At 43.0% G+C, this 144179-nt stretch overlaps 1 protein-coding gene across 1 annotated transcript; it reads left to right on the forward strand.

The window, feature by feature from the left end:
- Positions 1-25682: 25682 nt before the first annotated feature.
- CYGB (cytoglobin) lies at positions 25683-88647 on the forward strand. The gene is made up of 3 exons (XM_069752091.1): positions 25683-26265; positions 63131-63362; positions 87480-88647. Exons 1-3 carry the CDS (start codon positions 26123-26125, stop codon positions 87642-87644), a joined length of 540 nt encoding a protein of 179 aa, XP_069608192.1. The 5' UTR covers positions 25683-26122; the 3' UTR covers positions 87645-88647.
- Positions 88648-144179: the final 55532 nt, after the last annotated feature.

The following is a 144179-nucleotide window of genomic DNA, read 5'->3' on the forward strand; positions in this document are numbered from 1 at the left end:
AAATCAGCACCCTTCTTGGTCAAATCGGTCAATGGTTTGGCAATACTAGAAAAATTGCAGATGAAGCGACGATAAAAATTAGCAAAGCCCAGGAACTTTTGCAGACTTTTCAGAGATGTCGGCTGAGTCCAATCATGGATGGCTTTGACCTTAACAGGATCCATCTCGATAGTAGAAGGGGAAAAGATGAACCCCAAAAATGAAACCTTCTGCACACCAAAGAGACACTTTGATCCCTTCACAAACAAAGAATTAGCACGCAGGACCTGAAAAACCGTTCTGACCTGCTTCACATGAGACTCCCAATCATCCGAGAAGATCAAAATGTCATCCAAGTACACAATCAGGAATTTATCCAGGTACTCTCGGAAGATGTCATGCATAAAGGACTGAAACACTGATGGAGCATTGGCAAGTCTGAATGGCATCACTAGATACTCAAAATGACCCTCGGGCGTATTAAATGCAGTTTTCCATTCATCGCCTCGCCTGATTCGCACCAGATTATACGCACCACGAAGATCTATCTTGGTGAACCAACTAGCCCCCTTAATCCGAGCAAACAAATCAGATAACAATGGCAAGGGGTACTGAAATTTAACAGTGATCTTATTAAGAAGGCGGTAATCTATACAAGGTCTCAGCGAACCATCCTTCTTGGCTACAAAAAAGAACCCTGCTCCTAATGGCGACGATGACGGGCGAATATGCCCCTTCTCCAGGGATTCCTTCACATAACTGCGCATAGCGGTGTGCTCAGGCACGGATAAATTAAACAGTCGACCTTTTGGGAATTTACTACCAGGAATCAAATTGATAGCACAATCACAATCCCTATGCGGAGGTAGGGCATCGGACTTGGGCTCATCAAATACATCCCGGTAATCAGACAAGAACTCTGGAACCTCAGAAGGGGTGGATGACGAAATTGACAGAAATGGAACATCACCATGTACCCCCTGACAACCCCAGCTGGACACCGACATGGATTTCCAATCCAATACTGGATTATGGGCTTGTAGCCATGGCAACCCCAACACGACAACATCATGCAGATTATGCAACACCAGAAAGCGAATAACCTCCTGATGTGCAGGAGCCATGCACATGGTCAGCTGGGTCCAGTATTGAGGCTTATTCTTGGCCAAAGGCGTAGCATCAATTCCTCTCAATGGAATAGGACACTGCAAGGGCTCCAAGAAAAACCCACAACGTTTAGCATATTCCAAGTCCATCAAATTCAGGGCAGCGCCTGAATCCACAAACGCCATGACAGAATACGATGACAAAGAGCAGATCAAGGTAACGGACAGAAGAAATTTTGACTGTACTGTACCAATGGTGGCAGACCTAGCGAACTGCTTAGTGCGCTTAGGACAATCAGAGATAGCATGAGTGGAATCACCACAGTAGAAACACAGCCCATTCAGACGTCTGTGTTCTTGCCGTTCAACTCTGGTCATAGTCCTATCGCACTGCATAGGCTCAGGTTTAATCTCAGGTAATACCGCCAAATGGTGCACAGATCTACGCTCACGCAAGCGTCGACCAATCTGAATGGCCAAAGACATAGACTCATTCAAACCAGCAGGCATAGGAAATCCCACCATGACATCCTTAAGGGCTTCAGAGAGACCCTTTCTGAATATAGCTGCCAGCGCAGATTCATTCCATTGAGTGAGCACGGACCACTTTCTAAGTTTCTGGCAATATACCTCTATCTCATCCTGAGCCTGACAAAGAGCCAGCAAATTTTTTTCTGCCTGATCCACTGAATTAGGCTCATCGTACAGCAATCCAAGCGCCAGGAAAAACGCATCGATATTACTTAATGCAGAATCTCCTGACGCAAGAGAAAATGCCCAGTCCTGAGGGTCGCCACGCAAAAAAGAAATGACGATCCTAACCTGTTGAACTGGGTCACCAGAGGAGCAAGGTTTCAAAGCCAGAAATAGTTTACAATTATTTTTGAAACTCAGAAATTTAGTTCTATCTCCAAAAAACAAATCTGGAATAGGAATTCTCGGTTCTAACAAAGAATTCTGAACCACAAAATCTGGAATATTTTGAACTCTTGCCGTGACCTGATCCACACATGAAGACAGACCTTTAATGTCCATTGCTACACCTGTGTCGTGAACCACCCAAATGTCTAGGGGAAAAAAAAGGCATAACACAGTACAAAGAAAAAAAAATGGTCTCAGGACTTCTTTTTTCCCTCTATTGAGAATCATTAGCACTTTTGGCTTCCTGTACTGTTGTGATAGGCAATTCAGTATCACAATGGACATAGCGGTCAGAGCACATACAGTGATCTGACAATAACCCAAAATAATAGAACGAGCTCTGAGACGTGGGAACTCTGCAGACCGCAATCCCTAATCCTCTCCAAACAACACTAGAGGCAGCCGTGGATTGCGCCTAACTCTGCCTATGCAACTCGGCACAGCCTGAGAAACTAACTAGCCTGAAGATAGAAAATAAGCCTACCTTGCCTCAGAGAAATACCCCAAAGGAAAAGGCAGCCCCCCACATATAATGACTGTGAGTTAAGATGAAAAGACAAACGTAGGGATGAAATAGATTCAGCAAAGTGAGGCCCGACTTTCTTAACAGAGCGAGGATAGGAAAGATAACTTTGCGGTCTACACAAAACCCTAAAGAAAACCACGCAAAGGGGGCAAAAAGACCCTCCGTACCGAACTAACGGCACGGAGGTACACCCTTTGCGTCCCAGAGCTTCCAGCAAAACAATTAGACAAGCTGGACAGAAAAAATAGCAAACAAATAGCAAAGAAGAACTTAGCTATGCAGAGCAGCAGGCCACAGGAATGATCCAGGGAAAAACAAGTCCAACACTGGAACATTGACAGGAAGCATGGATCAAAGCATTAGGTGGAGTTAAGTAGAGAAGTACTTAACGACCTCACCAGATCACCTGAGGGAGGAAACTCAGAAGCCGCAGTACCACTTTCCTCCACAAACGGAAGCTCCCAGAGAGAATCAGCCGAAGTACCACTTGTGACCACAGGAGGGAGCTCTGCCACAGAATTCACAACAGTGTACATTAAGTAACCTTATTACACCTAATGCAAGGGTGGACACTGACAGCTTGGGGCCACTGTGCAAGAAATGTGTCTGGGCTAGGGTTGAGCGAAACGGGTCGGCCATTTTCAGAAGTCGCCGACTTTTGGCAAAGTCGGGTTTCATGAAACCCGACCCCTGTGTGGGGTCGGCCATGAGGTCGGCGATCTTCTGAATCTGGTATCGGAATTCCGATACCGAGTTCCGATATGTTTGCAATATCGGAAATCGGTATCGGAATCCATATTTAAGTGTAAAATAAAGAATTAAAATAAAAAATATTGCTATACTTACCCTCTGACGCGCCCTGGTACTAACCAGCAGCCTTCCTTCCTTAGAATCAGCGCGTGAAGGACCTTAGATGACGTCGCGGCTTGTGATTGGTCGCGCGACCGCCCATGTGACCGCTCACGCGACCAATCACAAGCCGCGACGTCACCGAAGGTCTTTCAAGCGCTGATTCTTAGGAAGGAAGGCTGCCGGAAAGAAGCAGGGCGCGTCCGAGGGTGAGTAAATACCTAATAGGAATATACTCACCCTCGGACGCGCCCTGCTTCTTTCCGGCAGCCTTCCTTCCTAAGAATCAGCGCTTGAAAGACCTTCGGTGACGTCGCGGCTTGTGATTGGTCGCGTGGGCGGTCACGTGACCAATCACAAGCTGCGACGTCATCTAAGGTCCTTCACGCGCTGATTCTAAGGAAGGAAGGCTGCCGGTTAGTACCAGGGAGCGTCAGAGGGTGAGTATAGCAATATTTTTTATTTTAATTCATTATTTTACACTTAAATATGGATCCCAGGGCCTGAAGGAGAGTTTCCTCTCCTTCAGACCCTGGGAACCATAGTATCCCATTGCACTGCATTGGGTTTTGTGTTTCGGCCGACCCCGACCCCTACTTTTCTATAGGATCGGCCGATTTCACTCGACCCGACTTTTGAGAAAGTCGGGTTTCGTGAAACCCGACCCGATCCTATAAAAGTAAAAGTCGCTCAACCCTAGTCTGGGCCCCCTCCTTTATGGTGATAAAACTACAGATATGAATGAATTAAATATTGCAGCTGCAAATCTTTATTCATTATATAGTGGAATGCATTGAGAACAATAAAACATAAAAATGATCAATTTAAATCAAAATTAATATCCCGTGGAGGTCTGGATTTGGAATGATACTCAAAATCAAAGTTGAAAATCAAATTAAAGGCTGATAGAGCATCAGTGGAAATGTCTCAAGACAAGGATATGATGCTCAGTTGTGTGTGTGAGCTCCACGTGCCTGTGTGACCTCCCTACAATACCTGGGCATGCTTCTGATGAGCGGTGGATGTTTTCCTGAGGGATCTCTCCTCCCATACTTGGATTAAAGCATCAGTCAACTCCTAGACAGTCTATGGTATAACGTGGCGTTGGTGGATGGAACGTGGAGACATGAGGTCCCAGATGTGCACGATTAGATTCAGGTCTGGGGAACGGGCACGCCAATCTATAGCATCAATGCCTTCATCATGCATAACTGCTGACACATTTCAGCCACATGGTCCCTAACATTGTTGTTATTATTATTATTATTCATTTATATAGCACCATTATGTATCACAAGGAACCCAGGGTCCACTGTGCTTGCATATGGTCTCACCATAGGTCTGCGGATCTCATCCCGGTACCTAATGGCAGTCAGGGTACCTCTGACTAGCACACGGAGGGCTGCTGGAGAATGTTGCAGAGAGCAGAACATTCTTCACGGCATCTCCAGACTCTGTGACAACTGTCACATGTGTGAACCTGCTCTCATCCGTGAAGAACACAGGGCGTCTATGTTGAATCTGCCAATCTTGGTGTTCTCTTGCAAATATCAATCACCCTGCATGGTGTTGGCCCGCAACACCTACTTGTGGTCATCATAACACCCTCAATTAGTCTGTTTCTGACACTTTGAGCAGACACATGGATGTTAGTAGCCTGCTGGAGGTCACTTTGCAGGGGGGTGACACTGCTCCTCCTGCTAACCCTTACACAAAGGAGGAAGTAGCGGTCCTGCTGTTGGTTGTTGCCCTCCTACTGCCCCCTCCACTTCTCCTGGTGTACTGGGCTGTCTCCTAGTATCTGCTCCATGCTCTGGACACTGTGCTGACAAACACAGCTGGGGTCTCTTAGAGATGATTGTTGATAGGAATCTGACTCTCAGTAGAATATGGGAGAATGGGGTGAGATAGCTGCTGGCCCAAGGAAAAGCTGAAGACGGCTGTCTAATGTATATGGGGGCTTTAGACATATATTGTTTATAACTAGATTTATTATGCATATGCTGTAAAAAATGTTTTATACAGCATAGAAATGCATGTTGTAGGAGTATTCAGACCATGGTGACTGTGGGAGTCTAAACAGTACTTTTGCCACACAAGAAGACAGCAGTACTATCAGTGGTATTATTAATTGAGGGCCAGATCCAGGTTTTGTACTGTAACTTGTTCTACACATAGTCTATATAGAGATACAGATGACAAATCGATGTTGGTTATTCCTTACAGGTATTTTAGGAGAGCTTTTACATAAAAAAAAAAGGATTTAGAAAAACAACAAATACTACTTACGGCCATCTGATCCAGGATATGTAGCTAATTCTCATATTAGTCTGTGTGGTATTGTTTCCATTAGTGGTTAATCAGTTATAATTTTGTTATAGTTTGTAAATCAGATACACATTTTTGAATTTAGAAACATTCCATTAAGTCACTGGAATGTGGAATGTTCTTTGTAAGCAAAGATATGTTTATATATTCTGGGTTGTAAAAATTGATTTTTCAGTCTTTGCAGAGGCATAGCAATAAGAGGTGCCAAGATGGCAGTCATGCATGGGCATAGGTGCCTTAGGGGGTACAAAGGTCACATAAAACACACTAGTAATATAAGTTTTGCATTAAAGGAAGGGGTCTTTTTATAGAGTTTGCTTTGTGGTCTAGTTTTGTATGTAATTCATTTAGTGGGCAATAAAACATTTTAAATCTCTACCTGAAGAATAGGAGTCCAGGTCCAAACATCTACTATATAATTGTCTAAGGGTCACTTCCGTCTGTCCTTCTGTCTGTCACGGATATTCATTGGTCGCGGCCTCTGTCATGGAATCCAAGTCGCTGATTGGTCGTGGCAAAACGCCCACGACCATTGCCACGACCAATCAGCGACGGGCGCAGTCCGGCGACAACATGGCCGTTCCTTCCTCCCTGCAGTCAGTGCCCGGCACCCACTCCATACTCTCCGCAGTCACCGCTCACACAGGGTTAATGCCAGCGGTAACGGACCGCATTATGCCGTGGGTAACTCACTCCGTTACTGCCGCTACTAACCCTGTGTGACCAAGTTTTTACTATTGATGCTGCCCATGCAGCATCAATAGTAAAAGGATCTAATGTTAAAAATAATAAAAAAATAATAAATCATTATATCCTTACCTTCCACCACCTCGGAAGGTGAGTATATGTTTGCCCTTGGAAGATGAGTATATGTGTATATGTTTATTTTTATTTTTCAACCTGTGACATACGTGGCTGGGCAATATACTACGTAGCTGGGCAATATACTACGTGACTGGCCAATATACTACTTGACTGGGCAATATACTACGTGACTGGCCAATATACTATGTGGCTCTGTGCTGTATACTACGTCACTGGGCAATATACTACGTATCTGGGCAATATACTACGTGGCTTGGCAATATACTATGTGGCTGGGCAATATATGTGACTGGGCAATATACTACGTGGCTGGGCAATATACTACGTGGTTGGGCAATATACTATGTGGCTGGGCAATATATGTGACTGGGCAATATACTATGTGGCTGGGCAATATACTACGTGACTGGGCAATATACTACATGGCTGGGCAATATACTACGTGGCTGGGCAATATATGTGACTGGGCAATATACTACGTGGCTGGGCAATATACTACGTGGTTGGGCAATATATGTGACTGGGCAATATACTACGTAGCTGGGCAATATACTACGTGGTTGGGCAATATACTATGTGGCTGGGCAATATACTACGTGACTGGGCAATATACTACATGGCTGGACAATATACTACGTGGCTGGGTAATATACTACGTGGTTGGGCAATATACTACGTGGCTGGGCAATATACTACGTGGCTGGGCAATATACTACGTGGTTGGGCAATATACTACGTGGGCTGTGCAATATACTACATGGACATGCATATTCTAGAATACCCGATGCGTTAGAATCGGGCAACCATCTAGTTATAAATATTGTCCTGTTGCTGAGCTGATAAATGGGGATCCCAGAAGTCAGATCCCTATTTTGCGCTAACAATGGTTCATCCCAAGGATAGGCCATCAACGGTTAGAGACAATTTGCATATTTCCCACAGGACCACTGCATCTTAAAAATCTCCTCACCTTGGGATGTCAGGCTTGACATGTCACTTCTAAACAAGGAGAAACATTGCCCCTTGGATTCCAGTCAAACGCCTCATACCCAGCCACACCAGATCTCACACTTTGCACTGACGAAGGGCATTACCCCGAAACACAGTGTCTGCATATTTAGATTTTGGTTTTGGCTTTTATCCAAACTCATGTGACAAGGCTCATTAGAGAGTCGATATTGACATTTAGGATTGCTACTTCCTATAGGTGGCACTAGAGTTCTAGTCCTCTTCCTGTCTGAAGAGACAATTTGATAACATTAGTGTAACACTTGTTTAAGGCCACAGGCCCAAAAAGCTACATCAGGCAAGCTTGGCACGAGCCACTATTCCAGAGAAATATTGATACCCGTTAATCCTTGTACAGGGATCTGGTTTAAAACCAGGACCCAGTGGATGGCTTCATATGGATGGGTTGCCGTCCAGAGGTAGGAATAGTCGCCATGCAGGGTCAGAGTTGAGAGGTAACGTCAATGACAAAAAAAGGTTTTGTAAGAATGGTCATGATGTACAATAACAAATTGTATTGTGGTACCTTGTTAGCCAGAAAAATCGATGTTGGAAACAGGAACACATGGGCTACTTGCACAGTGAACAAGTCTGTAGGAACATGCTCACACACCACCAAGAAACTTGAAGACACAAAATAGCATAGTAGAACCAAACACACTCAATTTAAAAAAATCACAGCAATCTGCAAGTGCTAGTAAAAAGATGTAAAAAAAAACAGGGTATTTGGTTGATACGTTTTTTGCAAAAAATGTATACTAAGCTGCTCCACCAAATGTCAAGGTATACCCATATCAGAGCAGTCCTGATATATGCAATCCCTATCTGATGTATTTAAAAACCTGATTTTTTTTTAAACTGAGTGTTTTTGGTTCTATTATGCTCTTTTGTGTCTTCAAGAAAAATCGATGTGAATACTTTTCTGCCCAATGATGACAGAAGTATTCTAGGAGTGATACCTTTATTGGCTAACCAGAAAATAATATGTTTACAAGCTTTCAGAGCACAGTGGCTCCTTCTTCAGGCATGATTACAAATAGATTAATAAGAAACAAGCACAACATTTAGGCTATGTGCACACGTTCAGGTTTTTTCGTGTTTTTTTCACTTTTTTTTGTGATAAAAACGCTATAAAAACTCATTAAAAACGCATACATTATGCATCCTATCATTTAGAATGCATGTTCATTAATTTTGCAGATTTTCTGCATTTTTCCCGCTATTCTATGCATTTGGGAAAAAATGCACAAAAAACGCACCAATAATGTGTCAAAAACGTGTCAAAAACGCATGAAAAAAACGCGGAAAAAAATGCATGCAGATTTCTGGCAGAAATATCCGGTTTTTGTCAGGAAAATTTCTGCAAGAAATCCTGACTTGTGCACATACCCTTAAAGAATACTAAAGCAGGACATTTGTTAGGGGATGGGAAGTGGGATGAGTCCATAGATAAGCCAAGGTAATCAAATTAAGCATTTTTTTACAAATGGAGAGGCAGTGGGAATAATGTTCTTAGTTATCTGGAGTCCATCTGGTGGAGGTGTGAATTGTATCCATGTAGTGACTCATAAATCCAGGTGTTAAATTGAGTCCTAGTGTCAAAGAATTAAACATATTCATTAGTTTGTATTTCCAAATTTTTCTTTCCCTGCGGTCCTTAAAATTACCTTTCAGTATTAAGACTTTTAAATCTGTCATACCGTGCCCAGGTCCAGAGAAATGTTTTCCCACCTGTGTGTCCACTTCATTCCTGATTGTGTGTCTGTGTAGATTCATCCTAGTTTGTAGTCTTTGCATAGTTTCCCCAATATAAATACTTCCAGGGCACCTCGTACATTGTATCATGCACAAAAGTGGTAGTTCTGGGAATATGTCTTTCAATTTGTGATCTCTATGAAATATGGGTTGGTGATCAGCACCAATTTTCCTTAGGATGCTCATGTGGGGGTTGTATGTGACCACAAGAGGTACCCTGTTGTCCTCTCTCAGTTTGTAATCCAGGAGGCTATTTTTTGGGATCCTAGTAGCCCTGTGGATCTGTTTATTACCAGTGGATGGTATCCTTGTAGGAATGTATTCCTCAGTGATCGCAGCAGTAGTAGTAGTTCCTCAGAGCTTGACTGTAGATGATGGATTTTTTTGTGTGTCTTGGATGAAAGCTGTTCATGGATGTAGCTGAATGTAAGAATAGTCAGAAACATAAGCCGAGGTCAAAACACAAAAACACTTAACCAAAAAGGAGCAGAATACACACACCCACCTGGTTACACACAAAGCTATATCTGGCAGATTCTAGCAGCAAGGTGGGGTGTGGTGCTCTCCAATAGGCTGGAGCAGGGAGCTGATAACTTCAGGTGGACAGCACACACCCATACTGCCCGACTGGATGGCACTGCAGGTACCAGTCACGCTAACCGTAGTAGCTGGACAGAGCCTGCCGCCAAGAGTTTCTGGTGCTGACATCCCTCTATTTCCAGCAGCGCCCTCAGAACGAATAAAGTGGCGCTTGACGACAGAAGCAGAAGTCGCAGGAGCAGGCTCTAGTGGAGATGTGACAATTAGGCTCAACAAAGGACATAATATGGCATGTCAGCGATACTGTCTAAATTCATCTTTAACCACAAAATTTCTACAGCATTGTCATACGATGTCCCATTCTGCCATGTCCAATTAAATCAGCCATTGTATGCAAAGATGGAGCTGTCTCCTGCTGCCATGAGGTCCATGCTTTAGCTGAGACTTGTTGCCCATCAGTGCTTTTAAAGGATCCTGCTGGCGCTATTGTTGAAAGCTGTACCACTCCACTTTGCAAACACCAGTTCACAAGTGTAAATTTTGTACCTTTCACCGATTTTTTTTCTAATGCTGAACTGGACATACCATGTAACTGTGGCGGCTGAGTTTAATAAAAAGTTTTTTTTTGGTTTTTTTTTAGTTTCACCTCTGCGTTACAGAGATATTAGCAATCAAATATTTGGCATCTAATGAGTTAATTTTAGTTAAGTCCAAGTGGGTGTTATTAGATATTTTTCACTGGGGACTTCTACCTCCTTTATGGCACTGAACAAATAATAATAAGCAGACAGCATCATAGAAGTGCAGAATGACATGGGATGATGTCATCAGGGTCACATGACCTAAGTCCACAGGTTCTGCCAGCCAGAGTGTGCTGCCTAAATTAGCACTGAAGATAGATAACAGCACAGAAGTGTGGAGCTACTAACTCCAGTTATTGTTTCCAAAACATCTGGGCTGTGCAATATATCTTCAGGGCTCATTTAGGTTGCATACTCTGATAGGCAGGACCTTTGGACACAGGTCATGTGATGCTGATGACATCATCACAGGTCCATTTGCACTTGCATGTTGCTGCCCGATTATGATTGCTCAGCATTATACAGGAAGCAGAAGTACATGCCTCCAAAGAAAATTATCTAATAACACCCACTTGGACTTAACTAAAGTTAATTCATTAGGTAAACAAAACCTATAATAGAAATAATGAACAAATACCTGCAGCTAATAAATAAATAAGTAGTAATAGTACATACTGTATAATTAACAAAGGATACTTAGTTAAATACATTTTAATTAAAAGAGCATAAAAGGCATCCCTCAGCAACAAGGTGCTACCTAATCAGGATGATCCCTAACGCTAGTATCTCACCCTGCTATGTGCCAGCAGCCTAAAAATACACAAGGGCAGGGCAGGACCTAGATCTGACTTTTTCACCGCTGCCCACGGAAAGCTAAATAAATAACATACACTCATTAGATGCCAAATATTTTAAATATCTCTACAAAGGAGAGGCAAAATATAAAAAAACTTTTATTCTGATCTGCAGCCACTATTATATTTTACATGAAAAAATTGGTGAAAGATCCTCTTTAAATAAGTATGAACATATCTTTGTTGTTTTATAGCAATTACCTGGTGTTTGATTCTTACTATGTATAATATTAAGTGACTCAATGACTTTTTCAGTGGGTGGTAAAACATATTAAACTATGTAAGGTAGTAGGTCTAAGCTTGATCACAGCCTTGGGTATTTAATTTTCCACTGCAGTGATTCTGTTGTAAGATCCAGATAGGTGGTCTAAATGGGGGTATGGGACTTTCGCTAGTTTATGTAATGCTACAATCAGTAAAAAGGAGAACAAAGTAGTAAATACAGTAATGTCTAGCATTTGGGTATAACATAAAAAGGAATATCAGTCAAATAAAGACAAATAAATAAAATATGCTACATTTTCTATTTCAGTTTAGTGTTGAATAATATCATAGATCAAGTGTGAATAGACAGTATTTAGTCAGGAAAATATGCCACGGTTTTCATGGCTGCCACTAGGAATTTTGGGGCCCCATACTGGCAAAATTTTCGGGGCCCCCTTGAGACTCCACCCAGGCTCCACCTCTCGAACTGTCCACGGCTCCACCGCTCTCTCTTGGAAAAACTCCACTTCTCACCAATCACACAGTAACAGCTCCCATCAACAGATCACACATATATAGCCAGCAGCTTTTGTTTTGGCCAAAACATTTTTTAAGCAGCCACAACAACAAAGTAGACTCTTTTGGCCAGGCATCAATACTCTATCCTATTAATCATTTGTTAAAATATCCAATACAATTTAGGTATTTTTATTTTTAAATTTTTAAAATGACCAATAATATCACAATCAAAGGACAAATACCACCACACCATGACCAGACACCATATTACCACCACATAGTGACCCATAATACCACATACAAGAAACAAATACCGTCACACCATGTCCAGACCACATATTACCACCACAGTTACCCAAAAATATCACAAACAAGGAACAAATACCATCACACCATGTCCAGACCACATATTACCACCACATTGTGACCAAATAATAGCACATACAAGGAACAAATACTACCACACCATGACCAGACCACATATTACCACCACATAGTGACCAAATAACAGCATATGCAAGGAACAAATACCGCCACTCCATGGCCAGACAACATATTACCACCACATAGTGACTGAATACTACAATACCGATCATTATTAAAAAACAATACCAATATCACCATAAGTGCCATTATACACAGGAGATCTATGCTTAGTATGCAGTGTCTGTGTACAGGTAATTCAGTGATTACCGGTGACATTGTACACAGGAGCTCTGTATACAGTGTACAGGTAATAGGTAATACAATGACATTATACACAAGACATTTGGATACAGTATCAGATTACAGGTAATACAGTCATCAACAGTGACATTATACACACGAGCACTGCATATAATGTACAGGTTACACAGAGACATTATACAGAGGAGCTCTGTATATAGTGTCAGTGTAAAGGTAATACAGTGATCACTGGTGACAATGTACACAGGACCGCTGTATATAGTATACAGTATATAGTGTCAGTATAAAGGTAACACACTGACTCACCAGTGGCGTCTCTAGTTGAATTTCTTCATCTTTGCTTTTCATCTTCATCCAGCACATACCGCCATCACTTCTTCCAGCCAGGGCTCATCTCTGCAGGAAATAACATAGTTATCTAGAGCACCGCTTGCAGAACACATAACTTAATTTTTTCCCAACTTCTACACTACACCAGATGAAGAAAACCAGGACCACTCCCCATTTAAAACAGTATCCTCAAAAAATAAAATAAATACATGACTGTAGTAATAATATCCCTTAATTAGCCCCTATGGTAATAATATCCCCTATCCTGGCCCCCGAGTGTTTCATTCCTTGCTCCAGCCACATGTTCTCCCATCCAGCCCTCATCAGAATCCATTATCCACCGCATGTGATGTCCTGTGATCCTGCCCCATCTGTCTCCATTGTATCCATCCTGCACCATGTGTCTCCATCCTGCCCCATGTCTCCATCCTTCCCCATGTCTCCATCCTGCCCCATGATCCTGCACCATGTGTCTCCATACTGCCCCATGATCCTGCCCCATTGGCCTCCATCCTGCCCAATGATCCTGCCCCATCTGTCTCCATCCTGCCCCATGATCCTGCCCCATCTGTCTCCATCCTGCCTAATGATCCTGCCCCATCTGTCTCCATCCTGCCCCATCTGTCTCCATCCTGCCCCATGATCCTGCCCCATCTGTCTCCATCCTGCCCCATGATCCTGCCCCCTGTGTCTCCATCCAGCCCCATGATCCTGCCCCATCTGTCTCCATCCTGCCCCATGATCCTGCCCCCTGTGTCTCCATCCTACCCCCTGTGTCCATCCTGCCCCTTTGTCTCAATCCTGCCCGTGTCTCCATTCTGATCCTTGTGTCTCCATTCTTGCTCAGTGTCTCCATTCTTCCCCCTGTGTCTCCATTCTTTCCCCTGTGTCTCAATTCTTGCCCCTATGTCTCCATTCTTCCTCCTGTGCCTCCATTCTTCCCCTGTGTCTCCATTCTTCCCCCTGTGACTCTATTCTTGCCCTCTGTGTCTTCATTATTCCCCCTGTGTCTCCTTTATTCACCCTGTGACTCCATTCTTGCCCTCTATGTCTCCATTCTTGCCCCCGGTGTCTACATTCCTGCCTCCTGTGACTCCATTCTTGCCCCGTTTCTCCATTCTTTCCCTCTGTCTCCATTCTTCTCCGTGCCACCATTCCTGTCCCCTGTGTCTCCAATCTTGCCTCTATGTCTCCATTCTTCCCCTGTGTCTCCTTTCTTCCCCTTGTAAATCCTTTCTTCCCCCTGTATCTCCATTCTTACCCCCTGTGTCTTCATTCTTGCCCTCTGTCTCCATTCTGCCCCGTGTCTCCACTCTTGCCTCTTGCACCATTTCTCCATTCTTGCCCTGTGTCTCCATTCTTCTTTGTGTCTCCATTCTTACCCCCTGTATCTCCATTCTTCCTCCTGTGTCTCTATTCTTCCCCCTGTTTCTCCATTCTTGCCCCTGTGTCTCTATTCTTGCCCTCTGTGTCTCCATTCTTGCCCCGTGTCTCCATTCTTTCCTCCTGTGTCTCCATTCTTGCCCCTTTTCTCCATTCTTGCTCTGTGTCTCCATTCTTCTCCGTGTCTCCATTCTTCCCCCTGTGTCTCCATTCTTGCCCCGTGTCTTCATTCTTGCCCCGTGTCTCCATTCTTACCCCCTGTATCTCTATTCTTGCCCCCTGTGTCTTCATTCTTCCCCCTGTGTCTCCTTTCTTCTCCCTATGTCTCTCTATTATTGCCCTCTGTGTCTCCATTCTTGTCCCCTGTCTCCACTCTTGTCTCCTGTGTCTCCATTCTTGCCCCTTTTCTCCATTATTGCCCTGTGTCTCCATTCTTTTCCGTGTCTCCATTCTTACCCCCTGTGTCTCCATTCTTCCCCCTGCGTCTCCATTCTTCCCCCTGTGTCTCCATTCTTGCCCCTGTGTCTCCATTGTTACCCTTGTGTCTCCATTCTTGCCCCGTGTCTCCATTCTTGCCCCGAGTCTCCATTCTTGCCCCGTGTCTTTATTCTTGCACCCTGTGTCTTCATTCTTCCTCCTGTGTCTCCATTCTTGCCTCCTGTGTCTCCATTCTTGCCCCGTTTTTCCATTCTTGCCCTGTGTCTCCATTCTTCTCCGTGTCTCCATTCTTACCCCCTGTGTCTCCATTCTTCCTCCTGCGTCTCCATTCTTCCCCCTGTTTCTCCATTCTTGCCCCTGTGTCCATTCTTGCCCCCTGAGTCTCCATTTTTGCCCCGTGTCTCCATTCTTGCCTCCTGTGTCTCCATTCTTGCCCCTTTTCTCCATTCTTGCCCTGTGTCTCCATTCTTCTCCGTGTCTCCATTCTTACCCCGTGTCTCCATTTTTCCCCCTGTGTCTCCATTCTTGCCCCGTGTCTCCATTCTTGCCCCGTGTCTCCATTCTTGCTCCGTGTCTCCATTCTTGCCCCCTGTGTCTCTATTCTTGCCTCCTGTGTCTTCATTCTTCTCCCTGTGTCTCCTTTCTTTCCCCTGTGTCTCCATTCTTGCCCTCTGTGTCTCCATTCTTGCCCCGTGTCTCCATTCTTGCCTCCAGTGTCTCCATTCTTGCCCCTTTTCTCCATTCTTGCCCTGTGTCTCCATTTTTCTCCGTGTCTCCATTCTTACCCCCTGTGTCTCCATTGTTCCCCCTGTGTCTCCATTCTTGCCCCTGTGTCTCCATTGTTACCCTTGTGTCTCCATTCTTGCCCCCTGTGTCTCCATTGTTGCCCCTGTGCCTCCATTGTTACCCTTGTGCTTCCATTGTTGCCCCCTGTGTCTCCATTCTTGCCCCGTGTCTCCATTCTTGCCCTGAGTCTCCATTCTTGCCCCTTGTGTATCTATTCTAGCCCCCTGTGTCTACATTCTTCCCCCTGTGTCTCCATTCTTGCCCTCTGTGTCTCCATTCTTGCCCCCTGTGTCTCCATTCTTGCCTCCTGTGTCTCCATTCTTTCCCCGTTTCTCCATTCTTGCCCTGTGTCTCCATTCTTGTCCCCTGTCTCCATTCTTGCCCCCTGTGCCTCCGTTCTTACCCCTGTGTCTCAATTCTTGCCCCTATGTCTCCATTCTTCCCCATGTGTCTCCTTTCTTCCCCCTGTCTCCATTCTTGCCCTCTGTGCCTCCATTCTGCCCCCTGTGTCTCCATTCTTGCCTCCAGTGTCTCCATTCTTACCCTGTGTCTCCATTCTTCTCCGTGTCTCCATAGTTACCCCTGTGTCTCCATTGTTGCCTCCTGTGTCTCCATTCTTGCCCCGTTTCTCCATTCTTTCCCTGTGTCTCCATTCTTCTCCGTGTCTCCATTCTTGTCTCCTGTGTCTCCATTCTTCCCCCGTGTCTCCATTCTTGCCCCTTGTGTCTCCATTGTTGCCTCCTGTGTCTCCATTCGTGCCCTGTGTCTCCATTCTTCTCCATGCCTCCATTCTTGTCCCCTGTGTCTCCATTCTTGCCCCCTGTGTCTCCATTCTTCACCCGGTGTCTTAATTATTGCCCCTATGTCTCCATTCTTCCCCTTGTGTCTCCATTCTTGCCCTCTGTGTCTCCATTCTGCCCCCTGTGTCTCTATTCTTGCCCCTGTGTCTCTATTCTTCCCCGTGTCTCCATTCTTGCCCTCTGTGTCTTCATTCTGCCCCCTGTGTCTCTATTCTTGCCTCCTGTGTCTACATTCTTGCCCCGTTTCTCCATTCTTGCCCTGTGTCTCCATTCTTCTCTGTGTCTCCATTTTTGTCCCCTGTGTCTCCATTCTTCCCTGTGTCTCCTTTCTTCCCCCTGTGTCTCCATTCTTGCCCCCTGTGTCTCCATTCTTGCCTCCTGTGTCTCCATTCTTGCCCCGTGTCTCCATTCTTCTCCATGCCTCCATTCTTGTCCTCTGTGTCTCAATTATTGCTCCTATGTCTCCATTCTTCCCCATGTGTCTCTATTCTTGCCCTTGTGTCTCCTTTCTTCCCCCTGTGGTTTCTTTCTTCCCTCTGTGTCTCCATTCTTGCCCTCTGTGTCTCCATTCTGCCCCCTGTGTCTCCATTCTTGCCTCCTGTGGCTCCATTCTTGCCCCGTTTCTCTATTCTTGCTCTGTGTCTCCATTCTTCTCTGTGTCTCCATTCTTATCTTGTGTCTCCATTCTTATCCCCTGTGTTTCCATTCTTCCCCATTCTTCCCCCTGTGTCTCCATTCTTCCCCCTGTGTCTCCATTCTTGCCCCTGTATCTCCATTGTTGCCCCTGTGTCTCCATTCTTGCCCCTGTATCTCCATTGTTGCCCGGTGTCTCCATTCTTGCCCCGTGTCTCCATTCTTGCCCCGTGTCTCTATTCTTGCCCCCTGTGTCTCCATTCTTCCCCCTGTGTCTCCTTTCTTGCCCCTGTGTCTCCATTCTTGCCCCCGGTGTCTCCCATCCTGCCCCTGTGTCTCCCATCCTGCCCCTTTCAATAAAAATAAAAAAACTTTCTCCTTACCTTGCCGTGGTCCTGCGGCAAAGTTCCATCCACGCAGTTCAAGCGCACACTCACAGGTGAATGACAATGACGTCATACGCCAGCGACGTGCGTGCTGACGTCAGCTGCCAGACTCCGATTGGCTATCGGCTTTTAGCTATTGCTGGGCAGGCCCGGGCCCGCACAGCAATAGAGTTTAACTGAACTTAAGCAATAGAGTTTAACTGTCTCAGATGCAGGTTCAGATTCTGCAGCGGCAGGTTCAGATTCTGCAGCGGCAGGTTCAGCTTCTGCACCGGCAGAATCCTGCCGCTGGGGCTCGTTGAGCAGAAGAGATGAAGCCTGATGTGGGCCCCTTCTAGTCAGCTGGCCCTATACACCAGTCAGGGCAGTAATGCTCTGATGGTGGCCCTGATAGCTTAGTAAAAACTATCTTCATAACATGCAGCAGGATTAATGTTGTACAATATTCCTTGTTGCCAATGGAATCTCTGATATTGCCTTATAAGACCAATAATGATTCTGTCCAGTCATCATAAGTAATTGGCAGAGGCAAGGCTGGTTCAAATGTTTAAAAACTGTGCCCAGTTCAGCCCAGTGATGACACTCACCCTACACAGGAACACCCACTTTTGGATGGGATTTGCATTAACCCTACCCATTTTCATCCAAGGACAGCCCTGAATTAGCTGGGATTGCATCCAAAACACCTGACAGTCCTGGCAAATTCAGGAATGCTGGCAAGTATGATGGAAACTCCTATTAAAAAATTATCTCCATAGCGATAGTCTTATATAATGAATTGAAAACTTCCTTGGAAAATATATGCTAACTAACTCTCTTCCAAGAATAAAAAAAACCTATCTGCTCTTTCACACTTCCGTTTTTAGCCATACGTCGCAATCCGTCATTTTGGCAAAAAAACGGATCCTGCAAATGTGCCCGCAGGATGCGGTTTTTTTTGCCATTCACTTTTATTGATGACGGATTGCGACGAATGGGCACACGTCGCATCCGTCGTGCAACGGATACGTTGTGATTTTGCGGCCTGTCGTGATGAAAAAACGTTCAATGTAACGTTTTTTCGTCCGTCGTAACCACCATTTCCGACCGCGCATGCGTGGCCAGAACTCCGCCCCCTCCTCCCCAGAACTCATAATGGGCAGCGGATGCGTCTGAAAACTGCATCCGCTGCCCACGTTGTGCACTATTTGCACAACATCCGTCGGTACGTTGGGCCGACGGAAATTTGAAAGAAGCCTAATTAGAGCCCCTTTATACTGTAGTCACTCTATAAGTACCCCTCTAGATCTCCAATAAAGACCTCTCATAGAGACAAGTAGCAATATAATTGGAAATTTGTGGATATTATCCGCGCTGCTGAATAAATTAGGAATCCAGATGTATAAAATATAGATGATGATGGTTTATTCTCAACGCATTTCAAAGTCCATACAACTTCTTACTCTGAAGACTACCACATGTATGTCTTATAAAAAGTAGTTGCATGTAGGAAATATTTGTGTGTACCTGCATGCTACTAAACGTGCAAATACTTATGTAGTGACTGTGCATATGTGAGCATGCTTTTATAACGTTAGCATGCCTGTGGGCGCTGGTGTATGTGCCTGATTGTTGTGTTTTTACGTTTGCCTGTTACTGTATGTACTAAGTCTTTGTGCCTTTTGGTGTTATAATGGTTAATATTTTCATTATCTTTAAAATGTGATAATTTATTGTGGTATATTTAGCTATTTCAATTTGTACGTCAGAATGAAAGCGAGAAATATACTGTATAAGGTTTGTACAGAGACACATTTTATGTGAGTGCCTATGGTAGCATGAGATGTACATAAGTAAACCTTTGCCAATACCATTCAGAGAGGAAGCTTCTGGGTGTAAGCAGGTTAATGCCCCCTGTTGATGCCAGAAGGGCCAGTGGCAGTAGTGGGCCGCTCGAGTGTACCGCTGTTGGCACACTCCCCCCGCTGTCGGCACACTCCCCACCCCGCATTCAACTATACCGGCGTCATAGACGCCGATACAGTTGAATGCAATAATGGAGGAGAGCAGGGCCGCCATCAGGGCATGACGGCCGTGACTGGCGTATGGGGCCCGGTGGGCAGAGGGGGCCCGCATCGGGCCCCGTCTCATCTGCTCACCGGGCCCCTACCGGCAGCCGCAGGCTAACCGGGCCCTTAGCGCCGACGCTGCAGCTGTTTAAAGCTATTGACGTGCGGGCGCGGGCCCGCACGTCAATAGTTAACAGCCGCCAGCCAATCTGAGGCTGGCAGCTGACGTCAGCCACAGCGTGCGTGCATGTCGCCGGCGTCTGACGTCATTGTCAGTCGCCGGCGAGTGCACGCTGCAGCTGCGTGGAGAATTCGCCCGCCGCAGGAGCACGGCCAGGTAAGAAGAACTTCTTTTTTTTTTCTTGAGAGTGGCGATCCGGGGGGCCCAGGGAAGAACGCTGGACACAGGGGCAAAACGGTGGACACAGAGGCAAAAAGCTGGACAGAGATGGGGCAGAGTGCTGGACAGAGATGGGGCAGAGTGCTGGACAGAGATGGGGCAGAGTGCTGGACAGAGATGGGGCAGAGTGCTGGACAGAGATGGGGCAGAGTGCTGGACAGAGATGGGGCAGAGTGCTGGACAGAGATGGGGCAGAGTGCTGGACAGAGATGGGGCAGAGTGCTGGACAGAGATGAGGCAGGATTGGACACAGATGGGGCAGAGTGTTGGATACAGATGGGGCAGAGTGCTGGACACAGATGGGGCAGGATTGGAAACAGATGGGGCAGAGTGCTGGACACAGATGGGGCAGGATTGGAAAAAGATGGGGCAGAGTGCTGGACACAGATGGGGCAGGATTGGACACAGATGGGGCAGAGTGCTGGACACAGATTGGGGCAGGATTGGAAACAGATGGGGCAGAGAGCTGGACACAGATAGGGCAGAGTGCTGGACACAGATGAGGCAGGATTGGAAACAGATGGGGCAGAGTGCTGGACACAGATGGGGCAGGATTGGAAACAGATGGGGCAGAGTGCTGGACACAGATGGGGCAGAGTGCTGGACACAGATGGGGCAGAGTGCTGGACAGAGATGGGGCAGGATTGGACACAGATGGGGCAGAGTGCTGGACACAGATGGGGCAGGATTGGAAACAGATGGGGCAGAGTGCTGGACACAGATGGGGCCGGATTGGAAACAGATGGGGCAGAGTGCTGGACACAGATGGGGCAGGTTTGGAAACAGATGGGGCAGAGTGCTGGACACAGATGGGGCAGGATTGGACACAGATGGGGCAGAGTGCTGGACACAGATTGGGGCAGGATTGGAAACAGATGGGGCAGAGTGCTGGACACAGGTGGGGCAGAGTGCTGGACACACATGAGGCAGGATTGTAAACAGGTGGGGCAGAGTGCTGGACACAGATGGGGCAGGATTGGAAACAGATGGGGCAGAGTGCTGGACAGAGATGGGGCAGAGTGCTGGACAGAGATGGGGCAGAGTGCTGGACAAAGATGGGGCAGAGTGCTGGACAGAGATGGGACAGAGTGCTGGACAGAGATGGGGCAGGATTGGACACAGATGGGGCAGAGTGCTGGACACAGATGGGGCAGGATTGGAAACAGATGAAGCAGAGTGCTGGACACAGATGGGGCAGGATTGGAAACAGATGGGGCAGAGTGCTGGACACAGATGGGGCAGGATTGGACACAGATGGGGCAGAGTGCTGGACACAGATTGGGGCATGATTGGACACAGATGGGGCAGAGTGCTGGACACAGATTGGGGCAGGATTGGAAACAGATGGGGCAGAGTGCTGGACACAGATGGGGCAGAGTGCTGGACACAGATGAGGCAGGATTGGAAACAGATGGGGCAGAGTGCTGGACACAGATGGGGCAGGATTGGAAACAGATGGGGCAGAGTGCTGGACACAGATGGGGCAGAGTGCTGGACACAGATGGGGCAGGATTGGAAACAGATGGGGCAGAGTGCAGGACACAGATGGGGCAGGATTGGAAACAGATGGGGCAGAGTGCTGGACACAGATGGGACAGGATTGGAAACAGATGGGGCAGAGTGCTGGACACAGATGGGGCAGGATTGGAAACAGATGGGGCAGAATGGAGACAGATGGGGCAGGATTGGAGACAGATGGGGCAGGATGGATACGATGGGGACAGATGGGGCAGGATGGGGAGATCATATGGGGCAGAATGGATACTCATGGGGGCAGGATGGGAGAACATATGGCTGGAGCCTGGAATGAGACACACGGGGGCTAGGATGGCGAATATTACCATAGGGGCTAATTAAGGGATATTATTATTGCAGTGATGCATTTATTTTATTTTTTGAGTATACTGTTTTAAATGGGGGGCGGTCCTGTTACTGTGTAGAGTGATACTATGTCACCTTCTTCATGTGGTGTAATGTAGAAGTTGGGAAAATTAAGTAATGTGTTCTACAAGCGGAACTCGAGATAACTGTGTTATTTCCTGCAGAGACGAGTCCTGGCTGGATGAAGTGATGGCGGTCTGTGCTGGATGAAAGATGAAGGACTTCACCTAGAGACGTCACTGGTGAGTCAGTGTTACCTATACACTGACACTATACACTGTATACTATATACAGAGGTCCTGTGTACAATGTCACTAGTGATCACTGTATTACCTATACATTATATACAGAGCTCCTGTGTATAATGTCACCGGTGATCACTGTATTACCTCTACACAGACACTGCATACTAATTACAGATCTCCTGTGTATAATGGCACTGATGGTGATAGCATTGTGGGTTTTTTTTTATTACTGATCAGTATTGTAGTATTCAGTCATTGGTGGTAATATGTGGTCTGGTCATGATGTGGTGGTATTTGTTCCTTGTATTTTATATTATTCGATCACTGTGGTGGTAATATGTCATCTGGTCATAGTGTTGTGGTATTTGTTCCTTGTATATAGTATTATAGGTCATTTTAAAAATTGAAAAATAAATAAAAATATACCTAAATTGTATTGCATATTTTAACAAATATTTAATAGGTTACAGAAGTGTAGGGCCCGGCCAAAAGTGTCTACCGTGTTATGGTGGCGGCTTAAAAAATCTTTTGGCCAAAACAAAAGCTGCCGGCTATATGTGTGATCTGGTGATGGGAACTGTCAATGTGTGATAGGTGAGAAGTGGAGATTTTCCAAGAGAGAGCGGTGGGACTGTGGACAGTTCGAGGAGTGGAGCCTGGAGGCGGGGCTGGGGTGGAGCCTGGGCGGAGTCTCAAGGGGGTTCCGAAAATTTTGCCAGTATGGGGCCCCAAAATTTCTAGTGGCAGCCCTGGAGGAGAGAGCGTCTGCTGTCGCTCCCTCTCCCATCATTCCCCGCTCTGCCTCTGACACTGCGGATGCGCGAAGACATCATATCATCGCGCACCTGCTGTGTGTGGGGCGGGCAGACTGCAGCTGCTGAGACCGGAGCCGGGAGCAGCGCGGGGCAAGAGGAAAGGTGAGTAATGTTTTTTTATTATATATATCAATGAGTGATAACTGGATTGTGGGGCCATTGGCTGCATTACATTCTATGGGGGCTGTGCTGCATTACATTCTATGGGGCTGTGCTGCATTACATTGTATGGGGCTGTGCTGCATTACATTCTATGGGGGCTGGCTGCATTACATTCTATGGGTGTTGTGCTGCATTACATTCTATGGGGCTGTGCTGTATTACATTCTATGGGGGCTGTGCTGTATTACATTCTATGGGTGTTGTGCTGCATTACATTCTATGGGGGCTGTGCTGTATTACATTCTATGGGGGCTGTGCTGTATTACATTTTATGGGGGCTGTGCTGTATTACATTCTATGGGGGCTGTGCTGCATTACATTCTATGGGGCTGTGCTGCATTACATTCTATGGGGGCTGTGCTGTATTACATTCTATGGGGGCTGGCTGCATTACATTCTATGGGTGTTGTGCTGCATTACATTCTATGGGGCCTGTGCTGCATTACATTCTATGGGGACTGTGCTGTATTACATTCTATGGGGGCTGTGCTGTATTACATTCTATGGGGACTGTGCTGTATTACATTCTATGGGGGCTGTGCTGTAATGCTGGATACAGCTGTGATTATATGTTATATAGTCGTGTTACTCTCCCCTCACTTCTTGTAACCTACAAGTGTACAAAGATATTATACAGTCACCATGTGACAAGTGGGCCTGTGTAACTTCAAATGCCAGGGCTGAATATTAGTCCCAGTCCGGCCCTGCCTGAGGTGCAGAGTGCCATAACTCATGGGTGTGGGAATCCCAGTTAAGTTTGGTGCATTGCACACACTTCACTTTCTCGTGTTTTGAATGCATACACCTCTATTTGTCTAGCCTTCTGGCCAAGTCAATATGAGAAAAATTATTCATTCCAGTTGGAGATCTCACACAATACACATCTATCTTTATTTTTTACATCACTTGTGTGTTCAACTCCATGTTTGTTAGGGTATTGCGGTCAAGTACCTTTATGGGATGTCCATTCTGAGATCAATTGGTTGTGTGTGCATCTATCAGGTTCTTTACACAACTACTTTAGGAGGCTGACAATCCTCATCTGAGGCACTATGCCTAAATGAAGGGAGGCTGCCTGTCCTCAACCCTTGCTGGTTCGGAAAGATGAGTTTGTTGGGATCCTTCTACTTTCGGAAAGGGATTTCAATATATATCACTTCCTTGTGCACATTATGGCATGGTGTGCTGCGCTTTTTTGCACTTGGGTGAAGAAAGTTACTATCTTCATCTTTCAGTCCAGAAAGTATGGAAATTGCGTTCCTTAAATTGGCTTCCAAGTGTGCCTGTATTAATACCATATGCAAATTTTGTAAACACATGCATGAAAAACTTTGTGCATGTCTGTGTATGGTTCTGTGTGTCGAATTTATCATGTTGTACTTCTTAACTACAGTATTTGAATAAAATACAAATTATACAAAAGCAAAAGTAACTAAAGATAACATAAAGCAGAGTGGAAGGAAGTAGGGCAAAGGTAGAAAAAACAGAGTAGGAGGATAATTAATAAAATTGGAGACCATAAAAGCAGCAGGAGGAACAATACAGATGGTAAACATGAAGCGGAGGCCAAAGGAAGGGCAGTAAAGGAGATGTAGAGTATAAAAGGGAGGACTTGAATAATAACCAACATGAACCCGTAGGGATGGGAAAGAAATTTAATGGAAATTGAAAGGGTAAGTGGTAGAGTCTGGGGGATAATTATTGTTGTTTTTTTTGTTTTTTTTAAAAAAAGAAGAATAGGCAACAAGTAATTTTACCCCAGAGATCAGAAGAAGGATGAAAGAGTCCAATAATAAAGCACCAGGATCTGAGAAATAATTGTGCAGGTTTTGCTGTAGTCTCTAGCAGTGTGAGAAAGGAGAACACATTAATCATCAAGTGTGAGCGTAGATATCAGTAACTTTAATTATATGTTCTGTTATGTTCCATTGGACCAGCATGTTACGGCTTAGTGTTACTAGATACTCCCAGCGCAGGAGGCTTTACAAGACAGATATGACTGAATGAAAGAGGAGAGTTGTGTGTGGCCTGGGAACACAGAGCAAGGTCAAGTCTGAAGGAGAATGAGGGAGAAGCCAAGGAAGACAGGGGGAGGCAAAGAAAAAAAATAGAAAACTAGAGGGGACAAATGGTAGAGGGATAACAAAGTAGAGGCTGCAAGATGGCAAATAAATGAGAACAGATTACTGCAGCGGAAGAAGTGGATGCACGGATTAAGGAAAATTAACAGAGCAAGGAGAGACCTTGGCTTCTAGGTAAGTCAATTGCAGGAGCTGGAAGATATAAAAGAGCAATAGGAAGACACAGACAGAAAAGGGCCCCTGTGTAAGAACAATGTAGCCCAAGAGCTCAATATCATGTACAACTGCACCTGTTTGGAGGCAGAAATGAGCCCCCTTACCGCTTGGGCCCCTGTGCGGCCACACAGGTTGCACCTATGATATGTCCTGGGAGGACGGAGGACTAGATAGAAATATAATATATACAATATGTGCCTCATAAAAAGAAAAGTTACCTATTACTAAGATATTCCATGTCTCCCAATGTTGTGCCTGGGGACCACAATTTTATTTCCAAATCTCCGACATATGTTATGTCCAATTTCATAGTAAATGAATGAACCTAAGGTGGGTCTGGGTATACACCACAGCTACAGTAACCACATGAAACGATACATTGGCAATAGAGAGAATAGAGCAAGGGATAGGACAAGGCACCAAGGATAAGAAAATAAGAGGGTGGTGGAGAAGCGGGCATATAGAACGAAGCGGAAAAAAAAGGCAGGAAGAAAGAGTTAAGAAACAGAAGAAGGTAAAAAGGGGAGGGAAGAAGGCTGGGATTGAAAACAAGAGAAGGAGCGAAGAGGAGGGGGAAGAGGAGGGACAGGAGATTTGCTCCCTGCCTCAGCATTCTGACAATGCCTTGAAATATCTTACTTTTGATCAGTTTATTTCTGGGCTGAGATTCTCACACACACATACACACAGCAGCAATGGACAGGGCTCAGAGGTCTGATAATTAGACAGCTCTCTGAACAGACAACCCACATCACCCCCTCCTTTATCCATCCTGATCTCTGCAGGGGGCTCTGATTCCTGCCTGGGGCTGTGTGTGATTTCATCCTGACGGGTCCATGGAGAAAGTCCAAGGGGAGAATGAGACGGAGCGATGGGAGAGACCGGAGGAGATAACGGAGAGCGAGAGGGACATCATCAAGGACACCTGGGCACGCGTGTACACCAACTGCGAGGACGTTGGGGTCTCTATATTGATAAGGTAATATCAGAATGCATGTAATGTGTGCCAAGGACATGGCATTTCTCAGTGAGCTATTATCCCATACAAACATGGCAAATGGAAATCACTAAGTGTCAGAATTCTTGTAGGAGAGGGGAATCCCTCCATGTGTCACCATGACCCTCTGCCAGAGGACCTGTGCACAGTCTGTTGGTAGCTCTGCCTGCTAGTGTCACATATAGTGCTAGGTGCACAGTGATAAGGGATTCCCCATTAAGATTCTTTAAAGAAGCACTTACTCTAAAGTCGTCCAGCCGATAAGTCATTCACAAATATGTAAGTTACGATCCATGACCAAGACCTGTATGACAGGTCTATATACAGTGCACGTGCCGCCGTCTATTGCGTCTTGAAAAATGTATTTTGTAAGATTTCTGAATGAGTATATGAGAAAAAATTCACATACACTTCTGCATATAACTGCAATAGGATAGACCTGTTGAAGATTAACAGTACCATATTACACATCCACGCAACACAACTGCAATTCTGCTTGTGCTTGGTTTGAATTGTTTCTGGAGATTCCCAGAACTGGAGATCCATGAAGAGTGGTGATCCTGAGTGCGGAGGTTACTTCAGAGCTGTCAGTAACCCTATTGATGAGCACCAGGGTCAGGCTCTACCAGCCTGAAATGGCTGCTTGCAGAAGGCAGTAGATTACATTTAGCTGCACAGTGGATCCAGGTAACAAAGTCCAAAAAGTGCAGTTCAATAATATTCTAATTTCATAATCCTTAAAAAAGGGGGGATCATGAACTGTTTATTGACCCAAATTTAGAGGGATTCACTCACCTTGACAACCGATATTTGTTTTACCTCATTATATCCCATCAGAATTTTAAAAAAAGTAGACGGGGTTAAACTGAGGAGTAAAGTAGGTGAAGGATTTAGAATGGGTTCTTAGATTCTGATGTCACAGTATCTCCTGGGAGCTAGCTCTGTGACTTGTGTTTATGTGACATTTTCTATTTTTTACTATTCCCTGTGCTGAGCTTGGCATCATACAGCACAGAATGGAGGATTCTGGGAACATCACTTTTCCACGCAGTTTTAGGGTCGACAAAAATGGCATATGCCCTACAAACTGACATCTGAAAGATCAGGGTTCACTGATTAAGATTAGAGGTTTTGCTTATTTCATGAAGTTGACACGGGACCATTTTTTTGGGATGCTTATATATAACAATTGTATGCAATTGTTTCTGTACTATTTTAACTTATCCTGAGTATATCACAGACAGAAGTGGGATTCCTCAAGGGGATTTGTCTAGAAACCCAAGTTTCATCAGAAAACTCACAGTCAAGGTGAAGAGATAATTATGATGCATAGGTTTTTCATTGCATAATACATGTGTAGGCTCGTATGCCGGATTATGAAAAATAACCATGGGGTGCCATAGCAAAGCTTGGAATTTACTCCCCACTCTACCATTATCAGCTTTATTTGTGAGCTGAGAACATGAAAAGCATATGTGGCTTCTGTAATGTACAAATTAATGCACACAGCACAGAACAGTGATAATGCTCATAATAAAATCACACTGTGCAGATAATCTACTGATACACAATAATGTCACAGGACATGCATTATATAAAGTGATGTCACAGCACAGGGGTAATAACACATTGATGTTACAGGACAGGAATAATAAACATTGATATCCCAGCAAAGGGTAATAAGCACAGTTATGTCAGAGCACAGGTATAATAGACACTGTGATGTCACAGGAAAGAGAAAATAAACACAGTGATGCCAGAGTACAGGGATAATAAACACAGTACACTCATAGCAAAGGGATATTAAACACAGTGATGTCTGAGGCCAGGGACAATAATCATAGAGAGGTCACTGCAAAGGTATAATAAGCACAGTGAGGCCAAAGCACATGGACAAGCAACAAAGTGATGTCACGGAACATGGATAAAAAATACAGTGATGTAATAGCACAGGGATAATAAACACAGTGATGTTACAGCACAGAAATAATAACACCGTGCTGTTACAGCACAGTTATAACAAACACAGTGATGTTACAGCACAGTTATAACAAACACAGTGATGTTACAGCACAGTTATAACAAACACCGTGATGTTAAAGCACAGTTATAACAAACACTGTGATGTTACAGCACAGTTATAACAAACACAGTGATGTTACGGCACGGTTATAACAAACACAATGATGTTACAGCACGATTATAACAAACACTGTGATGTTACAGCACAGTTATAACAAACACAGTGATGTTACAGCATGGTTATAACAACAGACACAGTGATGTTACAGCACGGTTATAACAAACACAGTGATGTTACAGCACGGTTATAACAAACACAGTGATGTTACAGCACGGTTATAACAAACACAGTGATATTACAGCACAGTTATAACAAGCACAGTGATGTTACAGCACAGTTATAACAAGCACAGTGATGTTACAGCACAGTTAAAACAAGCACAGTGATGTTACAGCACTGTTATAGCAAACACAGTGATGTTACAGACAGCGCAGTTATAACAAACACAGTGATGTTACAGCACGGTTATAACAAACACAGTGGTGTTACAGCACGGTTATAACAAACACAGTAATGTTACAGCAAAGTTATAGCAAACACAGTGATGTTACGGCATGGTTATAACAAACACAGTGATGTTACAGCACAGTTATAACAAGCACAGTGATGTTACAGCACAGTTATAACAAACACAGTGACATTACAGCACAGTTATAGCAAACACAGTGATGCTACAGCACAGTTATAACAAACACAGTGATGTTACAGCACGGTTATAACAATCACTGTGATGTTACAGCACGGTTATAGCAAACACAGTGATGTTACAGCACGGATATAACAAACACAGTGATATTACAGCACAGTTATAACAAACACTGTGATGTTACAGCACAGTTATAACAAACACAGTGATGTTGCAGCAAAGTTATAACAAACACAGTGATGTTACAGCACGGTTATAACAAACAAAGTGATGTCACAGCACGGTTATAACAAACACAGTGATGTTACAGCACGGTTATAACAAACAAATTGATGTCACAGCACAGTTATAGCAAACATAGTGATGTTACAGCACAGTTATAGCAAACACAGTGATGTTACAGCACGGTTATAACAAACACAGTGATGTTACAGCACAGTTATAACAAACACAGTGATGTTACAGCACGGATATAACAAACACAGTGATATTACAGCATGGTTATAACAAACACTATGGTGTAACAGCACAGTTATAACAAACACTGTGATGTTACAGCACAGTTATAACAAACACAATGATGTTACAGCAAAGTTATAACAAACACAGTGATGTTACAGCACGGTTATAACAAACACAGTGATGTTACAGCACGGTTATAACAATCACTGTGATGTTACAGCACGGTTATAGCAAACACAGTGATGTTACAGCACGGTTATAACAAACACAGTGATGTTACAGCACAGTTATAACAAACACAGTGATGTTACAGCACGGTTATAACAAACATAGAACAGGAATAATAGAGGAAGCTCAGTACATTGGGATGTTAATCACAGTTGTGCCACAGCACAAGGATAATAAAACACAATAATGTCAGAACACAGGAATTGTAGACACAGTGATATCAGAGGAAAGGGATAATAAACACAATGATGTCACAATACAAGAAAATAAACACTGGATGTCAGAACACAAAGATTATAAACACAGTGATGTCACAGCACAGGGATAATATAGTCCATGTTACTACCAGAGATAATTAACACAGCGATGTTAGACTATAGGGATAACAAAAGCAGGGATGCCACTGCAATTTATCAATTCTCAGAGTTATGTCACAGTGCAGTGATAACATGTGCAGTTATGTAATAGGGCAGAAATAATAAGCACAACTATGTTACAACACAGGGATCTTATTCACAGAGATGTCAGAACACAGGTATAATAAACACAGGGATGTCACTACATTGGGATACTAAACAAATTGATATTATAGCACAAGGATATAACCACAGTGAGGTAATAGGATGGGAATAATAAGAACAGTGATTTCACAGTACAGGGATAATAAGCACAATGATGTCACAGTTCTGAGATTGAAAAAAAACACTGTGATGTCAATGCACAGGACTAATATACACAGTGATCTCAGAGCTACAGGATAATCGGCATGTTTCCTTGTACGTATGACAATAGAAAATTTGTTATTAAAGTGACTAAAAAGGAAAGAGGAGCAGATTGAAGAAGGGACAATTAAAATAGAAAACTGATTCAAGAAAATGAGTAGGCTTTTGTTGCATGAATAGGAGTAACAACCTGATAGACTGCATTAATGTATGTCAATGGTACACAGAGGAAGAAGTTGTGCAGTTTCCCTTCTGTGTATGTAATTTATTATTAGCCACATAGATATATCCAAATAGGATGTGAGCAATGGATTATTTCCAAAGCAGAACCAATATTCTTGTTATTTTTTCACTTAAGCCACAGATACAGCTGAACAGCTTGATGGTGTGAGGATCGGAACAAGCAGCTCCTCATATTTCAATTACTTGAGCCTCTGTGGGTGCACATAATTCTCAGGACTAAAAGAGAATGGCATTGCCACAAATACACAGTATCACTTTGCAATAGTATGCCATAGCAAATGCACAATGATTTATTACAACAACACAAAGTTGCCTTGTAGTTTTTTTCTTAAAATAAGGGCTAGTACAGACCTGAAATGCTTTGAAAAATAACTTAAATATCATTTACATTGTATCTTCATGTGAACACTCATTCTTATCCATGGACATCCCAACACACCTCTGTTCAGTAACAAAAAGTAATCGTTTTTCAGAATTATATATTAGAGACAGGGCCCGAATGGTGCATTGTGAAAATGTAACATTTGTTGCACCCACCCCACAGTTTGTTTAGCACGTTGACGGGCATGTTTGTACTTGAGAAAAACCACTACACAGTGTATGGAGCTGTAATATGCTTCACTTCTGTCTGATGAGGGATCTACGAACGGCTCAACATGGGGGTGATAGGAGTCAGACCCCTAAAAAAGTCTGATATTGATGACCTATCCAAGGGATATAACAAATACCCCCAGTCGTCAATAGACCCTTAATATGAAATATTTTTAGACCCCCTTCTCATGTACAATTCACCAATCTGATTTTCGCGTGATTGCTCTATCTGTGTTATTCACAGCTATTCTCCACTATAGTTTCTAGGGCCGTTACATGCACGTTTTTCATCTAGTTTGCAGATCAAATCCTCCTTTTCATATGAATAGGTCAGTCAAAAGAAAAACGGATAGCACTCAGAGACCATCTATGTGTTCTTTTAGTGCAGTCTGTTTTTTACCCTCTTAATGGGTAAAGCTTGTTTGTTTTTTTTTTGCATATGAGAAAAATAGATGACAGACAGTTGAAAAATTGACAATTTTTCTCACATGCAAAACAACACGTGTATATAAGGCCTTGCTGTGCAGTTTGAGTGAGAATGGCTACTGTAATTCTGTCACTGGATTATATTAGATAGCTGTCAGTCAAAGCTAACAGCATTCTCCCTAGACAACCCCTTACACAGGATCATTCAGTGCAGTACATGAATACATTACCAAAGCCATTATTATTACATGAACATATCAGCAGATCCAGCATCAGTACATAAAAAAATCACCAGAACCATTATCAATAAATTAATATATTATCAGAACCGCCATCAGTACACAAACACAAAACCAGGACCAAAATCACTACATGAATTTAGCAACAGAACCACCATCAGTTCATTAATATAGCACCAAAACCATTATCACCGCATGAATACAACACCAAAACCATTATCAATACATGAATACAGCACCAGAACCATCATCAGTACATAAATCCAACAATAGAAGCACCATCAGTACATACATACAGATCCAGAACCACTATTAGTACATGAGTGCAGCAAAATAACCACTATCAGTAAATTAATACATCATCAGAACCTTCATAAGTACATAAATACACCATCAAGTACCACAGTACCACAATTAGTAACTAATAATAATTTCATTTATATAGCAACATACTCCGCAGCACTTTTTTAATTAAGCTGGGACATGTACAGTCAATAAAGACAATACACAGTAGCACATAGTTCAACAGTTACAGGAGGAGTGAGGGCCCTGCTCACAAGCTTACAATCTATAAGGAAATAGAGGGGACACAAAAGGTAAAAAAGTGCTTAGCATGTATGGTCCAACCATCATTATAATAAATAGGGTGTTTCAAATATGCTGCATGATCCGGTCATCAGCCAGTATCTGTCTAAGTACAGTTACCAAGTACTATTGGGTGCATGGAGAATGTGGACATAAATGAGTAGGAAGCCCCAGATTTGTAGGAAAATATTAAAAAAGAAAACAGGGAAGTGCTAGATTAGTGAAGTGAGGTGATAGGCTTATTTAAAAAGATGTTTTAAACCCCTTTCTGCCATCGGACAGAATAGTACGTCCAATGGCAGTATTCCGTGCTTTGATGTGGGTGAACAGCTGACATGTGCCTGCAATAGGCGCGGGTGGAATCGCGATTCACCCACGCCTATTAACTAGTTAAATGCCGCTGTCAAACTCTGACAGCGGCATTTAACAAGAGCTTCCGGTCATCCGGCCGGAAATGCGCGCACTGGTGATCCCATCACATGATCGGGGGCCATCGGTGCGTCGGCATGACAACAGAGGTCTCCTTGAGACCTCTATGGTTGTTGATGCCAGATTGCTATGAGCGCCACCCTGTGGTCGGTGCTCATGGCAAGTCTGTAATTCTGCTACATAGAGGCGATCTGAGCATCGCCTCTATGTAGCAGAGCCGATCAAGTTGTGCCAGCTTCTAGCCTCCCATGAAAGCTATTGAAGCATAGCAAAAGTTTAAAAAAAGTCAAAATAAAACAATAAAAAAATCAAACCTTCACATATTAGGTATCTCCGCATTCAGAATCGCCCGATCTATCAATTAAGAAAAGGATTAACCTGATTGCTAAATGGCGTAGCGTTAAAAAAAAGTAAAAACTCCAGAATTACGTTTTTTTGGTTGTTGCAACATTGCATTAAAATGCAATAACGGTCGATCAAAAGAATGTATCTGCACTAAAATGGTATCATTATAAACTACAGCTCAGCACGCAAAAAAATAAGCCCTCACCCAACCTGAGATCACGAAAAATGAAGATGCTACAGGTATCGGAAAAATTGCAAAATTTTTTTTTTTTTAGCAAAGTTTAGAATTTTTTTTCACCACTTAGATAAAAAGGAACATAGACATGTTTGGTGTCAATGAACTCATAATAACCTGGAGAATCATAATGGCAGGTCAGTTTTAGCATTTAGTGAACCTAGCAAAAAAGCCAAACAAAAAACAAGTGTGGGACTGCTTTTTTTTTTTGCAATTTCACAACACGTGGAATTTTTTTCCCGTTTTCTAGTACACGACATGGCACAAACAATGGTGTCATTCAAAAGTACAGCTCGTCTTGCAAAAAAATAAGCCCTCACATGGCCAAATTGATGGAAAAATAAAAAAGTTATGGCTCTGGGAAGGAGGGGAGTGAAAAACGAAAACGCAAAACTGAAAAAAGCTCCAGGGATTAAGGGGTTAAAGCACACTTAAACATTTAGTCAGATTGTCTGGGGTACTGCATTCCTAAAAACTGGTGCAACCCAATGGAAGACTTAGAGACGGAGATGCGAGGTCCAGAGTGCTGCAGAACCGTAGAGAGCATTGAGGGTGAGGTAGATAAGTTTGTATTGTATTATGTATTGAACGGGCAATCAGTACATTGACTGGCACAAAGTGGAGGCATCAGCGAAGTGGCTGGACATAAATATGACACCAGCTGCCACATTCAGGACAGATTGTAGAGGAGAAAGTTTTGTTAGAGGAAGACCAATCAGTAGTTACTTTCATAAATACGATCCCGCAATCAGAAAACATGTTTCAATCCATTATACCCTCAATACACCAATAAGGGAGGCTATAGTAGCCAAGGACACTCTCAACGAATATAACCACAACCAAAAAAGAAAAAGAGCTCAAAAAGTCCCCAAATAAGATAAAAATCCGATTTATTCAATTATAATACATTACAAATAAAGAAGGAGTAATAATCAATAGAAGACAAAGCAAGATAGTAAATAACCTAGGTGTAAAGGACTGGGTCCACCAATAGGTGTAAAGGACTGGGTCCACCAATATTCTAGTGGGGGGCAAGGAATAGAAAATAGCAGCAAGTCAAAATAATATAAGAAAATAAAGTGCAAGTGCTACCCAACACTCGGTGTTCCCATACAGTTATAAATCAAAAAAGCACACACCGTCTAAGGCCCACCTAATTTTACCACAAAATAAACATATGAGAAAATTGAAATTGAAAATTGGTATGTGCACAAAGACAATGAAACAGGGAGTCGAGGAAGACCTTCTGAAAAGGGGGTGTATACCACTTTAAGGGAATTAAAATCAATAATTATCAACATTAACAGAAATAAACACTGTTTGTATTGAAGAACTGAAACAAATTAACTTTTTGATGATATTCAAATTTTGTGAGATGCACCTGTATACATATCAACATATATATACACAGCTCTGGCAAAAATTAAGAGACCATCACATCAAAACTCATTCTGTCATTCTGTCATGGGCAGCCCAATCTCCAGACCTGAACCCCATTGAAAACCTCTGGAATGTAATCAAGATGACGAAGCCATCAAACAAAGAAGAACTGCTTACATTTTTGCACTAGGAGCAGTGTGAAAGACTGGTGGAAAGCATGCCAAGACGCATGAAAGCTGTGATTAAAAATCATGGTTATTCCACAAAATATTGATTTCTGAACTCTTCCTGAGTTAAAACATTAGTATCGTTATTTCTAAATGATTATGAACTTGTTTTCTTTGCATTATTTGAGGTCTGTAAGCACTGGGGTTTTTTTTTACCATTTTTCTTTGTGAGAAAAAAAATACAAAAGTATTGCTTGGAAATTGTGAGACATGTTGTAAGTAGTTTATAGAATAAAAAAACAATTTACATATTACTCTCTCGCTATATATATATATATATATATATATATATATATATATATATATATATAGATATAGATATATACGCATATATATCTATATCTATCTATCTATCTATCTATCTATATACACTATATATATATATATATATATGTGTGTGTGCATACACTGCTCAAAAAAAATAAAGGGAACACTTAAACAACAGAATATAACTCCAGGTAAATCAAACTTCTGTGAAATCAAACTGTCCACTTAGGAAGCAACACTGTTTGACAATGAAATTCACATGCTGTTGTGGAAATGGAATAGAAAACAGATGGAAATTATTGGCAATTATCAAGACACACTCAATAAAGGAGTGGTTCTGCAGGTGGGGACCACAGACTCAGTACCAATGCTTCCTGGCTGATGTTTTGGTCACTTTTGAATGTTGGTTGTGCTTTCACACTCGTGGTAGCATGAGACGGACTCTACAACCCACACAAGGGGCTCAGGTAGTGCAGCTCATCCAGGATGGCACATCAATGCGAGCTGTGGCAAGAAGGTTTGCTGTGTCTGTCAGCGTAGTGTTCAGAGGCTGGAGGCGCTACCAGGAGACAGGCCAGTACACCAGGAGAGGTGGAGGGGGCCGTAGGAGGGCAACTACCCAGCAGCTACCTCAGCCTTTGTGCAAGGAGGAACAGGAGGAGCACTGCCAGAGCCCTGTAAAATGACCTCCAGCGGGCCACAAATGTGCATGTGTCTGCACAAACAGTTAGAAACCGACTCCATGAGGATGGTCTGAGTGCCCGACGTCCACAGATGGGGGTTATGCTTACAGCCCAACACCATGCAGGATGCTTGGCATTTGCCACAGAACACCAGGATTGGCAAATTCACCACTGGTTCCCTGTGCTCTTCACAGTTGAAAGCAGGTCCACACTGAGCACATGTGACAGACGTGACAGAGTTTGCAAACACCATGGAGAGCGATCTGCTGTCTGCAACATCCTTCAGCATGACCAGTTTGGCAGTGGGTCAGTAATGGTGTGGGGTGGCATTTCTTTAGAGGGCTGTACAGTCCTCCATGTGCTTGCCAGAGGTAGCCTGACTGCCATTAGGTACCGAGATGAGATCCTCAGACCCCTTGCGAGACCATATGCTTATGCAGTTGGCCCTGGGTTCCTGTCTGTGCAGGACAATGCCAGACCTCACGTGGCTGGAGTGTGTCAGCAGTTCTTGCAAGATGAAGGCATTGAAGCTATGGACTGGCCCGCCCGTTCCCCAGACCTGAATCCAATTAAACACATCTGGGACATCTTGTGTAGCACCATCCACCAACGTATTGTTGCACCACAGACTGTCCAGGAGTTGGCGGATGCTTTAGTCCAGGTCTGGGAGGAGATCCCTCAGGAGACCATCCGCCACCTCATCAGGAGCATGCTTAGGGGTTATAGGGAAGTCATACAGGCATGCGGAGGCCACACACACTACTGAGCATCATTTCCTTGTCTTGAGGCATTTCCACTGAAGTTGGATCAGCCTGTATCTTCATTTTCCACTTTGATTTTGAGCATCATTCCAACTCCAGACCTCCGTGGGATATTAGTTGTGATTTATGTTGATCATTTTTAGGTGTTCTTGTTCTCAACACATTCCACTATATAATGAATAAAGATTTACAACTGGAATATTTCATTCAGTGATATCAAGGATGTGGGATTTTAGTGTTCTCTTTATTTTTTTGAGCAGTGTATATATCTATATCTATCTATCTATCTATCTATCTATCTATCTATCTATCTATCTATCTATCTATATATATATACAGTATATATATAAAGTATATATCCAGAATATAGATCTATTCTATATTGTATATATACCATACCATATACCTATATATATACTTTACATATTACACACACGTACATATATTTGTGCATATATAGATAGATATATAATAATAAAAAACAGAACAGTACAAATCCTCTACTTATCTTTGGGTGCAAAGCCCCCAGACAGCCCGTTCACTGGTTGTCTCTAGTCCATACACTTCAAAAGTGTATAGATAGATATATAGATACTAGATGGAGGCACGATGGTGGTAATGTCACGATGGGGGCAGGCTTTGCAGCGTTGAGAATCTCCTTTGCTGCTATCCTTTCATTGTCATTGGCATACTTTTTAGTAGGAGCCATGTTGGCGTTGATATTTGCTTTCTAAAGGGGTTTTCCCACAAATGAAAGTTCATTTTAAAATTTGTCTGTGTCTGACCGTGTACAGAACATACCACAGCTCCTGGGCAGGGGAGGAAGCAAAAGACAATACTGACATTACAGCAGGGGATCATAGAGGATACATTTTGTGAGGTAAAATATTTTACCTGACAAAAGAAATCCTCTGTGATCCCCTGCTGTAATGTCAGTATTATCTTTTGCTTCCTGGAGCCCCTGCCCAGGAGATGTGGTATGTTCTGTACACGGTCAGACACAGACAATTTTTACCATGAACTTTCGTTCGTGGGAAAACCCCTTTAATGTGACCGTCTTCCTCTGCCTGTAGACACGTTGCGCATTTGCCACCGGGATCAGCCAAAGGATTCACTGGCCCTGCGCGGAATTGGTGCTGGTGCAGTAAATTAGACTGCCGCCATATTTGTGCAGACAGATAGCGGCGGTCACATTAAAACTGCGCATGTGCTCCTCCTGTATAAAGATGGCGGTAAATCATTCGGCAAATCACGGCGGTGTTGTGTTCGCAGCAGTGTTCCGCTGGTGTTACCGTGCAAGAGGCTGTGTATGGCGTATATAGTGTGTGTGCATGTGTGTGTGTGGTGCATACAGGGTATACAGTGTGTGTGTGTGTGTGTGTGTGGTGCGTATGGCATATACATTGTGTTTTTGTGTGTGGTGCATACGGTGTATACAATGTGTGTGTGTGTGTGGTGCAACGGGGTTTTGCTGGTTGTACCACGCAAGAGGCTGGTACCACCAGCAGTTTCCATATTGAGGCACCCATCACTTGGGTGTCCCAATATGGAGGTCGGTGAACTTCCGGAACAGGATGTAAAGACATTACAAGGTAAGTAAATACATGATAGATAGATAGATAGATAGATAGATAGAAAGATATAGATCTATCTAGGTAGATAGGTATATCTATACTGTATATATAATTGTCTAAGGGGTATTTCCGTTTGTCTGTCTGTCTTTCTGTCGGCAACTTCCGTCAAGGAAATCCCGCGTCGCTGATTGGTCTCGCCAGCTGCCTGTCATGGCTGCCGCGACCAATCAGCGATGGGCACAGTCCGATTAGTCCCTCCCTACTCCCCTGCAGTCAGTGCCCGGTGCCTGCATACTCCCCTCCAGTCACCGCTCACACAGGGTTAATGCCAGCGGTAACAGACCGCGTTATGCCGCGGGTAACGCACTCCGTAACTGCTGCTATTAACCCTGTGTGACCAAGTTTTTACTATTGATGCTGCCTATGCAGCATCAATAGTAAAAAGATCTAATGTTAAAAGTAATAAAAAAAAACAAAAAACCTGCTATGCTCACCTTCCGTAGTCCGACGATACGCTCGCGCCTGCCACCAGCTTCCATTCCCAGAGATGCATCGTGAAGTTACCCAGAAGACTTAGCGGTCTCGTTCGCAATGCATCCTGGGAACGAAAGATGGCGGCAGCCGTGCGCGCATCGCCAGAGCTTCGCTGGATCCCGCCGGCGGGTGAGTATATAACTATTTTTTATTTTCATTATTTTTTTTTAACAGGGATATGGTGCCCACACTGCCCATACTACGTGGGCTGTGTTAGATACCGCGTGGCTGCTATATATTACCTGACCAGTGTTAGATACTATGTGGGCTGTGTTCTATACTGCGTGGGCTGCGTTATATACTACATGGCTGCTATATACTATGTGGGCAGTGTTATTTACTACGTGGGAAGTGTTATATACTACGTGGCTGTGCTATATACTACATGGGCTGTGTTCTATACTGCGTGCTATATACTACGTGGCCACTGTTAGATACTATGTGGGCTGTGCTATATATTACGTGGGCTGTGTTATATATTACGTGGCCAGTGTTACATACTACGTGGGCTGTGTTATATACTGCGTGGGCTGTGTTATATGCTACTTGGGCAGTGTTATTTACTGCGTGGCCTATATTCACGCATCGGGTATTCTACAATATGTATGTATGTATATAGCAGCCGCATGGTATATACCACAGGCCACGTAGTACTTCAATATGCTACGTGGCCTGTGCTATATACTATGTGGCTGCTATATACATATATACATACATATTCTAGAATACCCAATGCGTTAGAATCGGGCCACCATCTAGTATCTATATATATCCATACATATATTTATGTACAAGTATCTGCATCTGTGTGTAATACATAAACTGTATATGTATATAAATAAATCTATAATATATATATATATATATATATACATATATATATATATATATATATATATATATATATGTATATATATATGTCTTCTTTAGCTGGCAATATTCCAATTTGGAAATTAGGTGAGGGGGAAAAAGCAGAACACTATAGAGCTGAGGAAATAGGTCATGTTGTCAGTTCTCATTTCATTACCACCAAACGTAAAGCTTTAATCTTGCTCTGCCAGTTTCACACTGACTACATCCTTGTCACGTACAGGGAATATCGGTTCTATACCCACATTATAACGGCCATGTTAATCAGCTCGCATATTGTCTTCACCTGCATTTCTACTGTTCTAGGTGCCTACTCTACGTCCAGTTATGAGTCATGGGATTGAGTAGGTGAGAAAAGCATTTTAGGAAAGCCTCCGTACAATGGTCACCTGTATCATCCTCCACATTCTCTATACCTGTTCCCTCCTCCTACTCTGTTTTCTGTGAGACCCCTCTCTCCTCCTCTTCTCTATCTGTCTCCTGCTGCTTCCCTGGCATCTCCTGGACCATTTGTGAATTAGCCGAGGGCGGCTGTTATAATTACATAGTTAATTAGCATCTGCTCATTAAATTGGAATTACATGCTGACTGTGAGGGGCCAGGCCCTGCCACTGTGCACGAGTATTAATACATAATGTGTTTATATAACATATATACTTATGGGTATTCAAGTAATTAATGAATTCCAAGCCTCTCAAGCCTTGGAAATAGTTAATCCTTTCGTTATAAAGCTTTTTTTTGTCACCCACCATGCAGAAGGGTGATTGTCAGACACCAACCATAGTGTGCTGGGATGTTTGGATATATATGCACATAGCACAGCATAAAAACATACAAAGTGCACAATACTACAAATTATTATTATTTATTGTTATAGCGCCATTTATTCCATGGCGCTTTACATGTAAGGAGGGTATACATAATAAAAACAAGTACAATAATCTTAAACAATACAAGTCATAACTGGTACAGGAGGAGTGAGGACCCTGCCCGCGAAGTCTCACAAATCCTGCAGATCCACCAATATAACACAATGTTACTACTTGTACATGTTTTAGATTGAGTGACTGCATCAGTCACAATGCTGGATGACTGTTTTGCTTCATGTATGTTTGTTTGCTATCCCCTATTACTAAAAAATTGTATGTAATTTAAAGGAAAGCTCCAAGGCTTACATAGAATTTATGGATGTGGGAACACGGTCTCTACATTACCACAGGGACATGTGCAGGGCTCACCTTGGTAACAGGCTACACAACATGAGCAAATAAAGAAGGGAGGGAACTGGTCCAAGGGTCACGCCGTCCTTTTTTATTAAAGAGAATTGGAAAGGAAATGGTAAACAGGCCCCCTCTATCACATATCTATCTATCTATCTATCACATATCTATCTATCTATCTATCTATCTATCTATCTATCTATCTATCACATATCTATCTATCTATCTATCTATCTATCTATCTATCACATATCTATCTATCTGTCTAATGTCATCTATTCATCCACCTATCCACTTTTGCCTAGTTTTTTCCATTTAGACAGTTACTTTGGTTACGATAGGGTAAGTCAAAAATTTTCATCACTCCTGGTCTTTGCAATTTCCCGTGACCCCCAATTGAAAGAAACCTATCAGATACCTTCACCTCCAACTCACCAAAACCATTTCTGTGTAGCCCTTTATGAAATAAACCATTCCATCCCTACATTACCCCAAAGTGTTTCAACAGCGATAAATTATGTTTTGAAGTACAGTCTGGTAGTTCCTTAGGGCATGATGCTGCACATACAGCTCCGCAGGCTCTGCTGTATTCCTTTACTTGCAGCACCCTTCCTTGGCTGATTGACAGGCCATTTGCTCTAGTGCACTGACCACTGACCTGTCAGTCAGCCATGGAAGGGTGCCTATAGTCCAGCAATACAGCAGAGACTGACGGGGCACAAGAGAATCGTGTGGCTTTTTTTTTAAAAGGCTACATAGTAATATTAATGGTTTTTGTGGGAGCAGTGGGGATTACTGCTTCTCACGGGTTTCTATTTAAGCATGTAGCTTTTTGCAATAGATCTACTTAAATAAATCGTCAATGCAAATTGCAAAAAAAACACAAGTCTAATCATCGGGATTGTATACCTTGGACATGATATAGCTATAAGCCTTTACATCCTTACAGATTTAGGATCATGGAATTGGCCATGACATTTAGAATATCACTTCCATGGTTTGCCTACCATTCTGAAGCTGCTAGCCTGAAGAGTAGTTACTTGAAAAATAGGCTCTGAACGTATTATGTTTTAAGTTTTAACACTTGTTTTTTTTACACAATTGTTGACTACACTAGTTGTCTGGTCTGGCAATTAAACACTGACTACATGGTAATAGGCAAATCTCAATGGCTGCTATCTGGCCTAGGGAGTGAAAAAGAGAACTTGCTCAGACTGTACAAATTTTTTTTTTAGTAATTAGTATGACCATGTTTAAAGCTATCCCAATTACTATCAAACTGGTCCTCAAATCACTACGTTTTACCACCAAAATATAAGAATGCTAGATGGCAAACTAGCGATATGAGAAAAAGTAGTGGACCAAGAGAGAAGCCCAATTTTGTTATTGATTGTGTTCTAATCACCATTTTGTATCATGGATTAAAAGAGAGGCTGCTAAGAATAAGGAGGCATAAAGTAAAGAGTATATAGAGTATATTGAATATAGAGTTTGATCTGCAGGCAGCATGTCATAGAGCAGGGAGAGCTGAGCAGATTTACCGTATATACAGGTGTGTGAAAAAGGTTCAGTATAACTTGTATTTCTACTTAAATTTTGTAGTTAGTAGTCCAGTGTTCCTTCATCATAATTGTCAGCTACAAAGGTGGACATTGACAGTAGGCAGGGCCTGTGTCAGGTTTGGACCCACCTCACCCAACTGTCAGGCCCCACCTGCGTCTATATTTGCTCACTTCCATGCATATTCACATGAGGCTCAAATACACACTGCTCAAAAAAATAAAGGGAACACTAAAATCCCACATCCTAGATATCACTGAATGAAATATTCCAGTTGTAAATCTTTATTCATTACATAGTGGAATGTGTTGAGAACAAGAACACCTAAAAATGATCAACGTAAATCACAACTAATATCCCACGGAGGTCTGGAGTTGGAATGATGCTCAAAATCAAAGTGGAAAATGAAGTTACAGGCTGATCCAACTTCAGTGGAAATGCCTCAAGACAAGGAAAATGATGCTCAGTAGTGTGTGTGACCTCCACGTGCCTGTATGACCTCCCTACAACCCCTAAGCATGCTCCTGATGAGGTGGCAGATGGTCTCCTGAGGGATCTCCTCCCAGACCTGGACTAAAGCATCCGCCAACTCCTGGACAGTCTGTGATGCAAGTGACATTGATGGATGGTGCGAGACATGATGTCCCAGATGTATTCAATTGGATTCAGGTCTGGGGAATGGGCGGGCCAGTCCATAGCTTCAATGCCTTCATCTTGCAGGAACTGTTGTCACACTCCAGCCACATGAGGTCTGGCATTGTCCTGCATTAGGAGGAACCCAGGGCCAACTGCACAAGCATATGGTCTCACAAGGGGTCTGAGGAACTCATCTCGGTACCTAATGGCAGTCAGGCTACCTCTGGCAAGCACATGGAGGGCTGTGCAACCCTCCAAAGAAATGCCACCCCACACCATTACTGACCCACTACCAAACCGATCATGCTGAAGGATGCAGCGTGAACCTGCTTTCATCTGTGAAGAGCACAAGGCGCCAGTGGTGAATTTGCCAATCCTGGTGTTCTGTGGCAAATGCCAAGCATCCTGCATGGTGTTGGGCTGTGAGCACAACCCCTATCTGTGGACGTCGGGCACTCAGACCATCCTCATGGAGTCGGTTTCTAATCGTTTGTGTAGACACATGCACATTTGTGGCCTGCTGGAAGTCATTTTGCAGGGCTCTGGCAGTGCTCCTCCTGTTGCTCCTTGCACAAAGGCTGAGGTAGCGGTCCTGCTGCTGGGTTGTTGCCCTCCTATGGACCCCTCCACGTCTACTGGTGTACTGGCCTGTCTCCTTGTAGCGCCTCCAGCCTGCACTACCTGAGCCACTTGTGTGGGTTGTAGAGTCCATCTCATGCTACCATGAATGTGAAAGCACAACCAACATTCAAAAGTGACCAAAACATCAGCCAGAAAGCATTGGTACTGATATGTGGTCTGTGGTCCCCACCTGCAGAACCACTCCTTTATTGAGTGTGTCTTGATAATTGTCAAACAGTGTTGTTTCCTAAGTGGACAGTTTGATTTCACAAAAGTTTGATTTACTTGGAGTTATATTCTGTTGTTTAAGTGTTTCTTTTTTTTTTTTTGAGCAGTGTATAAAATATGCACATGCTAATACATTACACTCACATTAATACATTATGAACTCATATACATTGTACAAACATGCACACATATAAAATATGCAGATATACTTAATAGATGCATCTTGTTGAATCTGAGTTGTGGAGGATTGAAAAAAAAATATTATGCCTGTAGCCAATTTAAAGGATGAAACAGGAGATCCTTCTACATTATGTTATATATAAAAAACACAAAAATTGAGCTTGACTTAAGTTGGTACACATGCAGTGTATACACGCATGTGTATACTGCATATACTTTGACGTGGTGGGATTGCTTTTATGCTGTTTTTGATCAAAAACAGTATTATTAAAAAGTCTGTGTTATTTAGATGCACTTTTTGCTTTATACTTATGTACAGCAGGGTTTTTGCTCATTTTTTTCTCTTGTAGGTTTTATTATATTATATATGCATACAGAAACGGTTGTCCAGGGGCTCATGTGCAGTTGATTTAGCTGCACAGTGGTCTACAGTGGAGGGCAGTGGCATACCGCCAATGGCGATAGATCATGCGCCTGCTATGGGGTTTGTGAGTATGAGGGCCCAGGAATCACACTTTCATTTGTATCGGCATCCTGGAATCATTACCTCCTTAATCATTCTCCTTCTGTTTCAGCACAGCGGGTGCGATGATGTCACTACAATGCGCCCACTGTGCGAGCAGTGCAAAGCTGCAGAAGACAGACTAAGGAGACTGGGGCAGTGGAGAATGGGGAGAGATGAGAATTTTGTTTATCTATTTATTTTTTTAATCAATGAGAACATTTTGACGGCCATTACATTGTATGGAAGGCAATGTGGGGCCATTAAATTATATAGAGGTCTACGTGGGGGCCCATTATATTATATGGAAGGCAATGTGGGGTCCAATACATTACATGGATGAGAATGTGGAGCCATTATATTATATGGATGGCAATGTTGTTTCATTACATTATATGGAGTATCTGTGGCCATTATATTATATAGAATGCGATGTGGGGGGCCATTTTATTATATGGAAGGCAATGTGAGGCCCAATATATTATATGGAAGGCAATGAAGGGCCCATTATACTATGTAGAAGATAATGTGGGGCACATTATATTATATGGAAGGCTAGGTGAATCCCATTATACTGTTTGCAGGGTTATAATGGGGCCATTATACTGTTTGGAGGGCTATGTGGGGGATATTATACTGTTTGGAGGGCCAAGTTGGGGCATTTATACTATTTGGAGGGCTATGTGGTGACTGTTATACTGTTTCTTGGACTAGTGAGGGCTGTTATACAGGGTGGAGGTTAGTGTGGGATCCATCATGCTTTGTGCTGGCCATCATATTGGCTGTGTTGTGGGTCACAGTTGGGGTATCATACTGTGTAGGGTCACTATGCTTTGCCAGGTGGGTACAGTAGGGTCATCTTATCGTGCATCTAGAGGGTGCTATAAGGGCTGCAATTTTGTGAGATATGCTTTTCTGTGTCCCACCAATTATTATTATGTTTTCTTCTTTTTTTTATGTATGTGGGGGGCCGATTAAAACGTCTACTATGGGGCCCCATGATTTCTACTGTATGTATGCCCCGAGTGAAGGGGGACCCAGAGAGGAAAAGCTTTGGTAATACAATATATTCTGCTCTCTCCATTCTATTTTCCTCTTCAGACTGAGGTTGGAGAAAGGCCTCTGGCTTCTGTGTGTGTTCAGCAGATGCCTTTATATATTATAAGTTAAGTGCGTTTTTTCACTTGTTTCAAACTTATAAGCTGTGTTATGGAAGACAGAAACTTTAAGAGTAAGCCACAGGTTAAAGTATTGAGTTTGGAAGAATTTTCTGAAGCTAAAGATTTAAATACTATTCTTTTTCTGCCTAGTCATTCTGTAGAAATACATAGAGAGTCATATCTATATACCAGTACATGTCTATTTACCTGTATATTAGAGGTAAAATACGGTAATACACAATTACTACAGAAAAAGTTGGAAAAAGATAATCTAATTTCTAATACCATTTTTATAATTAAATGTCACAGACTAGTAAATAACATGAATGTGTTTGATACGATCCCTGTAATCGTAAAAACGCTTAAAATTAAGTTAGCAGATTTTTCTTATATACACAATTAAAGTTGTTTTTTTGTTGTAATAGTATATGAAAAAGATATATTATTTAACTGCTAATATACAGGTATGTAGAGATGTCCTGTTATAGATACGCATCTCTGTGTACTAGTACTGTATGCCTGTAAAGAAGAAAATTATTTAGATTTTTAGCTTTGGCTTACTGATAAGTTTGCAGCCTGCCATATCACAGGTTGTAAATTTGAATCCAATGAAATGATCACACTTCAGGACAAGCAATGATGATAATGAACTTTATATAAAGGCATCTACTGACACAGACAAGTTTTTCTCCAGCAGTTTGAGGAGGAGATTCAATACAGAAAGAGCAAAATATATTATGTTGCCACAGATTGTCCTACCTGGGCCCCCTCCACCTTAGGTTCCTCTGTAGCCAAATCAACAGCACATACAACCAGAGCCAGCTCCAGGTTTTCGTGGGCCCCAGGTAAATGAGTCTCAGTGGGACCCTTTAACGTGTACCACAATTTATGATGCACAGATACAGGGCACCACGCTTGTGCTGGGGCAATTCAAAAGTTGGCAGTCAAACATAGTGACTGCAGACTTATTATTTTAGACCAGACAGTACAGTCCTTCATACACTATTATGAGCATCACATAGACCTCAATAGAGTATTATAGACACCATATAGTCCTATATACATTATTATGGGCACCACATAGTCCTCCATACAGTATTGTGGGCACCACACAGTCCTCCATACAGTATTTTGGGCACCATATAGTCCTCCATACACTATTATGGGCAAGACATAGTATTCCATACAATATTATGGGCCCAACATAATGCTCCATTCAGTATAATAGGTCCCACATAGTGCTCTATATAGTATACTGGCCTGAACAGTGCTCAATATAGTATAATGGGCCCCATATATTGTTCCACACAAGTACAATGGGCCCCATGTAATGCTCCATACAGTATAATGGGCCCCATATAATGCTCCATACCTTGTAATGGGCAGCACATATTGCTACATTCAGTATAATGGGTCCCACATAGTGCTCCATACAGTACAATGGGCCCCATCTATTGCTCTATACAGTATAATATGCCCCATATATTGCTCCATACAATATACTGGGCCCCTTATATTGCTCTATACAGTATAATGGGACCCATATATTGCTCCACACAGTATAATAGGTCCATATAATCCTCCATACAGTATATTGGGCCCCATATATGGCTCCATACATAAAAAATAAATAATCAAATACTCACCTCTTCCCGTCCCCCCACTGCTATGGTCTCCTCAGCGTCACAGAGCTCAGATGCAGTGGGGAAATGATGGGTGACGAAGTGTCAGCTGATCGCTCCCTCTCCTATCATTATTTTCAACGGTGTTGGCATCTAGGATGCCAAAACAGTTGAAAGTACGAAGAGAAGGGGGGCCTGGTGCCAGCGCCAGCACTCCCTTGACTCACGGGCCCAATAGTGTGCCAGTATCCCCGACAGTGAGTGGGCGCCCCATTTGTGCAGGGCCTCGGGACTTGCCCGGGTGCATCGGGTGTTGACGCTGGCATTACATGCGCCTTTCGACAAGTGTCACTGTATGCACACATGACATAATGTGGTTGTAAAGATATACTATCTAGTGAACTAATATTTGTTCTTCCAGACTTTGCATTTGCTTTTCCAAAAAGTTTAAACAGACTGCCAAGTGACCTCCTGCTTCAGCCATTAAACTGGCTTTAAACATAACATTTTGTTTTTTGGTCCTCTACCACGTGTTGAGAAAAAAAGATGCACATTAACTGTCAAAACTTTCAGAAGAATCAAACATGAAGCAACCAGGAACCCATTATACTACTGTGCTGTCATATGCCACAAATGCAAACTCTCTGGAGTACCCAGAAATACAAGGTATTCTGCGTGCCAAGACATGGCCAAGGTAAGGCAGGCTGAAACCTGACCACCACTGAACAAGATATACTGGCTTCAGACTTGTGTTGGGCAGGGCTGCGGATGAAAGCCTTTGTCCTCCGTTGGCTGCGGATGAAAGCCTTTGTCCTCCGTTAAGCCCTGCCCACTGCCGCACCTCTTCCTTCAGCTCTGCCTACGTCTGCATGTGTCCTGCGTACCCTATCTTTAGCATTGGGTATGCAGGCCATGCAGATGTATGCGGATGCCTCCGCATGCATCGTTTTGACGCTGCACTGATCTGCATCAAACGCAACATGTTGCTTTTTGTTGCGGTCGGCACAGCATCAAAACGACACATGCGGAGGCATCCGCATACATCTGCATGGCCTGCGTACCCAATGTTATATATAGGGTAAGCAGGACGCATGCAGACATAGGCAGAGATGAAGGAAGAGGTGTGGCAGTGGGTGGGGCTTAATGGAGGAAAAAGGCTGCCATCTGCAGCCCTGCCGAACGCTAGTGTGAAACTAGCCATACATAAGATGAAATATCAATACAGGGCCAGGAAATATACGAATACAAGTTTTCTAAAGATTTTATGGACTGAGAAAAGTGTCACTTTTGATGGACCAGATGGATGGGCCCACTGTTGGATCAGCATTGAGTACTGATGTCCACTTCGACTAAGATTCTAGTAAGGTGGAGGTGGGGTATTGCTACAGTATCATATTATTAAAGATGATTTATATGAACTTTTTGGGGTTTAATATGGATTCAAATCAACTCACAAACCTTCGAACAGGTTTTAGTTTTAAGTCCTCTTTTTCTCAGAAGAGGCAATTTGCAGTTTTTAGAAGACACTTTCATCAAGCAGTGGTACAAGAAAAAGTCTGCATCATTCAAGTAAACCATGATTTTTAGGAAAGACAATGTTTAAAAGTATTCCTTTGGTTGGCTAGATAATACAGGTTTTGAAGATAAACAATGACATGGCTCCTTCCTCACTAGACCTAAATCCTACTGACATCCTATGAGCCCTTCTTAACCCTTTAGTTCCAGAGCCAATTTGGTACTTAAAGACCAAGCCAATTTTTACAATTCTGACCAATATCACTTTATGAAGTTATAGCTCTGAAACACTTGAAATTTGAAAGTGTCCCCAAGTGCAGTGGCAAAAACCATCAAGCGCTACAAAGAAACAAGCACACATGAGGACCGCCCCAGGAAAGGAAGACCAAGAGTCACCTCTGCTTCTGAGGATAAGTTTATCCGAGTCACCAACCTCAGAAATCGCAGGTTAACAGCAGCTCAGATTTGAGACCAGGTCAATGCCACACAGAGCTCTAGCAGCAGGCACATCTCTACAACAACTGTTAAGAGGAGACCTTGTGCAGCAGGCCTTCATGGTAAAATAGCTGCTAGGAAACCACTGCTAAGGACAGGCAAGAAGCAGAAGAGACTTGTTTGGGCTAAAGAACACAAGGAATGGACATTAGACCAGTGGAAATCTGTGCTTTGGTCTGATGAGTCCAAATTTGAGATCTTTGCTTTCAACCACTGTGTCTTTATGCGACGCAGAAAAGGTGAACGGATGGACTCTACATGCCTGGTTCCCACCGTGAAGCATGGAGGAGGAGGTGTGATGGTGTGGGGGTGCTTTGCTGGTGACACTGTTGGGAATTTATTCAAAATTGAAGGCATACTGAACCAGAATGGCTACCACAGCATCTTGCAGCTGCGTTCTATTCCATCCGGTTTGCGTTTAGTTGGACCATCATTTATTTTTCAACAGGACAATGACCCAAAACACACCTCCAGGGTGTATAAGGGCTATTTGACCAAGAAGGAGAGTGAAGGGGTTCTACGCCAGATGATCTGGCCTCCACAGTCACCAGACCTGAACCCAATCGAGATGGTTTGGGGTGAGCTGGAATGCAGAGTGAAGGCAAAAGGGCCAACAAGTGCTAAGCATGTCTGGGAACTCCTTCAAGATTGTTGGAAGCCCATTATCGGTGACTACCTCTTGAAGCTCATGAAGAGAATGCCAAGAGTGTGCAAAGCAGTCATCAAAGCAAAAGGTGGCTACTTTGAAGAACCTAGAATATAAGACATATTTTCAGCTGTTTCACACATTAAGTATATAATTAAGTAATAATTAAGTATAATTCCACATGTGTTAATTCATAGTTTTGATGCCTTCAGTGTGAATGTACAATTTTCATAGTCATGAAAATACAGAAAAATCTCTAAATGAGAAGGTGTGTCCAAACTTTTGGTCTTTACTGTACCTTGCGTTTATTTATGGAAAGAAAACAAAAATTTGGCAAAAATTTTTAAAATTTTGCAATTTTCAAACTTTACATTTTTGTGCCTTTAAGATCAGAGTGGTGTCAGACAAAATACTTAATAAATAAAATTTCCTACATGTCAACTTTACATCAACACAATTTTGGAAGCATAGTTTTTTTGTTAGGTCGTTACAAGGGATAAAAGTTGACCAGCAATTTCTCATTTTTCCAACAAAATTTACAAAACTATTTTTTTAGGGACCACCTCACATTTGAATTGAGATTGGGGGGGTCAATATAACAAAAAATACCCAGAAAAAAAAACACCATTTTAAAAACTGCATCCCTCAACCCTCAATGTGCGAAAAACCACATTCAAGAAGTTTTTAACCCTTCAGGTGCTTCATGAGAACTAAAGCAAATTTTTTACTTTGGAATCAAATTTTTTTATTTTCACAAGGGTATCAGGAGAAAATAGATCACTAAATTTGTTGTGCAATTTCTCCTGAGTACGCTGATAGCCTGTATGTAGGGAAAAGCCACTGTTTGGGCACATGGCAGGGCTCAGAATGCAGTGAACACTGTTTGAATTTTTGAAAGCAAAATTGGCTGGAATCAATTGTGGGCGCCATGTCATGTTTGGAGACCCCCTAATGTACCTAAACAGCGGAATCCCCCAATTCTAACTCCAACCCTAACCCCAACACACCCCTAACCCCAACCCTAATGATAATCCTAACCCCAACCCTAACCCTAACACACCCCTATCCCTAATCCCAACCCTAAAAGTAATCCCATCCAACACAATCCTAACCCTAGCCCCAACCCTAACCCTAGCCCAACCCTTACCCTAGCTCCACCATAGCCCAACCCTAATCCTAGCCCCAACAATAACCCTATCCCAACCCAAACCTTAACCCAACCCTAACCCCAAACCCTAACCTCAACCCTAACCCTAGACCTAACCCTAACTCTAGTCCAACCATAACCTTAGCCTAACCCTGGCCCTAGCCCCAACCCTAACCCTAGCCCTAGCCCAACCCTAACCCTAATGGTAAAATGAAAATAAATACGGTACTTTTTTTAATTTTATTATTTTTACTTCACTAAAGGGGTGATAAATGGGGGTTTAATTTACTATTTTTTTTATTTTGATCACTGTTATAGGGTCTATCACAGTGATCAAAATGAATCAATAGGAAAAATTTCCTATTGTTGTCAGGTGCCGGCCGGCAGATCTTGGTGGCCGCACTGCGTATGCGCCCAGCATTTTCTTCCCGAAAGCCCGGAAGACGACGCTGATGGCCGGGGGACAGGACTGGGGCATGATGGAGGGTCCAGGGACACCAGAGGTCCCGGGAGGGCTCGGGGGACCCCATTTCTCTCTCCTCTGATGTGCTAGATCATATCAGAGGAGAGAGATATTAAATGGGAAATCTGACTTTTTTTTTGCGGTCGCAACACTGGGGTCGGCATAATAATTCTGGATCCCTTGTAGTTGCCCAATAATTCTGCACACAGATACTGTATTTTCCTAAGAAAGTCAAAACCTCACTTTTACTTTCTCAAAAATTCAAGTTTATTAACCATTTGGATTGACTGACAGCACTATAATTGTTCAGTAATAAAATGAATCATCAAAAATACAAATTGTCTAATAATTATGCACCCAGTGTAGCAGCTCAACAGTATTTATACCCTTGCATGTTTAGTAATGCAAAAGTATTTTTGTTACGTCATAATGAACTTCCGTGGAAAATAATAGTTTATTTGTGTATATCATTCTTTTGCAAATGTTTCAACTTCAAGAAAATCTGAATTTGGGAAACAAGTCTGTTATGTCCAGTTTAGCAATGGGATTAATTAGAATTTCAGGAAATACAGTATATTATTAGAATTATGCTAGCTATGGGGTTAGTTTTAATTACGGTATATTATTGGAATTATATTATTGATGTCATAAACATTAGACATTAGTTTGGACATTAGTTTGGATGTGATCAACTCTCTGTGGTTGAGCATGTGTGGCATAGCCATAAGATTTACTGGACTCATATTTTATAAATGTTAAGATTGGAATAACCCATTAAATTCTCCACCATTAACCCCTTCACAATGGGGCTAATTTCCATTTTTGCATTTCAGTTTTTTACTCCCCTTCTTCCCAGAGCTATAACTTTTTATTTTTCTGTCCTGACAGACATATGAGGGTTGTTGTTTTTTTTGCGTGACGAGTTGTACTTTTAAATTACACCATTCATTTTAAACACATAGTGAAATGAAAAATGGAAAAAAATTCTAAGTGCGGTGAATTATGAAAAAAATACAATTCTGTCATTGTTTTTTGGGAATTGTTTTTACAGAGTACATTTTGTTTTAAAAATTACTTTGTAAAATTATTTCTCTCATCAATACGATTACGGTGATACCAAACATGTCCAACATGTCCAGCTTTTTTTTATTGTTTTAGTGTTGAAACAAAAATCAGAAGTTTGCAAAAAATTATTTGTGATGGTTGATTTTTTGCAGAGCAAGATAACGTTTTTATTATTACCACTTTGGAATAGATGTAACTTTTTGATCCCTTGCTACAGCCTTTTTTGTGAAATTGCAGTGATTAAAATTTTTTTTATAGGTCAGGGTGTTCCGGACGCAGTGATACCAAATACTGTGTGTGTACTTTTTCCTTTTTTTTTTACATAAAAATTTGTATTTATAGGTATAGTATTTTTATTATTATTCTTATTATTTTTGAATTTAAAAAATATATACTTTTATTTTTACTTTTTTAAACCTTTTTACTTAGTCCATCTCTGGGACCACAGCATCACTGCATATGGCAAAAATTACGGTCTATGTCGAAGCCTGGCCATAGGCAGAGTTTCAAAGGAGCTGCATTATGAAAGGCACAGATGTAATCAACTGACCCCTAGCTGTCATGACAACCCATCAGTAACCTGCGATCAAGTCACGAGTGGGCCGATGGCAGAGAGAATGACGCGCATGCATACCGGCGCATGGAAAATGCTGCTGTCACCCGCAATTTTTAGCAGCAGATCCTGCCTGTAATACACAGCCATCACCTGTAGGGCATGGGGCGGGTGTGACCCTGCTCCATACACCCACTTTCAACTTGTGTAGTACATGTACAGCAGATGTCAAGGGGTTAAATATGGGAAATGTTCTGAACGAATATGCTTTGATTAACAAACTAAAAACTTGCAATTTTAGTTTGTGGTGATTTTTTTTCATGCCAATTAACATATTACTTTTTAAATTTAAGATGTATTTGGACCTCTTCAAATGTGGATAATAGCATGTAACTTTAAACCTGACAAATACTTGAAATTCCCCAAATCATTTCTATGACTGTGTACCCCTTTAAAAGATAAGTCAATAAATTCCTTTATAAACTCAAAGCACTTTTCTAACAGTGAAAAATCATATTTCGAAGTTGTGTCTGGAAGTGCATTGGGGTGAAACGATGCACTTTTAGCTTCTCAGTCTCATGTTGTATTTCCTACCTAATAGCCCTGCCAGCTCGGTTGCTCTCATGCATGGCCACTAAACTGTCAGTCAGAGATGGTAGAGAGTATGCTATTGGGTAGGAGACACAACAGGAAGCAGAGAAGCTAGAAGTGCATAATTATGTCCTAGTGTACTTAGAGACACAAATTCAAAACATGATTTTGACCATGAACATGATCGTTGCTAGAACAGTGCTTTGGGGGTCATGAAGGGCTTGATTGGCTGATCTTTTAAAGGGCTACATAATCATGTTAATCTTTTAAGGGATTGATGGGGTTCGGAAGGGGAAAGTTTCTGACAGGTTCCCTCTAAGGTTATGTTGTGTTATTCTTCATTTTGGAGGTGTCACCTAAGAATTCTTCCTATCCTGAGGCCTGTTGGATACAGCCTTAATGTTGAGGTTTTGTCTTCTGGCACAGTAACAATAGACATTGGAAACCTGCAAGACATGAATTTTATGGATTGTCCCCATTCTTGGGTTGCTGGGAGATGTTCTGGTTGGACAACAAACTACTGTACTTCATGTGTCCTGCAACCTTTAATGCATACAGACAGTTCCATTTTTGTCTTATACATAGTCAGCTTGTGTTATAATACTTGAGTATTTGGGATTGTCTAGATACTACTTAGAAATACAATTTTCAATTTTACTTTTAAAGCAATTTTCTCTATATATCCCCTTGTTGGATGGGTATTTCCTCATTCCACTTGCTAAGAACATGATAGTTGGCTGAAAGCAGACATAGAAAACGGAAGGCCCCTGCGTAGGGCTTGTACTTGCCCTCCCCCCCATCTGTCAGGTTCCACTTGCATCTACAGGTCCTTCTCAAAAAATTAGCATATAGTGTTAAATTTCATTATTTACCATAATGTAATGATTACAATTAAACTTTCATATATTATAGATTCATTATCCACCAACTGAAATTTGTCAGGTCTTTTATTGTTTTAATACTGATGATTTTGGCATACAACTCCTTATAACCCAAAAAACCTGTCTCAATAAATTAGCATATTTCACCCATCCAATCAAATAAAAGTGTTTTTTAATAACAAACAAAAAAACCATCAAATAATAATGTTCAGTTATGCACTCAATACTTGGTCGGGAATCCTTTGGCAGAAATGACTGCTTCAATGCGGCGTGGCATGGAGGCAATCAGCCTGTGACACTGCTGAGATGTTATGGAGGCCCAGGATGCTTCAATAGCGGCCTTAAGCTCATCCAGAGTGTTGGGTCTTGCGTCTCTCAACTTTCTCTTCACAATATCCCACAGATTCTCTATGGGGTTCAGGTCAGGAGAGTTGGCAGGCCAATTGAGCACAGTAATACCATGGTCAGTAAACCATTTACCAGTGGTTTTGGCACTGTGAGCAGGTGCCAGGTCGTGCTGAAAAATGAAATCTTCATCTCCATAAAGCATTTCAGCCGATGGAAGCATGAAGTGCTCCAAAATCTCCTGATAGATAGCTGCATTGACCCTGCCCTTGATGAAACACAGTGGACCAACACCAGCAGCTGACATGGCACCCCACACCATCACTGACTGTGGGTACTTGACACTGGACTTCAGGCATTTTGGCATTTCCTTCTCCCCAGTCTTCCTCCAGACTCTGTCACCTTGATTCCCGAATGACATGCAAAATTTGCTTTCATCAGAAAAAAGTACTTGGGACCACTTAGCAACAGTCCAGTGCTGCTTCTCTGTAGCCCAGGTCAGGCGCCTCTGCCGCTGTTTATGGTTCAAAAGTGGCTTTACCTGGGGAATGTGCACGGTGGCTCTGGATGTTTCCACAGCAGACTCAGTCCACTGCTTCCTCAGGTTCCCCAAGGTCTGGAATCGGTCCTTCTCCACAATCTTCCTCAGGGTCCGGTCTCCTCTTCTCGTTGTACAGCGTTTTCTGCCACATTGTTTCCTTCCAACAGACTTACCATTGAGGTGCCTTGATACAGCACTCTGGGAACAGCCTATTTGTTGAGAAATTTCTTTCTGGGTCTTACTCTCTTGCTTGAGGGTGTCAATGATGGCCTTCTTGACATCTGTCAGGTCGCTAGTCTTACCCATGATGGGGGTTTTGAGTAATGAACCAGGCAGGGAGTTTATAAAAGCCTCAGGTATCTTTTGCATGTGTTTAGAGTTAATTAGTTGATTCAGAAGATTAGGGTAATAGGTCGTTTAGAGAACCTTTTCTTGATATGCTAATTTATTGAGACAGGTTTTTTGGGTTATCAGGAGTTGTATGCCAAAATCATCAGTATTAAAACAATAAAAGACCTGACAAATTTCAGTTGGTGGATAATGAATCTATAATATATGAAAGTTTAATTGTAATCATTACATTATGGTAAATAATGAAATTTAACACTATATGCTAATTTTTTGAGAAGGACCTGTATACATGCACATTTACATACATAAACACAATAGGTATATGTATAAGATAGGCATATTCTAATAGATCAAACAGGCATTTACACAATACATATGCATACAAATAGAGAAAACATGCACACAGGCATATCATGTTTTGTGATGTTTATTTTTAAGAACTATATTAAAAATGCCATTATTTTAATTGTTTTTCATAATTTCTTAGTTGCTTTTGAGTAAGAAATATCCCTGATTTATTTTATCCCTAATATTTTATGCTTGAGAAAGGTCCACACTTTGGACTGAAACGTCGCACATGGGCCAATAAAATACTCTTATTTTTTCTATTGGAGTGCTGCCTTCATCTTTTTGGACAATAGCATGAGGTTTGGTATATACCTGGAAGGATTTTTTGCACCCTCTGTCTTCTTTTGGTGCTGCTTTTTGTTTTCTTTTTCTAATATTTTATACAGGTATATAGAGATATATCTTTGTATACCAGTACAATATGCCTGAAGTAAAGAAGAATAGCATACACCTCTTTAGGAAGAGAAAGTTCTTCAGTAGTTAGCAGTTCATCCTGTGGTTCAGTGCTAACTTTTCTACCAGCTGTTCTAGAGGCTGTAAGGCTAGGTTCATATAGCGTTAATGCAGCCCGTTCAACACATGCGTTAAACGGGCTGCGTTAACGCAAGTGGCGAAATTCTATTGCGCTTGCGCAGATAGAGCTAGCAGATGCTCTATCTGCGCTAGCAGTGACGGACCCTGAAACGCTGCAGCCCCCGTCCAAGGGTCCGTCACTCAATGATGGCATATTGCTAGCGCATGCCCATTTTGGGCGTGCGCTAGCGATGCGCCCAAAATAGAGTTTAATGGCAGCGTTAATGAACTGCGTTACACCGCAGTGTAATGCAGTCCATCTAACGGACCGCCAGAACGTAATGTGAACCTGGCCTAAGATTGAATCTCACCACAGACTACACCAGCTTGGTATGTCAGGTCCCATAAAGGCGCAGCTCAACAATCTCCCGATATACAGTAAATAGAATGGGTTTATACTGCCTAATGCTTTTTATCTGATTTATACAAAAATACATACAGTTGTATATTGTTAAAAACACGGCTCCCTGAGGAAGCCCACGCGAAACGCGCGTTGGGGCTGCGTCTGACCAGTGCAAGGACATATTTGGGTGAGATATGACGTTCTGTATTTGATATATACTATTTGAAGATCTGGGTATTTTTACATAGGTCCATGGCTATGGTGATGATGTGATTTTGATTAACATATATGACACCCAGTATTTTATGATAGTGTTGCAGTATATACATTATGGTTGTTGAAACTCCCGGTCCTATTTATATAATTGTAACTGTGTTGGTCTTTTGTTTGTGTCCTTCACGATACAATTTTGCTTTTCCATATAATAATATTTTTATTGTGTATTTAATGTTATTTTCTTTATATTGATTACTAATAAACATTTGATATATTTTATATGGGTAGTCTGGTACTTCTCTTTTGTTTATAAGTCGAATATTGTGTAGTAAATGTTTTTAATAAGATGCAAGTCATTCCATTTGTCTGGAGCGTGACATTAAGGCTGGGGTCACGTGGCCGTCGATCCTCATCACGCCGATTATGCTAATGTCACTCTGATCAAACTGTGGCAAGGTTTGATCTGAGTGACACTTTAGTGTGATCTGATTCTCTTGCATGAGATAATTGTATCACAGGTGTGGAGAAGATGGAGAACTTAATTTCTCCATCTTCTCCGTTCTCTATGTCCGCGGATTTCGGGCTTCAGCTGGATGACATTCGAGTGCAGTCCGATGTTTCACACGCACTCTTAGACTTGTATGGGTTCACATGATCCAAATATCAAGTTTTCATGAGAAAAAATGGCAGATCTGCACTGCCTTGAAGAATAACATTGGACCAAGTGCTAACCGATAAAACATTGGATAGCATCTGCCATGTTATACAGTCATGTGAGCGAGACCAGTTATTACTTTGCTTGTGAACCTTTTAACATTAAAAAATGATTTAATATCTGCCCAAAAAGGAACAATTGTCAATAGAGCTGCAATTCCCCATACCAGTCTCATAAAATCTACTCTAAACATTTTCCACTAATCATGTCAAGACAAGTTGTTTTCTATAGTAGTATTTGTATACTAGATGTCATATGTTTTTTGTTTGGGAAATATGACAGTAGATTTTTTACCCTTCCTTGAAATACTGTGGGATTTTCATGCGTATTTTCCTTCCCTAACTGTGATTCAGCCCTGATAATGTAAATCAAATTTCATTATTTAGTTGTTTTTTTATTTATAAACGAAACGATAATAGCGACAAAAGCAAAGTGAAACATTGTGTTATAGAAATAGAACATAACAATCAATACCTAGAAGAACTCAAAGTCCTAGAATTCCAAGGCAAACATCCGTAAAATAAGTGGAATTCCATGGTAGTGAGGTTTTTAGTTTCGTCAAAGTTTTTCACTTTATGTGGAGGAAAAGAAAAAGAGCAGAAAGCATCAAGATGGGGCAACACGGTGGCCCAGTGGTTAGCACTCCAGTCTTGCAGTCTTGCAGCGCTGGGGCAATTAAGTGGGACTCTCAGAGAGCAAGAGGCTTCCGTATTCTCTAGAGTCCTGTAACTCCATCCAATAGAACCAAGTTTTATAGAAGGCCTCACATCTACTGTAAAGAGAAGCAGTCAAGTCCTCAATATATCATTGGCCTTAGAAGCCCAAAGGTACGAAGTAGGTGAAATAGCTTTTTTCTAAAACAGAGGATTGGCAGCATTCACTAAAAATCTTAGGAGAGAACGTTTAAAGGAAGAAATGGAGGTCTCACAGAATGGTAGGAAAAACAGTTTAGGGCCCAAGTCGATTGTAATGCCTGTAACTGACCTCATAATGCCCTTCTCTTTAGTACAGAATGGTTGTAATACCGGACAGGACTAAAAGATGTGAAAGATATCGCCCTTATGAAATATACATCTCTAACACTTAGAGTCAATGGAGGAAAACATTTTGTTAAATTTAACTGTAACCCTATATTACCTTGACAAGAGTTTGTAGTTCAATACCTGCACACTTGAACTTATGGAGGATTTATGCGTCAAGGACACCACCTTACCCCTCTGTTCTATTTTAAAGAGTGATGCCCAAAACTTCCCATTGTGTTAAAAATCTGGGAGAGGTTGGTTTGAAGGCTTGAAAAACAGGGAGTATATATATGAAAGTGTCTGATGAATCACAACCTCTCCTACATATAGATTTTCAAATGCGGAAGGGCATTGTGTGTATTGGGTATAATTTAGGAGGGATCTGAGAAAATGTCGGTATTGGAGAGAATGCCAGGTTCCCAGTGGCATAGGGTCCACAATATCTTGCAGTGCCTCTAAGAGGCCAATCAGTGCTTGTTTCAATTTGCGTAATGCTAAACGTTAACCGAGAGATCTAGAGCTGGAAACCTGGGTCTGATAAACCAGGGGGAAGACTGGAGAACCAGTAATGGGAGGTAATGGATATTGCATGGAAAGGAGTTTGCGTATCTCTGGTCTGGGTAGGATGAGATTTCAACAAGGGATGGGAAATGTTGGGTAGCCAGGAAATTACAGACAAAACTCTGTTCTATTTGCACCCATGGCTTCAAGGAGACACGTCTGCACCAATCTGTTACTCTAGACATATCAGCAGACAAATAATATGTCTTTACATCTGGAACGCTCAAGCCACCTCTGCTTTTTGGTCTACTTAGGAGGTACCGCAGAAGTCTTGCAGGTTTGCTCACTGATAAAATGCCTTTTTGTAGGGAAGTAAAAGATTTGAAAAAAGAGCTAGGAATTTTAACAGGCAGGGTTTGAAGGAGATAAAGAATGACATTCATTTTAAGGATTTCAGTTCAAGCAAAGTTGACCATTTTGTACAATCCAATTTATTGGCTGGAGAATGGCAGAAAATTAAGTTTGAAGATGGAATTTATATCTGCTGAAATGAAAATGCCCAAGTACTTCATGGACTGTGGTGACCAACAAAATTTAAACAAAATCTGCAGTGATAAGACTATTTTCAACAAGAGATTTATATTCAGGGCCTCTGATTTAGATAAATTAATTTTAAAGTTAGAGAAGGAAGCATACTGTATCTTTTAAATTCCAACATTAAACTAGGGAGTGAGATGATCGGATTAGTGATAAAAAATAACAGGTCATCAGCCTAGGCTGCAATTTTATAGGAGATGTTTTCAGTCTTTAAGCCCGTAATATCTGGGTTGGATCTGATATGACAAAAGAAGGGCTCGAATAAAAATTAAAGGAGAACTGGAGCAGCCGAGTGGCATTTTTAATAGGAGATGTCTCGGAAAGAATACCATTCACTGGAAAACTACTCTAATGTAGAGAGAGTAACTCCACCTTAGCATGGAGCTCTGCAACCCTATTGATTTTAGCACCTCTTCCATAAACACCCAGTTGACCCAATCAAAGGCCTTTTTGACACCTGTAGATAGAGGAGCATCAAAGGAGTGTCTTCCCCAAGTCAAAATAGCTCATAGAGGTTTCCAGGAACTGGTCCCACAACAGATTACCCCTTAAAAAATGTTACTATCAGTAACTTTATAAATACTTTACTTATTAGATAGGAGGACTGACGGTCATGCCAACATAAGTCAGCTATAGTGCCGGCTATGAAGCTGTTCTGCTCTGGCTTTATATCCCACCAGTCAATATATTTTAGGCAACCAGAGAAGATTTGCTATATAAAAACTAATGCATTGTAACAATCAAGCGAGAATATACATAGCAGAAATGCAATGGAATGATGGCCAAGATTATCCCCATGGGAAATTGTTCCCATCTTTGTGATATGATAGAATGAAGATTCTTTCCTGACCCAAGAATGAAATGTAGTTTTGCCGGAAGAGTGAAACGTTTAAATATATGGCCAGTTTTAGTGATTTCAATAAACTGTGTGGGCGGTCATGTGGAAATGCCCAAAATACTCGGTTGTTTGCACAATTAAATAGTAATAGAGTACATGAAGCAGATCTGTACATTGGTAATGTAACTTTATTTAATCACAGCATTTTACCATTTGTAAGATTTTAAATCTCAACATGTTCTGAGAAAATCCCTTAAAAAGGATTATACTCTAGCGAAATGCTTAAAGGGTTTGACCAACAGGATTTCGCCTGTTCTTGGGGCATATCTAGAGTGGCTGTAGGGGATGTAGTCACAACCGGGCCCTGAAGTCTAGAAGTGCTCAAAAGGTCTCTTTGGCTCATATGAGAAGACCAATGCAATGAAAGATATGTCATAGTTGGGGCCCTGTTAGAAATTTTGTCCTGGGGCTTGATGTTATGTTTCTGACTTGTCTAAATAACCTATCACCTGGACTTCATAGTATGGAGTCTACTGTCTAGAACCTCACTCTAAGCCAAAGCAGAAAGCTCAGAATCGCAATTACTTATATATGGGACTACTATGCAATGGTATCTTCAGTGTCCAGAGGCAGATCTCATATTAAAGGGGTTTTTCTTCTATAACATTCTCCAGTCTATTGGTTAGCACCTGGTAAAAATAATATAAAGAGCCATTATTCACTTTCTCCTGCTCTATTGTTTCCTTTCTTCATTCAGAGGCTGCAGTGGTGAAATCATGACTACAGTGCACATCACTGCTGCAGCCAATCTTTGAGGGTAGCAGCTCATTTGACATTGGGCTCGATGTGCACTGGAATCATGATGTCTCTCAGGGCCGGCTCCAGGTTTTCCTGGGCCCCAGACAAAATAGTCTCAGTGGGCCTCTTTAACACATACCACAATTCATGATGCAGAGATAAGAAATATAGTACAATGCCAAATATTTCACTTCTTACATTGCATGAGTGATATCTATTGTAAATTCTACAATAGCTCAGAAACTTCGCAGTGCAGAGCACACAGAGGGACTGCAGACTTATCATTTTAGGCCAGACAGTATAGTCCTTCATACAGTATTATGGATGCCACATAGTCCTTTATAGAGTATTAGGGGCTCCACATAGTCCTCCATACAGTATTATGGGCACCATAAAGTTCTCCATACAGTATTATGGGCACCAAATAATCCTTCGTACAGTATTATGGGCACCACATTTTCCTCCATACCGTATTATGGGTACTACATAGTCCTCCATACAGTATTATCGGCCCAACATATTGATCCATTCAGTATAATAGGCCCCATATATTGCTCCATATAGTATAATGACAAATTAAGTCTGATCAATGTACTGATTCAAAGTGGCCTGGATTGTGGTGTCGGTGCCGACATAGATGTGGATGTGCTTGCAGTGCAGTGCTTGGTTCTTTAGCAGACTTCCATAGCCTTTATTTTAGAATTTGCTTTGCCTTTAAAAACAAACGTCATGGAACCCCTTGTTGCTTAATAGGTAGGTTTCCCAGAACTGTGACTCCCACCTGGCATTTAGCAGTGGAAGGGTACAGTTCCCTAATGTAAAACAGCACTATAGGCTGTAATTGAAATAGTGTGTGCACCAGAGTTTATTGATACTCGCTAGATAAGCGTGACTCATTATACAAATACACATCCTGGTGATGCTCAGTGTCTGTTAGCTTTGGCAGATTTACCTTTATGTTCTTTATTATTTTACACTAACGTCTGACTCTCTTTATTTTTCTTCCCTTTGTATTTGTTCCTTTCTCCGATCTGCAAAATAAAGGTTCTTTGTCAACTTCCCAACTGCCAAGCAGTACTTCAGCCAGTTTAAGGACCTAGAGGACCCTCTTGAGATGGAGCGTAGCGCTCAATTGCGTAAGCATGGCCGGAGGGTAATGGGAGCTATCAACAGTGTGATTGAAAACCTTTCAGATCCGGAAAAGGTGGCCACGGTCCTGGCTATTGTGGGGAAAAGCCATGCAGTGAAACATAAAGTGGACCCTGTGTTCTTTAAGGTGAGTGGTTTCAAAATATTTTTACCCTGATTTTTATAAAATGCAGCTTTACTAATTATTTTAGGTATTTTGTGTTGTTCTGCCATTACATTTTGTCTTTTTCTCCATTCACATCTAAAGCTGCCTTTAAAATTCTTGAATTCACTACATATAGCGAGTCCGTGTGGCTTTTGAATGCAGTTTTTAATGTGAATTGAACATAACACAATATACAGTTGTAATCATAAATTTACTGACACCTTATCCACACTCACATTTTCACAATTCCTGAGATTTAAACCTACACATTCCCGCTCTTAGGTAATTTAGAAACACTACTATATTTCAAGAATGCAAAATGTCAGATTTTGGGGAGTAAGGTCAGGGCTTTGTGATGCACCATTACCTTCACTTTGTTGTCCTTATGCCATTTTGTTACAACTTTGGAAGTATGCTTGGGGTCACTGTCTATTTGGAAGACACACTTGCACTCAAACTATAATCTCCTGGTTGATGTGTTGATGTTGCTTCAACATCTCCACATAGTATGTCCACCTCATATTGCAATCTATTTTGCAAAGTGCGCCAGTCTCTCTTGCAACTAAGCACCCCCACGACATGATGCTGCCACCCTGATGCTTTACTGTTGGGATGATTCTTTTACTTCTAAGCAAAGCAAAAGATTAAAAAAACCTAAGAAATAGAATTAAAGATTAGCAAAAAGATTAAAAAGTTAAAAACCAAAGAAATTCAAATCACTTCATTTTCCCCCTTTGAACAATGAAGGCATTAATAAAAGTAAAACATAAACATATTTGATATCACCAAATCAGTAAAATTCCAATTTATCAAAGTATTGAATCATTTAACCCATGGATCCCAGAAAGCATTTTGGATTTTTTTTTCCACTAAAATATATATCGCATATACAGTATATATATACTAGCTGAAGAGTCGGCGTTGCCGGGGCATAGTAAATATCTGTGGTTAGTTATAGTACCTCACACCTCTCATTTTCCCCCTCACTCCTCTTATTTTCCCCCTCACTCCTCTTATTTTCCCCCTCACTCCTCTCATTCCCCCCTAACTCCTCTCATTCCCCCTAACACTTGACATTTCAACCTCACATCTGTCATTTTCCAATCACTCCACTATTTTCCCTCACTCCTCTCATTTTGCACTCACTTTTTCATTTTCACCTCACACCTCTCATTTTCATCTCACACCTCTCATTTTCCCCTCAGTATATACATGTTTGTCATCTCCCTTGTATATAGTATACACCTATATGTCACCTCCTGTATATAGTATATACCTGTATGTCATCTCCCCTGTATATAGAATATACCTGTATGTCATCTCCCCTGTAAATAGTATATACCTGCTGTATGTCATCTCCTCCTGTATATTGTATATACCTATGTGTCATCTCCTCCTGTATATAGTATATACCTGTATGTCATCTCCCCTGTATATAGAATATACATGTATGTCATCTCCCCTGTATATAGTATATACCTGCTGTATGTCATCTCCTCCTCTATATACCTATGTGTCATCTCCTCTTTTATATAGTATATACCTGTATGTCATCTCCTCCTGTATATAGTATATATACGTGTGTCATCTCCTCCTGTATATAGTATATACCTGTATGTCATCTCCTCCTACATATAGCATATACCTGTATGTCATCTCCCCTGTATATAGTATATACCTGAATGTCATCTTCTCCTATACTCCTATATATAGAATATACCTGTATGTCATCTCCCCTGTATATAGTATATACCAGCTGTATGTCATCTCCTCCTCTATATACCTATGTGTCATCTCCTCTTTTATGTCATCTACTCCTGTATATAGTATATACGTGTGTCATCTCCTCCTGTGTATAGTATATACCTGTATGTCATCTCCTACTGTATATAGTAGATACCTGTAAGTTGTCTCCTCCTGTATATAGTATATACCTGTGTGTCATCTCCCCTGTATATAGTTTGTACCTGAATGTCATCTCCTCCTGTATTAGACCTCGTTCACACGTTATTTGGTCAGTATTTTTACCTCAGTATTTGTAAGCTAACTTGGCAGCCTGATAAATCCCCAGCCAACAGGAAGCCCTCCCCCATGGCAGTATATATTAGCTCACACATACACATAATAGACAGGTCATGTGACTGACAGCTGCTGTATTTCCTATATGGTACATTTGTTGCTCTTGTAGTTTGTCTTCTTATTAATCAGATTTTTATTTTTGAAGGCTAATACCAGACTTGTGTGTGTTTTAGGGCGACTTTCATGTGTCAAGTTGTGTGTGTTGAGTTGCGTGGCGACATGCATGTAGCGACTTTTGTGAGATGAGTTTTGTGTGGCGACATGCGTGTATCAACTTTTTGTGTGTCGAGTTGCATGTGACAGGTTAGTGTAGCAAGTTGTGTGCAGCAATTTTTGCGCTGTTAGGACTGGCGGAACGCACCAAGTATAAGATGAAATAATATTGGTGCGTTCGCAGTCTGGGGTCCACCGTGCAGGTGAATAACCTGCTGCTAGTAAATGGCAGCACTATATGGTGGTGGAAGCGAACCCTGTAAAGCCACAGGTCCGCAATACCACACTAATGAGTGCAAGCAAGGAGTCAGCGAACTCAATCCCAAGACTCAGGGTTGAAGTCCGTACAGACTACTTGCGCACCACACCGCAACTGGGTGTGTTAGGTATAGTAAGAGCACCGAAGTGCGAACTGTGACGTGCTGGCAGACACCACTAAGTACCGTGGGTTAGGAAGCGCACTACTGGCGCATGGCGCCGCACTGGCGGTCACAGCAATAGATGCTGATTCGTGTGTAACACGTTGAGTGATTAGTCGGGCGCTAGGTAGCAGCCATACTCCTTACGCGAACAGTCATACAATAGGGTAGGGGTATTTAATGAACGACTTGCACTCACAACAAACACACGTATACAAATGTACACTAGCGCATGGCCGTGCGGTCATGCAAAGCTTATATAGCTGCAGTACGTTCAGGACCTTCCAATAAAGGACCAATGGGCAGCTGCCACAGAAGTTAGCCCTTTCAGGACCTTCCAGGAGGACCAATGGGAACCACTGCAGTATCTGAGCATGTGACCCTCGATCTCCAACGGGAGATCTCACCCTGGGCATGCTCAGAAGGGAAAAAGCAGGACTTAGTCCCAAAAGCATCCACTCCCTGCTGCCCAGCACTGGCTTTAATGGCAAAAGCTGGAAAAGCAACAGTAAGCTTAAGCACAGAGTGAGACTGAGCCAGACGCAAGGACCGACGTCTCCGCTGAGCAGGTTCCACTGCGGCAGGAGAAGAATGGGAGACCGCAGCAGAAACGGCCCGAGATTCCCCCTGTGCAGAAGCGGGAACTCGACCCCTAACATGCGCGTGGCGAGTTTTATGTGTGGTGTGTTTTGAGTATGTGCAAGTTTTGTGTGAGGCAACTTTGCATGTGTTGCAACTTTTGTGCATGTGGCAATTTTTCCGCGTGTGCAAGTTTTACGTGTGGCGAGTTTTCCATGAGGTGAGTTTTGCACGTGTGGCTAGTTTTGCATGAGCCTAGTTTTGCATTTGGCGAGTTTTGCATGTGGCGAATTTTGCGCGTGGTGAGTTTTGAGCGGTGACTTTTGTGTTTCGACTTTCATGTGGCGAGGTTGGTGTATGTGTGGTGAAATGTGTGCTGAGGGTGGTATGTGTGTTCAGGCACATGATAGTGTGTGGTGCATTTTGTGTGTGTGTTCATATCCCCGTGTGTGGAAAATATCCCATGTCGGGGCCCCACCTTAGCAACTGTACGGTATATACTCTTTGTCGCCATTGCTCTCATTCTTTAAGTCCCCCTTGTTCACATCTGGCAGCTGTCAATTTGCCTCCAACACTTTTCCTTTCACTTTTTCCCCATTATGTAGATAGGGGCAAAATTGTTTGGTGAATTGGAAAGCGCGGGCTTAAAATTTCACCTCACAACATAGCCTATGACGCTCTCGGGGTCCAGACGTGTGACTGTGCAAAATTTTGTGGCTGTAGCTGCAACGGTGCAGATGCCCCAATCCTGGACATACACACATACACACACACATTCAGCTTAATATTATATATACAGTATATATATATTGTAGGGATTTCACTCACTCAGGTGCGACGGCTGACACTCAGGAGGCACGTTCCTTTAAAAGTTCACAAAGGTTTATTGCATCATAAACCATTTGGTAAAAATAAAAGAAAAACAAATAGCCTCTGGCTCAGGGAAGAAAACAAGTGTCCAGTCCTTGCGGCTCAGTCCTGGAGCCTTAACACACTCAGGAGGGTTCCACCTCCACACATATCTGCTGTGTTAAACATTAGCCCTTCTTTTATAGGACTAACCACACCCAGGAACCCATCACATGATTAGACATGTGGTTATGACATCACCACAGGTCCTGCAACACATACATATACAGTACATGGTTATGTGCAATAAAGAAATATTCCAGGCTACATCACAGCGACAAGCCACCTATGTGACACATACCTCCCGTCAACTACACACCCTTTAGCCATGCTACATACCTCCCCCCTCTGCCTAAAGCCGTGGGGCTTGGCACTTTCCCCCACTAAACAAGGGATTCTTGATAGGGCATCAGCATTACCGTGCAGCTTTCCGGCCCTATGTTCCACATGGAAATTGAAGTCCTGCAGGGCTAAGAACCAACAAGTGACCCTGGCATTTCTACCCTTCGTTTCCTTCATCCACCTAAGTGGGGCGTGGTCGGATACCAGTCTAAATTTACATCCCAGGAGATAGTACCGTAAGGTGTCCACCGCCCACTTTATGGCCAAACACTCCTTCTCTACGACTGAGTAATTTTTTTGAGACGAGGACAGTTTCCTACTCAGATAGAGAACAGGATGCTCCTCTCCATGTAGCTCTTGGGAAAGAACTGCTCCTACCCCAACATCTGAGGCATCTGTTTGAAGAATAAACTCTTTCTTAAAATTTGGGGCCATCAGAACGGGTTGCTTACACAGAGCCTCTTTCATTTCTTGGAAGGCTGACTCTGTCTCTTCGGACCATTTAACCACTACTGATTTTGCCCCCTTTAGCAGATCAGTCAGAGGTGCAGCCACCGTTGCGAAGTTTGGAATGAACCTCCTGTAATATCCCACGATCCCCAGAAAGGCTTTGACTTGCTTTTTGGAGAGTGGCTTTGGCCATGCTTGAATTGCCTCCACTTTACTGATTTGGGGTTTTATTTGTCCACGACCCATAATATAGCCTAGGTACTTAGCTTCCTCCTTAGCCAAGGCACACTTCTTCGGGTTTATTGTAAACCCCGCCTCTCTTAGAGCATCAAACACCTATTGGACATTTTTCAGATGACTCTCCCAGTCCGGGCTAAAGATGATGATATCATCCAGGTACTCAGCAGCGTATGGTTTATGGGGTGCAAGGACTCTATCCATAGCCCTCTGGAAGGTCTCCGGAGCTCCCTGTAGGCCAAACAGCATCCGGACATACTGTAAGCATTCATCTGGTGTAGAAAACGTCGTCTTCTCCTTGGCTTCCTGTGCCATGGGGATCTGCCAATACCCCTTCGTCAAATCCAAGGTGGTTATATACCCGGCATGCCCAAGCCTTTCGATTAGCTCATCAACGCGAGGCATGGGATACGCATCGAACTTGGAGACCTCATTCAACTCCCGATAGTCATTGCAAAACCTCCACTCCCCATCAGTTTTTGGGACCAGGACAATTGGGCTCGACCAACCGCTCTTGGATTCCTCAATGACTCCAAGCTTCAACATACGCTCCACCTCCTTGGAGATTACTTCTCGGCGGGCCTCAGGAATTCGGTAGGGTTTCACGTTCACCTGCACATGTGGCTCTGTCAGGACCTCATGCTCTATGACCTTTGTATATCCTGGTAACTCTGAAAACAGGTCCCTGTTCTTCTGGAGTAACTCCCGGCACTGCTGTTTCTGGGCCTTCGATAGCGTCTCCGCTATAGTAACCCCTCCAACCTCACCTTCTGGGTGGCTTAGCAAAGATGGAGCTACTGCCGACTCTCTATCTTGCCATGGCTTGATGAGGTTGACATGGTAGACTTGAATTGGTTTCCGTCTTCCTGGTTGGTGAATTTTATAGTTTACCTCGCCAAGCTTCTCGACTACCTCATTTGGCCCTTGCCATTTGGCCAAGAACTTGCTCTCCACCGTCGGAACTAACACAAGAACTCGGTCTCCCGGATTGAACTGCCTAACTCTTGTAGACTGGTTGTAGACCCTGGCCTGAGCTTCTTGTGCCTGGAGGAGGTGTTCTTTTACGATAGGCATCACCTTTGCAATCCTCTGCTGCATCAGGGCCACATGCTCAATGACGCTTCTGTGGGGCATGACTTCGGCTTCTCAGGTTTCCTTGGCTATATCCAGGAGTCCTCGCTGATGTCAGCCATCTAGAAGCTCAAACGGTGAGAACCCTGTGGAGGCCTGTGGAACTTCACGAATAGAAAACATCAGATATGATAAGAGACAGTCCCAGTCTCTACCGTCTTTCTCTATAGCTTTTCTCAGCATGCTCTTCAGTGTCTTGTTAAATCTCTCAACAAGGCAATCTGACTGGGGATGGTACACCGAGGTCCTCAACTGGGAGATTTTCAGGACTTTGCATAACTCCCTCATAACCTTGCTCATGAAAGGTGTCCCCTGGTCAGTCAGGATCTCCTTCGGCAGACCTGTCTGGGAAAACACATGGACCAACTCGCGGGCTATACTCTTCGAGGAAGAATTTCTCAGGGGAATTGCCTCAGGATAGCGTGTGGCATAGTCCAGGATGACTAGTATATACTGATGGCCCCGGGCTGATTTAACTAAGGGACCGGCCAAGTCCATGGCAATTCTCTCGAACGGCACCTCAGTAATGGGCAGTGGCACAAGGGGGTTCCGGAAATGAGGAGTGGGAGCAGTTAGCTGACATGTAGGGCAGGACCTGCAATAGTTCACTATTTCCCGGTGACACCCAGGCCAATAGAACCTCTGCACAACCCGTTCCTGCATTTTTTCCACCCCTAGGTGTCCACCCAAGATGTGTGAATGGGCCATGTCCAACACCTTCCGTAAATATGGACCCGACACTACCAACTGCTCTACCAACTCCTCCCTTATTTTCGTGACCCGGTACAACAACTCCCCACTCATCAGAAAATGGGGAAATCTTGTGTCTGCCCCGGCTCCTGTACAACCCCATTAATAACTGTGACATTATTAAAGGCTTCCCTCAGAGTGGGGTCCCTATGTTGGGCAGTCACAAATTTTTCACTGGTTACCTCTAACTCCAGAATGTCAGATGCAGGGGACACTTCCTCCTCATCCCCAACCCAGAACACAAAAAGGAAACCTGTCTGTCTCTGGGTGTGGCGACACCCTTCCAGGGTTCATTGGTTCCCTACTCTTGCTAGGAAGCTCAGAACCTTTTCCCCACAAATCCCAAAGCAAACAGAAATCCCAGCCAATAATTATAGGGTGCAACAAGTCCTGAACGACGCCAACTATATGGGACTCAGTGCCACATGCCGTTTCAATGTCCACCCTGGCCATAGGGTAGTCCTTTGCATCACCATGTATGCACCGCACTCCGACCTTCTTTCCCAGGAGCAGGTGGAGAGGAAAAGTGGCCCTCACCAGGGTCACTAAGCTCCCCGAGTCTAACAGTGCCATTACTGCTCGACCGTTCACCTTTACGGGACACGCTTGAGGTCCCTCGTTGGGCGGAGAGTTCACACTGCATTCTGGATACGCATAGAATGAACTACGGCATCCCATGCTGAAGTCCATCTGCTCAGTGGTCTGGGAACAACGGGCAGCTATATGTCCTGGCCCGTGGCACCTCCAACAAATAATATCACCCGTAGGGACCTTGGGCACCACCTCCACCGCCCTTTGTGACCTTGGACGCGCCACCCCTTTTTGGGACTCAGCTCCCTTCTGGGACCCCCAGTACGGCATGGGCTGCCTCCCGAAGGAGCCTTCCAACCCTTGGTATCTCTCAACCAGTCCGATCAGCTCGTCGGCATTCTGGGGATCACCCTGGGCAACCCAAGTCTGTATAGGCCTCGGGAGGGAATGGACAAACTGATCCATCATCACCCGTTCTACCATTTGAGCAGGTGTAGATGACTCTGGCTGCAGCCATTTCTGGACCAGGTGCAACAGATCAAACATTTGAGAACGAGGTGGTTTGTCCCGGTGATAGGCCCAGCAGTAAATTCGCTGTGCCCTGACAGTCAGTGTCACCCCCAAACGTGTGAGAATCTCGGCTTTCAACTTGTGATACTCCTTGGCATCCTGCAAGGTCAAGTCATAGTTTGCCTTCTGGGGTTCTCCCGTCAGGTATGGCGCCAGTACCTCTGCCCACTGCTCGGGCGGAAGTTTTTCCCTCTCAGCGACCCTCTCAAACACCTTCAGGAAGGCCTCAACATAATCCCCGGGGGTCATTTTCTGCAATGCGCGTCTTACCATCTTCTGGACGTGGGCGTTATCAGCCAGACCTGGGGTTGGGGCGCTCGTCTTGCCCTGGATGGCGGTTGCCAGAAGCTGCATCTGCTGCTGGCTCTGTTGTATCAGCTGCCGTTGCTCCTGCTGGCTCTCCCGTTGCTCCTGCTGGCTCTGTTGTATCTGCTGCATCAACAGCCTGTTGGTCTCTTGCTGCCTTTGCTCCTGCTGTGACTGCATCTGGACCAAGTGTTTCAGCAGGTCCTCCATTTTCCCCGGCAATGCTTGCTGGCTTGCAACAGACTTGACCCAGGACAAAAAATAGACTTACGTCTCCACTGGGAACGCTGCCCGCATTCTCCACCAATTGTAGGGATTTCACTCACTCAGGTGCGACGGCTAACACTCAGGAGGCACGTTCCTTTAAAAGTTCACAAAGGTTTATTGCATCATAAACCATTTGGTAAAAATAACAGAAAAACAAATAGCATCTGGCTCAGGGAAAAAAACAAGTGTCCAGTCCTTGCGGCTCAGTCCTGGAGCCTTTAAGGGAACCTGTCACCTGAATTTGGCGGGACTGGTTTTGTGTCATATGGGCGGAGTTTTCGGGTGTTTGGTTCACCCTTTGCTTACCCGCTGGCTGCATGCTGGCCACAATATTGGATTGAAGTTCATTCTCTGTCCTTCGTAGTACACGCCTGCGCAAGGCAATCTTTGGAGGACAGAGAATGAACTTCAATCCAATATTGCAGCCAGCATGCAGCGAACCTGTAAGGAAAGGGTGAATCAAACACCCGAAAACTCCGCCCATATGACCCAAAAAAAGTCCCGCCAAATTCAGGTGACAGGATCCCTTTAACACACTCAGGAGGGTTACACCTCCACACATATCTGCTGTGTTAAACATTAGCCCTTCTTTTATAGGACTAACCACACCCAGGAACCCATCACATGATTAAACATGTGGTTATGACATCACCACAGGTCCTGCAACACATACAGTACATGGTTATGTGCAATAAAGAAATATTCCAGGCTACATCACAGCGACAAGCCACCTATGTGACACATACCTCCGGTCAACTACACACCCTTTAGCCATGCTACAATATATATATATATATATATGTATATTTATATCTATATATATAATTGTCTAAGGGTTTTTCCGTCTGTCTGTCTGTCTGTCTGTCTTTCTGTCTGGCTGTCTGTCCTGGAAATCCCGCGTCTCTGATTGGTCGAGGCCATCATCACCATGGCAACCATTAGTATATAGTATATAGTATTAGATTGGCAACCAATCTAGTATATATATATTTATATATATATATATATATATATATATAATACTGAATGTGTGTGTAAATATATATATACTAGATTGTGGCCCGATTCTAACGCATCGGGTATTCTAGAATATGCATGTCCCCGTAGTATATGGACAATGATGATTCCAGAATTCGCGGCAGACTGTGCCCGTCACTGATTGGTCGAGGCAACCTTTATGACATCATCGTCGCCATGGCAACCATTATGACATCTACGTCGATACTGTGCCCGTCGCTGATTGGTCGAGGCAAATTCGCGGCAGACTGTGCCCGTCGCTGATTGGTCGAGGCAACCTTTATGACATCATCGTCGCCATGCTGTGCCCGTCGCTGATTGGACAATGAAGATTCCAGAATTTGCGGCAGATTGTGCCCGTCGCTGATTGGTCGAGGCAACCTTTATGACATCATCGTCGCCATGGCAACCAGTATGACATCTACGTCGATACTGTGCCCATCGCTGAATCAGAAACGTGGGATTTCTACGTCCTTTATGACATCATCGTCGCTGTGCCCGTCGCTGATTGGTCGAGGCCTGGCGGCCTCGACCAATCAGAGACGCGGGATGTCTACGTCGATACTGTGCCCGTCGCTGATTGGTCGAGGCCTGGTGGCCTCGACCAATCAGAGACGCGGGATTTCCAGGACAGACAGACAGAAAGACAGACAGACAGACGGAAAAAAACCCTTAGACAATTATATATATAGATGGTTGTTATGGCGATGATTATGTCATAATGGTTCCATTGTGATGTTGATGTCATAATGGTTGCCATGGGGATGATGATGTCATAATAGGTTGCAATGGTGATGATGATGATGTCATAATGGTTGCCATGGTGATGGTGTCATAATAGGTTGCCATGGAGATGATGATGTCATAATAGTTGGATGTGATAATGATGTCATAATGGTTGCCATGATGATGATGATGTCATTATGATTGCAATTGTGATGATGTCATAATGGTTGCCATGGCGATGATGATGTCATAATGGTTGCCATGGTGATGATGTCATAAAGGTTGCCATTGTGATGCTGATGTCATAATGGTTGCCATGGTGATGATGATGTCATATCGGTTGCCATGGTGATGATGTCATAATGGATGCCATGGCGATGGTGTCATAATAGGTTGCCATGGCAATGATGATGTCATAATGGTTGCCATGGCGATGATGATGTCATAGTTGTTGCCATGGCGATGATGATGTCAAAGTTGTTGCCATGGCGATGATGTCATAATGGTTGCCATCTTGACGGTTGCAATGGTAGCGGTTATGTCATAAAGGTTGCCATGGCGATGAAGATGTCATAATAGGTTGCCATGGTGATGATAATGTCATAATGGTTGCCATGGTGATGATGATGTCACAATGGTTGCCATGGCGATGATGATGTCATAATGGCTGCCAAGGCGTTGATGATGTCATAATAGGTTGCAATGGTGACAGTTATGTTATAATGGTTGCCATGTCGATAATGTCATAATGGTTGCCATGGCGATGATGTTATAATGGTTGCCATGGTGATGATGATGTCATAAAGGTTGCCATGGTGATGATGATGGCATAATGGTTGCCATGGTGATAATGATGTCATAATGGTTGCCATAGTGATGATGATGTCATAATGGTTGCGATGGTGATGATGTCATAATGGTTGCCATGGCGATGATGTCATTATGGTTGCAATTGTGATGATGTCATAAAGGTTGCCATGGTGATGATGATGTCATAATGGTTGCCATGGTGCTGATGATGTCATAATGGTTGCCATGGCGATGATGATGTCATAACGGTTGCCATGGTGATGATGATGTCATAACGGTTGCCATGGTGACGATGGCCTCGACCAATCAGAGACGCGGGATTTCCAGGACAGACAGACAGACAGACAGAAAGACAGACAGACAGACAGACAGACAGACAGACGGAAAAACCCTTAGACAATTATATATATAGACTAGATTGTGGCCCGATTCTAACGCATCGGGTATTCTAGAATATGCATGTCCCCGTAGTATATGGACAATGATGATTCCAGAATTCGCGGCACACTGTGCCCGTCGCTGATTGGTCGAGGCAACCTTTATGACATCATCGTCGCCATGGCAACCATTATGACATCTACGTCGATACTGTGCCCGTCGCTGAATCAGAAACGTGAGATGTCTACGTCCTTTATGACATCATCGTCGCTGTGCCCGTTGCTGATTGGTCGAGGCCTGGCGGCTGCCAGGCCTCGACCAATCAGAGACCCGGGATTTCCAGGACAGACAGACAGACAGACAGAAAAACCCTTAGACAATTATATATATATATATATATATATATATATATATATTTATAATATATAAAGCTGAATGTGTGTGTGTCTATGTGTGTATGTCCGGGATTGGGGCATCTGCACCGTTGCAGCTACAGCCACAAAATTTTGCACAGTCACACGTCTGGACCCCAAGAGCGTCATAGGATGTGTTGTGAGGCGAAATTTTAACCCCGGGCTTTCCAATTCACCAAACAATTTTGCCCCTATCTATATAAATATGTGTGTGTCAATGGCAGAATTGTGCTTTTTCATAATTGTGCCGCAGTTGTAGTTTTTAATGACATTACTCATTTTAGCATATAATATACTGGAAAATGGGAAAAGCAAGCCCTTATATGGCTATGAGTTGCAGTCACCGTTGGGAGTATTGATTGCTTTTGGGCTGCAGTCAACGTTGGGATTATGCTTTGCTTTTAAGCTGAAGTCAACGTTGGGAATATGCTTTGCTTTTAAACTGCAGTTATCGTTGGCATTATGTTTTGCTTTTGGGCTACAGTCATCATTGGGATTATGCTTTGCTTTTGGGCTTCAGTCATTGTTGGGATTAATCTTTACTTTTGAGCTGCAGTCATCGTTGGGATTATGCTTTGCTTTTGGGCTGCAGACACCATTGGGATTATGCTTTGCTTTTGGGCTGCAGTCACCATTGGGATTATTCTTTGCCCTTGGGATGCAGTCACCATTGGGATTATTCTTTGCTTTTGGGATGCAGTCACCATTGGGATTATTCATTGCTTTTGGGCTGCAGTCATTGCTGGGATTATTCTTTACTTTTGAGCTGCAGTCACCATAAGGATTATTCTTTGCTTTTGGGCTACAGTCATTGTTGGGATTATTATTTCCTTTTGGGCTGCAGTCATCATTGGGATTATTCTTTGCTTTTGGGTTGCAGTCATCGTTCAGATTATTCTTTACTTTTGGGCTGAAGTCATCGTTGGGATTACGCTTTGCTTTTGAGCTGCAGTCACCATTTTGGATTATGCTTTGCCTTTGGGATGCAGTCACCATTGGGATTATGCTTTGCCTTTGGGCTGCAGTCACGGTTGGGATTATTCTTTGCTTTTGGGCTACAGTCACCATTTTGGATTATGCTTTGCCTTTGGGATGCAGTCACCATTGAGATTATGCTGTGCTTTTGGGCTGCAGTCACCTTTGGGATTATTCTTTGCTTTTGGGCTGCAGTCGCCATTGGGATTATGCTTTGCTTTTGGGATGCAATCACCATTGGGATTATGCTTTGCTTTGGGGCTGCTGTCACCGTTGGTATTATTCTTTGTTTTTGTGCTTCAGTCACCATTGGGATTATGCTTTGCTTTTGGGCTGCAGTCACCATTGGGATTATGCTTTGCTTTTGGGCTGCAGTCACCATTGGGATTATTCTTTGCTTTTGAGCAGCAGTCACCATTGGGATTATTCTTTGCTTTTGGGCTGCAGTCATCATTGGGATAATGCTTTGCTTTTGAGCATTAGTCACCATTGGGAATATTCTTTGCTTTTGGGCTGCAGTCACCATTGGGATTATGCTTTGCTTTTGGGCTGCAGTCACCATTGGGATTATTCTTTGCTTTTGGCATGCAGTCACCATTGGGATTATGCTTTGCTTTTGGGCTGCTGTCACCGTTGGTATTATTCTTTGTTTTTGGGCTGCAGTCACCATTGGGATTATGCTTTGCTTTTGGGATGCAATCACCATTGGGATTATGCTTTGCTTTTGGGCTGCTGTCACCGTTGGTATTATTCTTTGTTTTAGGGCTGCAGTCACCATTGGGATTATGCTTTGCTTTTGGGATGCAATCACCATTGGGATTATGCTTTGCTTTTGGGCTGCTGTCACTGTTGGTATTATTCTTTGTTTTAGGGCTGCAGTCACCATTGGGATTATGCTTTGCTTTTGGGATGCAATCACCATTGGGATTATGCTTTGCTATTGGGCTGCTGTCACCGTTGGTATTATTCTTTGTTTTTGGGCTGCAGTCACCATTGGGATTATGCTTTGCTTTTGGGATGCAATCACCATTGGGATTATGCTTTGCTTTTGGGCTGCTGTCACCGTTGGTATTATTCTTTGTTTTAGGGCTGCAGTCACCATTGGGATTATGCTTTGCTTTTGAGCTGCAGTCACCATTGGGATTATTCTTTGCTTTTGGGCTAAAGTCACCATTGGGATTATGCTTTGCCTTTGGGCTGCAGTCACGGTTGGGATTATTCTTTGCTTTTGGGCTACAGTCACCATTTTGGATTATGCTTTGCTTTTGGGATGCAGTCACCATTGAGATTATGCTGTGCTTTTGGGCTGCAGTCACCTTTGGGATTATTCTTTGCTTTTGGGCTGCAGTCACCATTGGGATTATGCTTTGCTTTTGGGATGCAATCACCATTGGGATTATGCTTTGCTTTGGGGCTGCTGTCACCGTTGGTATTATTCTTTGTTTTTGTGCTTCAGTCACCATTGGGATTATGCTTTGCTTTTGGGCTGCAGTCACCATTGGGATTATGCTTTGCTTTTGGGCTGCAGTCACCATTGGGATTTTTCTTTGCTTTTGAGCAGCCGTCACCATTGGGATTATTCTTTGCCTTTGGGCTGCAGTCATCATTGGGATTATGCTTTGCTTTTGAGCATTAGTCACCATTGGGAATATTCTTTGCTTTTGTGCTGCAGTCACCATTGGGATTATGCTTTGCTTTTGGGCTGCAGTCACCATTGGGATTATTCTTTGCTTTTGGCATGCAGTCACCATTGGGATTATGCTTTGCTTTTGGGCTGCTGTCACCGTTGGTATTATTCTTTGTTTTTGGGCTGCAGTCACCATTGGGATTATGCTTTGCTATAGGGATGCAATCACCATTGGGATTATGCTTTGCTTTTGGGCTGCTGTCACCGTTGGTATTATTCTTTGTTTTAGGGCTGCAGTCACCATTGGGATTATGCTTTGGTTTTGGGCTGCTGTCACCGTTGGTATTATTCTTTGTTTTTGGGCAGCAGTCACCATTGTGATTATGCTTTGCTTTTGGGATGCAATCACCATTGGGATTATGCTTTGCTTTTGGGCTGCTGTCACCGTTGGTATTATTCTTTGTTTTAGGGCTGCAGTCACCATTGGGATTATGCTTTGCTTTTGAGCTGCAGTCACCATTGGGATTATTCTTTGCTTTTGGGCTGCAGTCACAATTGGGATTATGCTTTGCTTTTTGGGCTGCAGTCACCATTGGGATTATGCTTTGCCTTTGGGCTGCAGTCACGGTTGGGATTATTCTTTGCTTTTGGGCTACAGTCACCATTTTGGATTATGCTTTGCCTTTGGGATGCAGTCACCATTGGGATTATGCTTTGCTTTTGGGCTGCAGTCACCTTTGGGATTATTCTTTGCTTTTGGGCTGCAGTCACCATTGGGATTATGCTTTGCTTTTGGGATGCAATCACCATTGGGATTATGCTTTGCTTTGGGGCTGCTGTCACCGTTGGTATTATTCTTTGTTTTTGGGCTGCAGTCACCATTGGGATTATGCTTTGCTTTTGGGCTGCAGTCACCAGTGGGATTATGCTTTGCTTTTGGGCTGCAGTCACCATTGGGATTATGCTTTGCTTTTGGGCTGCAGTCACCATTTGGATTATTCTTTGCTTTTGAGCAGCAGTCACCATTGGGATTATTCTTTGCTTTTGGGCTGCAGTCATCATTGGGATTATGCTTTGCTTTTGAGCATTAGTCACCATTGGGAATATTCTTTGCTTTTGTGCTGCAGTCACCATTGGGATTATGCTTTGCTTTTGGGCTGCAGTCACCTTTGGGATTATTCTTTGCTTTTGGGATGCAGTCACCATTGGGATTATGCTTTGCTAGTGGGCTGCTGTCACCATTGGTATTATTCTTTATTTTTAGGCTGCAGTCACCATTGGGATTATGCTTTGCTTTTGGGATGCAATCACCATTGGGATTATGCTTTGCTTTTGGGCTGCTGTCACCGTTGGTATTATTCTTTGCTTTTGGGCTGCAGTCACCATTTGGATTATGCTTTGCTTTTGGGCTGCAGTCAACATTGGGATTATGCTTTGCTTTTGGGCTGCAGTCACCATTGGGATTATTCTTTGCTTTTGAGCAGCAGTCACCATTGGGATTATTCCTTGCTTTTGGGCTGCAGTCATCATTGGGATTATGCTTTGCTTTTGAGCATTAGTCATCATTGGGAATATTCTTTGCTTTTGTGCTGCAGTCACCATTGGGATTATGCTTTGCTTTTGGGCTGCAGTCACCATTGGGATTATTCTTTGCTTTTGGGATGCAGTCACCATTGGGATTATTCTTTGCTTTTGGGCTGCAGTCATTGTTGGGATTATTATTTGCTTTTGGGCTGCAGTCATTGTTGTGATTATTATTTGCTTTTGGGTTCTAGTCATCGTTGAGATTATTCTTTACTTTTGGGCTGCAGTCATCGTTGGGATTATGCTTTGCTTTTGGGCTGCAGTCACCATTTTGGATTATGCTCTGCCTTTCGGATGCCGTCACCATTGGGATTATGCTTTGCTTTTGGGCTGCAGTCACCATTGGGATTATTCTTTGCTTTTGGGATGCAGTCACCATTGGGATTATTCTTTGCTTTTGGGCTGCAGTCATCATTGGGATTATTCTTTGCTTTTGGGCTACAGTCACCATTGGGATTATGCTTTGCTTTTGGGCTGCAGTCATCATTGGGAATATGCTTTGCTTTTGGGCTGCAGTCATCATTGGGAATATGCTTTGCTTTTGGGATGCAGTCACTATTGGGATTATGGTTTGCTTTTGAGCTGCAGTCCCGTTGGGATTATTCTTTGGTTTTGGGCTGCAGTCACCATTGGGATTATGCTTTGCTTTTGGGCTGCAGTCACCATAGGGATTATTCTTTGCTTTTGAACAGCAGTCATCGTAGGGATTATTCTTTACTTTTGAGCTGCAGTCAACGTTGGGATTATTCTTTGCTTTTGAGCTGCAGTCATCATTGGGATTATTCTTTGCTTTGGGTTGCAGTTATCGTTCAGATTATTCTTTACTTTTGGGCTGCAGTTATCGTTCAGATTATTCTTTACTTTTGGGCTGCAGTCATCGTTCAGATTATTCTTTGCTTTTGGGATGCAGTCACCATTGAGATTATGCTTTGCTTTTGGGCTGCAGTCACCTTTGGTATTATTCTTTGTTTTTGGGCTGCAGTCACCATTGCTTTTGGGCTGCAGTCATCGTTGGGATTATGCTTTGCTTTTGAGCATTAGTCACCATTCGGATTATTCTTTGCTTTTGGGCTGCAGTCACCATTGAGAATATTCTTTGGTTTTGTCCTGCAATCACCATTGGGATTATGCTTTGCTTTTGGGCTGCAGTCACCATTGGGATTATTCTTTGCTTTTGGGATGCAGTCACCATTGGGATTATTCCTTGCTTTTGGGCTGCAGTCATTGTTGGGATTATTCTTTACTTTTGAGCTGCAGTCACCATTAGGATTATTCTTTGCTTTTGGGCTGCAGTCAATGTTGGGATTATTCTTTGCTTTTGGGTTACAGTCATCATTGGGATTATTCTTTGCTTTTGGGCTGCAGTCATCGTTGAGATTATTCTTTACTTTTGGGCTGCAGTCATCTTTGGGATTATGCTTTGCTTTTGGGCTGCAGTCACCATTTTGGATTATGCTTTGCCTTTGGGCTGCAGTCACCATTGGGATTATTCTTTGCTTTTGGGCTGCAGTAATCCTTGGGATTATTCTTTGCTTTTGGGCTACAGTCACCATTTTGGATTATGCTTTGCCTTTGAGATGCAGTCACCATTGGAATTATGCTTTGCTTTTGGGCTGCAGTTACCGTTTGTATTATTCTTTGCGTTTGGGCTGCAGTCACCATTGGGAATATGATTTGCTTTTGGGATGCAGTCACCATTGGGATTATGCTTTGCTTTTGGGCTGCAGTCACCATAGGGATTATTCTTTGCTTTTGAACAGCAGTCACAATTCGGATTATTCTTTGCTTTTGAGCTGCAGTCATCGTTGGGATTATGCTTTGTTTTTGGGCTGCAGTCACCATAGGGATTATTCTTTGCTCTTGAACAGCAGTCACCATTGGGATTATTTTTTGCTTTTGGGCTGCAGTCACCATTGGGATTATTCTTTGCTTTTGGGCTGCAGTCACCATTAGGAATATTCTTTGCTTTTGTGCTGCAGTCACCATTGGGATTATGTATTCTGGATGCAGTAACCATTGATAACAGCTACAACATATTAAATAAGTGAATTACAACCAGTTTTAGCTTAAGCATATTTTCATCCTCTAAAGTAATGACATATAGCCAAGATATGCCATCATTTTTTGATCCGATCTCTGGGACCCACATCAATCTTGAGAATTAAAGGGCCGCAGCTCTGATTTCGTGCTGTCTTCCCTTCTAAGTTTTCCCTACATAGCCAAGTGCATAGTATGCTGCAGCTGGTTCCATTCATGTCAGTGGGTGCAGTTCTCTACACAGCGGGCAGCTGGAGAGCCACTCTGCAAAGAAAAACTGAGATGTGGATGCAGCACTAGACTAGGTATAACCTATGCCTTCTCTTCAAAAGTTTGGAATGCTCCATTGATTAGTTTTAAAATTACAAATAAAATGTTTTTGACTTCAGCTTCCTGTTAAATACATTTTTGTCAATAAGATGAGTGACACCCAATATAGCAGTTAGTAGAAGTCCAACAATGGCTGACACCCTGCTTCCAAAATACACCAAATCACACAATGGGTATTATAGCAGAACCCAAAAAACCCTATAGAAAGTTCATGAGGTCCATCGGGCTCCAGTGGTGTCTGTTTGACACCAATGTTTCATCTGAAAAAGTTTGGTTGGAACACTTGCGAGTAAAAGTTGCAAAATGATTGTCATGACTAATTATCAGATAGCACTTAGACATGGCTGAAAAGACTGTGGGGGACACTTACTAACAAAAAAGGGAAGAATTCTGTTTAAAATTGCCCCAGAATTCCGGTGTACATGCAGGGTTTTACGCACTTCTTGCACCTCACTAAATATTTTAGAGAGTGCCTAGAATAGGAAGCAGGGCTAAGGATGTTTGTAACATATGCCAAACTTACTAAGGTTGTCCATCAGTTTTTTTGGCTTAAAAAGTGGCCTAAGGAAAGACATCCACTATCAGGTGTAAGTGTAGACTGGACAGTCAAAAAATGGACCAGATTTGTCTTTCAGTATGAGCCATTTAGATATATTTTAAAGGGAAACTGAGAGCAGGATTAATACCTGAAAGCTGATAACAGCACTGAATGTGTCTTTTAACACTGATTCCTATTATCCTATTTTTGTAAAGATCCTTGCATTTTAGAAAAATTGCCATTTAATATCTTGTGTCATGCATACTAATTACCTGGACTAGTCTAGAAAGCATGTGCTCAGTAATATGTAGTATTTTCCCTTATATCAATTGTCTGTAAATCACTGCTTGAGAGTTCCAGGGTGTCCTGGAAGTCATGTCTCCTACTTCACATGCGCTGGAAAGAGAGAACAAGAATTCTGCTGATAAGCTCCCTTTAAGACTGCCAAGTCTCAGATTATGCTATTAAACAACATTATTAAATATGTCCTATATGTCCTATATAACATTTCAGAGGGGATGACCCGTTTAAAAAAACAAACCTTTGCAGTATGCTCAGTTACAGTGCCATGTAAAAGTTTGGGCACCCCTGATCAAAATTGCTGTTATTGTGAACTTTTTAAGCAAGTTGAAGATGAAATGATCTCTAAAAGCACTAAAGTTACTTTCTTTTTTAGTAAAAATAAATATTGTAATTTTTTACATTTTAAAAATTACAAAAAGGAAAATGAGCCAATGCAGAAGTTTAGGCACCCTGCATGGTTAGTACCTCATAGGGCCCACTTTTCAAGTATCACAGCTTGTAAAGACTTTTTGTAGCTAGCCAAGAATATTTCAATTCTTTTTTTAGGGATTTTCATCTATTCTTCCCATTCTGTGAGATTCCTAGGTTGTCTTGCATGCACTGCTATTTTGAGGTATAACCGCAGATTTCCAATGATGTTTAGATCAGGAGACTATGAGGGCCATTGTAAAACCTTCAGTTTGTGCCTTTTGAGGTAGTCCATTTGTATAGCTATCCCCTATTCAACTTGAGCTTTTTTTTTACATATGGTTTTGAACAGCTGACATGTGCCTCTAACAGCCATGGGTGGAATCACAATCCACCCACGGCTGTTAACTAGTTAAATGCCTCTGTCAATCTCTGATAGCAGCATTTAACTTGCGCTTCCGGCAAGTGCGCCGGAAATTCCGCCCATCTGTAAACCCGTCACGTGATCATGGGTCACCGATGGGCTGGCATGACAACCAGAGGTCTCCAGCAGACCTCTATGGTTATCATAGCCAGATTGCTATGAGCTCCACACTGTGGTCGGCACTCATGGCAAGTGAGCATTTCTGCTACATACAGGTGATTTGATCATCACCTGTATATAGCAGAGTCGATCGAACAAGTGCTGCTTCTAGTCTCCCATGGAGACTATTGAAGCTTGCAAAAAGTAAAAAAAATTACAAAATATAAAAGTTCAAATCAACCCCCTTTCACCCCATTCAAAATAAAACAATAAAAAAAGAATTAACCTGATCGCTAAACGGCGTAGTGAGAATAAAGTCAAAACAATAGAATTAGTTTTTTTTGGTCACCATTACATTGCATTAAAATGCAATAACAGGCGATCAAAAGATCGTATCTGCACCAAAATGGTATCATTACAAATGTCAGCTCGGCACGTAAAAAATAAGCCCTCACCCAACCCCAGATGATGAAAAATGGAGACGCTACAGGTATTGGAAAATGGGGCAATTTGTTTGCTTTTTTAGCAAATTTTGAATTTTTTTTTCACCACTTGAATGAAAAAGAACCTAGACATGTTTGGTGTCTATGAACTTGTAATGACCTGAAGAATCATAATGGCAGGACAGTTTTAGCATTTAGTGAACATGGTAAAAAAAAACAAGAAACAACTGTGGGATTGCACTTTTTTTGCAATTTCACAGTACTTGGAATTTTATTCATGTTTTCCAGTACACAATATGTTAAAGCCAATAGTATAATTCAAACGTGCAGCTCATCCCACTAAAAACAAGCACTTATATGGCCATATTGACAAAAAAAAAACAAAAAAGTTATGGCTCTGGGAAGAAGGGGAGCAAAAAATGAAAACAAAAAATCAAAAATACCTCTAGTTCTTAACGGGTTAACTGTTCACAATAAAAGTAATTTTGACCAGGGGTGCCCAAACTATAAGGGTATGTTTCCACAGTCAGTAAACACTGCGGGTTTGACGCTGCGTGTTCATCCACAGTGTCAAACCCGCAGCGGCCAGATGTTACAGCGTAGTGGAGGGGATTTGAAGAAATCCCATGTCTACTATGTGTGCAGGGACACCTCCGGCTACCCTGTGTATACGCACATGTGACGCGTCTTTCTAGACTGCAGCATGTCTGTTTATCTTGCGGAGACGCTCCGTCTCCGCAAGATAAATATCACTGTCCATAGTATAGGGTGTGGTGATTCCGCACGGTTCAATGAACACATGCGGAATCATTTTTATGCAGCGGACATGTGCTGCGTCCAAAGCGCTGCCTGTTTCTGTCTGTGGAAACTTACCCTTACATGCCACTGTACTTGTAAAATAAATAGACTAAACTTTACTTACCCTTCCTGGGTTCAGTACTGTGTCTCCGCCGCTGCCTTGGTCTCTGTTGTTTGGCTGCAGTAGTGATGTCATGTTAATAGCACTACAGCCAATCACTGAGCTCTGTGGCTCTTTCCACCTACATCAGCAGAGCCGCTGAGCTTAGTAATGTGGCAGAGACACAACACTGGACCAGGGTAGGATAAGTGAGGGATTAATTTCTCAACGATTTTATTTTTTATTTTTTTACAAGTAAAGGTTTGTGCCCACTGCCCACATCTTGTTTAGGCCATTTCCCCTTGGAACCCTCTTGAAAAGCACTTAAAAATTCCAAAATGCATAAACATAATTCACAGCAATGTGAAAGAGAAAACGCTTCAGGAAAAACACCGCCAGCATTATTTTGAACCATCGTTTGCTTCAAAAACTCAACAGGTATGCTAGCGTCTAAAGCACGTGGTATGCACATACCGTAACTGAGCATACGGCTAAGGTTTCCTTCCATGTTGGACAACCCCTTTAACAGAAAAGGAAAATGTAAGATCTTTTATACTAACTATAGTAGGTGGAAAAGCACCTAATTATTATATGCATCAGTAGACTAGACCTATGCCATCGTACATAGCATTAATGGATATGGAGATTTGGTAGCAACTATCACAAAAGTCTGCAGTCAGTCTGTGTGACTGCACGCTTGTGAATCCCAAAAGCGAACACACTGTGAGGATTCTCTCGCGCCGATGATGAGACGAGGATATAGCCATGCAGTACTCCTGGCCACGTTCTGATTAGACCTCACTCAATTCACTTGTATTGAGCAAAGAAGTGTATATCTAGTCAGAATACGGCATGAAGTATGCATAACTCATATTTGCAATCACATGACTGCTCGCTCTCGCCTCCAGCACTGGAGGTTCCTCACAGGATGCTCATGGCCATTGTGAGGATTCACAAATCTGTAGTCACATAGAGTGACTGTAGACTTTCCTGAAAAACCTGGACAACCCCTCAAAATGCATGTATTTTGGAGAGAGAAAAAATCATTTTTGCGATTGGGATTCATTAAAATTTTTTGATCTGTCAGTGAGGTCTTCTGATAGTGAGTTTGTAATACTTCTATCTCTTTTTCTCTGAGCTTTCATAAGCTGATCTATGACCAAAACTCATATCAAGGAGAGCTGATCATAAATCAGATGAGAGAAGCTCATTACGGCTGGTTCCTCACATCGCGTGTATAGCAATAACTTGCCCAACCGCCGTGTCTCCGTACCTGAGCTAATGGGGGGCTCTCTAGTTGTCTCTTGAGTAGCTCAGAGCAATGCAGTCTCCTTACAGTTTCCTGGTTACATCCTGGTGTATAGCAGAGACGTCTCTCCTCCTTGAGTGACAGCTTCAGTGAACAGGACTGTGGTATTAGGCCGGGGTCACACTAGCGTATGGCATCCGATGCAAGTGCAAGAGAGTGTCATGCTACTGTGCTCCGAGCCTCATGCACATTTAGGTCAAAAAAGCTTCATGTTTTGCAAAATTGTGCACAGTTTGGGCCTCCTAAATAACCGGCATACATTAAATTACTCCAGGCTGGGGGAAGGAGGGTAGGTGGTTCGTGTGTCAAATTTTGTGACTTTTTATAAAAGCTGCATGTGAAGAATTGGTCTTAAAAAGCATCTGGAAAAGCCACATTGACGCAAAAAAAATAATTAAGTAACTAAAGACAAGCTTAAAAAAAATCAATGATAAATGTGTTGCAAATCAAAAAGTAAGAAATATTTATGCCCCCAAATATTGTGAAAATGCAATGATGAATCAGGCTCCAAATTTCTACCGCTGATCAGTATTGGGAAGAGGTATCCGGTCGATTCTCCGCTCAGTTCTGTGCAGTTAGAGGAAATGCCAATTACTGTCTCGGTTCCTGGCATCTGTCTTTCAGCCCAGAGCTGACATTGCTTCTCTGGTTTCCTGTTGGCTTTGGACTTGTTCTAGTCTTCATGTCCTTCTCTGAATTTGATCTGTGCTGTATTATTTTAACTGTATTTCAAGGGTGTTTATGAAAAAATGCAGCATAATAAATCCAATCCTCCCAGCATGATTAGCTAATCCCGAGAGCAAATACGTTAAAATAATGTCATAAAGCACACAAACAAGGCACATGTGCAGGAACGGCATGCCATGTAATGGAATAATTTGTACTAAGCCTCGTCACATGGTTGCCCATTTGTTGATATATACAGTACATTGTATGGTAGTTTGTTACTGTGCTTTGTTATGTCTCTCTAATTTTAGCTTCTTCTTGTCTGCCCTAGATCCTGACCGGGGTGATACTGGAGGTCATTGCAGAAGCATTTGCCAAAGATTTCACCCCTGAAGTATCACTAGCCTGGAGCAAATTACGGAGCCACATATACAGTCATGTACTGGCAACATACAAGGAGGTGGGCTGGACACAGTACCCTAGTAATTCAGTGTGAACAAGTCCATCTCCCAAAGAGTGCCAAGCCAATGACTTCAGATCCTAGCTATCTCAGATCTCTGGGACAGCTAGGAAGTACGGGTGGTGGGGAAATTAGGCTTGGGTAGCTAGGTGGGCATGGGGGTTATAACTACAGGGTCTCTACAAACAGGGTGGGATGGGCTTTTTAATATGGCAGGAAAGTGCGATACGGTTTCTTTGACCTAGCCACAAGCAAATCCAGTTTATACAATAGGACAATAGATCAGAGTCAATCTCTGTGGGAGGGAGCAGAGACATATCATTCCAAGGATCAGTGCAGCTTCCATGCACATCATTAGGGTGGAAATATCTAGTATTGTAAGTGAGGCTATTTTGAGATTGTCCTTGCCCTGTCCCATATTTTCCACGTTTTCTGTGTTCTATAAGGCATGAGAAACAGATGGTTCTTAAGAGATCTGTAGCTCTTAAACGGGGCCCCTGTACATGAAAGGGTTAACATTACATCATGGCTCAGTTACATCTCCACTCTAAATCCCACCGTTTTGCTTGGCATGCACTTGTATATGGCAATTACTCTTCTTTTCTCATCATTTTTACTTGGCTGGCTCTCATTTGATCAAGTGTCTTCATGAGACCAGTGTATATAAATGGTTCAGTAATTTCCACCAGCCATTTTATTTTAATCTCAGTTATTAAATATTCTTTATGGGACCAAATGTACAGGGAAATTTAGATTTGTATGGTATAAATTATAGCATTAAACAGAAGAAGTATCAGCTTCACCTTGCAGTATATCGGCCTGGAAATGCTATCTCCCTATGTCAGTAAGTAGGCCTATAAGCCACTACTAAGAGATTATGACTTTAGGCAGAATATTTTGGATGATGATGAGGGAGTGAAATTATGGAATAGAGATATATACACCTGGCCTGTGACAAATTGTGTCAAAATGTGTCTGTCCATATATAATGTTCTGTTTTACTGTGATATAGAAATAAAACATACTATTGGATCTATAATGGAGTTGGCTTCTATGTGAATGATTATTGTAATAATACTGATACTATGTTATATAGTTTAGTGCCGAGTCTCAGTATGACATCCGTGGTGCCACTAGAGCACAAGAGTGTTTTGAGTTTCCATCTACTGGTACAATTGTTTGTTTCATAGTAACATAGTAACATAGTTAGTAAGGCCGAAAAAAGACATTTGTCCATCCAGTTCAGCCTATATTCCATCATAATAAATCCCCAGATCTACGTCCTTCTACAGAACCTAATAATTGTATGATACAATATTGTTCTGCTCCAGGAAGACATCCAGGTCTCTCTTGAACCCCTCGACTGAGTTCGCCATCACCACCTCCTCAGGCAAGGAACTCAAGATTCTCACCGCTCTAACAGTAAAGAATCCTCTTCTATGTTGGTGGAAAAACCTTCTCTCCTCCAGACGCAAAGAATGCCCTCTTGTGCCCGTCACCTTCCTTGGTATAAACAGATCCTCAGGGAGATATTTGTATTGTCCCCTTATATACTTATACATGGTTATTAGATTGCCCCTCAGTCGTCTTTTTTCTAGACTAAATAATCCTAATTTTGCTAATCTATCTGGGTATTGTAGTTCTCCCATCTTCTTATTTTAGGGGTGCACCACTCCCTAGCCAACCGACTTCACTTTTGCTGGAGTGTGGACAGTCCTACTTGACTGACAGTTTGGACAATTGGCATTGTTGGGCCGCTGGCCCAAACTGTGCACTCCCAATGCTGCTATGTGGAGAGCTTTACATCTGAAGCACAGTGGCATGGAGGCTAGCCGGGATAGGAGCTAACAGTGTGCCCAAGCAATCATGGCCAGGTCCACAGCAGTGCTTACAAGCTCAATTGAGTTCAATTTGTAAGCCTGGCGCATATTGCAAGGTTGCTGGCACACTGCCAAATGTCTAGTCAACAAACTGTAAGGTTACCGTCACACAGTGGCATTTTGATCGCTACGATGGCACGATGGTGACGTTCCAGCGATATATCCATGACGTTCCAGCGATCTCGCTGTGTCTGACACGCTCCTGCGATCAGGGACCCCGCTGAGAATCGTACGTCGTAGCAGATCGTTGGATCTTTCTTTCGTCGTCTAGTGTCCCGCTGTGGTGGCATGATCGCATGGTGTGACAAAGGTGTGCACGATATTGTATACGATGTGCGCATAGTAACCAACGGCTTCTACATCGCACATACGTCATGAAATTATCGCTCCAGCGTCGTACATTGCAAAGTGTGACAGCAGTCTACGACGCTGGAGCGATATTGTTACGATGCTGGAGCGTCACAGATCGTGCCGTCGTAGCGATCAAAATGCCACTGTGTGACGGTACCCTAAACCAAAAGACTTTGAATTACAACTAGTAAAATGAAGAGTTGCTTCTTTTTTATTAGCTCATTATGATCATCATTGGAAATCAGAATAACTTTTCCCCAAACAATATAATCTGCTCCTACTATCACTTATAGTAATATAAGGAAAATATTAAGTCGTGGTGGGAGGTACTGCTCCTACTACCCATAGTCCAAATGAGCTCCCGGCATTTTTTACAGACCATATGCCTAATGAAACTGAAAAACTGCTCGGCTGAGATGGACATGGAAGACAAAAAGCAAATTGTGTTCACCTTGTGGGGTTGTGAAAGTCACAATTCCTGTATCAGCTGAAAAAGTTGGCTGCTGCAGATCCACAATATGGAGTAAGTTGTGAGACTGGATATAAATCCGTGCTGCCAATGGTCCAGAATGTAGTAGGAGGCCGAAAAAGTTTGAATGCAGTTTTTATTCTTCAAGTAAAACTTGCTTCTTCATCAGGACAAGCTACATGTAAGTGAAAAATGGTGTCAAATGGAATTGCTTATTTTAACATTCACATGGAAATTGCCTTGCCTTACATTTTTTCACACGATGACATTGGTCATATGATTACAGAGGGTCATTTTTGCGAGCCTTTATTTGAATGACTTGTCTACTTATACCCACAACTTGTAAGCTGTACTTTATCATTGTGGTTTGTCCGTATAATGAAGCATGCTTTACTTCGAATCGCATTGATGAATAAAAACCGCATTGAAACCTACTATATTCTGGATCATTTGCAGCGTGGATTTACTGTATAACCACTTACTTCCAGTCTCACAAGTTAATCCTTCCCTATGTGTACGATAGGGGAAACTCCCCAAGTCACCTTGTCACACATGGAAGAAGTTGGCAAAGCTGGAAATAGAAGGAAAGCTGCTACATAGGCAGCTGCTACATTTATTGGGTTTTTATAAAGTTGCCGTTATTTATTGTATAGGGCAGACAATTAACTGTGGTCATGTTTTATCAAGCACTGACAGAAGCATTACCGTAACTCAGGATTTTATTATTGCTGCTTACAAAACCATTAAATACGGTGAATTAAATCATTCTAAATGAAGACAAAAATATATATCCTCAAGGCAGCCAACATTGTGTACAATCCATCTGCTTCTAATACTGATATTCATATATGCCTCATACCCAACAATATAAAATCTGTAAATAGCATGCAGCTTATGGATCTCCAGCTGTGAAATCATCATTTACACATATAGCATGCCTAGGAAAAGAACTGCTTAAATGAGATTTACATTGCGTCTTATCAAGGGCTTTGTTCACATACAGTGGTACATACATATTAAATAATGTATTTTGACTGTAAAAATCATGCAACAAAAAATGCAAAACTGCAGCAATTCATGGTAAAACATGATCAAACACAGCCAGGCCTGTTGAAGTGTCACATTTATTTGTGCTTATATAGCGCCGTCATATTCCGCACTACTTTACAGACATTATCGTCACTGTCCCCATTGGGTCTCACAATCTAGATTCCCTATCAGTAGGTCATTGGAGCATGGGAGGAAAGCGGATTTCCCGGAGGAAACCCACTCAAACACGGGGAGAACATACAAACTCATTGTAGACGTTTGTCCTTGGTGGGATATGAACCCAGGGGACCCCAGCACTAACAACTGAGCCACTTTGCTGAACATATGAAGAGTGTGTGACAGCACATAAAACAAGACTTTTTGAAGAAAATACATCTGAACCTTCAGCATCCAAGATAAATTGGACAGTTTGGAACAATACCTCTTCATGCAATCAAAGGCATACGGAGGTTGAATCCTATAAAACTGTATGGGTCCTTCATTATAAAACCAGACGAAACAGAGCCATAACATTACCATGTGCATAGGCCTTTTACCCAAGTACACATATTAGGTAAAACTAATGTGAGTAACTAATAAAGTTTTTTTTCACTTGGTTTGGAGAAGCAGTTATGACTGAGGGTATCCAGAAAGAGATTTAGAACCAGATATGCGGTTTAATCTCTACACGTTTTGAAGCCCAACTGACTTTTTTTTTGTCACGAGTCTTGTGGTTCTCCTGATGAAGTCAGTTGGACTTCAATATGTGTAGAGATTGAACCACATTTCTGATTCCAAATTCTGGACATCCTCATTCATTGAGGCGCCAGAAGCACAGCATAACCATGTCTTCACATCCATTGATTTCAACGTTGGATCTGCCAACCAACAGAGCAGCAGCTAGACTCTTGTTTCTGTGATATTCCAAGAGTTGTGCTTTCTCACAACTTTACCAGGGGAGAAGGTACCGCACCACAAAAATGCCTGTTGCCTGGCTTTTGCCCTTCCAGCCTGCGATCAACACCATATTATAGTTTTATGGAGCACAGAATATATAGTGAAATGACTAATTCAGCTTTGCTACATCTATTAATTGTAATTTACCTTCAAAATTACTTCCTTGAAAATTTCCTTGAAAGTTTACCTTGAAAGTAACTTGTCAATCTGCGTACAAGAATACTACCCAACACTAATCCACAATCAAAGGATATTCTAGAGAAGATCAGAAATAATGTGGTTGTACTATACAAATATCAGGTAAGGTTTTGCGATTCATCAAAAAGTCACTACTCATCACAGAAGAGGATCGAAGGCCAACATTATTTTCCTTCCTCATCTAAGATCAGGGGTTTGTGATTTTACAATGAAAAAAAGATGTGAAAAACAATTTCAGTCTGAAGATGCAGCTTTTGCCGGATCTCCTGATGATTGGAATTGTGGGTGACAAAGACCAGGAATGTTTATGGCTATAGCTATTTTCATTCTCACAAGGAATAAGCTTTTTGCATAGTGTTGTCATGCAAAGTAAATTAGAGGCCCCTTATGCAAGTAGAGTAGGTGCTCTTGATATTGGTGTAGCATTATTCACATGTTGCTTTTAAGGGCTTAGTTCGATTTACGTTGATGGATATACCGGTAATTGCATAATGTCTGTGACAACAAACAACTATCTAATTTACTGTCTACCAAAACCTCCCTCCCCTTTGATAATTACAGTTTTATTTTTGTATTGTTTACAATCTTGTTGCCTAGATTACCGGCAATAGTATATTGCTTGCAAGCACTGCTCGGAAGTTTGCTATGGTTGCTGGAGCTCCCAATCCCAGACAGCTGCCTCCAGTGACAACGAAAAGTGCATAGTTTGGGTCAGTGGCGTGACAATGCCGCTGGTCCAAACTGTCAATCAAGAAGAAGTGCACATCCCCCCAGCAGGCAGGAAGCTGGTATGATGGTGGTTGTACACTCCTATTTGTACTAAACATGGGACGAACCCTATACCTTTGCTACATCTGTACCACAACATCCCCAATCTTTTGTTTCTTTAGGAGATAAGCCAATGTGCTATGGAGTGGATGTAGGTTAAATAAATATAAATCCAATATCACTGGACATCTGGCTCCATGTCCTCTGTAAGTAGGGCATTAAATTAGCGTGACGCTAACGTATCCTGGAATAGCAAACTTTTTCTGTGTATTTTTTCTGCTAGCAAAGGAGTGCTAATAATATACATGCTCTAAGGCAGACTAGACATCTCTAGTCCATATTAGCGACATCACATAGCACAATGGGAATACAATATTCTCATGCCATATTGATAATAATCCACCAACCAACCGCCAACACAATCCACATCAGTTCATGCTCCATGATTTGGGGCTTTTGGAAACCATAGAAATGTAATATTATCCCGATTTGCAGATATATCATAGTCCTGTTTGGTGTGTTTAGAATTATGAAAGTTTGCTCGGAAAGATGGTAATCATATTATTACATTAGGAGGATGCTGTGAGAAATGATGACATAAAATAGAATTATGTTTTTTTCCATTTCTACACTCATAAAATTAACCATCCTCCTCTCAGCTGACCAGGAGGAGGGGTGAGAAGTGTTGATGAGGCCCTTTATACACCCTAAGACTAAGGGCGCAATATTGCACCAGAACGCGTCAGGCATTTTATTTCTGTTTTAAATTATGGCTTGACATGCCTTAATAAAGTTTTTTGATCTTTACTCACTGGGTTGGAGTGCCGGACAGAATCCTTTCTTTCTTCAGAGGCCCTTTATAATATATTATCGAGAAAAAAAAAAATTTCAGATCGAAGAGATACAATGTGAATTGTAGATTTGTCCAAATTTCGGCATGTGATCTCTTCTGCAAAGAATCACATCCAGATCTAATAACAAGGGTTTTCTTTATTTATCCCTTTCTGTTTAATATTATTTTTGCCTTTTATTTACATGTATTTATTATTTCATCTTTTTTTTTTACTTTTTAACACTGATCCCTTTTTTCTATATTATATCTAAAATTGAATAAGTTTGTTTCTTTTAGCTCTAAATGTACCCACAACCCCGAAGAGGGAGAGTATAGCCTGGCCAGACTCAGGGCAGGCGTCTCGCTGGCCTATCAAATCAGCGAGTGGTGGTAGCAAAAAGTGTGGTGTGGATGTGTGAACTGGCTATTGGGGTGTACTTAGCTCATTGTCAACCTACTGCTATAAGTGAGTGGATGAGTGAGCATGAGAAGTGGAGTCCCCCATTACTGTCACATCTGAGTCATGTGTGCAATAAGTGGATGGTGATCATGACATAATGTCACAACAACTTGTCAATCAATTCATGCTCCCCAAGCCACAAGCAGCATGAGTCAGAGTCTGGCAGCATAAGTGCAGTCAGGAGTACTTTTTTCTCAAATGCTCCAGAATTTCAGAGAAAACATAGTTTAAAGAAATGGACAGATTCTCCAGCCCTGCTCCAGTTGTCTGACAGGTCTCTCTCATGTGTGTACATAGGGAGAAACCTGCCAATCAACTGGAGCGGGGTAGGAAAAATCCGTCCCATGGTGGCGCCAGACTCATCAGGTCTCTCCCTATGGTACCCGGTCAGCTCTTCAAACTATGTTTTATCTGAAAAAAGGAGTGTTTAAGGGTACCGTCACACTATACGATTTACCAACGATCACGACCAGCGATACGACCTGGCTGTGATCGTTGGTAAGTCGTAGTGTGGTCGCTGGAGAGCTTTCACACAGACAGCTCTCCAGCGACCAACGATGCCGAGGTCCCCGGGTAACCAGGGTAAACATCGAGTTACTAAGCGCAGGACCGCGCTTAGTAACCCGATGTTTACCCTGGTTACCAGCGTAAAAAAACAAAACAGTACATACTTACATTCCGGTGTCTGTCCCTTGCCGTCTGCTTCCCGCACTCACTGACTGCATGCCGTAAAGTGAAAGCACAGCACAGCGGTGACGTCACCGCTGTGCTCTGCTTTCACTTTACGGCCAGCAGTCAGTGAGTGCGGGAAGCAGACGGCAAGGGACCTGACGGACAGCAGAATGTAAGTATGTACTGTTTGTTTTTTTTACATTTACGCTGGTAACCAGGGTAAACATCGGGTTACTAAGCGCGGTCCTGCGCTTAGTAACCCGATGTTTACCCTGGTTACAAGCGAACGCATCGCTAGATCGGTGTCACACACACCGATCTAGCGATGACAGCGGGAGATCCAGCGACGAAAGAATGTTCCAAACGATCTGCTACGACGTACGATTCTCAGCAGGATCCCTGATCGCTGCTGCGTGTCAGACACAGCGATATCGAATGGATATCGCTGGAACGTCACGAATCGTACCGTCGTAGCGGCAAAAGTGCCACTGTGTGACGGTACCCTAAGAGAATAATATAGTTGTCTGCCTCATGAAGCCAGATATGCTTCGTGACTAAACTGGCACTACATTTGTATGAGGGGTAGATCGGGAGAGATAGATATCATTGAAGAAGGACAAATGGTTGTGTTAAATATACCCAGCACATTCTCAATACCAGATTATTTATTGCCATCAGTCCTATGGTAGTAACCTCCCATTCATTTAGACATCACATGATCATAGCAGTTAATCATGACATAGCCAAGTGACGATCCCTTTAACTACCCTTCTCTATATCTTCCCATGCAGTAAATCATGTGCAAGCAGGGAGGGTTTGGTAAGTTTAGTGCTAGCAGTTGGATTGATTGACCATATTGTGTAGTCACCGAGATGAGGTTTCAGCTAATGAAGGCCTGAGAAAATATCAATGTTACAGAGTGGTCACCACCCACTGCATTGGTCTTCTTGTCAGATAAAATGATTGTCTACATAGCCATCTGTATTCCTGGACATTATCTCATTTCCCTGCAGAATACACGAATGCAATGAATATAAAATGTAACAACAAGCTCATAAATAATAATAAATGTAAACGCCATGAAGACATCTACTAACGAGGTGACAACCCTATAACTGACAGGAAGATAAACGCTCTGTTCCAAATGAAACATGGATCACGCACAGACCTACCGCTGTCTAAGTGGTCCCTGATACTGTTCAGCCAGGAGGTTGGAAATATGTGACCTTGTGTGTGGGAGAATGTTTCTGGATGTCACCAACTAAGTTATTGCTCCATTGTTAGGGTTGGGTTCCTTAGTATGGGACTACTCATGGCTGCCAAACACATAACACTGTCTGGATCCATGCAAGATGTTCTTTCTCATCAGATTTTGAATCTTGAAGGCTCTGGACAGCTGGTCTTTGTTGGACACACAGATTAGAGGAGGAAATGGATAATATGATCATAAATAAAAGTTGAATCTAATGACCAATTCTTGATAAAATTCTTGGTATTTCTCTTACATTCCCTCATAAAGCTTGCAGATTAATGGTTATTGGATAACCCTATACCGTTTTCTGGCTTAACCCGTTCACAGCCAGAGGGCCAGCGTCAACGATTCAAGGGTTAAGGCATCAGTCTGTGCGATAAAATGCGTGGGTGACAGTTGGTGGAACCATGCAGAACCAGAGGTGACAAGCAGCATCTGTATGAGCTGTCACATCCACAGCGCCAGAGAGAAGAGGTCACAAAACAGGAGTCAACCCCCTCCTCACTCTCTCACGCATGGAAAAGCAGGGATCCAGCTATAAAACAGCTGAGAGGAAGTCTGAGACCCTTAGAGACCTGCAGAGCATTGCACTACCAATTACATAGCATGTAAAAGCATTGCAGAGGCAATTACATAGGATATGCTGTACACAGTAACCTATAACATGTGAACGGCACTGCGGAATATTGCAGAATAAGCAAGCTTGGAGCATTGTGCTGTCGGTGATATACTACCTGCCAAGCAATTTCTAAATGTCATGTAGACTATTGCATTCTAAGTTACTAATGACCATCCAGTTATATAGGAAACTTCACAACACGATTCAGTAATATACACAAGTCTCCTGAGCTAAATACAAGCTGTCAGCAAGAAAATGCATTATGCGAGCATACAATCACTAAGGGAAATCCATATGGTTTGATAGTTTCCCATGTATATACATTAACCTGAAAGAATGCTATCATGCAACACTACTCATTCCTGGTAAAATATTTCATGACACCTGTTCTTCAGTAGAAGCGAAGAGTAAGATAATATACTATATGCAAGTCTGTCTGCTACAATGGGATATGTTATTTTAGAGATAATTCTAACTTGTCCAAGATAAAAAGGGGTCTGCTTCTTTTCCAAAAAGAACATCACTTTTGTCTATGGCTTGTGACTGGTATTATGATTAGCTTCATGACTAGGGCATTGTAGATGTGCTAGGTAGGAAATGGGCCGCTTTCCACTTCTCTGACAATAAGTGTACACTCCTCAAATTTGGACACAGAACGCTGCGCGTTGTTGGTAAGTAATGGTCACCACAGCCTCTTTATTATAATATGATATAATATTATTTGGCATATTATAACTAACGCATTAGGCAATTGAGAGGTACTGGCCACCCAGGAGGAGTTGGATAGTTTTTTTTTTACCTGCAGTACTATAATAGCCTAGTTACATGGTGCCAACTCAGGGAAGTATCTCCTAGTTTCATTTTTATTTCTGGTTCCCTAGGACTGCCTCTGTGGAAATATCACTGGCCATTAACCCTATCACTCAATTGAAGAGGAAAAACCATACCTCCAATGGTTTCCTAACCAACTCAATGAGTACCATCAATGATCTATCCACAGACCATAGTAACAAAAGATGTAAACCTCAAACTTTGGCCAAAATGTATTTTGGTGGGTTGCTTCTGGTCTGGGTTATAAGGGGGAATGGCTTACTCCACTTCTACCCTTCCCAGTTACCGCCTACTCAGTTCTGATCTGGGTACCAATGTGGAATGGCTTGCTCCACATCTACCCTTCTCAGGTACCTCATACTGTTCACTGTTCTCTCTGCACCAACAGCTATTATCCACGGATCTTGCTTCTCTCATGAAAAGCTAAGCCTGACCTAAGGAAGGTTAACCACAAATCACCTGCTATTACCCTAAAACCTTCTGTCATGGTGAGTAAAATACTATGCTGTGCTGATGGCTCTTTTATTTGATATGCTACCATGTCAAGCAGCAGAGTGGCATTGTCCTGGGCAAACCCTTCAGAGAAACAATATATGTATTGAGGAAGATAGTCAACAACAAAAAAACTCTTATACAGATCTGACAACAAATAGTACGGTAAGGATGTGACAGGCACTGTCATATACCTGCCCCTGAAGACAACAATTGGTGTAGTGTGAATACTTACTTGCAGTTTTATTGCATTTTTTGCGTAATGTGTAAAATGAAATATGATTAATGCAAAGTATTATAAGTACTGCTGCTGCTGTGTGGGTGCTGCAAGGTAATGCCTAAGGCCTCTTTCACACTTCCGTCTTTCAGCTCCCCTCGAGATAGGTCGATTTTTGAGAATGCAGGATCCTGCATTTTCTCATAGACTTGTATTAGCAACGGATTGTGACGGATAGCCATGGTTCAGAGGAACGTTTTTTCTGCATGTCGGAAAATCGGTCAGCGACGCATCCTACGCTGCCCATCACTGGCTACAATGGGAGCCTATGGGCGCAGGATGCATCGCTGACTGTGAAAAGCAGGAATCCAGCGACGGGTCCGGTCTTTTCAAACTGAGCATGCGTGGAAGAATTTCTCACAAGAAATTCTCTCTCTCTCGCTTGCTCTCTTTCTCTTTTTACTATTGATGCTGCCTATGCAGCATCAATAGTAACAAGACATAATGTTAAAAATATTAAAAAAAATAAAACATCGCAATATTCTCACCTACTGGCGTCCCACGCAGCATTACCGATGCTCCTGGCAGCTAGTGTTCCTAGTAATACATTGCGAAATCTCGCGAGAAGTCGCGGACTCGCATAGGATATAGTTTACAGTTTAGGACATAGAGCAGATTAGACAATAATAAGCTTTGTAAGTGTAATATGTTAGAATATAGTGACTGTAGTTAGGTAGGTGTAAGGTAAAGGTTGCCCAGCAACAGATTGCTGGGGCAGACAGAGTAAAGAGACAGTTAATGATTGGTCTAGCACATAGTGGTTCAGTCGAGTAAAAGCGAACCACTTCCTGGTTTAGTTAGTAAGAGGTAGTTATGTGGTAGTGTGAGGGTCATGCCAAATTAAAGTACAAGCTACTTAAATATCTTTCTGGCAGCATGAAGTCATACCAAATTTCCTGCGGACTTTCCTGTGATGTCCGGGGCCTACGGCATGAACTAGGCACTAAGGAGTGTGCCTTAATCCTTTCCATAAAGAGGCAGCCGAATGGATAACCGCAAGAGTGGAGTGCTGTGGGGCTAGACGAGATATCCTTGGGGCTGACAAGAGGATTAAATTTAGGGATAGTCTGAGCATAACACAAACAACGACTTAAAGTGTACTTTGTTGATGGAACTGGAACCGGAGGGTGCTGTGCCCAATACTGTGGGTTAAAGAATGATGTACTTGAACTGTTCAATAAAGTTGAACTTGTTGGGTATACTTGCCACTCATCTACTAAGCGAACTTTATCTCGTATAGACTATACAGTTAGGGCCAGAAATATTTGGACAGTGACACAATTTTCGCGAGTTGGGCTCTGCATGCCACCACATTGGATTTGAAATGAAACCTCTACAACAGAATTCAAGTGCAGATTGTAACATTTAATTTGAAGGGTTGAACAAAAATATCTGATAGAAAATGTAGGAATTGTACACATTTCTTTACAAACACTCCACATTTTAGGAGGTCAAAAGTAATTGGACAAATAAACATAACCCAAACAAAATATTTTTATTTTCAATATTTTGTTGCAAATCCTTTGGAGGCAATCACTTCCTTAAGTCTGGAACCCATGGACATCACCAAACGCTGGGTTTCCTCCTTCTTAATGCTTTGCCAGGCCTTTACAGCCGCAGCCTTCAGGTCTTGCTTGTTTGTGGGTCTTTCCGTCTTAAGTCTGGATTTGAGCAAGTGAAATGCATGCTCAATTGGGTTTAGATCTGGAGATTGACTTGGCCATTGCAGAATGTTCCACTTTTTGGCACTCATGAACTCCTTGGTAGCTTTGGCTGTATGCTTGGGGTCATTGTCCATCTGTACTATGAAGCGCCGTCCAATCAACTTTGCAGCATTTGGCTGAATCTGGGCTGAAAGTATATCCCGGTACACTTCAGAATTCATCCGGCTACTCTTGTCTGCTCTTATGTCATCAATAAACACAAGTGACCCAGTGCCATTGAAAGCCATGCATGCCCATGCCATCACGTTGCCTCCACCATGTTTTACAGAGGATGTGGTGTGCCTTGGATCATGTGCCGTTCCCTTTCTTCTCCAAACTTTTTTCTTCCCATCATTCTGGTACAGGTTGATCTTTGTCTCATCTGTCCATAGAATACTTTTCCAGAACTGAGCTGGCTTCTTGAGGTGTTTTTCTGCAAATTTAACTCTGGCCTGTCTATTTTTGGTATTGATGAATGGCTTGCATCTAGATGTGAACCCTTTGTATTTACTGTCATGGAGTTTTCTCTTTACTGTTGACTTAGAGACAGATACACCTACTTCACTGAGAGTGTTCTGGACTTCAGTTGATGTTGTGAACGGGTTCTTCTTCACCAAATTAAGTATGCGGCGATCATCCACCACTGTTGTCATCCGTGGACGCCCAGGCCTTTTTGAGTTCCCAAGCTCACCAGTCAATTCCTTTTTTCTCAGAATGTACCCAACTGTTGATTTTGCTACTCCAAGCATGTCTGCTATCTCTCTGATGGATTTTTTCTTTTTTTTCAGCCTCAGGATGTTCTGCTTCACCTCAATTGAGAGTTCCTTTGACCGCATGTTGTCTGCTCACAGCAACAGCTTCCAAATGCAAAACCACACACCTGGAATCCACCCCTGACCTTTTAACTACTTCATTGATTACAGGTTAACGAGGGAGACGCCTTCAGAGTTAATTGCAGCCCTTAGAGTCCATTGTCCAATTACTTTTGGTCCCTTGAAAAAGAGGACGCTATGCATTACAGAGCTATGATTCCTAAACCCTTTCTCCGATTTGGATGTGGAAACTATCATATTGCAGCTGGGAGTGTGCACTTTCAGCACATATTATATATATAATTGTATTTCTGAACATGTTTTTGTAAACAGCTAAAATAACAAAACTTGTGTCACTGTCCAAATATTTCCGGCCCAAACTGTATATTTGGATCTAGTGGCTTGGCATTATGGGTGGATAATGTTGAACATGGCAATAGGGGGATTTCGGACCACAGTCCGATAACTCTTAAACTTAAATATGGGCAGCCCAATAACAATAGATCCTGGAAATTAAATCCCTTCTGGTTGAAATTAATAGATTCTAGTTATAGGACGATTGAACAGTTAGATTGTTTTATTTTAACACACCCAGAACCCCAGAATCTTGGTTTATTTTGGGATGCCCTAAAGGCATATTTGAGGGGGTGCTTATCCTCTACAATTTCCTACATTAAAAGGGTGACGGCGAGGGAGGATGATGAGATGGAGCAGCGATTAAAAGATTCGGAGGCCACATATATAGCAAATCAGACCAGCAGTAACAGGGCTGAATGGCTTACTTCTCAGAGGATGTATACTCAACATTTAGACGTTAAATCGAAACGCAAACTATTTTTTACCCGCCAGTCCTACTTTGAACTAGGGAACCAGGCCAGCACACTCTTGGCTTTCTTAGTGCGCCAACATAACACCGCTAATACAATATTGCAGATCCGCGCACTCGATGGCTCATTAGTTTCATCCACTGATGACATACTTCAATGTTTTTATGACTATTATAAATCATTATATAAATCCAGTAGCGGTTTTGGTGTTGGTGACTGTCTAGATTACTTATCAGATATAACATTCCCCACACTGAGCCCATCCCAACAAGCCTTCATGGAGGCCGAGTTTACTTTGGAGGAAGTGGAACACGCTATAGCGGACATGGCTACTGGGAAGGCCCCGGGACCGGATGGGTTTCCCATTGAGCTATACAGGAAATACCGGGATAAGTTTGCACCGCTTCTATTGAAGGTACTTAGGGGAATATGGGAAGGAGAGTCTGTGCCTGAAACGTTCTATGATGCCAACATTATTGTGCTCAAGAAGGAGGGGAAGGATCCTCTGGATTGTGGATCATACCGACCAATTTCTTTGGTGAACGTAGATTATAAAATCTTTACTAAAATTCTTGCTACCAGACTGAACACAATTATATTAGATCTTATACATCCGGACCAAACTGGCTTCATGCCTGGGAAAAGTACTTCCATCAATATTAGGCGTGTTCAGTCGGTCATCCAATATAGTTCTCTAGAGGCAGATAATAGATGGGCACTGGCTTCACTGGACGCAGCTAAAGCTTTTGATTCCCTTGAGTGGTCCTTCCTCTCTGCATGTTTGCGAAGGTACGGTTTTGGGGACAAATTTCTGAGAGGGATAGGTACAATATATGCGAAGCCTAGAGCACGTATGGTTGTGAACGGCCTGATGTCTGAGCCTTTTTTGTTACATAGGGGAACTCGCCAGGGGTGCCCTCTCTCTCCTGCTCTATTTGCCTTGGCGATTGAGGCTGTGGCAATACGAATGAGGTCTACCATTGACATTAGGGGGATACATATAGCGGATCGGGTTGACATTATTGGCCTCTATGCAGATGATATGGTAGTGTTTATGGATCAAACAGAGGATACGTTACCAAAAGTAATAGCGATTATAGACAAATTTAGCAAATTCTCCGGTCTTTATATAAACTGGGATAAGTCTGCCCTGATGCCTCTCTCTCATACCCCAATGCCGCGTCTCGAAACTCTCTCACCGTTGCCCATAGTCTCCAACTTCAAGTATCTGGGAATCTATATGTCTCAACATAGTCAATTTGATTTACAATTTAATATCTACCCATTATTGGATCTGGTTAAATCCAAATTTGCTACTTGGGATAAACTCCCGCTCTCCGTGGCTGGTCGTATTAATCTGATCAAAATGATATTGCTCCCCAAGTTAAGTTACTGCTTCCAACACAGTGCTGTCCCAATACCTAAATCCCTCTTTGCGACTCTAAATTCCCTAACAACATCTTTCATATGGGGGAAGACTAGGCCTAAACTTAGATTATCTGCTCTGCAGAGACCAAAACAGGGGGGCGGGGCGGCCTTGCCGGACTTTTACTTATATTATCTTGCCGGGCAGGCAAAAATGATAAATAAATGGATGCCCAATAACTCTCTTCCTAATTCTGAGAACCATCTGCTCCACTCCGCCCAAATCGAATGTCCATTGGGGTTTCTGGAGCTGGAGAGGGTTGGTGTCCCTCGTCTGTTGCCTATGCTTCGGTTGGCATGATCAATATGGAGACAAATTAAAAAAATAACTAAATCTGTTGATATAGCAACGGAAATGCCATTGTGGAATAACAGTTATTTTCCGGGACTATTGGGCCACCCATCCACGGAATTTTGGATATCGTATGGTGTTCTCTCAGTAGGTCATATACATAACCAGGGGATTTTCATTTCCTTTGAACAATTACAAAATTCTCACAATATCCCGAGGTCTCAATTTTTCCGCTATTTACAATTAAGGTCAGCTTTTCAATCACACATGCGGAATATGGGTACAGGTCGAGCTATTTCATCTCTACCTTTAATAGGAATTCTTAATTCGCAAGGTCCTCAAGGACTTATTTCCTCTTTATATACCTATTTGTTATCTACAGGAGGGGGGTCTATTATAGACTCTATTAAGGGGAAATGGGAGGGGCTTCTTCCAGATACACTAGGGGAAGAATGGGAAGATATTTTGGAATCCTCAACCAGGGTTTCCCCATCGATTAATAATAAGATGATTCAATTATACATTATATACCAATCCTATTTGACCCCGATCCGCCTTTTTAAAATGGGTCGTCTCCAGTCATCAGATTGTCCAAGATGTCATTCCAGTGATGCGGACTTTATTCATATGATTTGGAGATGTCCTGTTATTTTTCATTACTGGAAAGAGGTGACAACATTGTTGACATCCTTGTTATCGATTCCTGTCCCGCTTGAACCATTGACCTGTCTATTTGGGGTGTGGGATGCGGAAGCCTGGGATCACTACACTGGGATACTTCTGCGTGAGCACAAGAAGAGGATTCAGAGATCCTCCAAAAAATAGAAAAAAACAGCAAAACAAGGCAGAGCTTCTTACCTGCCTAGGCCTCTAAACAAATGCACTATCAGGATGCAGTGGACCCATGTGGTTAAGATGGAGACAACACAGGTGCAGCATAACCGATGAGGCAGTCACTCTCAACCTACCAAACTAATGGAGGGGGTGGCTGCTTGGCACAATGCTGCACATAAAAGACTTGTATGTGGCGCTGTTCACACAATGGAGATGCACAGCATCCAGGCAAGCCTAGTAGTGACACCCTTCTATTAGATCAGGCGGGCCTGCCCAGCGCTATCCAAATGCACCCCATGTGAACAGACACCACAGTTTACAAGACAAAAATGGGCCCAACTGCACCCCGAAAAAAAAGTGCAAAAAACACAAAAAAATATAAAAATTTTTGTGAGGTATTAGTTTATACTTTGGCCAAAATACTGTGGTGTCTGTTCACATGGGGTGCATTTGGATAGCGCTGGGCAGGCCCGCCTGATCTAATAGAAGGGTGTCACTACTAGGCTTGCCTGGATGCTGTGCATCTCCATTGTGTGAACAGCGCCACATACAAGTCTTTTATGTGCAGCATTGTGCCAAGCAGCCACCCCCTCCATTAGTTTGGTAGGTTGAGAGTGACTGCCTCATCGGTTATGCTGCACCTGTGTTGTCTCCATCTTAACCACATGGGTCCACTGCATCCTGATAGTGCATTTGTTTAGAGGCCTAGGCAGGTAAGAAGCTCTGCCTTGTTTTGCTGTTTTTTTTATACTTCTGCGTGAGACACTATTTATGGCGCGAAAGGTACTGGCGCTACGATGGATGGGTGGTCCTTGCCCATCTCTTAGAGCCTGGGTTGATCTAGTAAACTCAATTATTCCGTATGAACGGACATTATATCAGAATAGAGGGTGTCCAGATAAATTTGAGAAAATATGGGGCAGATGGAACTCCTCCCATCACACTCTATAATTTAATAATAATTTAGAATACATGTGAGAAGTGGGGCTCGTGGTTTTGGGAACATTGCTTACAGAGTGAAATTTATAAGAAATTTTATTTTGGCGGCGTTTTCTTTCTTTCTTTCTCTTTTAGTAGTTAGTTTAGTTAAGGTTATAGAACAAGATACCAGTGATTGACATACACCATTTGTTACCCTTGTAATACTCTAGAAGTGATAATGTATTGAGAGTAATTGCATTTCATGATATAATGGAAAATGATGGATACAAGTGCAAATGTGTGTATTGTATGATTTATTTTGCAACTAATAAACGAATTTAAAAAAAAAAAGTTGAACTTGTTAAAGCGAACCGGGTGTCACAGTACTGTGACTCATTGACATTTTGGTACAAATATATATTTCCTTTTTAAGGAACAGAGTAGCCTCTGCAACATTTAGAATTGGTCCATGTAGTGAACGTGTATTAAGCATTGATCCGTCGTTCTCCATACTAAGCCTTCATTACATCCTATCCTGGGGGCCAATGTGACCTAAAATTGTATTGTCCTTTACTGAAACTGCCCTGAATGCTAATGAAAGATTATTCTACTAGATAACTGTTCTATGTGGAGAGATGCATGGAGATAGAGATCGAAAGATTATTGTACTTAGAAATAGAACTGCATTGCAAAAAGAAATACTGAGCATCTGCAGCACATTGCGCATGGAGATGGAAGCTGCAGAACATTTCGTCATACAGTTCCTCGGAATGTAGTCTTACAATTATGAGCCTGGAGCAGAGAACAGCTGCACCAAGTCTTTACTTGTTCAAGCGCTCCATAAGACGGCACCACATCAAACATCAGAGGCTTCCTTTCATAAATTCTGCCTTCTCTTTTTTCTAAAATACTTCCTCCTTTCATCACTCTGCTTGAACCATCTCCCTTTTATCTGTCAGTTTCTTCTGTACTTCTTAGTTCTTTCTACTATATACACATTCTTTATTCATTTTTCTAAATCTCTCTAACTCCTCAACCAGATCAATTATTTGCAGCCAATTTATAACCACTATTATGTTTCTGTAACTGATGGACATGCAGGTTGCCCATATTCGTGGTGTTCATGGCTACATTAATGTACAATATTGTACATCTAAAGAGGCCATCGTTATCACGATTCCACTGTGGAGGACTTATCAACTGTACCGCTATAAAAATCCTAAGGGCTCTCTGAGATGGGTGTATTATGTGGATGTGTGCTGTGTACACTAGCAAATGTTTTTCAACAGTGTTCAGATGACATTTTTTTCCACAGACCAAGTGTCCATGTGAAAATTTTTTTAGCATGCAGTATTCTATTTTGTATTTCAGATGAGAATCACATATTCAAGTCTATGGGTGCGCAGAATAAATAAATCAGATCCCACATGGATCATTCATAATGCATTTTTATGGATACTGTACATTGACTTAGGAAACTGTACTTCACCATGCAACATAGTGATCTGGCCACAGGATAAATACGAACGGGAGGCCTTTTGTCAGCTAGGAGATCGAAATACATACACTAAACTGTCTTATAACCCATCAACATCTTTCTCTCTTGATTTGGAACGTATTCTAGTTAGGGCCTTGGATAATGGCGTATTTACCAAGCAGGTATTGTAAAGTCCCATGGTTAACCCCTTTACCCCCAAGGGTGGTTTGCACGTTAATGACCGGGCCAATTTTTACAATTCTGACCACTGTCCCTTTATGAGGTTATAACTCTGGAACGCTTCAACGGATCCCAGTGATTCTGACATTGTTTTCTCGTGACATATTGTACTTCATGACAATGGTAAAAATTCTTTGATAGTACCTGCGTTTATTTGTGAAAAAAACGGAAATTTGGCGAAAATTATGAAAATTTCGCAATTTTCCAACTTTGAATTTTTATGCAAATAAATCACAGAGATATGTCACACAAAATACTTAATAAGTAACATTTCCCACATGTCTACTTTACATCAGCACAATTTTGGAACCAAAATTTTTTTTTGTTAGGGAGTTATAAGGGTTAAAAGTTGACCAGCAATTTCTCATTTCTACAACACCATTTTTTTTTAGGGACCACATCTCATTTGAAGTCATTTTGAGGGGTCTATATGATAGAAAATACCCAAGTGTGACACCATTCTAAAAACTACACCCCTCAAGGTGCTCAAAACCATATTCAAGAAGTTTATTAACCCTTCTGACGCTTCACAGGAATTTTTGGAATGTTTAAATAAAAATGAACATTTAACTTTTTTTCACAAAAAATTTAATTCAGCTCCAATTTGTTTTATTTTACCTAGGGTAACAGGAGAAAATGGACCCCAAACATTGTTGTACAATTTGTCCTGAGTATGCCAATACCCCACATGTGGGTGTAAACCACTGTTTGGGCACATGGCAGAGCTCGGAAGCGAAGGAGCGCCATTTGACTTTTCAATGCAAAATTGACTGGAATTGAGATGGGACGCTATGTTTCGTTTGGAGAGCCCCTGATGTGCCTAAACATTGAAACCCCCCACACGTGACACCATTTTGGAAAGTAGACCCCCTAAGGAACTTATCTAGAGGTGTGGTGAGCACTTTGACCCACCAAGTGCTTCACAGAAGTTTATAATGTAGAACCATAAAAATAACAAATCATATTTTTTCACAAAAATTATCTTTTCGCCCCCAATTTTTTATTTTCCCAAGGGTAAGAGAAGAAATTGGACCCCAAAAGTTGTTGTACAATTTGTCCTGAGTATGCTGATAGCCCATATGTGGGGGTAAACCACTGTTTGGGCGGATGGGAGAGCTCGGAAGGGAAGGAGCGCCGTTTGACTTTTCAATGCAAAATTGACAGGAATTGAGATGGGACGCCATGTTGCGTTTGAAGAGCCACTGATGTGCCTAAACATTGAAACCCCCCTCAAGTGACACCATTTTGGAAAGTAGACCACCAAAGGAACTTATCTAGAGGTGTGGTGAGCACTTTGACCCACCAAGTGCTTCACAGAAGTTTATAATGCAGAGCCGTAAAAATAAAACAAAATTTTTTTCCCACAAAAATTATTTTTTTAGCCCCCAGTTTTGTATTTTCCCGAGGGTAACAAGAGAAATTGGACCCCAAAATTTGTTGCCCAATTTGTCCTGAGTGCGATGATACACCATATGTGGGGGGAACCACTGTTTGGGCACATGGGAGGGCTCGGAAGGGAAGGAGTGCCATTTGAATGCAGACTTAGATGGAATGGTCTGCAGGTGTCACATTGCATTTGCAGAGCCCCTAATGTACCTAAACAGTAGAAACCCCCCACAAGTGACACCATTTTGGAAAGTAGACCCCCTTAGGAACTTATCTAGATGTGTGCTGAGCGCTTTGACCCACCAAGTGCTTCACAGAAGTTTATAATGCAGAGACGTAAAAATAAAACAAAATTTTTTCCCACAAAAATTATTTTTTTAGCCCCCAGTTTTGTATTTTCCCGAGGGTAACAGAAGAAATTCGACCCCACAATTTGTTGTCCAATTTGTCCTCAGTGAGCTGATACCCCATATGTGGGGGGGAACCACTGTTTGGGCGCATGGGAGGGCTCGGAAGGGAAGGAGCTCCATTTGGAATGAGGACTTAGATGGAATGGTCTGCAGGTGTTACATTGCATTTGCAGAGCCCCTAATGTACCTAAACAGTAGAAACCGCCCACAAGTGACACCATTTTGGAAACTAGACCCCCTAAGGAACTCATCTAGATGTGTTGTGATAGCTTTGATCCCCCAAGTGTTTCACTACAGTTTGTAACGCAAAGCCGTGAAAATTAAAAAAAAAATCTTTCCCCCCAAAATTATTTTTTAGCCCCCAGTTTTGTATTTTCCCGAGGGTAAGAGGAGAAATTCGACCCCAAAAATTGTTGTCCAATTTGTCCTGAGTACGCTGATACCCCGTATGTTGGGGGGAACCACCGTTTGAGCGCATGGCAGAGCTCGGAAGGGAAGGAGCGCCATTTGGAATGCAGACTTAGATGGAATGGTCTGCAGGCGTCACATTGCGTTTGCAGAACCCCTAATGTACCTAAACAGTAGAAACCCCCCACAAGTGACCCCATATTGGAAACTAGACCCCCCAGGGAACTAATCTAGATGTGTTGTGAGAACTTTGAACCCCCAAGTGTTTCACTACAGTTTATAACGCAGAGCCGTGAAAATAAAAAATCTTTTTTTTTCCCACAAAAAATATTTTTTAGCCCCCAGTTTTGTATTTTCCCAAGGGTAACAGGAGAAATTGGACCCCAAAAGTTGTTGTCCTATTTGTCATGAGTACGCTGATACCCCATATGTTGGGGTAAACCCCTGTTTGGGCACACGGGAGAGCTCGGAAGGGAAGAAGCACTGTTTTACTTTTTCAACGCAGAATTGGCTGGAATTGAGATCGGACGCCATGTCGCGTTTGGAGAGCCCTTGATGTGCCTAAACAGTGGAAACCCCACAATTATAACTGAAACCCTAATCCAAACACATCCCTAACCCTAATCCCAACAGTAACCCTAACCACACCTCTAACCCTGACACACCCCTAACCCTAATCCCAAACCTATTCCCAACTGTAAATGTAATCTAAACCCTAACTGTAACTTTAGCCCCAACCCGAACCCTAACTTTAGCCCCAACCCAAACTGTAGCCCTAACCCTAGCCCTAGCCCTAGCCCTAACCCTAGCCCTAACCCTAACCCTAACCCTAGCCCTAACCCTAGCCCTAACCCTAACCCTAGCCCTAATGGGAAAATGGAAATAAATACATTTTTTTAATTTTTCCCTAACTAAGGGGGTGATGAAGGGGGGTTTGATTTACTTTTATAGTGGGTTTTTTAGCGGATTTTTATGATTGGCAGCCGTCACACACTGAAAGACGCTTTTTATTGCAAAAAATATTTTTTGCGTTACCACATTTTGAGAGCTATAATTTTTCCATATTTTGGTCCACAGAGTCATGTGAGGTCTTGTTTTTTGTGGGACGAGTTGACGTTTTTATTGGTAACATTTTCAGGCACGTGACATTTTTTGATCGCTTTTTATTCCGATTTTTGTGAGGCAGAATGACCAAAAACCAGCTATTCATGAATTTCTTTTGGGGGAGGCATTTATACTGTTCCGCGTTTGGTAAAATTGATAAAGCAGTTTTATTCTTCGGGTCAGTACGATTACAGCAACACCTCATTTATATCATTTTCTTATGTTTTGGCGCTTTTATACGATAAAAACTATTTTATAGAAAAAATAATTATTTTTGCATCGCTTTATTCTCAGGACTATAACTTTTTTATTTTTTTGCTGATGATGCTGTATGGCGGCTCGTTTTTTGCGGGACAAGATGACGCTTTCAGCGGTATCATTGTTATTTATATCTGTCTTTTTGATCGCGTGTTATTCCACTTTTTGTTCGATGGTATGATAATAAAGCGTTGTTTTTTGCCTCGTTTTTTTTTTTCTTACGGTGTTTACTGAAGGGGTTAACTAGTGGGTCAGTTTTATAGGTCGGGCCGTTACGGACGCGTCGATACTAAATATGTGTACTTTTATTGTTTTTTTTAATTTAGATAAAGAAATGTATTTATGGGAATAATATTTTTTTTTTTTCATTATTGTGGAATATTTTTTTTTATTTTTTTTTTACACATTTGAAAAAATTTTTTTTTTACTTTGTCCCAGGGGGGGCATCACAGATCGGTGATCTGACAGTTTGCACAGCACTCTGTCAGATCACCGATCTGAGAGCAGTGCAGGCTGCTTCACAGTGCCTGCTCTGAGCAGGCTCTGTGAAGCCACCTCCCTCCCTGCAGGACCCGGATCCGCGGCCATCTTGGATCCAGGCCTGGAACAGGCAGGGAGGGAGGTAAGACCCTCGCAGCAACGCGATCACATCGCGTTGCTGCGGGGGCTCAGGGAAGCCCGCAGGGAGCCCCCTCCCTGCGCGATGCTTCCCTGCACCGCCGGCACATCGCGATCATCTTTGATCGCGGTGTGCCAGGGGTTAATGTGCCGGGGGCAGTCCGTGACCGCTCCTGGCACATAGTGCCGGATGTCAGCTGCAATAGGCAGCTGACACCCGGCCGCGATCGGCGGCGCTCCCCCCGTGAGCGCCGCCGATCGTGCTGGATGTACTATCCCGTCCATGGTCATAGGGGCCCACCCCATATGGACGGGATAGTACGTCCGATGTCAGAAAGGGGTTAAATCTCCCAGGGTTCCTCCCTTCTATCTACTCCCTAAATCCACAAGAGTGCTCTCGACCCCCCGGGGCGTCCTATAGTGTCGGGCATCGGAGGGCTATGTGACCCCGTTTGTCAGTTTATAGATTTTTATCTTAAACCGCTAGTGTAGACCTTACCATCATATATACGTGACACTACGGACGCCCTGGCTAGGGTCGATGGCATTCTTGTGGATCAGGGCACACTAATGGTAACTGCTGACGTGGAAAGCCTTTATACCTGCATTGATCATCGGCATGGGATTGATGCTACCCGCCCCTTCCTGGGGGCCTCCGGCCAGGACGGCCCTCTTTGTGAGTTTATCCTTGAGCTGCTGCAGAACTTGCTGTCTCACAATTTTTTTACTTTTATAGATCATTTCTCCTTACAGAAATGCGGCACAGCCATGGGCGCGGCCTGCGCACCCTCGTACGCCAATCTCTTCCTTGGTTTGTGGGAGAGAACTATTTTTGGTGACGGGGGCCCGCCGGCCGCTTCCCATGTGCTGTGCTGGCACCGTTATATAGATGATGTTTTTTCCTGTGGGATGGTACGGTGCAGCAGCTCGGGGATTTCATGGGAACGCTGAATCAGAACCTGCTCAATATTTGTCTTACCTGCACGTCTGATCCATGTAAGATCCATTTTTTGGACGTTACTTTTGAGGTAGACCACAGTGGTCGCATTCAATCGGATGTGTACCGTAAACCCACATCAGTCAACTCTCTGATTCATGCGTCCTCATCTCATAATCCTTCCACCATCAGGGCCGTCCCGGTCAGACAGTTTCTCCGGATGAGGCGGATTTGCTCATCTGATGAGAAATTTGAGGCACAGGCCTCTGATCTTAAAGCAAGATTTTGCGCATGTGGCTATTCCAACCGATGTATCAAAAAGGGCTACCAGAGAGCCAGGGCCACTCCACGCAGTGATCTCCTTAAACCCCCTAGGGCCAGATCAGCTACTAAGAACACGGGGCCCATTAGATTCATTTCTACATTCACTCACGGCTGGGAAGATATGAGGCATATTCTCAACAAACATTGGTCAGTCCTGGGTACAGATCCCTCCCTGGGAGCAACTTTGGGGGACCACTACCTCATGACTGCTAGGAGGTCCAAAAATCTTAATGACCTATTGGTCAATATCCACTATATTTTGAGGGCAACTCACCCTTTTGGCTCTAGGGGCCCAGTGCCAGGCTCAATACCGTGCGGTCACTGTCTTTCCTGCACAAATGTCACGCGCTGTACCACTTTTTGCTCTTCCGATGGCAAAAAACAATACGACATCAGGCATCGGATATCGTGCAATGCCACAAATGTCATTTATTATGCCACCTGCGGCTGCTCAAAGATATACATCGGTCTTACATCTAGAGAGTTGCGAGTACGCATTCGGGAGCATATGCGTGACATTTGTGCGGCCAAGACAGTGACCGATCCCTCTCTTCTCAAGACAATCCCACGCCATTTTAGGCAGTTTCACAATTGTGAACCCTCTACCTTATGGTGAGAGGGATTGATGTCATCCATTTGGGAATTAGAGGTGGCAATTATAAAAAAACTTTGGCACAAACTGAAGCCAAATGGATTGTCACGCTAGACACGTTGACCCCTAGGGGCCTCAATGAATCCCTATCCTTTGCATCTTTTTTATGATCAACTTTCTTCCTGACATTTAATCGTCCATACCTTTCTAAATCCTCCATATATAACGTGTACTTTAGTAATATCTTGGTATTACCCTTGGCTACCCTGTTTTTGGTGTGGTTTTTCTTTCCTTTTATTGTTTTTAATTTTTACTATATATATTTTTTTTGTGTTTTTATTGTTAACTAATTGATGCTATTTTATCTTGTTGTTCTGGTATTATAGCAGGACCTTCGGCCTTGACACTTCTCTGTATGCCTGACTGGTTTCCCTTCCTTCTGATCAACGTGTCCACGTGTTCATCATGCCCACCCCTGGATATATTTGTCTTCTGCCATATGCTTGCAGTCTGTGATTGTAATTTTTACTTGATGCGTTATTTGCTACTGTAATATTCTCTCAATGTGCTGCCCTTGTTCGTTATTGTACCTTTATATGCTATTACTGTATCAGATTTATGTCCTTACATGCTTATACCTGATCTTTGGTTGTGGCTGCATCATGACAGTGGGGATGGACTGTCTCCTTTTATATTTTACTGTTGGGTGCACCCCAGTCAGGCTCACTGGCTGCACCTATCTTGGTGTGGATGTGCGCATGCACCCCGGATCTCCGGCATGCATCGGCGCGTCTTTTTACCTTCCTCGCATGCCTGGGTGTTTTTCCCCCTTTCCCCCGCGAGTGCGCAGGAACGTTTGACGCTCCAGTGTATCTACCGGGACCTGGTCAGTGTGGGTCGCATGCGCCGCTTCTCCCACTACGATTGGCTACCCGGGTGTCACATGCCCGGTCACATGGCCATAAAAGGTCCTGCTTCCTGTTCAACTCACATTCCCCTTGAGAAAGCGATGCAGTAGCCATGCGAAACACGCGTCAGGGTTTAACTTCACCTGGCCCATGGTCTACTCTTGCTTTGCCCGTGGTAAGTTAACAAAGCCCTCCTTTTACTTGTTACCTCCATCCTATTGCACATCATTGCGAGTGGTGGCCTTACCATTTTTACATATATAGGCACTAGCACTTTACTTAATATGCCGCAATGGTTATATGGGCAATCTGCAATTATGGATCTCCTGGTCTCCTCTGTTCTCGTCCTGCTTTAGTTTTATCATGTGTTACCTGATACACGGTCACTATTTTTGTATACTATCTTGGCTACTAATAAAATTATTGATTTACTATAGACGCCTATTTGCTGTTTTCTCCTACTCTCCTGCCTTGTCTGTCTATGAAGTGCACATAGTACATCACCCAACTTTCCACACAGACTTTCCTCTGCTCCTAGCATTCTCATGGTATGTTCATGCACCTAGCTCTCCAGCCTGCTATCCTGCCTTGTCTGTCTATGAATTGCACATAGTACATCACCCAACTTTCCACACAGACTTTCCTCTGCTCCTAGCATTCTCATGGTATGCCTTTCAGCTAACCCCAGCTTACCCTGTGTTATTTATTACCTTGTTTACTCTGGCTTGATTGTATGCATCTGGTCCACCCTTAATTCTCTGACCAAGATGAGCAGAGACAACTCCTCTCTGCTTCACACCTGAATGCACTTAGTTGTACATATATTGCATAGTACAAGTCTGCAATGACTTTAGTCTGCTGTGTGATTCCTATAAGTGTGTCCTAGAAGTGTGAAGATTAATTTAGAATTAAAACCAGAATTGACCCAGAAGGGAACTGAAGGTAACTGGACACAGTCACTGTAAACAATGTTTCTGTTTGTTTTCACTTTCACCCCTATAATTCTTCACTTTCTGCAAATTCCCCTAATCCCTACTCCTAGTAAAGAACTGTTCATATCTTCCTCAATCCTCCCTATTCATCTCACCTCCTCCTCAGAACTGTTCCTTAACATACAATCCTCTGTCACCAAGCACAGACAGCCACCTCATGCCCTCTCCTGCTCCCACCTGCTAACACTTTCTCTGCTCCTTCTCACTGCTGGTGATATCTCTCCAAATCCTGGTCCTCCTCACCACAACCCCACGGTCAGTTCTACCTCCCATACACACGCTATCACAAATTTCCGTAACCTCTCTAACCTTATACCCATTTGCCCAGCCCCCACTTCCCCAGTCCCACTAACAGGAGCTCTGTGGAATGCTCGCTCTGTCTGCAACAAGCTTTCCTACATCCACGATCTTTTTGTTACTACCAAACTTTCCTTCCTCGCCATCACCGAAACCTGGCTCACCTCTTCTGACACAGCCTCTCCTGCTGCACTTTCCTATGGTGGCCTCCACCTTTCTCACACACCCCGCCCCAGCAGCAAGCATGGCGGAGGAGTTGGTTTTCTCCTGTCAGATAACTGCTCCTTCACCCCAATCCCACTGCCACCCTTTGTTACCCTCCCTTCCTTTGAGATGAATTCTGTGTGCATCTATGCCCCCACCAACCTCCAACTGGCTGTCATTTACCGCCCCCAGGGCCAGCCACCACCTTCTTTAACCACTTCACCACCTGGCTTCTTCATTTCCTTTCTGCGGACATCCCCACTATCATCATGGGTGACTTAAACATCCCCATTGACACTTCCCTCTCAGCTGCCACTAAACTTCCATCTCTCACTTCCTCCTTCGGCCTCACTCAATGGTCTTCTGCAGCTACTCACAAAGATGGTCACACATTGGACCTCATCTTCACCCGCCTCTGTTCCCTTTCTAACCTTTCTAACTCACCTCTTCCTCTTTCACACCAGAATCTACTCACATTCTCTTCCCTCTCCACTCCTTGTCTACAATCCCCACCCCACAAACTTGCACACCCTTACAGAAATCTTAAACACCTTGATCTACATTCACTCTCTTCACTACACAATGCGGATGACGCTGCCGTTCTATATAACACCACAATAGCTGCAGCTTTGGAATCTGTTGCCCCTCTCACACATACCAAAGCTCACAAAATCAACAGACAGCCCTGCCACACCAGCCTGACCAAAGAACTGAGGCGAGATTCCAGGGCTGCAGAGCGCAGATGGAAAAGATCCCACTCCAACGAGCACTTTATCGCATTAAAACAGTCCCTCACTACTTTCAAGACCACACTTGCCACAGCTAAACAAACCTACTTCTCATCTCTCATATCCTCTCTCTCTCACAACCCTAAACAGTTATTCAACACCTTCAATTCTCTCCTCCGTCCCCCAGCACCTCCTTCCTCCCCACTCATCTCAGCTGAAGACTTTGCCTCATTTTTCAAGCAGAAGATTGAGAACATCAGAGACAGTTTTAGTCGACAACCCCCAGAGTCCTTCCTCCCAACTACCCAGCCCTCCACCTCCAAAACCAACTTTTCCACTATTACAGAAGATCGACTCTCCACTCTACTCTCAAGATCGCATCTCACCACCTGGGCCCTTGACCCAATCCCTTCCCATTTCATCCCAAACCTCGCCACAGTCTTCATCCCAACTCTAACCCATCTCTTCAACCTATCACTAACAACTGGTGTTTTCCCCTCAAGCTTTAAATATGCCTCAATCACACCTATCCTCAAAAAGCCCTATCTTGACCCATCCTCTGTATTTAGCTATCGCCCTATATCACTTCTCCTCTATTCCTCAAAACTACTGAAACAACATGTCCATCTTGAACTGTCCTCCCATCTATCTTCCTGCTCCCTTTTCGAAAGCTTACAATCAGGCTTCCGGTTACACCACTCCACTGAAACTGCCCAAACTAAGTCACCAATGACCTATTAACTGCCAACCTCCTCCTCCTGTACCTGTCCTCTGCCTTTGACACAGTGGACCATTCCCTATTACTACAGACTCTCTCATGCCTTGGCATCACAGACTTGGCCCTATCCTGGATCTCGTCATACCTAACTGACCGAACATTCAGCGTCTCCCATTCACATACCACCTCCTCACCTTGCCCCCTATCTGTCGGAGTCCCGCAAGGTTCAGTTCTAGGGCCCCTGCTCTTCTCCATTTACACTTTTGGCCTGAGACAGCTCATAGAATCTCACGGTTTTCAGTATCATCTCTATGCTGATGACTCACAGATCTACATCTCTGGACCAGATATCACAACCCTACTAACCAGAATCCCTCAATGTCTATACGCTATTTCATCCTTCTTCTCCAGTAGATTTTTAAAACTTAACATGGACAAAACAGAATTCATTGTCTTTCCCCCATCTCACGCGACCCCCCTTCAACGAACCTATCCAATACAGTAAGCGGCTGCCCACTCTCCCCAGTCCCACAAGCTCGCTGTCTCGGGGTAATCCTTGACACCGATCTCTCCTTCAAACCGCATATCCAAGCCCTTTCCACTTCCTGCCTCCTTCAACTCGGATCTGTACATTCCTAAACCAAGAATCTGCAAAAACCCTAGTCCATGCCCTCGTCATCTCCCGCCTCGACTACTGTAACCTCCTGCTCTGTGGCCTCCCCTCGAACACTCTCGCACCCCTCCAATCTATTCTAAACTCAGCCACCCGACTAATCTACCTGTTCCCCCGCTATTCCCCCTCCTCTCTCCTCTGTCAATCCCTTCACTGGCTCCCCATTACCCAGAGACTCCAGTACAAAAGCCTAACCATGACATACAAAGCCATCCACAACCTGTCTCCTCCATAGATCTGTGACCTCGTCTCCCAGTACTTTCCTGCACGCAACCTCCGATCCTCACAAGATCTCCTTCTCTACTCCCCTCTTATCTCCTCTTCCCACAATCGCATACAAGATTTCTCTCGCGCATCACCCCTACTCTGGAACTGTCTACCACAACATATCAGACTCTCACCTACCATCAAAACCTTCAAAAAGAACCTGAAGACCTACCTCTTCCGGCAAGCCTACAACCTGCAGTAATCACCGGTCGACCAAACCACTGCACGACCAGCTCTATCCTTACCTTCTGTATCCTCACCCATTTCTTGTAGATTGTGAGCCCTCCTCCTGTACCAATTGTGACTTGTATTGTTCAAGATTATTGTACCTGTTTTTATTATGTATACCCCTCCTTACATGTAAAGCGCCATGGAATAAATGGCGCTATAATAATAACCTGCAGATTAATCCTAGATTCACAGGTTAATGGCGTTCATTGACATGACATTCCCTTCAAAAGTGTAATCTTCTTTTGATATTTTTATTTAACCATTAGCTCGAATGAAAGTAAGAAAATTTGTAATATATATAATCAGAGAAATCAGCTTCCTTCTTTTCCTGAATTGATCTTTCACTCTCAATTCATGAGTAAAATATGTATTCACTGAAGACAGATTTTGCCATTATTGAGATAGGCGCTGACAGCTCAAGCTTTTAAAATTCTATAGAGAGGGGAAAAGGAGGCAGACATATACATTCTGCTGCCAGTTCTCCTGAAAGACATCATAGAACTTTATTAGTATCAACTATCATTTCCTATCTCAGTAAAGGGAAAATCTGTGTTCATTGAAGACAGATTTCACCTCAGGAGAAGAAATAAGTGGATTTCTCTAATAACATGTTTTATAAATGTTCTTATTTTCATGTTAAACTTTTTTTATTAAAAAATAAAACAATGTTTACTCTTTAAATATACCATGATGTATGATTGGCACCTTTGTAAAGTATTGTTTGTTGTATAATCTTCCGCGAATGATAAGTGCGTGAATGGACAATCCTCACAATGTTGAACATTCTCATGTAAAATGGTGCATTCTCTGTAGTTTCAGCATATGATTGAGAATTGTTACCTAATAGGATTGTCCCTTTTCTGTTATAAGGGTCTCCAAAATAATTTAAATACAGGATCTGTGTTGGATCTCCCCCATCCCAGTGATAATTTCTAATCCACAAGATAGATGATAACATTCTGATAAGTGAGGATCTGAGTCGCCCGCCAGGGCCGTGGGGTACTCGGTACCAGGTCCGGTCGCAAATAAAAGGAATGCCAAGGTGGCTGCGACCCTGTCCATGGCCCTGGGTGCCCAAATAAAAGGAATGGTCTTTAAAGGGGATTTGGAATAAAGTTTGTATTCATGGCACCACCTGTGGTGTTCGGTAAGTGGGGACCGACGCTGCTTAAAGGGGTCCTCTGGGGTGACGTTACGGCAGCTAGATGGTATAATTTACCACAGGTGAAGTAGGTCCCCAGGGCACCCGGAGTATAGGTGAAGATGGTGAATGGTGCAGTAAAGGATGAGGACACAGGTTTGCAGTCTCTTTACCTGGTTTACTGGAGACTTCAGGTATCCACAGTCCAGGGTACCAGATCACAGATATAGGCAGGGTCCGGCTGGCTTGGAAGCAATTTCAGAGTCCCCTCTACCAAGTGGAGATGAATACCTTCCTCATAGCATGGTAGTATTGAAGTCCCTTACTGCCTATGGTTTCTAGCAAGGTCCTCACAGTTCCTCTCTGTCCTCCTTAAAGGTGGGACGCAAACCCGTATGACAGGTGGCTCGAGCCTTTTTACAGGGTCTCTATCATGACCCGGGCTCTATGTGCCACTGTGCCTCCTGGGTATTAGGGCAGACAGGTGATGTGTAATCCAGCTGTCCTGCCGGTTTCTGCTGTGCCTCCGAGAGTCCGACACAACCTTGGTCTTCCGGCTACCGGAATCTGTGCTCTGCCAGGAAAGTAGCCTAGTCACAACTATCCTCCCCAGATATCACTCTACTGTGTTTTGCTCTCCTGCATGCCCTCTACAAACTGTTCTTCTTTCTTAATTCTCTTTTCCCAGGAGCTGCAGCAACTCTGACTGTACGGCCCTTTCAGTCCTACCGACGCTCACTGTCTGACAGCTCTCTTCTCTGTCCTCCTGACAGACTACTCACTCACTTCCCCTCCAGCCAGAATATATATCAAGAGCAGCTCCCCGGAAAGCAGGGTTCAGAGCTCCCTATTCTGGCATGGAGTGCGAACTTGTTGTATGTTTGTGTTTACCGGATAGAAGAGATCTTCCCTTGCTTCCAAGCGTGACATCACTCTCCCCGTGAAGAAAGCAATGCCACTTAACAACCAGGACCCTGGGGTGTTACAGATCCAACTTCTGGTAATCTCACTGTTCCCTAGAATGGTGCTGTTAAATACCATGTTGGAATATGGATTCACACCACCACTTTCTCATTCTCAATGAGACTACCGGAGATTGCTGAGTACATTCCTCATGAAACAGAGAGTCTATTTCTAGCTGGCTTAGCAAATTGACAAAGGTACTGAACGAAAGACCTCTCTATTAACTTAAAATGCACTCATGGTGTAATTGGCTTACCTGGTGAGGTTGGTTTTCTATGCTGTAGGTCAGGGTGTGCAACACGGTCCACAGGCGATGATGAAGTAGAAGAGACCCTTATAGTCAGCATATGGATTAGCAAAGACAAGGACAGCAAGATATACAGACAAGAGGAACTTGACACACAAGATGAAGCAGAGTCAGGTGTTTTGATACACACAGAAACAGTAAATGTATAGACAATCCAGGGCTCACAGCAGACTGTGACAGAGATGTAAGTAGTCAATGACCTGCAGCAGAAACATGGTTAATGGCAGAGTCATATGCTTGCAGCAGACAGAGGGTTAATGGAAGAATCATATTCAGTTTGTTTATTAATATTATTGAAAATGGGATTAATAGGCTTTTTTTAGCACTTGGCACCCAGTTAGCCAGTATAGTACAGTCTAGAGAAATGTTCATAAGTTACAAGCTGACATAGGCAAACTGAGTGTATTGGCATCCACTTGGCAGATGAGGTTCAATGTGGATAAATGTAAACTTATTCACCTGGGCACAAATAATATTCGGGCATCATATGTTCTAGAGTAAAATTAGGAGAGTCACTTGTTGTGAAGGATTTGAGTGTACTCATAGATCACAGACTATATAATACCAAGCAATGTGTCATGAGGGTGTCACGTCCCCCTGGAAGACCTGGAATTGGGCGTCGGGTAAAGAATTGCAGGTCTTCTTTAGAGATGGTTTGATTTTTCTCCCATATTAAATGGATTTAGTTTCTTCTGGTGCTGAAGAGGTTAATGATCTTTTCTAGTCTGATCCAAAACATGCAGTTTAATTTCAACTCCTTCACATCTGTTCATTACCTCTTCCTAAGTAAACTGTTCAGACCTTCATGTCCCAGCCGGTAAAAGATTCATCTTCTGTGCTATGTGCTAAAGCTAAGTGTTTGGAGTAGAGTTGTTATAGAAGTGTTCTGTGGTTTGCTGTAGTAGGTGTGTGTGTGTATATCTCATGGTCCTTGTTCCCATTTAGTTTATTCCTCCCTGTCCCTATCCTCCTCCCTATTGTTGGTTAGTGCTTTTGTATGATAGAGGTTTTCTGTTATATCTGTTTTGTCTTTGTGTCTTCTTTACATTACATTTCTGTCTCATGCCTCATGGAGTGGTGGAGGGGACAAAATCAGAAACTCGGGTCTCTCTACCTTCAAGAGAACCCCCTGGACAGTGATAGGGTCTAAGTTCCAAGGCCAGATTGAGGTCCCCCTTCCTTACAGAAAAAGGTCACAGGGTGACACAATGTCAATTAGCAGCTTCTATTCTTGCCAAAATTGATATCCAGAATTCAGTTGGCATTCCTTCCCTTCCGTGTACTGCTATGTGTCCCCAGACAGTAGTTTTCCACCACATATGAGGTATCGGTGTACTTAGTAGAACTGCCCGACTAATCCACTTGTCTCCCCGTTATTCCCCAGCCTCTCCTCTCTGCCAAGCCCTTCACTGGCTTCCTATTGTCCAGAGGCTTCAATTCAAATTTCTAATTATGATATACAAACCAATCCACTACCTGTCTCCTCCATACATCTGTGACATGGTCGCCCGTACTTACCTTCACGCAGCCTTCGATCCTCTCAAGATCTCCGTCTCAACTCCCCTCTTATCTCTTCTTTCCTCAACCGCATACAAGACTTCTCCTGTGCTTCCCCCATACTATGGAACTCTCTACCACAACACATTAGACTTTCGCCTACCAAGAAAACTTTCAAAAGGAACCTGAAGACCCACCTCTTCCAACAAGCCTACAACCTGCAGTGATCCTCAGTCTACTGAACCGCCGCACAACCAGCTCTACCCTCTCCTAGTGTATCCTGACCTATCCCCTGTAGACTGTGAGCCCTAGCGGGCTGGGTCCTCTCTCCTTCTGTACTTGTGTGTGCATTGTATTGCTCATGTTGATTGTACTTGTCTATGTGTGCCCCTTTTTCACATGTAAAGCACCATGGAATAAATAGCACTATAAAAATGAATAATAATAATAATAATAATACATTTCACAACAAATCGCATGGTCTATTTTTACATGTTACCCTTGTGAAAATGAAAAATTTGGGGCAAAAACAACATTTTTGTGGGAATAAATATATTTTTATCATTTTCACAGCTCAACGTTATAAAATTCTGTGAAGCACCTGTGGGTTTAAGGTGCTCACCCACCTCTAGATAAGTTCCTTGAGGGGTGCAGTTTCCAAAATTGGGTCGCTTGTGGATGCTTCCCACTGTTTAGGTACATCAGGGTTTCTGCAAATGAGGCATACCATTCACTGTCTATTCCAGTCAATTTTGCACTCCAAAAGTCAAATGGCGCTACTTCCTTTCTGAGCCCTGCTGTGCTTTAAAACATCAGTTTTCCACCACATATGGGATATCGGTGCACTCAGGAGAAATTGAACAATAAATTGTATAGTCTATTTTTTCCTGTTACCCTTGTAAAATTGAAAAAAAAATTTGGCAAAAAACATCAGGTACATGAGAGGGTGCGGTATAGGAGCACGGACGACGGCCATTTTGCACACACAGGTGCTTCGACGGGTCCAGGTGTGTGTGCGAAACGGCCGTCGTCCGTGCTCCTATACCGCACCCTCTCATGTACCTGATGTCCTAATGGATGTAATCTTCATTTTTCTTCAATAAAAGATCACAATCTTCACAGCTAATTCGGGGTGAGTGCCGCATATTTTCTTCTTTCTTACTGCATTTGGATTACTTGCTGGACACTTATGCAGAGCACCATTACCCTTCACGATTGTGACGCCTGAATACACAGCTGTCCACTAACAGTCCTACTTGTTGGATACGTTCTACTCTAGTGCCGTTCTGCTCCCTATATTACTACATACAGATCAATATGCATTAGGCCAACACCCCCACTCAACAACTACTTATTCTGTCAGTCCCATAGTGGTTCTCAATTCTTGGAACCTAGGTCTTGGCAATGGCTTGGTCAAAATATCAGCTAACATTTTATCAGTTTCACAATAAGCAAACTGAATTACGCCACGATCTATTAAATCACGTAGATGATGACATCTGACGTCGATGTGCTTAGTTCTAGCACTGATCTTTTCGCTGCATGCAAGTTTAATGCATCCTTGGTTGTCCTCATATATCACCGTTGGCTGAGTTAACGGTTTACCAAGATCATCCATCAGTTGTCTTAGCCAAATGATCTCCTGACTTGCATAGGCTGCGGATACATACTCAGCTTCTGTAGATGACAAAGCAACAGACACTTGTTTTCTACTAGACCAGGAGATTGAACTTTCTCCAAGTTTAAATATGTATCCGCTTGTGGATTTACGATCTTGCGAATCACCAGCCCAACCTGAGTCAACATAGCCGGTGAGTTTTTGAAATTTCCTGCTGCAGATATTTTTAAATTTACACCTTGTGTCCCTTTTAAATATTGGAGAACTCTTTTAACGGCATTCCAGTCCTTTTGGCGCGGTTTCTCCATATATCTGCACAATATTCCAACTGCTGTTGTAATATCCGGTCGAGTCGTAGTTGATATATATAGAAGTGCCCCCACTGCCTGTCGATATTTCTCGTTGCTAGGCAACAGGTCATCTTCTTTCAGTTTCAGGTAGGATGATTCCATTGGCGTTGATACACTTTTGGCCTCCGTCATTCCGAACTGATCCAAAATTGAATTAATCTTTGGTCTTTGATTTAAAAGAAAACTTCCATCTTCCTCTCTCTGGATGTGGATTCCTAGATAATATGTCACATTTCCTAGGTCTTTCGTTTCAAAATGCTGGTTCAAAATTTTACTAATTTTCCCAATTTCAGCTTCTTCTTGATGAACTACAATTACATCGTCCACATATAAGAGAATATACATCCATTTTCCATCTGTATATCTCGTGTACAGGCATGGATCCGCTTGACCTCTTTTAAATCCTTCTTCTAACAAGACTTTGTTCATTTTAGTGTTCCATGCTCTCGCCGATTGCTTAAGACCATAAAGAGATTTTTGTAGTTTGCAAACAAGATTCTGTTCACCTTCCTTTACATAACCTTCAGGTTGAGTCATGTATAAGTCCTCCTCAATGTCACCATTTAAAAATGCAGTTTTGATATCCAAATGTCTGACAAACATCCTTTGTACTGCAGCTACCGCCAACAATGCTCTAAATGTTGTCTGCTTAGCGACCGGGGAAAAAGTAGCATCATAGTCTTCGCCATATTTTTGAGAATATCCTTTTGCGACCAACCTCTCTTTAAATCTGTGTACTTTACCTTCAGAATCATATTTGGTTTTAAATACCCATTTGCACTTAATTGCCTTTTTATCCTGTGGTAACTCAGTGAGTTTCCAAGTTTGAAGTTGATGAAGCGAGTTCATTTCTTCATTCGCGGCATTGATCCACTTTGTTCTTTCATGGGCGGGTAGTTTCTGCATTTCATCCCATGACTGGTTCTGACTCAGGCATTGTCTTCACAATGTAGGATAAACATTTAGCTGGTATTCCTTTGTTTGATCTTGACAACCGTCTAATTTCAGGTTCACTTAGGCCTTTTGTTGTTCCTTCAGTGGTTGAAGAGTCCAGCCAGACTTCTACATTCTTTTCTTCATTGTCTTGTAATTGTGATTGAGATTGTTGTTGTTGCTTCAACTGGACTACTGGCATAATGTCATAAAACTTGGGTACCACGAAGTTTTCATCAAACACTACAATTTTACTTATTGTGACCTTGTTTGTCTCTGGGTGTAAAATTCTATAACCTTTCTGGGTTTCACTGTAGCCTACCAGGATGCCTTCCTTGGCATGAGATTCCCACTTAGTTCGTTTTTCTTTGGGAACATGTGCAAATGCTTTACTTCCGAAAATCCTTATGTGTCATAGTTTTGGTTTTGTACCATTCCATTGCTCAAATGGAGTTTTCTCTGTCGCTTTACTTGGTAGTCTGTTCTGAAGATAACAAGCCATCATAATAGCTTCGCCCCAATATACTGTAGGCAAATTTGCATCAAATAACATACTCCTTGCGCTTTCACAGAGTGTCCGATTCCTTCTTTCTGCTACACCATTTTGCTCAGGGTTGTATGTTACAGTAGTTTGAAATATGATTCCATTTTTCTTTAAACTGCTCTGTGTTTCATTACTTGTATACTCAGTTCCATTATCTGCACGTAAAGTTTTTGGCATTCTTCCAAACTTGTTGTGTACTTCAGCTAGATATATTCCAAGTTTCTCTGGAACTTCATTTTTGCTGTGAAGTAAATAGACAACTGTATATCTTGAATTGTCATCAATAAATGTAAGAAAATATCTCTTCTTTCCAGGGGTCTGAGTACGCATTGGACCACAGATATCTGTGTGTACTAAATCTAGTGGTTGTTCTGTTCTTGTGGTACTTTTCTTAGGAAAGGCCTTTCTGGACATTTTCCCTTTGATACAGCTGGAACACCTCATTGTCTGATTACATGAATCAATTGTAATATTATCAGCTAATTGTTCTTGAAATAACTTTCTTATTGCTTCTGGGTCTCTATGCGCAAGCCGCCTGTGCCATACATGAATACAGTTCTTGTGCAGTTCTTGCTTAGCTGTGCATACACACTCTTTACATTTCAACCGATACATTTCATCTGATTTTTCCTTTTGCTAATGTGTGACCCTCCTTTGAGATGATGCAGCTATCTTCCTTAACCCCTTCATGACCCAGCCTATTTTGACCTTAAAGACCTTGCCGTTTTTTGCAATTCTGACCATTGTCCCTTTATGAGGTAATAACTCAGGAACGCTTCAATGGATCCTAGCGGTTCTGAGATTGTTTTTTCGTGACATATTGGGCTTCATGATAGTGGTAAATTTAGGTCAATAAATTCTGTGTTTATTTGTGATAAAAACGGAAATTTGGCGAAAATTTTGAAAATTTCGCAATTTTCACATTTTGAATTTTTATTCTGTTAAACCAGAGAGTTATGTGACACAAAATAGTTAATAAATAACATTTCCCACACGTCTACTTTACATCAGCACAATTTTGGAAACAAAATTTTTTTTTTGCTAGGAAGTTATAAGGGTTAAAATTTGACCAGCGATTTCTCATTTTTACAACGAAATTTACAAAACCATTTTTTTTAGGGACCACCTCACATTTGAAGTCAGTTTGAGGGGTCTATATGGCTGAAAATACCCAAAAGTGACACCATTCTAAAAACTGCACCCCTCAAGGTGCACAAAACCACATTCAAGAAGTTTATTAACCCTTCAGGTTTTTAGTAACAAAAATGATTTTCAGCAACAATTTTTTTATTTTCCCAATGGTAAAAGGAGAAACTGAACAACGAAAGTTGTTGTCCAATTTGTCCTGAGTACGCTGATACCTCATATGTGGGGGTAAACCACTGTTTGGGCGCACGGCAGGGCTTGGAAGGGAAGGAGCGCCATTTGACTTTTTGAATGAAAAATTGGCTGCACTCTTTAGCGGACACCATGTCACGTTTGGAGAGCCCCCGTGTGCCTAAAAATTGGAGCTCCCCCACAATTGACCCCATTTTGGAAACTAGACGCCCCAAGGAACTTATCTACATGCATAGTGAGCCCTTTAAACCCCCAGGAGCTTCACAAATTGATCCGTAAAAATGAAAAAGTACTTTTTTTTTCACAAAAAAATTCTTTTAGCCTCAATTTTTTCATTTTTACATGGACAACAGGATAAAATGGATCCTAAAATTTGTTGGGCAATTTCTCCTGAGTACACCGATACCTCACATGTCAGGGTAAACCACTGTTTGGGCACATGATAAGGCTCGGAAGGGAAGGAGCGCCATTTGACTTTTTGAATGAAAAATTATCTCCATCGTTAGCGGACACCATGTCGCGTTTGGAGAGACCCTGTGTGCCTAAACATTGGAGCTCCCCCACAAGTGACCCCATTTTGGAAACTGGACCCCCCAAGGAACTTATCTAGATGCCTAGTGAGCACTTTAAACCCTCAGGTGTTTCACAAATTGATCCGTAAAAATGAAAAAGTACTTTTTTTTCACAAAAAATGTCTTTTCGCCTCAATTTTTTCATTTTCACATGGGAAATAGGATAAAATGGATCCTAAAATTTGTTGAGTAATTTCTCCCGAGTACGCCGATACCTCATGTGGGGGTAAACCACTGTTTGGGCACACGGCAAGGCTCGGAAGGGAAGGCGCGCCTTTTGACTTTTTGAATGGAAAATTAGCTCCAATTGTTAGCGGACACCATGTCGCGTTTGGAGAGCCCCTGTGTGCCTATGCATTGGAGCTCCCCCATAAGTGACCCCATTTTGGAAACTAGACCCCCCAAAGAACTTATCTAGATGCATACTGAGCACTTTAAACCCCCAGGTGCTTCACAGAAGTTTATAATGCAGAGCCATGAAAATAAAAAATAATTTTTCTTTTCTCAAAAAAGATTTTTTAGCCTGGAATTTCCTATTTTGCCAATAGTAATAGGAGAAATTGGACCACAAATGTTGTTGTCCAGTTTGTCCTGAGTACGAAGATACCCCATATGTGGGGGTAAACCACTGTTTGTGCGCACGGCAGGGCTCAGAAGGGAAGGCACGCCATTTGGCTTTTTAAATGGAAAATTAGCTCCAATCATTTGCGGACACCATGTTGCGTTTGGAGAGCCCCTGTGTGCTTAAACATTGGAGATCCCCCACAAATGACCCCATTTTGGAAACTAGACCCCCAAAGGAACTAATCTAGATGTGCGGTGAGCACTTTGAACCCTCAAGTTCTTCACAGAAGTTTATAACGCATAGCCATGAAAATTAAAAAAAAAAATTCTTTTCTCAAAAATGATTTTTTAGCCCGCAATTTTTTATTTTCCCAAGGGTGACAGGAGAAATTTGACCCCAAAAGTTGTTGTCCAGTTTCTCCTGAGTACGCTGATACTCTATATGTGGGGGTAAAGCACTGTTTAGGCACATGCTGGGGCTCGGAAGGGAGAAGGACTTGGGGATCCTAGTTAATGATACTTACCTGGAGCAGCCAGTGCCAGGCAGCAGCTGCCAAGGCAAACAGGATCATGGGGTGCATTAAAAGAGGTCTGGATACACATGATGAGAGCATTATACTGCCTCTGTACAAATCCCTACTTAGACCGCACATGGAGTACTGTGTCCAGTTTTGGGCACCGGTGCTCAGGAAGGATATAATGGAACTAGAGAGAGTACAAAGGAGGGCAACAAAATTAATAAAGGGGATGGGAGAACTACAATACCCAGATAGATTAGCGAAATTAGGATTATTTAGTCTAGAAAAAAGACGACTGAGGGGCGATCTAATAACCATGTATAAGTATATAAGGGGACAATACAAATATCTCGCTGAGGATCTGTTTATACCAAGGAAGGTGACGGGCACAAGGGGGCATTCTTTGCGTCTGGAGGAGAGAAGGTTTTTCCACCAACAAAGAAGAGGATTCTTTACTGTTAGGGCAGTGAGAATCTGGAATTGCTTGCCTGAGGTGATGATGGCGAACTCAGTCGAGGGGTTCAAGAGAGGCCTGGATGTCTTCCTGGAGCAGAACAATATTGTATCATACAATTATTAGGTTCTGTAGAAGGACGTAGATCTGGGGATTTATTATGATGGAATATAGGTGAACTGGATGGACAAATGTCTTTTTTCGGCCTTACTAACTATGTTACTATGTTACTATGAAGTAGTGACGTTTTGAAATGCAGACTTTGATGGAATGCTCTGCGGGCGTCACGTTGCGTTTGCAGAGCCCCTGGTGTGCCTAAACAGTAGAAACCCCCCACAAGTGACCCCATTTTGGAAACTAGACCCCCAAAGGAACTTATCTAGATATGTGGTGAGCACTTTCAACCCCCAAGTGCTTTACAGAAGTTTATAACGCAGAGCCGTGAAAATAATAAATACGTTTTCTTTCCTCAAAAATAATTTTTTAGCCCAGAATTTTTTATTTTCCCAAGGGTTACAGGAGAAATTGGACCCCAAAAGTTGTTGTCCAGTTTCTCCTGAGTATGCTGATACCCCATGTGTGTGGGTAAACCACTGTTTGGGCACACGTCGGGGCTCAGAAGGGAAGTAGTGACTTTTGAAATGCAGACTTTGGTGGAATGGTCTGCGGGCGTCACGTTGTGTTTGCAGAGCCCCTGGTGTGCCTAAACAGTAGAAACCCCCCACAAGTGACCCCATTTTGGAAACTAGACCCCCAAAGGAACTTATCTAGATATGTGGTGAGCACTTTCAACCCCAAAATGCTTTACAGAAGTTTATAACGCAGATCCGTGAAAATAATAAATACGTTTTCTTTCCTGAAAAATAATTTTTTAGCCCAGAATTTTTTATTTTCCCAAGGGTTACAGGAGAAATTGGACCCCAAAAGTTGTTGTCCAGTTTCTCCTGAGTACGCTGATATCCCATGTGTGGGGGTAAACCACTGTTTGGGCACACGTCGGGGCTCAGAAGGGAAGTAGTGACTTTTGAAATGCAGACTTTGATGGAATGGTCTGCGGACGTCACGTTGCGTTTGCAGAGCCCCTGGTGTGCCTAAACAGTAGAAACCCCCCACAAGTGATCCCATTTTCGAAACTAGACCCCCCAAGGAACTTATCTAGATATGTGGTGAGCACTTTGTACCCCCAAGTGCTTCACAGACGTTTACAACGCAGAGCCGTGAAAATAAAAAATAATTTTTCTTTCCTCAAAAATGATGTTTTAGCATGCAATTTTTTATTTTCTCAAGGGTAACAGGAGAAACTGGACCCCAGTAATTGTTGCGCAGTTTGTCCTGAGTATGCTGGTACCCCATATGTGGGGGTAAACCACTGTTTGGGCACATGTCGGGGCTCGGAAATGAGGGAGCACCATTTGACTTTTTGAATACAAGATTGGCTGGAATCAATGGTGGCGCCATGTTGCGTTTGGAGACACCCTGATGTGCCTAAACAGTGGAAACCCCTCAATTCTGACGCCAACACACCCCTAACCCTTATCCCAACTGTAGCCGTAACCCTAATCACAACCCTAACCCCAACACACCCCTAACCACAACCCTAACCCCAACACACCCCTAACCCTAACCACAACCCTAATTCCAACCCAACCCTAACCCTAAGGCTATGTGCCAATGTTGCGGATTCGTGTGAGATATTTCCGCACCATTTTTGAAAAATCCGCGGGTAAAAGGCACTGCGTTTTACCTGCGGATTTACCGCGGATTGCCAGTGTTTTTTGTGCGGATTTCACCTGTGGATTCCTATTGAGGAACAGGTGTAAAACGCTGCGGAATCCGCACAAAGAATTGACATGCTGCGGAAAATACAACGCAGCGTTTCCGCGTTGTATTTTCCGCACCATGGGCACAGCGGATTTGGTTTTCCATATGTTTACATAGTACTGTAAACCTGATGGAACAATGCTGCGGATCCGCAGCCAAATCCGCACCGTGTGCACATAGCCTAATTCTAAAGGTATGTGCACACGCTGCGGAAAACGCTGCGGATCCGCAGCAGTTTCCCATGAGTTTACAGTTCAATGTAAACTTATGGGAAACAAAAATCGCTGTACACATGCTGCAGAAAAACTGCACGGAAACGCAGCAGTTTACATTCCGCAGCATGTCACTTCTTTCTGCAGATTCCGCAGCGGTTTTACAACTGCTCCAATAGAAAATCGCAGTTGTAAAACCGCAGTGAAATGCGCAGAAAAACCGCGGTAAATCCACAGCGGTTTAGCACTGCGGATTTATCAAATCCTCTGCGGAAAAATCCGCAGAGGACCAGAATACGTGTGCACATCCCGAACCCTAACCCTACCCCCAACCCTACCCCTACCCCTAACCCTAGTTCTTACCCCAACCTTAGTGGAAAAAAAAAATTCTTTATTTTTTTTATTGTCCCTACCTATGGGGGTGAAAAAGGGGGGGGGGTCATTTACTATTTTTTTTATTTTGATCACTGAGATAGGTTATATCTCAGTGATCAAAATTCACTCTGGAACGAATCTGCCGGCCAGCAGATTCGGCGGGCGCACTGCATATGCGCCCGCCATTTTGGAAGATGGCGGCGCCCAGGAAAGAAGACGGACGGACCCCGGGAGGCTCGGTAAGTATAAGGGGGGGGGAGAAGATCAGGGCACGGGTGGGCGTCAGAGCACGGGGGGGTGGATTGGAGCATGGGGGGTGGATCGAAACACGGGGGGGTGGATTGGAGCATGGGGTGGGGGATCGCTGTGCGGGGGGGTGGATCGGAGCACGGGGGGGATCGCTGTGCGGGGGGGAGATCGGAGTGCGGGCGTTTTGATTGGAGCACGGGGGGTGTGATTGGAGCACGGGGGGAGCGGACAGGAGGACGGGGGAGCGGAGCACAGGAAGGAGGGGAGCGGAGCACAGATCGGAGGGCTGGGGGGCGATCGGTGGGGTGGGGTGGGTGCACATAAGTGTTTCCAGCCATGGCCGATGATATTGCAGCATTGGCCATGGCTGGATTGTAATATTTCACCAGTTTTTTATGTGTCACAGGTCGGATTGGCACCGACTTTCATGACGCATACGCTGTGTCACAGGTCGGGAAGGGGTTAAATGTAACTTCATTACCTTGTTTTGTGAGCTTTTTCACAGATAATAGATTACTTTCAAGACTAGGCACATATAGTACATCTTTTACATGGATCCTTCTACTTTGTGTTGCAGAGATGTTACAATCAATATAACCGTCTCCTATGCCTTCTGAGTTCATGCACTGACCGTTTGCCATTATCACTTTCTCTGATTTATTTTGGCTAAGCTTGGTAAAGAAGTCTCTGTCATTGGTCATGTGACTGGTTGCACCAGAATTTATATACCACACATGCTTTGATTTAAATGCATTGACTGATGTGAATGCAGCTTCAATATTTGCCGAATCATTGTTTCCAGATACAGCACTCTTAACTCTCTGTTGGCTGTTTTGCTTTTTCAACTGATTCATTTTAGCTTTCCAGACTCTGCATTCAGCTTTTAAATGACCTGGCTTCTTGCATACAAAACATTCACGTGTCTCTATAGGGTGGTTTCTGCTGGTGGGCACATCATGTGTTTGTAAAGCAGTTTCCTTATTACACATCTTGCTGCTCACATTTTCTGTCTTTCTCTTATATTCATCTACAGGCTTTCCTTTGACGTATTCCAATGTCAGCTCATCATCTGGGCGTGCATCTAGTGCAGTTACCAGCGTGTCATAGCTTTCTGGGCGACCACTAAGTAATAGTGCTGCTACATGGAAGTCCTTCATATCTTCCCCAATGCCCCGCAGGCGCTCTACGGTCTCCAGAGTATTACTAATGTAGTCCTGCATGTCCTGGTCATTGTGTAGCTTAGACCAGGGGTGTCAAACTGCATTCCTCGAGGGCTGCAAACAGGTCATGTTTTCAGGATTTCCTTGTACTGCACAGGTGATAATTTAACCACCTACACAAATAATGAGTTGGTGATTAAATTATCACCTGTGCAGTACAAGGAAATCCTGAAAACATGACCTATTTGCAGCCCTCGAGGAATGCAGTTTGACACCCCTGGCTTAGACTGATACAGCTTTCTCATTAGATAGAGTTTATTACTTAAATTTATTCTTTCATGTACTTTCTGCAACTGCTCCCACATTTCCTTTGCAGATTCACACTTACTCACATGCACAATCTGATCATCCTCTATACTGAGTGATATGGTGCTCTGTGCTTTCTGATCCATTTCTAGCCATTGCTGTGGTACTGGGTCAGGCTTAGGGTCCTGAGTGTATTTCCACGTACCTTCTCTTATCAGCAGCATCTTCAACTTGAATTTCCAGGATTGGGAGTTCTGATTATTCAGGCTTGGCACTGTAAACTTTGTTGAGTTGCTGCTGGCGGCCATTTTACTTCTTCTCAGTTTGCTGTTGTCTTTCTATCTCTGTGCTCTGGAGGTTTGGGATTGCTTTGACTCCTGGGCCCATAACCTGTTAGCAGCGGGTTAATCAGTGTGATGTCCACAACGAGCAACAGAGAATGTTCATTTATTAAGAATCAAGAACATCCAGCATTACAACATGAGAACAGGATCAATCTGGTTTCTGAGAGAGAGCTGCTGTGAGTCCTTTCAGCTTCAGCTACACACAAGAAAATGTGTTCTGTTATGATAGGCAATTCAGTAACACAATGTACATAGCGATCAGAGCACATACAGTGATCTGACAATAACCCAAAATAATAGAACGAGCTCTGAGACGTGGAAACTCTGTAGACCGCAATTCCTGATCCTCTCCAAACACAACTAGATGCAGCTGTGGATTGCGCCTAACGCTCCCTATGCAACTCGGCACAGCCTGAGAAACTAACTAGCCTGAAGAAAGAAAAATAAGCCTACCTTGCCTCAGAGAAATACCCCAAAGGAAAAGGCAGCCCCCCACATATAATGACTGTGAGTAAGATGAAAAGACAAACGTAGGGATGAAATAGATTCAGCAAAGTGAGGCCCGATATTCTAGACAGAACGAGGATAGGAAAGATAACTTTGCGGTCTACACAAAACCCTAAAGAAAACCACGCAAAGGGGGCAAAAAGACCCTCCGTACCGAACTAACGGCACGGAGGTACACCCTTTGCGTCCCAGAGCTTCCAGCAAAACAAATAGACAAGCTGGACAGAAAAAATAGCAACAAATAGCAAAGAAGCACTTAGCTATGCAGAGCAGCAGGCCACAGGAATGATCCAGAGAAACACAAGTCCAACACTGGAACACTGACAGGAAGCATGGATCAAAGCATCAGGTGGAGTTAAGTAGAGAAGCAGCTAACGACCTCACCAGATCACCTGAGGGAGGAAACTCAGAAGCTGCAGTACCACTTTCCTCCACAAACGGAAGCTCCCAGAGAGAATCAGCCGAAGTACCACTTGTGACCACAGGAGTGAACTCTGCCACAGAATTCACAACAGTACCCCCCCCCTTGAGGAGGAGTCACCGAACCCTCACCAGAGCCCCCAGGCCGACCAGGATGAGCCACATGAAAGGCACGAACAAGATCGGGAGCATGGACATCAGAGGCAAACACCCAGGAATTATCTTCCTGAGCATAACCCTTCCATTTAACCAGATACTGGAGTTTCCATCTTGAAACACGAGAATCCAAAATCTTCTCCACAATATACTCCAATTCCCCCTCCACCAAAACCGGGGCAGGAGGCTCAACAGATGGGACCATAGGTGCCACGTATCTCCGCAACAATGACCTATGGAATACGTTATGTATGGAAAAAGAATCTGGAAGGGTCAGACGAAAAGACACAGGATTAAGAACCTCAGAAATCCTATACGGACCAATAAAACAAGGTTTAAACTTAGGAGAGGAAACCTTCATAGGAATATGACGAGAAGATAACCAAACCAGATCCCCAACACGAAGTCGGGGACCCACACGGCGTCTGCGATTAGCGAAAAGTTGAGCCTTCTCCTGGGACAAGGTCAAATTGTCCACTACCTGAGTCCAAATCTGCTGCAACCTGTCCACCACAGTATCCACACCAGGACAGTCCGAAGACTCAACCTGTCCTGAAGAGAAACGAGGATGGAACCCAGAATTGCAGAAAAACGGCGAAACCAAGGTAGCCGAGCTGGCCCGATTATTAAGGGCGAACTCAGCCAAAGGCAAAAAGGACACCCAGTCATCCTGATCAGCAGAAACAAAGCATCTCAGATATGTTTCCAAGGTCTGATTGGTTCGTTCGGTCTGGCCATTAGTCTGAGGATGGAAAGCCGAGGAAAAAGACAAGTCAATGCCCATCCTACCACAAAAGGCTCGCCAAAACCTCGAAACAAACTGGGAACCTCTGTCAGAAACAATATTCTCTGGAATGCCATGCAAACGAACCACATGCTGGAAGAACAAAGGCACCAAATCAGAGGAGGAAGGCAATTTAGACAAGGGTACCAGATGGACCATCTTAGAAAAGCGATCACAGACCACCCAAATGACTGACATCTTTTGAGAAACGGGAAGGTCAGAAATAAAATCCATAGAGATATGCGTCCAAGGCCTCTTCGGGACCGGCAAGGGCAAAAGCAACCCACTGGAACGAGAACAGCAGGGCTTAGCCCGAGCACAAATCCCACAGGACTGCACAAAGGCACGCACATCCCGCGACAGAGAGGGCCACCAAAAGGATCTAGCCACCAACTCTCTGGTACCAAAGATTCCAGGATGACCAGCCAACACCGAACAATGAAGTTCAGAGATAACTCTATTCGTCCACCTATTAGGGACAAACAGTTTCTCCGCTGGGCAACGATCAGGTTTATTAGCCTGAAATTTTTGCAGCACCCGCCGCAAATCAGGGGAGATGGCAGACACAATTACTCCTTCTTTGAGGATACTCGCCGGCTCAGATAAACCCGGAGAGTCGGGCACAAAACTCCTAGACAGAGCATCCGCCTTCACATTTTTAGAGCCCGGAAGGTACGAAATCACAAAGTCAAAACGGGCAAAAAACAACGACCAACGAGCTTGTCTAGGATTCAAGCGCTTGGCAGACTCGAGATAAGGCAAGTTCTTATGATCAGTTAATACCACCACGCGATGCTTAGCTCCTTCAAGCCAATGACGCCACTCCTCGAATGCCCACTTCATGGCCAGCAACTCTCGGTTGCCCACATCATAATTTCGCTCAGCAGGCGAAAACTTCCTGGAAAAGAAAGCGCATGGTTTCATCACTGAGCAACCAGAACCTCTCTGTGACAAAACAGCCCCTGCTCCAATCTCAGAAGCATCAACCTCGACCTGGAACGGAAGAGAAACATCTGGTTGACACAACACAGGGGCAGAAGAAAAACGACGCTTCAACTCTTGAAAAGCTTCCACAGCAGCAGAAGACCAATTGACCAAATCAGCACCCTTCTTGGTCAAATCGGTCAATGGTTTGGCAACACTAGAAAAATTGCAGATGAAGCGACGATAAAAATTAGCAAAGCCTAGGAACTTTTGCAGACTTTTCAGAGATGTTGGCTGAGTCCAATCATGGATGGTTTGGACCTTAACCGGATCCATCTCGATAGTAGAAGGAGAAAAGATGAACCCCAAAAATGAAACCTTCTGCACACCAAAGAGACACTTTGATCCCTTCACAAACAAAGAATTAGCACACAGGACCTGAAAAACCATTCTGACCTGCTTCACATGAGACTCCCAATCATCCGAGAAGATCAAAATGTCATCCAAGTACACAATCAGGAATTTATCCAGGTAGTCACGGAAGATGTCATGCATAAAGGATTGAAACACTGATGGAGCATTGGCAAGTCCGAACGGCATCACTAGATACTCAAAATGACCGTCGGGCGTATTAAATGCAGTTTTCCATTCATCGCCTTGCCTGATTCTCACCAGATTATACGCACCACGAAGATCTATCTTAGTGAACCAACTAGCCGCCTTAATCCGAGCAAACAAATCAGATAACAATGGCAAGGGGTACTGAAATTTAACAGTGATCTTATTAAGAAGGCGGTAATCTATACACGGTCTCAGCGAACCATCCTTCTTGGCTACAAAAAAGAACCCTGCTCCTAATGGCGACGATGACGGGCGAATATGCCCCTTCTCCAGGGATTCCTTCACATAACTGCGCATAGCGGTGTGCTCAGGCACGGATAAATTAAACAGTCGACCTTTTGGGAATTTACTACCAGGAATCAAATTGATAGCACAATCACAATCCCTATGCGGAGGCAGGGCATCGGACTTGGGCTCATCAAATACGTCCCGGTAATCAGACAAGAACTCTGGAACCTCAGAAGGGGTGGATGACGAAATTGACAGAAATGGAACATCACCATGTACCCCCTGACAACCCCAGCTGGACACCGACATGGAATTCCAATCCAATACTGGATTATGGGCTTGTAGCCATGGCAACCCCAACACGACCACATAATGCAGATTATGCAACACCAGAAAGCGAATAACCTCCTGATGTGCAGGAGCCATGCACATGGTCAGCTGGGTCCAGTATTGAGGCTTATTCTTGGCCAAAGATGTAGCATCAATTCCTCTCAATGGAATAGGACACTGCAAGGGCTCCAATAAAAACCCACAACGTTTAGCATAATCCAAGTCCATCAAATTCAGGGCAGCGCCTGAATCCACAAACGCCATGACAGAATACGACGACAAGGAGCATATCAAGGTAACGGACAGAAGAAATTTTGACTGTACAGTACCAATGGCGGCAGACCTAGCGAACCGCTTAGTGCGCTTAGGACAATCAGAGATAGCATGAGTGGAATCACCACAGTAGAAACACAGCCCATTCAGACGTCTGTGTTCTTGCCGTTCAACTCTGGTCATAGTCCTATCGCACTGCACAGGCACAGGTTTAATCTCAGGTAATACCGCCAAATGGTACACAGATTTACGCTCACGCAAGCGTCGATCGATCTGAATGGCCAAAGACATAGACTCATTCAAACCAGCGGGCATAGGAAATCCCACCATGACATCCTTAATGGCTTCAGAGAGACCCTTTCTGAAAATGGCTGCAAGCGCAGATTCATTCCATTGAGTGAGCACGGACCATTTTCTAAATTTCTGGCAATATAGCTCTATCTCATCCTGAGCCTGACAAAGAGCCAGCAAATTTTTTTCTGCCTGATCTACTGAATTAGGATCATCGTACAGCAATCCAAGCGCCAGGAAAAACGCATCGATATCACTCAATGCAGGATCTCCTGACGCAAGAGAAAATGCCCAGTCCTGAGGGTCGCCACGCAAAAAAGAAATGACGATCCTAACCTGTTGCGCTGGGTCACCAGAGGAGCGAGGTTTCAAAGCCAGAAACAGTTTACAATTATTCTTGAAACTCAGAAATTTAGTTCTATCTCCAAAAAACAAATCTGGATTAGGAATTCTCGGTTCTAACAAAGAATTCTGAACCACAAAATTTTGAATATCTTGAACTCTTGCCGTGAGCTGATCTACACATGAAGACAGACCTTTAATGTCCATTGTAACACCTGTGTCCTGAACCACCCAAATGTCTAGGGGAAAAAAAAGACAAATCACAGTGCAAAGGAAAAAAAATGGTCTCAGAACTTCTTTTTTCCCTCTATTGAGAATCATTAGTACTTTTGGCTTCCTGTACTGTTATGATAGGCAATTCAGTAACACAATGTACATAGCGATCAGAGCACATACAGTGATCTGACAATAACCCAAAATAATAGAACGAGCTCTGAGACGTGGAAACTCTGTAGACCGCAATTCCTGATCCTCTCCAAACACAACTAGAGGCAGCTGTGGATTGCGCCTAACGCTCCCTATGCAACTCGGCACAGCCTGAGAAACTAACTAGGCTGAAGAAAGAAAAATAAGCCTACCTTGCCTCAGAGAAATACCCCAAAGGAAAAGGCAGCCCCCCACATATAATGACTGTGAGTAAGATGAAAAGACAAACGTAGGGATGAAATAGATTCAGCAAAGTGAGGCCCGATATTCTAGACAGAACGAGGATAGGAAAGATAACTTTGCGGTCTACACAAAACCCTAAAGAAAACCACGCAAAGGGGGCAAAAAGACCCTCCGTACCGAACTAACGGCACGGAGGTACACCCTTTGCGTCCCAGAGCTTCCAGCAAAACAAATAGACAAGCTGGACAGAAAAAATAGCAACAAATAGCAAAGAAGCACTTAGCTATGCAGAGCAGCAGGCCACAGGAATGATCCAGAGAAACACAAGTCCAACACTGGAACATTGACAGGAAGCATGGATCAAAGCATCAGGTGGAGTTAAGTAGAGAAGCAGCTAACGACCTCACCAGATCACCTGAGGGAGGAAACTCAGAAGCTGCAGTACCACTTTCCTCCACAAACGGAAGCTTCCAGAGATAATCAGCCGAAGTACCACTTGTGACCACAGGAGTGAACTCTGCCACAGAATTCACAACAGTGTTCACAGGGAAGGGGGAGGAGGAACATCCTGTCTGTAAGGCTGGTTTCTGTCACGGTGCCTGGATATCTATGCTGCAGGGGAAGCTGCAAACAGCAGCTGAACAAAACGCCAAGTTACTAACCTGAACCCACGGGACCTTAGACATGAAACAGAGTGGACAGGTAACGAACAGGACCTAGACCATGTGACAGAGTGGGAGGAGGAAAAGGGGGCGGAGCCAGACGCCAGGGAAACAGAGAAGGGACAAGCACTAAAGAATTGTCAAACAAGCAGAAGTCGTAGCCAGGAGATTACGAGGTACCAAAACAGAGAGACAGGGGATCGTCAGAAGCAAAGCCAGAGTTCAGAAGCCAGGAACACGAACAGGGTAATGCACGGAAAGCAAGACAACGCTATGCAAACCAAGCATACAATCCAGGAGTCACGCATACAGACAAACACAGAATCTATAGCTGACAGAGAAACAAGGCTAGGAGCGAGTATAAATACCCCTCCCAATATAGAAAAGAGGCTAGCAAAAATTAACCCTGACAGGACATTAACCATGTCCTGACCATGACAGTACCTGTTGTGAATTCTGTGGCTGAGTTCACTTCTGTGGTCACAAGTGGTATTGCAGTCTCTGGGCTTCCTCCCTCAGGTGTTTTGGTGAGCTCGTTGGCTGCCTTGCTATTTAGCTCCACCTGAGTCTGTCTTCCTTGCTCCTTGTCAATGTTCCAGTGTTGGATCTGAGCTACTGCGTCTTTCCTTGGGCCTGCTGCTCTGCTAGATAAGTGCTTCTAGTTTGTTTTCTGTTTTTTCTGTCCAGCTTGCTATTATTTTTTGCTGGAAGCTCTGAGAAGCAAAGGGGTGCACCGCCGTGCTGTTAGTTCGGCACGGTGGGTCTTTTTGCCCCTTTGCGTGGTTTTCGTTTTAGGGTTTTTTGTAGACTGCATAGTTCTCTTTGCTATCCTCGCTCTGTCTAGAATATCGGGCCTCACTTTGCTGAATCTATTTCATTCCTACGTTTGTCTTTTCATCTTGCTAACAGTCATTATATGTGGGGGGCTGCCTATTCCTTTGGGGTATTTCTCTGAGGTAAGTCAGGCTTGTATTTCTATCTTCAGGCTAGTCAGCTCCTCAGGCAGTGCCGAGTTGCATAGGTAGTGATAGGCGCAATCCACTGCTGCTTATAGTTGTGTGAGGATAGATCAGGTACTGCAGTCTACAGAGATTCCACGTCTCAGAGCTCGTCCTATTGTTTTTGGTTATTGCCAGATCTCTGTATGTGCGCTGATTACTGCACGCTGTGTTGCCTGATTGCCAGCCATAACAGTACAAGGAGCCACACCAATGATTCCCAATAGAGGGAAAAAAGAAATCCTGACATCATTTTTTTTTCTTAGCTCTGTCTTCAGTCTTTTTTTTCCCCTAGACATTAGAGTGCTTCAGGACACAGCTGTGGACATGGATATTCAGGCTCTGTGCTCCTCAATGGATAATCTCGTTGTAAATGTACAAAAGATTCAAGATACTATTGATCAGAAATCGATGCTAGAACCAAGAATTCCGATTCCTGATTTGTTTTTTGGTGACAGAACTAAGTTCCTGAGCTTCAGAAATAATTGTAAGCTATTTTTGGCCTTGAAACCTCATTCTTCTGGTAATCCTATTCAACAGGTTTTGATTATTATTTCTTTTTTGCGCGGCGACCTACAGGACTGGGCGTTTTCTCTTGCACCAGGAGATTCTGCATTGAGTAATGTTGATGCATTTTTCCAGGCGCTGGGATTGCTTTACGATGAGCCTAATTCAGTGGATCAGGCTGAGAAAAATCTGCTGGCTTTATGCCAGGGTCAGGATGATGTAGAAGTATATTGTCAGAAATTTAGGAAGTGGTCAGTACTCACTCTGTGGAATGAATCTGCACTAGCGGCTTTGTTCAGAAAGGGTCTCTCTGAAGCTCTTAAGGATGTAATGGTGGGATTTCCTATGCCTGCTGGTTTGAATGAGTCTATGTCCTTGGCCATTCAGATCGGTCGTCGCTTGCGCGAGCGTAAATCTGTGCACCATCTGGCGGTATTGTCTGAGAGTAAATCTGAGCCTATGCAGTGCGACAGGACTATGACTAAAGTAGAACGGCAAGAACACAGACGTCTGAACAGACTGTGTTTCTATTGTGGTGATTCTACTCATGCTATTTCTAATTGTCCTAAACGCACTAGGCGGTTCGATAGCTCTGCCGTTATTGGTACTGTACAGTCCAAATTCCTTTTGTCCATTACCTTAATGTGCTCTCTGTCATCGTATTCTGTCATGGCGTTTGTGGATTCAGGCGCTGCCCTGAATCTGATGGATTTGGATTATGCTAAACGTTGTGGATTTTTCTTGGAGCCTTTGCGGTGTCTTATTCCGTTGAGAGGAATTGATGCTACACCTTTGGCCAAGAATAAGCCTCAGTACTGGGCCCAGCTGACCATGTGCATGGCTCCTGCACATCAGGAAGTTATTCGCTTTCTGGTACTGCATAATTTGCATGATGTGGTCGTGTTGGGGTTGCCATGGCTACAAACCCATAATCCAGTATTGGATTGGAACTCTATGTCGGTAACCAGCTGGGGTTGTCAGGGAGTACATGGTGATGTTCCATTTTTGTCTATTTCGTCATCCATTCCTTCTGACATCCCAGAGTTCTTGTCGGACTTTCAGGATGTATTTGAAGAGTCCAAGTCTGATGCCCTACCTCCGCATAGGAATTGTGATTGTGCTATCGATTTGATTCCTGGTAGTAAATTCCCTAAGGGTCGTTTATTTAATTTGTCCGTACCTGAACACACCGCTATGCGCAGTTATGTGAAGGAGTCCCTGGAGAAGGGACATATTCGCCCATCGTCGTCACCATTGGGAGCAGGGTTCTTTTTTGTAGCCAAGAAGGATGGTTCGCTAAGACTGTGTGTTGATTACCGCTTTCTTAATAAGATCACTGTTAAGTTTCAGTATCCCTTGCCATTGATTTCTGACTTGTTTGCTCGGATTAAGGGGGCTAGTTGGTTTACTAAGATTGATCTTCGTGGTGCGTATAATCTGGTGAGAATCAGGCAGGGAGATGAATGGAAAACGGCATTTAATACGCCCGAGGGTCATTTTGAGTATCTGGTGATGCCGTTCGGACTTGCCAATGCTCCATCTGTTTTTCAGTCTTTTATGCATGACATTTTCCGTGAGTATCTGGATAAATTCTTGATTGTTTACTTGGATGACATTTTGATCTTCTCAGATGATTGGGAGTCTCATGTGAAGCAAGTCAGAATGGTTTTCCAGGTACTGCGTGCTAATTCCTTGTTCGTGAAGGGATCAAAGTGTCTCTTCGGTGTGCAGAAAGTTTCATTTTTGGGGTTCATCTTTTCCCCTTCTACTATCGAGATGGATCCGGTTAAGGTTCAGGCCATCCAGGATTGGACTCAGCCGACATCTCTAAAAAGTCTGCAGAAATTCCTGGGCTTTGCTAATTTTTATCGTCGCTTCATCTGTAATTTTTCTAGCATTGCCAGACCATTGACCGATTTGACCAAGAAGGGTGCTGATTTGGTTAATTGGTCTTCTGCTGCCGTGGAAGCTTTTCAGGAGTTGAAGCGTCGTTTTTGCTGTGCCCCTGTGTTGTGTCAACCTGATGTTTCTCTTCCGTTCCAGGTCGAGGTTGATGCTTCTGAGATTGGTGCAGGGGCGGTTTTGTCACAGAGAGGTTCTGGTTGCTCAGTGTTCAAACCATGTGCTTTCTTTTCCAGGAAATTTTCTGCTGCTGAGCGTAATTATGATGTGGGCAACCGAGAGTTGCTGGCCATGAAGTGGGCATTCGAGGAGTGGCGTCATTGGCTTGAGGGTGCTAAGCATCGCGTGGTGGTTTTGACTGATCATTAGTGTTGAGCGATACCTTCCGATATCGGAAAGTATCGGTATCGGTTTGGATCGGCCGATATTCAAAAAATATCGGATATCGCCGATACCGATACCCGATCCCAATGCAAGTCAATGGGACCAAAATATCGGAATTAAAATAAACCCTTTCTTTCCTTGTAGGTTCATTCTACCTGAAGGAAAACAACTAAGAATAATGTAGGATGTATGGGGGAGGTGGCGGAGACATTAAAGGCAATGAGGATTAGTCCAATCAAATAGAATAGCATGTTTTTTTTTTTTTTTTAAAGAAGTTCGGATTGAAAAAGATATTGAGTATGTAAATTTTTTTTATTTTGTCAGATATTGATGTTTCACTATTCCACGCCCTTCCCCTTCTTTTTTTTCTTTTTTTTTTTTTTCTTTTCCCACACTTTCATCTTCATCATCATCAGCATCCTTGACATCAACTTCTTCACCTTATTCATCTTCTTCTTCATCTTCTACCTATTTTTTTTTTTATTACATTCTTCATATTCATTTTCTTCAACTATTATTATTCTTCCTATTCTACATATTCTTTTTATTCCACTGTTATTATTCTTCCTATTCTACTTCTTCATCATATTCTCATTTGTGACAGGCATTCCCGTAGTTGTTATCTATAAAAGTTGGAAGATTACACCTTCCGTTCTGCCAGTCACAAAAGTTACATTTGTCCGCGTTCAGTTTG

This window comes from Ranitomeya imitator, chromosome 2, assembly GCF_032444005.1.
Source record: "Ranitomeya imitator isolate aRanImi1 chromosome 2, aRanImi1.pri, whole genome shotgun sequence".
NCBI lineage: Eukaryota > Metazoa > Chordata > Amphibia > Anura > Dendrobatidae > Ranitomeya > Ranitomeya imitator.

Bases quoted from the DNA above. Each gene is read 5' to 3' on its own strand.
- CYGB (XM_069752091.1), top strand. From the start codon at position 26,123: ATGGAGAAAGTCCAAGGGGAGAATGAGACGGAGCGATGGGAGAGACCG. The intron at 26,266-63,130 runs GTAATATCAGAA...TGCAAAATAAAG, and splicing joins GGGGTCTCTATATTGATAAG to GTTCTTTGTCAACTTCCCAA. The intron at 63,363-87,479 runs GTGAGTGGTTTC...TGTCTGCCCTAG, and splicing joins TGGACCCTGTGTTCTTTAAG to ATCCTGACCGGGGTGATACT.